Here is a 144,179-nt window from a genome sequence, read left to right on the forward strand (position 1 = left end):
CACTGACAGCCGAAGAAGCGCAAAGCGGATCTGCCCACTTTGGTGCTTTTGTAGGCGAATGCCACCATCTTATTAGATAGCAATACCTTATTAGCGTAGCTCATTACATCTTACATAGCAACAGTGAGATGCTTGGACGCCACTCCCCGCGTTTCTTAACAGTGACAATGCTGAGAGCAAGTCGTCTGATTGGACGCCAGAACGACGCCGAGCTCAGATTGGCTTTGATTGAAACGATAATTGGGTCAACCTCAATAACAGATCCGTTAAGCTCTGCCCACTTTTTTTCTTTGTCAATCTGCCGATGAGATTTTGGCATACCGACATCATCGCAACCCCTGTGCAAGAAGCTTGCAGACGACCTTGCGCTCCGCATGGAAAGTGTTTTGTTTAGGGGTCACCAATCTTCGAATAAAGGAAGGTGACAAAGGTTCAACCCATTCCGTGACGTCACAAAGTTAAAAGAGCGCTCATACTGAGAGTTATAGTGCCACCATTTATCTTTAAAATATTACCAAAAGAAAATCAAATTTGACGTTCGCGTTTATACAGCGTAAGGTCGGTCTGCCGTTTGACTTGTGGCGAAACCGGTTTAAGGTGTAGGTGAGGAATTTAGCCAGTGCATTCGGACTGCTAGACTGGAGTCTTTAACGTGCATCACGCAGTACCGATACATGGCCGCACGCCGGTACGATATGCTCATCCAGGTCGAAACGGAACGGGGATGGGGATTGAGCCCAGGATACTTAAAACAAACATAAAAAGCAACTCTTTCTTTTTTTTTTTTAAGAGGGCGTTTTCGGACGCCTTGGTGTCCCGGCATGCCACTCAATTTATTTTAGAACTTTGTGACTCTTACTTTTGTGCCTGCAAATAAATTTCCGAAACTGAAATAAACATTTTGATTTCTTTCCTTTTTCGCCTCTGGAAAGGGAAGGGACGTCGAGGAGCACTGTAGGTATCGGTAGGAACTAGCGGCCACCCAGTGCGGCTCCCGTGGTTGGTTACAGTGTATGACGGTTTGTGAAGGAAACCTGGAAGAAATGGACGACAACGTCAACCTTGCAAACGAGTTTGAACTCCCGCTCAGAGACCTCCCGACGACTGAACGGGAGATGCTGCTCAGGACGCAGACCTCTGAATTGGCGCTTTACGAGGGCGCCCCAGGCCTGCCACCGAGTCCTCGGTCGCCAGCTCAGAGCGACTCCTTGCCCTACTCACCGACGCCGTCGTAACGCACTTACGGGAACACAACGCGCAGCCCACTACAGCACATAAACGCGGCATGATTGAAGAGACGCCAGTTTGAAAAGGGAAATAAGTCTAAACGCAGGCGAGCTGGTGAACAATCATAATTAAGAAATAAAACGTTGATACAAGAAGACAAAAATGGAGATACACACCACAGTTTAATAACCAGCACAGCATACAGCTGTCGTTTACTTCCACAAGTCTTCTTCTTTTTCATCCTACACGCCTATACACGCTATAAAACCTATTTTTATACACGCTATGGAACCTACATTATACACGTTATGAAACCTATCAATTTTGAACTACAACTTTAACGAATAATCCAGCATTCAAATTACTTTTTGTTTTTATCACATCTCACCACAAAACTCGAAACCAAGAGCCCGTCATTCGTTTGAACCGTTTGAAACTAAGGCCTAACCAGGAGTCCATTGTCGTGACGCTTAGACGGCGCACTTTACGTTCACGTTTCTGCCGCCGTCTCGGGGGGTCTCAGGCATCGTTCCGGGCGCGTATATTACCACAACTCTTTAATTGATTGGTGCTGCACTCGAACTTCTGTTCGGGCTGGAATTTGGTCAACAGTGTCTGAGACGTGCCTGCCGACCATTTCAATCGTCAAATAAAATTTCGAAATCGCCTTCATGGTCCCTTGAAGTCCTGCAGCGTGAGCTTTCGCTCCGCGCGCACGGAGTGCGAGGTGCGTTAAGACTCTAGTCTAGACCACAGATCCCCCCCCCCCTTTTTTTTTGGAAAATGTACCAACAAGTTAAGGTGGGCTAGTTGGTTGTCCCGCCTTCGTGTTCTCGTCTGTGTGTATCTTTTGCACTATTTATCATTAATTATCTCTCAAGGCAAAATTGTGGGGGGTAATCCTGCAGTTCACGTGCTGCGACAGGCTGCGGTAAGGTCATCGCCTTATGCGGAGAGCAAGTTGTTTGCTTCTTGCGCATGAGTTCAATGCTAGATGCTTTAAAATGTACCCAATGTTTTTTGTTTATTTTTAATTAGACAATAAGAGCTTGGTGTTCTGACGTCAACGCAACCCCTTTGCAAGAAACAGAAGAACTTGTGCTCTCCATCCGATTGGTCGTCCCGTGGCGTCAAGGGAGCATCGCTGAAAGTTAGATTTCCTAATGGCGTAGAGAAAACATTTCCAGATTATACAAAGATAAGAACTGTGACAGAAGTAGGTAACAGCAGTGATAGCGATTTAAAGTTGCAAGGAGCAGGTAATGTTGACATACCTCAAAAATCTTTACAGTAGCAGCGAGCTCAATCAGATCTGGTACTATTGTAAATAACTTCGCCGTGACAAAAGTAGCCTTCTTTTACACGTAAAGTACAAATCACCGCGACCCTTGTCTTTGGTAAATGAGGAAGCTAGCAACCGCAGGATAGTTTGGGGGATGTGTTTTACAACATATTTCTCTTCCTCCTCAAAATAAACAAACCTAAATTGACCTCTCAAATTTTAGCACAATACAAGCTAAACAATTTTTTGAAAAGATTACAAGACAATTGTGGAACGCAGCAACTTAATATTTATTACAATATTTTGAACTTCCTTTATAAATTGGCCTTATAAGAACGATTGAGCAGCGATTACCGAAGTAAGTACTGCTGTAACCTTCTAATCTTGACCCTGCTCTGCTGAGGCAATCATAACTACCTTACAAGAAAAACATCCCGGCATATGTGCTCTCACCAGCGCAAGTCATATTACGCATAGGTGTCCTTGAAAGCAATAAAGGAAATACGATGAAAAATAAATAAATATTATTCCCTGGGCAAGAGCTCTTCTTTCTTTAGATTGCGCTACATCCAGGAGAAGACAACCAGTGAAGCCACTAAAGTGGGTTAGGCTGTAGTACGAGGAAATAATTTTGTGAATGTCGCAAGGCAAAACACATTATGTCTCAGTTGCCACATGTCTAGGCGCAGGAAAGGGTGAATGTTTTACTATATAACTCTGTTCCGGTGTTACGTTTTTTGTTTTGTTTTTTGCCGTGTCTACACACACGTGTCTACACAATTTTCGCTTCATGCTAGAGACATTGAAACCGGTCCAGGCTATGATAAAATCAATCAAGTCCTTGCGAAATCTCAAAGACGCCGGAAAAGCAAACAAAAAGTTTCAGAAAGAAACTTTTGCTTCATGGGCGGACATTTGTGCCGTAATGAACGACATCTCCAAGCGTATGTTGCAACTTAAGGAGTCCCTTCGCAAGGTCACCCAGCTCAGAGAAGACACGAAGTGTGTAGACCTTGCTGTGTCTGTACTTTATTCAGGTGTGAGTTATGTTTCGGACAAGCGGAATGGAGGGATTTCTTGAAGCCGTTAAGCACCCGAATGAAAAACAAAACATTTAAATGACACCAGAAAAAAATATTGAATCTATGTTTTTTAGTTCATCTAAGCTTTGACCCCTGCGAAATTGGGGGAGCATATCGAACGGGTCGATTATCAGGCTGGACCAGCGCGACCGATTGTTATAAAATCTCTAACCTACAAAAAAAAAAACGCAAGACTTTACACAATAAAAAAAAAAAAAACATTTTGACTTTATTAAAAGTATGACAGGAAGAATTCTCTCCGTGTGCAAATTGACCGCAGAAAACCTCAGTGACCTCGAACGCAAGCCATAGTGCTTACAGATAGATATCATCCTACGACAGGCTTTTAGTAAATAAAGTTTACACCAGCGACGCAACTAGGGACCAAGTTTTTTGAGTCCCAATTGACCATCCACCTGAACACTGCATGCAACGAGAAGATAAAATCAATTCGTGCCCCACCATTGAGGTTGGCCCTTCTCTTTTATTATAGCCATTTTTTTAGCCATTCTTAAAGCTTATGCAGCTTTAAGAATCAAAATCTGGCTTACTTCATATATTGCCAACTCAGATCTGATTTAGTCACAGAATATGTTTAATAGCTATATTTCATAAAAAAAGCGTTACACTCGAATGTAACAAAACCTTTTGATGATGACATGTACTTCGTGAGAATTACTTTCATGCCTTTATTTCATTGTCTATGCTATATGTATGAGTGTACGTCATTCCCCAATTCAGTAGACCAGTTTTCTTTCATTCTCAGTGCAGCAATAATTATTAATTTTGGTACTTCACGGTTAAGCAGTATTTCATATGTAAGTCATGGGCAAATGTTAATTATAAATGACCGGCCAGAAAGAAAACGTTGATTCCTCAAGTCATTAGTATTAGCAAGTGTGTTTATTTTAATTGTTTCTAATAGGGAAACCTTTTATTCAGCTTTTGCAAACTCTGAGTACATGGCATTTTTTCTCTTTTATACAATATCTGATACCTGACTATATTTGTCATATTAATTCAAACTTACAGTTTTATCGCACGATGATTACATAACTTCGAATGAGAAATCTTGCACATAATGTTGCTGCGTATATCAATAAAGTGTCGCTCGTTGCATTGAACGTTCTATCCATTCGAAATAAAACTTGAAAACCACGCGTTTAATGTCTCGACATTCGTCACTTTCAGGTCCTCCAGATTTAATTCGCAAGTTCCTGCGAATATAGAGGGTGCTAAGGAAATCAAAGAGGGCGGTCAAAATGGGGATCGGTTCACTGTGTCACAGAATATGTTTAATAGCTATATCACAACTAATTGATAGAATATGTTTAATAGCTATATCACATCTGATTGAAATAGACGTGTTTTGCGACAAAAAATACAGTGCGATCGAATTGCATATATAATTAGGCTGTTTTTTTAAGATGCACGCGCAGCTAGTCAGACATTTAAAAACACCTTGTAGCTGCAGGCCACGCAATGCAAGGATTAAAACCAGTCGGTACCCTCACGTTCTAAATAGAGATCATTTTGGCTTGGGCACTACGTTTCAGCGAGACCAGTCTGCGGACACAAAGTGTGATGCGATGGGCGGGCGACCCATGCAACTGGGCTGGCCGAACAATTCCCGTCGAGCGGTGGATCCGCTGACGAGTGGACACATGCCGTGCTTTCTTAAATGTCTCGTTGCCGCGTGGGGTTTACTAGCACATCACGTTACACGTTTTAGTGCTATCGCCGCGTAACATTAGTTCTTGCGGTGTTTGCGAGCCTCCGTCACCGACGGTGCGAGCCTACACAGCAAAACAATCCCCCTCGTTTCGTTCCTCAGATGGGCTGCAAAGGGGGCGACACCCTAGCTGGAAATGCGAATACGGAGTAAATTAGCTTTATCGCAAACGCCGTTAATTTCAAGTCAACGAGAGCACCACAGCAAGCGAACCCGCGCATCAGGCTTCTTGAAGGATGACTGTTGCTTAATTTACCTTTCACTTTCGGGTCTGAGGAAAGTTTTAATGGCATACTGGATTAAAAAATAGCCTAAGTTCAGTCCACAAAGGCAACACCGAAAATGTATCCTCGAATTTTGAATTTGATTAATTCAAGAAGACATCTCAAAGACATCACAATGCGTTCAAAGGATTCTAACATAATCAGGAGACTCTTCATGTTTTCCCAGAACGTAGTTCTTCACAGTCATGGCAATAGATTTCAATCACTGCCCGTTGACATAGTTGCCGTCTCAACGTCTTTAAGTGAAACGCTATGATAAAGACACCCCTATTTAAACAAGAAGCTCTTCTCGCATGCCCTTCATTTGGCGAGGTCGAGGTGGAGACTGTAAAAACGCAAATGTGGTAAAGCAAATTCAGAGTAATATTTATGTTACGTTATTTTAGCGTAAAATGTAGCTTATGATGTAAATCATCTAAAACAATTAACCGAAGGTAACATCAAATATAGCTTACCGGCTGTAGAATATATTACATTGATTTTATCTAACTGCAGATAATGGCAGACCCCACGACGTCAAGTGCGTAGACTGACGAACTCTTTTCACGAATTGAACGCAGTGCAAGCGATATGTCATTTCCACGTTACAAGCCCCTAAGCAATCAATAGTGTTCGCCCGTTTTCGTTTCTGCGAAAAATATTTCCTCCGTTTCCTTCGTTTGACATATTAGCACCAAAATATGCACATTCATTATATGTTGATATAAGAATATATGTATCTTTAACATACATATAACCAAAATTGCACTATAACTCTATAAATCCGTAACAATGTGCCCATCCCCCTCCCCCGAGTTTGAAACGAAGAAATGCAACCCTAATACCGTAATTAAACTAGTTCCATAAGGCATCACCTCTATTACCTAACGCACGGCGCGTGTCTATACACGTGGCGTTTAATTATTGGCAACTCTTTCAAAACTCTCCTTCCTTCATAAAAGAAAATCATATAATAAGAAAAACTATTCTTTGAGTTGCAAGAACCCCGCCTGGGGTAAACCATTCTCAAACACTCTTCACTTAAAAGCACACACTTCATTTCCGGACTCTTCTGCAGGAAGTGCGAGATTCACCGGGAAACTAGGATCCGTATTTGCTTTTTATCTCTCTGCCAGACGGCCCACTTAAAAATAAAATTGGCCAACGGCTTTCGTGCCAAACATTGCGTGCCGAGAGTTCGAGCAGCACGTGAGAAGAGTCGGGCTGCAATGATTATCCTGCTCCTTTTGTTGGTGCCTCCTTCCGCGTGTGCACTAAATTATAGTACTAATCACACTGATATGCCCCAGCTCCACGACATCGCCATTAAAAAAGTCATCACGGATACGTCGAACATTGTCTTGAAAACAATATGGCCCATCATTTCGGACCAGGCATCCAATCCGAACATCAGTCTTCCGTGCACTTCCAGTCTCATCAAGGCATTCTTGGCCTTCAAGCGACAAGATCCCTGGATGATTAAAAGTAAGCTTTACGTTTTCGTGCTAATAGGAAATAGCTAGGATGGTAAAACGTGGAGTAGTTTGTTTGTTTTTTCGCCGAATCGAAAAGTGATTAAGTCTGAGTTAGATACGACGCTTTCTGCACTACGCTGGTCGTAAGCGTTATCGTTTCAGAAAGCGATATCTTTGCGCCTTGTTGAGATTAAACTTAAAGGAATTATTATGGCCAGCGCGGATACTTATCAGTCAAAGATGGAGACAAGAACGCGAGCAAAAAGACCAAAACTGGATTCGGTCCCAATGCTTCCTTTGAGTTTGAATCAGTTTATTTATTTATTTCGAATACCCTCAGGGCCAAACTCATTAGGAAGGAAAGTGGGTACGTTGTACTTACTGCAGGTAAAAAATGCAACGATTATTAGTACAGTAAATTGATTCCTAGTTATGCAATATCGCCTATGGCGTTCTTGAACTGCTGGTAATCCTCGATTTTTTCTTTTATGTTTTTCTGCCTTCCCAAATTCTGCAAGATTTTTTTTCAATATTTAAATAAAAATATAAATATAAGTAAATACCTTAGATGGAAATATAAATATATATAGATATACTGTATATCCTTGAAGGTTCCGGACATAACAAACTTGTAAGACCAGACTTTGAAATTGACATTGAGTGCGCCTGAAATTGACATTGAGTGCGCCAGAGAAATTGCCTCATAATCTAAACCCAAGGGTAAGGGAAAATAAAATAACGTCGCCTACACACTTTCCACTCTTGCAAAAAATACCTGACGCGGAATTTCTTATTTATTTTCTGGCGCGATCATTTGTTGATCATCTAAGTTTGGAAAGGAAGCTGGAACTAAAAAAAATAATATAGTCTTATGAAATAAAAAGACGCTCGACGATACTTTTCCTCGAGCCTTGGAACTAAATAAAATCTAAAGAAGAGGAAGCGCATTGTCTGATGAGTTTATATTCAGTAAGTAAACTAAGATACGGTTACTGCATAGTTTAGAGCTCATTGTACTGGTAATTCTAAAAATCGGAAAGGTTTTATGTTGCTGCAACTTTTTGTCTCCTCTGTGCAGAAATGAGCTTGTATGCGAAAATCAGACGCGTAAGGATAGAGTGTAGAAACGTCAGTGCTACCGATACGAGAAATCCACTCTATGAAGTGCAGTCCAAATATTTCCTCCGCGCTTTAAAGAAGCAATAATGCCACAGTATATCAACAACCTTCAGTGTAAAATAAAAAAAGAAAATGTTCGTGAGTGTGCTTTCCTGCAAAGTTCTCGAAGAGCCAATCGCTACAGAGTACAACTTTCCGAAAATGGCAGGTCAGGAATGTGTTTTGACCAAAACATTAAGTCTAGATTGAGACACGTATCATGCGTTTTAGATCGCGCAGTGTTCTATCGCTGGTTTTATTTTTTATACTTAAGCATACCTTCGTCATTGACAGTTGAGGCGCATTCTTCGTAGATCCCATTGACTGGCTCTCCGAATGCTCGGCGCAGAAGGTAGACGCACGGTTACTTCTACAAAGTGTTTATTACGAATGTCTTTCCGAGAAAAAATTCAAACCGTAAAAGGGTGAACAAATATCAAAGAAAACACTGCCCCTCAAAAACCCCTAAAAAGTCAATGCTTCCCTCAATTATCACTTCTTTCTCACACTCTTTTTAACCCAAATTTTGTTTCACATTAACACAGTCATGTACGCATTACTGAAAAAAAAGTAAGGGATTGCAAATTATACCTACTTTATTGAAAAACGTAACTGATTAGAGTATTTAATTAATGCACCTGAAAAGTAATTGAAACATTACCATAAAGTAATTGATTGATTTCAGCGTGACTTTTCATACTTTTTTTAATCAAACATGCCTACATATATTAATTGTTGTAAGAGGAGGTCAGTGCAAATCCCAGTCGTCTACGCCGCGGCAACCCCCGAATCGTAATATCCCGTACACCGGAAACCAGGCACACTCGACAGCTCCAGTCAAAACTTCGCTAAGCGCGATGACATTCTAATCTTTCTGGTGTCTCGGTATTTTTCTTTGCTTCTTTAGAAATCAGAAAAATTCTCCAACGTTGGTGCAACACAGACGAGCGACGCACGGGCGGAAAGCGCGGCTTTTTACGTAAAAAAAGGTCAACTCAATAATTTTAGCTCTTTGGAAAATTTTTAATTGATTATTTGTAAATGATTACAAAAAAAAGTAATTGAATGGCATCGAACGTTACCGCAGAAAAAAAATAATTGAAGCGTTAAAAAGTTACAATAAAATGTAATTGATTGCAAGTAATAATTTACTTATAATTCGTTACGTGCCAGTCTGGCATTAACTCCAGCCGCAATCAGCGCCACCATAGAATGATGGGCAAAATACTTCCACAAATGTGTTTAAGTACAAATACAAAGTACTTCGACAAAAATGCATTGAATCACAACTTCAATTGCACCTTTAAAATGTATTTAACTACAAGAGAAAAATAAAACAAGCGTATTTGATTATCTTCAAAAACTTTTTTCTTAAATATAGTTTGTCATTGAAGACTGACAGCTTAGTCTTTAATTCAACCCGGGTAAAAAAGGCCGTGCCCAAATAAAGAATGTAGTTTGTATATATACACAAAGAATTAACAACTTAAAAGGGAGTTGCCCCTCTAAGCAAAAAATTTGTTTGTCATAACTTTCTGGCGGTTTCCACAAAAGGAAAAGCAATGTGTTTAGTCTAAGATTAATTCAAAAGGCTGAGTTCAAATATCAAAGCCCTTTCAAAAACAGTACGTCGTTAATTCGAAGTGCTCAAAAAATTGAATAACCGAACTAAAAAGACAATAATTTTACTCATCCCTTTAATTCCTCGTTCCGCTTTCCCTTTTTATCTTCGATGTTTATTCAGCGCACAGCGCAGCCAGTTTCATTCTGTTTGCATGTGGCTCCCTTCGCCAAGAGTGCCGGCTACTATTACATTTGCTTGCGAAGAGAAGCGCCCAAAAAGTTTATTTGGTGCTGTATTTGAACTGCTCAATTTTAAGCATTTCAGTTGCCAAAGGACATTTCCCAATAGGCAAATAGATGCGGAATACAAAATACTCCAAGTATTCTAAATTTGTATTTCACATACTTGTATTCGAAATACTGTCAATCCCTACTACCATCCCCAATAGAATCAATCAAGAAGCGCCAAAAGCGTATCGTCGTTGCGCATGCAGTATTACTGGGTTTGCTAGAACCGCAAAAAGCAATGACGCACAATGAATCCTTTGCTATTGTTTTTCTGTGCGTGATTGGATTTGCGTGAAATACCAACAGAGGCACAAAGACGACTAGCGCCGTGACAATGCACTTTTAGCGTTGCTTAATTGGCTGGATCGGATTGTAGCGTGGACCTAGGACGGCCTTAAGTCCAATTAGCACTGTTACGATTTGAGGGTGACAGCGCTTGCGATCAAACCGAGGTGAGACAATGCCACCGGTTGAGATAACTGCGACGTCAACTTCTTTCAGTGGTTCTGGCCAACGGAATTCTGCCCAGTAATCCCCTCGAAGGGGGAACCATCAGTCTCGGTGGATACGAACAGTGCCTCAAAACCAGATCTCCAGGCTTTAAGGGAATGTACTGCTCGCTCTTTTTGCACCTGCCCGAAAATTTTCTGAAGGAAGTCGTGGGCTGGTTTGACAAAGTTGGAGAACTTCAGGTAACATATTTTTTAAGTCAACTTTATTTTAGGATTGAAGATGAGTTACTGCTTCTTTATGTTCTTCAGTGGATTAAAGTAATAACCCAATTTTCCGGGTCGAACGAATGGATCTCTTTGGCGTTACTTACTCGTAGTATTTAGAAAGTATGAATTCGGCATTCGGGACGTCCGCCGTAAGCACATCATTGTCCGGCACGCGGTGTTAAAAATGTCTCCCACGTCAGGCACGAGGCATACCGGCTAACGACACGCGTGTTCGTATTTGTAAGCACCTGAGATTACACGTGACCCAGAAATGTTAGTTTTTAAGGCGAAAGCCTTATATGTCCCATTGCGCGAAAAGGCGGCGTCGGCGTTGTGCCCGAAAGATGGCCATAAAAATACGTCATCAAGGCACGCGCCGCTCAAGACCAAAGAGGACGTGCCTCAAAAATAAAACAAAGAAAAGCACAGCAACGCAGATGCTTCGTCACGGAAGCCGGCGGGGGCGCTAGGGTCAAAGCGGACGCGCTTCTGAAATAAAACACAAAATAAAGCACAGCAACGCAGATTCTTCGTCACAAGATCCGTGGAGCCGGCGGGGGCACCGCGCCTGCGCAGTGGGCGAGCGTGATGTCACCGGCGGAGCGCCGTGTGAAAAAGGAAGACATGGCGCGCTGCTTATAGGGATGCGCTGTGTGTAGGAATCCCTTTGCATTCCTACACGTAAGCAGTCTTAAATCTGGTGGGCGCGTTTTCTTTTTTGTTTTTTTTTTTTAGCTTTGCAGTACAAAGTAACTAAATGAATTCGAAGTTTCTTTTCCAGTAAATATCTGCTCGTCTCATACTACGTTCGAGGCTCAAAGCACAAATGGACCAAGATTCTGCTATCTTCTACACTTCCTTACATTGCTATCAGCATACCGGCCACAAGAGTACTTCTGGCTCAAGATTAACGTATAGAGTAAGCAGTGTCTACTGAGGTGAAGTAATGAGTTACTTCTTAAATACGATAATGATTTACCTTTTCAGTTTTAGCCAACATTGACTTTATCGAACGCCCGGTTTCCGGCACATGTTTCGTACCCTCCACCGTGCTTTGGCTGTGCGTGCGCGCTGGAGGTGCACAAGGCGTCGAAGCGTTGTCGAAGGTAGCCCCATTTAGTAGGAATTGCGAGCTGGAGGCGAGGCAACTGAAGCTTCTCCCTGCCGTCCTAACACTGCCGGGGCTTATGGTAATAGTAGAGAGTGCGATTTAGGCGGTAAATACGCAATAATATTAAGTGCGAAGGTTTTGCCTTGTGTAAAATTGGTATATCTGGAGGCCTGTGGTGATGAATTATCTAATGTTATCATCAAACTGACATTCAAATACATTTTCTTGCGTTTGTCTCCAGATGTCAACATGGGTCATAAGAGCATAAATGAGTTATTTATTTATTTGTTTAAAATATTGCGAACCTTACGGTTCGCTCAAGAAGGAAAATAGGAAGTTCGTACTGCTGGATTTGAAGTAATCGAGGATCATAACGATTGGCGACTTGCCCGGGCGGTACGTTCCCGCCAATGTTGTTCAGCAAAAAAAAAAAAGGAAGTATTTATGAATAACGTTTTTGTGCTGGTTCGAATCGATTGCATTAGTGCCGCTCGTCTTCCGGGATCGCGACGTTCAAGGCCGCATGTACAGTTTTAGGCTCAATCGTTGCCAAATCCGTTGCTGTAGAGTGTTTTATTTAAAACCTTCATATTATTTCATATTTTAAATGATCAAGCCATACCTCATTTCGCATAGCAGTGAGCATCTCTAAGAGTTTGAATTTAACGAACAAAGAAATAAAAGTTCAAGCTTTTCTACAGGATCAGCTTTGTCGATCTGCAGTTTTCTGTATGGGCCCCACGCGCTACCTGCGTACTTTTATATTCCACACACAACACATATTTACGTGCGGCTAGTTACACCTATTAATTCGCATGTAAAAAATGCCTTAGACAAATGCTGGACTTTAGATGAGATGAAATTATTATTATTGTTGTTATGGTTATTATTACTATTATTATTATTCTTATTATAACGTTGGTAGGCTGGTTAACTTGTCATTGCGAATTTGGGTGTTGCCTCTCGCTTAACCAGGGAGTTCGAAAACCCAAACTGCTTTTATCAGGTTATACTGTTCGCTATCTAGGTCGCACTTAGAATATACTTTAGTTGTTTGGAATGGAATCTCTAAACCTCACTCCTTGGAGATCGAACGTGTGCAAAAAAACGCTTTATTCTATCTTTAAACATCGTTACGTAAATGAGGATGTTCACTGTTTAACATACGACTCTGCGTTAGATCGTGTTGGCTTGCTTAGCTTGCACCGGCGTCGGGAGGACGCGGACTTACTAGTTTTGTTTAAAACGCTGCATGCACTCATCAATTCTCCGAGCCTGTTATCTGAACTGTGCCTTAGGGTCCCACGTGTGCCTACTCGTCTTCTGTCGTCTCTTTTGGAACGTTAAGTCCGGTAAACCCAATTGTGAGATGGCACAGCGTTTGAATCATTACTCTGAAAAACTTGATATTTTCCACCCTTACTACAGGACGTTTGTCCTTTCTAATAAAAGCTTGCCCATGCAGGATGAACATTGCTGAATGGCTCTGTTATGTCTGAATTTCGTCATTTTCATGGCGTGCTTTCTGGGGGTGCGCTTGTTGTCTTACGGTCTGGTGTTCCGTGTCTACTGTTACTGCCTCGTTTTTATTTCATTCTACTAATTACTCTTACAGAGCCAAGTATTATGCTTAAAAATGTATCTTATTTTCTGCGGAGATGTGTCTAATGTATTTTTTATCCACCGGTGTACCAGCACCAAGACCTCAGGGTTGTTCCTGGGCACTGTATAATAAAGATTGATTGATTGATTGATTATTATGAGATGAAAGGTAACGCCCGTCGTTCTCAGGGTCGCTTCAATCCGCTGACGGCAACGGTAGGCACTGATTCAGGCAAGCTGCCACTGCGCATAGGAATCTGCGTGCCATCGACGTGTACAGAAAAGGATATCGTCGCACTTGCGAGTCCTGGTAAGAGCATTTCACGTATTCAGTCAGCGTATTTTTCCACGTTGGAATGCTAAGAACATCACGGGTGTATCGCGCCGTACGCGGGTCCTCAGCTATGAAAATATTTATATCGTCTTTGTGTTTTCGCCAATTTAACATCCACGTGGAAACTTCAATACAGCATTCTTAAAGAAAGAAATGTAAACTTGCAGTGTGTTGTAAACAACAGGACGTTTTTAGCGCGGAAGCTTGACAAAAAATGAGCCTAAAAATACGTGCCTGCGTTTAGCAGCCTTCCATTTTCGTAACAAAACTGAATTTAAATGCTAATTTCTACCATCTGGAGTCTCAAGGCGATGCTTTTTTAACGTAAAAATACTTGATTCTTGAAAATTTTAACCATATAAACGCTGGATTCAAATAAACTAGTCGGGCCAGTAGTAAGGATTAACTTTTTTTTTTTTTTTTTTTTTTATCGGGAGGTGATGCTACGTGTCATCGAAGGAAAAACAAGCGGGTGAGCGACGGGTCTTATGGAGGTTGTTGCCTGTATAGACCAGTTTCTGCCCTGTTCCGTGGGCGCAGCCATGTTTGTTTATTCTGACGCCATGACAAAGTGGAGGGGCCGCGCTTTTCTAAAGACTCCGTTTTTTTTTTTTTAGAAGCCTTTGCACAAATCGTAGTACAAGGACGTCAGAAGTGCAGAGTCGCAAACCTACACGAACAACACCGATGCCAAGAGGGCTGTAAGAAGCAAAAATCTTGTTTTAGGCGCAGCCCTTTCTTCACAGGAGTTTGCGTTCGAGATTACTACTTCCCATTTTTATCGCTTGAGGCTGGGATTTCAGACACTGGTCTATATCGCTTAACTCCAGCGTTAGCATCGCCGTGTATACCTAATTTTAATGGAAAACTTATATGAGGTATGCATTATCTTCCATCCTATTCACCGCCGCCGTCATGGCTCTTTACAATTGCAACATGTTCCGCCACCTCTTGATATTAGCGCCAGGTGTGACTGTCGGCCCATCTCGTCTACCAAATGGCACAATTTTTTGGGCTGCCAAAGTTTGGTTGGCCCGAAAAAGCCTTGATGGAGCTATTCTTCACTTTCTTTTGCCGGAGTCTGGGTATTTTTAACCTAATTCGCCATACAAGTGTCAAAGTTGGGCTTCGCCTCTTGTAGTTTGGATATCATCTTGCCATTTTTTGGCCTAAATCACAGAAGTGCCAGAGTTTAGCATCGCTTCTGGATGTTTTTATGTGGCAATTTTGAGCCTAAATTGCCAAAGTGAAAGGTGTTGGCTTCACAGCTTGTTTCATTTCTACATTTTACATGGCACCTTTGAGTTAAGTCTGGCACTTCGGCAAAAGTTCAGCACTTCGGCAAAATGTGATCAGCCAGAGGAGAGCTATAAACGGTGAAAGAAAACTACTCTCGCACAAACTAACGCAATAGAGCAAAACCATACTACACCCAATTAAGTCCCTAGGATTGATAAGCTTGTTTCCAAAATAGGCATTTCTTCAGCATGTTTACCTGGGCTGCGTCAAAGTGTGCCGTTAAACTTTTATGTCTTAACTTTATTTTGTTATAAATAAGATGGTATGGTTCTTCTGTGGCGTGGTTTGCTTTTGTTGTCATTTTCTATTTTGTTTTTGCAAACTGCTAGAGGTTTCTAATAGCCACGTCAGGACACTTTTACTCTTCCTTTATAGCGTTTTTTTTTTTTTTTTTTTATGGCCAGGGGTATGTTTTTGCATTTAATGTTTCGCTTAAGTTTTGTATTTCGTATATTTGTTTTTGCTATAAGATGTCTATGGGTGAGGTAACAAGGCTTTTCTTTTTCTTTTCTTGCGCGGCCTCCTAGACACATGTGTCTTAAATAAAAATTAGTATTATTATTATATTATAATTATGACAACTTGTGCTTGCTATGTGCTGGTGGTGATTTCTTCAACACAATTTACTGCGGACTTCAAGGTACAAGCACACAATATAACAAAATTTCACTAACCGACTACTTAGCATGCAGACTAAAAAGATTCGTTATTAAATCTGCGAATAAACTGGATGAAGTAACCAACATTGAAGAGAAAGAAAACGAGTGACTGTAACGCTTCAACTTACACCAAGAGGCCTTGTGACAGAATACAGAGCTTGTCCTACAGCTCCATCAGGAGGGACCGTCTACAAAAATGCTAAAGAAGCGAACTGCAGCAAATTGTGCAACTTATAAGCGTCATTATATTGCACCGAGCACTTCTACAAACCATTCAATGCATCAAGTTTTATAAATTACATAGTTAACTTAAAGGAACACAGTAGCATTACCTACCTTTTTTTTTCCTGTAGGCTCATTCTAGATAAGATATTATAAGTCGACTTGGGATTGGCGACCAGGTCCGGGGCTCGGACTTCGTCAAGCCAAAAAAGATTGGCTTTTTTGTCCGTGGCTCCGGCGTCTGTACTTGCAGATGCAAATAAATTTTTTGATTTGATTTGATTTAGTTTGTCTAACTTATTAGGAATCTATCCTCACTCCCTAAATATTTTTTATTGTAGGACACTAAACCTCATATATGATGCTAAGGTATCATATATGAACTGCAATGCCAACTGAGTGCTTACTTTTTTCCAGCGAATAAGGGTTTTTCTTTATATGTGTACGTTTAATTAAGGTTTGAATGGTGAATCTGAACAATTATCAGGGCCTATCCCTTATGAATACTAAACTTATATGACAAGTTCTCAGCATCTATATTGTTACAGAGTTTAATTTGCTTGGTGTCGGCCATGACCAGATTTGGAAAGATGGTGAGTCAGCCTCCAGCATAATGCGCGCACATCCTCGTCGTCCTCAGTGAGTTCTGGCACGCACCTCAGCCGCTCCGCTACACTATTCCCTCTCTAAGCATTTTGAGGGTTGCTTTTTCAAAGGAATATTTATTCTTATTATCAACCTCGCCGCGTTCCATTAAAACCGCACAATATTTCTGTTTATGTTGTTTCTGCTGCTCTCTTCTACACACTCACGAAATTCACCCCAACGTCACAGTTCCTCCGCCATACCAAAATTCAACCAATTCGCATTTTTTTGAAGTTTTTGCACGTAATTTCGTCGACTGACCTGAAGTATTTTTTGCTTTTATCACCCCTGGTGACACGTCTGAATAAAACTCTGATGCCGTGAGACGTCATATCGATGTAAATGTTCACTGCACATTTGCGCATTCCAATTAGGAACATCGAACATGAAATCCGCCGTTAAGGCTTAAGATCAGGAGAAGCTGAAACGTTTTTGATGAATATTGCCGGTCGTGTTTGATGGCCCCATTCTTTGAATGGCCGCATCGATGATCAGAAAAGCATTCAAGTCCAGCGCACACTTATAGGTGACTTCGCGGCTTGAAGCGCTGTGATGCCGATGTGGCCATTGCTCAAAGTAGGATCTCCATTTCGGGCACAGATAATAGTAATAGAGAACAGAATAAAGCAGTAACTTATCTCTTCGAAAGGTTGGGCCTAAATACCTGTGGTTTAAGGTAATCCAGTCGCGATCCTATACGACTCCATAAGCCGCCGGCGCTGACCACGTCGCAGAGAACTTCGTTCCTGACAGGATGCCGTCCGGGTAGCATGAGGTAGAGCACTGCACGGGCCGGAATTTCTAGGCCCGGCCCGACCCGGCCCGGTACAGACACGGCCCGGGCCCGGCCCGAGCCCGACAAAATTTTTAATTTCTAGGCCCGGCCCGACCCGGCCCGGGAGAGACACGGCCCGGGCCCGGCCCGAGCCCGACATAATTTTTAATTTCTAGGCCCCGCCCGACTCGGCCCGATGGCTGTAGCCCGAAACAACCCATTCCCGTTTGAACCGGTCCCGTTTCGACCCGTTCCCGAAACGAGCTCCCCATTTGAACCCGTCCTGTTTCGACCCATTCTTTAAACGCCCTTTCCATATAAACCCGTCCCGTTTCGACCAGTTCCCTAAACGCCCTTCTTGTTTGAATTTGTCCTGTTTCGACCCATTTCCCAAACGCCCTTCTTATTTGAACCAGTTCCCGAAACACCCTTTGCGTTTGAACGCGTCCCGTTTCAACCTACTTTTATAAGACCCTGCACATCGCAACCTCTTCGCAAAAAGTCTCCATCGTTCTAAGCCTGGTCTGCGCACCTTTTCTGTTTAAGAATATGTTCTGAAGTAGCTTTACATGTCAACGCGTTCTTAAAATATACAACCCTTTCAGGCAAGTTTAAGTTTAATATATTCCTACTTAACCCCTTAAAACGTTTTTTTCAAGATGGTTCCCAAAACGTGCAAGCGCGAAACGGACTATGTACACTGCGCGACACTGATACCGCGAACACGACGTTGGCTCTTTTTTCGAATTTTACTTCGAAACAGTGTTAGTAGGCACCAAAGTATACCGCTTAGGTCTGTGGCCCAGATGAGCACTTCTAAAGACACTAATAGTTTTGAAAACAGCCTTTTGATTATATGAGATAAACATAAAAGCACGACGATCGCTTGTTCGCGCTAATATAGTGTCGCGCTCTGTTCGATTAGGGAGTCTTAGAATAACGTACTCAAGCACTTTAGGCAAGCTAAAATTAGCATCGCAATAGGTTTTACATCGCAACGCTATTTTTACGGTACCCAAAGCGCTTGCGTACGTTTTTTTTAAATCTTCCTAATAATGAACTAGATATTTTTGAGAATGATGAATCAGACAGGTTGACAAGCATATGACTGGGACTTTATTTTGTTTACAATTTATAACACTGAACCCTCGCTCACACGGAAAAAGCTTGAAGGCTTTCTAGCCTCAAGACGCCTTTTAGCTATTATTTTTAACGACGCTGTAGTGAATTTGCACTTCGAATTTTTTGTATTCAATGAACCTACAAGATTAATGAGCAAACTTCTTGCTATCAACTACAATTTATGATTTACGGAACAAGATTGCCCAGGCACGACCCGGGCCGGCCCGGGCCGGCGCGGCCCGAGAACTTTTTTGTTCAAGCCCGAGCCCGGCCCGGGCCCGAGAAAATACGTGCTACCCGGCCCGAGCCCGGCCCGCGGGCCGGGCCGGGCTCGGGCTTTCGGGCTGGCCCGGGCCCGTGCAGTGCTCTAGCCATGAGGTGCCAAGTAAGAAATCCCACTTCTGAGAAGGTGCTTAATTATCGAGATATCGTCCAGGGCCACATTAGAACAGGTTTTGAGTAAGCCCTGTGCCACCTGCGCGCACATCGTTCAGGCACGTGCCTCAGCTGCAGCGCAAATATGAACATAGAATGTGTTTGAGGGATGATTTTCACGCTAAAAACGCTACACTTTAATATAACAAAAATAATATTACTCGCAGGCTGAGACAGAATAAAGAGTGCATAGATCACACCAGGTAATGCGTAAGAATAAAAAAAAACGGACAGTGGAGCCGCGTTTACATGAATGTGGCTTTGTCGCATCGAATCCAGTTGTCGGATTCCATGCGGTCATGTAAATGGCATAATGTGCTAAGGACGCGCATCGCATTCAAATCGGTAGAGAGAGGTGGATCCAGCCGGCGAATGCGCATTCCCATGCAAACGGAGGTTGCATTGCGTTTCGGAACGGGGAAGATTATCGGAAGACGCTCGCTGCGGGAGCGAGTGAACAGCTGAGAACATGGCGGCGGCCAACCTTGTCGGCGGTGTGGAGAGCAGTCCCGTGTGGTCGACCGCATTTTTCTCCCGAGAAGAAACGCGAGCTTTTATTGCCATCATAAGTGAGTGGAATATAGCTGAACTGCTCAGTGAGGGCGGCCTTCGTCCAAGCCTTGCGAAGTACGACTTGTGCGTCCGAGGAAGTAAAGGTTTCGGTGCAAGCACGAACGCCGCCGAGAACTCCGAGGACTGCATGGTAGCGCAGAACGAGCAGCTCCTACCTCCGTACTGCTGTTGGCACCGCCAGAGCCTTTTGACCTCGGGGTTCGGTTCGTGCGGTCGCTGCCGGCGAGGTTTGGCGAGGCGAAGCGCGCGATGGCGTCCTTAGAGGGTAAGGAAACGATCTCGCTCGCCAGAGCGTGCGCACACGCGACGCCTCTGGTCCAGAGTGGCCCGGCGGCCCGGCCCGGTTAACCAAAACTGCTTGGGTTTTCATGTTTCTTCCATCTTGTAACTTCTTGCACAAGACCGAAGACAGCGGGCACGGTCTTTACGCTTGCCGAAAGTGTCGAAAGGACTTCACGTACGATGCACCGGAGAACGTGGTTACGTGGTGCGGCTGTTGCCGGAAACACAGCTTTAACTTTGAGCTTTGACACGGCACGGCCGCGTGGTGCCACCTTCGCGTAGGGCTTGCTGAGCATTCATGTAAACTTTGCCGCGTAAACTTCTTTCGAAAGACGATTGGAGTGGATGCGCTAAAGTTGCATTCATTTAAACGCGGCTTGGGATTCGCTGCCCCACGCCTTTGCTCGGCGACATGATGGGGAGGCGAACGGGAGAAGTAGTAGTTGGTGGCGTATGGCTCAATGAATCCTGCGGTAGAAGGCGACTTTTGGGAAGCGCAGCTGGTTGCCAAAGGATGGATCGTAGCTCCCCACGTGATCTCACAATTTCACTGGGTAGATTTTAGCTAACCAATGAATAAAGCGGTGCGCGTACGACGTCTCAATTTAGACAACAATCGCTTAACGTATCCGATAAACCTTTTGTGTGGCGATTTCAATGTCGACGTCCAAGATCCCAAGAATCACGCGAAACTGACCCGTCATGTCTACGAACAGAAGCGGGAGCTGCACGAACATAGTCTTCACATGATACGTAGATTGTCAGAGATTTATTACTCACGTTAGCTACTTTAGCAACCATTCGGGAGAACAAATAGCTCAAGGCGCTGCATGTACTCTTTATCTATAAAAATTGCGATAGAAGGATACTTTAAAAAAACTTAACGAGAGGATGAAAACCAGCCCTAAACTTTTTTGGAAGTTTATAAAAGGCTGTGGATTAGATGTCTTAGGAATAAACGAAAATGTGCACAACCATCATGTCCTCTTAGACGATACTGAAAAGGCTACGTGCTTGAATGATTACTTTCAATCTATCTTCCTACCTAAAGATAGCAGCTGTCCTCCAGCACATGCAAGTGTCATCCCGTTAATGGAGCCAGTTGAGCTAAGCGTGAGGGGCATCGAGTTGCTTCTAAGAAACATTGACGAAACTAAGGCAAATGGCCCTGATGGTATTTCTCCACGTATACTAAAGCGTTGTGCCGGACCTATTTCGTTGTATCTTTATGTAATCTACGAAAAGTAACTCTCCACTGCTATCCTACCAGACTATTGGAAAATCGCCCATGTTGTCCCTATTCATAAAGGTGGTCCAAAAAAGGTTTTAAACTACAGGCCAATAGCACTAACGGCCATCTCATGTAAAATTATTTAACATTTTTTTATTTACAGGAATAATGAAACATATAACGAACAACAGCATACTAATTAATCAACAACACGGGTTTCGTAAAGGCCTATCTTGCACGACACAGCTCGTAGAATTTTACCATGAACTGGCGTCCAATATTGACAATGGAGGGCAAACGGATTGTGTTTTTCTAGACTTCCGTAAGGCGTTCGACACTGTGTCGCATCCGCTCCTTCCTAGTAAACTAGAGTCGTTAAACGTAGACTCAAGTGTGTTCCGATGGATCGAAAATTATTTATTTCAACGTCGCCAATGTGTTGTCTTGAACGGAAAAAGTTCGGAGTATGTTAACGTAACGTCAGGAGTCCCACAAGGCTCGTTCCTTGGACAACTTTTGTTTTTAATTTATGTAAACAATATTTCCGTGGGAATTTCCTCCTGTATACGGTTGTTTGCTGACGACTGCGTTGTGTATAGGAAAATTAAGGACGAACAAGATGCTGCTACGTTGCAACGAGACTTGGATTGTATTAATACTTGGTGTTTCAAGTGGCAGATGAATTTAAATCCAAAGAAGTGTGTACACCTGAGTTTTACCAAGAGAAAGAAAAAAATTGAAAGTACTTATCAGATAGATTACGCCCTAGTAAATAACGAAACTACCTACAAGTACCTTGGTGTCACACTGTCATCCGATTGTTCTTGGAATGCTCAAGTTGATGATGTCATCCTAAAAGCTGGCAGGGCGCTCAATATTATACAATGGAATTTCAAATGTTCACAACCTGAATTAAAGAAAACCGCGTACTTAACATGTGTCAGGCCGATTTTAGAATATGCCTGCGACGTCTGGGACCCCCCGCGCATAACCTTGATTGATAAATTGGAAAGAATTCAAAATAGAGCTGCTAGGTTTGTACTGGGTCGTTGTGGGCGGAGAGAGAGCTGCACTAAAATGAAACGCGAATTGAATTGGGAACTGCTTTCTTCTCGACGAGAAAAGTTGAGACTGAAGTTTTTATTTCTCATATATAATAATAAAACTGTCATTAACAGAGAAGTATAATTAAAACACCCACATTATGTTTCTAGGCGGACTGAATATGCTTTCAAAATCCGAGAGTACAACGCCAGGACGAACATGTATGCAAATTCTTTTTTGTTAAAACCATTGCAATGTGGAATAGGCTGTCTGAAGACCAGGTGTGCTCTACAAATTAAGATGTATTTTTTTCAAAACTGTAACCCCCCCCGCAATAACGCCTCCGGGCAATGCGGGGTAATCTTTGAAAAAGAAAAAAAAAAGAAAGAAGCGGCCATAATAACTTCTAATGGCAGCCATGTGGATTCCACGCTCCACTTCTGAATAAATTTAAACTTGTCTAGGTTATTTCGATAAACCCGGAGAGCCCTTTGGCATGTCCTTTTAGCAGCGCATTTGAAACCAGCCAAAGCTTTTCATAACCAATCATGAAAAATCATTACGCGCGATTAATGTTCGCATGACATATTTTGTGCTAACCGGGTGTATCAAAGTGATCAATGCACATTTAATTACATGAGCCACTAAGTAACTAGCGTTTGTTGTATGTTAACTTTTTTTTTTAGAATTACCTTATACTCAAAGCTGATTGCCTAATTTCTCTCTGTTCAACTGGACATTCAAAATCATCAAAGAATGCAACGAATCATTTTCGCTATCAACATTTCATGACTCATTATAAAACGCTAAACACTACAAATGAGACACATAATCTTGGCTCGCGAACCTGGTGAACATCACCTAGATAAGCAGAAGGCATCCGCACCCTTATCACAGTCATATCGACGAGGCCTGAGACTGGACACGAGTGCTGCGTCAGTGTTCGGCTGGGGCTCGTGTTCAATCAGCGCGTCGAAGGTTGGACTCGGGCCCAATAGCCGAGTTAACGCGATCCGTCTGTAATGACGTTTGATGAAAGGAGAGGAGGCGATGCGGAGGTTTTGATTATTCTTGGTGGTATTGACCTGCTTGATTGAAATCAATCATCAAGTGCATGCTTGTGAAGTCTAGTATAAATGAACTGCTACTATCGACATGGTCGAGGCGTTGAAAATCGCACGTATAATGTGTCCCACAATGTCTTGGAACTAAGAACACGGAAGGTAATTAAATGCACAATTGAATATACGAACCCCCAAAACAATATGTTAAAATTTTACAAACATTTTTCCTTCTGTCTGTTCCTCTTGTGCGGCGGACCCATTTCTGGGTCGTAGGTTTTCGTATTTGACATTAGTTACAAGTTATTTTCAAGAATGTCCCACCGATGTCGGAGTGCACCATTTAAAGTCCATTTATGAAGTGATGGATTAAAAGACCCTACCGTATTGTGTATTCATTGTGCGTTACAGCTTTTCAAAACTACAGAGTTCTGGCGAAAGTACGAGGTTGTAGGACGGATGATCCGAAGGAAGTTACTCCGCTCCAAGTATTCTCGCTGTGAGTAGTCAGGATTCATTATACGTGTTAACATTATTTCCAATCGCGATAGCGTAAGATCGATCTTTATTTCATAGCACCACACTGTTTCAGGAGCGTGCTTTCTGCTTTGAGCTTTATTGTTCTGCTAGCAACCTTAGCCGAATGGTGCCTTCAGGGTGTGGCTCCAAAAGGTAAAGCACTTTGCTTAAACTAGTTAAGATTAAGTTAGCATTGCTACTGACAATAGTGTCAGCTAAATTGCCCACATTCAATTCTATCCCCAACATTATTTTTTCTTTCAGTTCTTGTCATGAGAATATTCCTAATGTTTTCGGCGACTTCCAATACAAAAGACTTGCTGAAAACAAGCGGTAAAGGTCTAAATCAGTCGCTGTTATTCTTAAGTGGTATGAAAGTTATCTGCGCTTATTGGGTGTTACTGGCGCACGAGTACATTGCTCTCCAGCCTGAGTTTCTCCGTAAGTTGATTTTTATTGCTTATCAATTTAAGTGCAATTCAAGCACGTCTATGTTTTTCTCGTCTACTACTCTTAATTATGCTGTTTATAGAAACGTGCTCGGGTATGGTTGTACAGCATGCGTACACGCAGTCTCCTGTGATCGTTCTTTGCCTGTGAATATTCATGACGACTATAACAAATGTCCTAACTTTTTGTTTTTTTGCAATTTTCGCAGACAGTCCGTTTGAGTTACTGCGACTCGGGTCAACGCTCAGATTTCAGTTTATTGCCAATAGCGTACTCAGCGTTACTACCTTTTTTGTGATAAGGTACGAAGTCAGAGTCTGAAAACAAATCTAGGAATCTTATTCAGTTCTAGACATCTGGATCCCATTACTTCGCTCATACTTGTGCTGTGTTTTGTTACAGTGGGTTTCTACTGTCCTTTACTATGCTACATGCACAGCCAACCCTTTATGTGTTCTTTACATGCATTGCGAAAAGGTACATCAGGTAAGCGTGTTTGTCCTTCTAATAGAACATGCGTTAAAGGCCGCCTGGCTAGACCACTGACAAAATAACAGTTCTGCCAGGGGATGTACTCAAACTCACTCTGAGTTACGCTTTCATGCCCCTAATCACCCCCAGCCAATTGTTTGTCCCATGCGCCCCTTTGTTTTTTTATTGCAATTCAGTTTCCTGGCAATATATTATCTGATTAAATATAGCTGTAATCACAGATGCACTCACGAGGTAGTTCTTTTTTTTTTTATAAAAAAGAGGGGTGTGGATAAATAACGGCAAAAAACGCTCACTATAAAGCTTATTATCAGTCACGTCTATTTCTGGTAAGGCCGAAGGGCAACTATCTTATAGTTGTAACTTTTTTCAGAATAAAAGCGACACTGGTGTTGGATGTATACATATAGATAACAACCCAACTGCTCCAAAGTAAAGTAAATATTTAGTGTTAAAGCGCAAAATTACGCGAGGTTGTTTATATGTTTGTGTGCGTGTGTGTGCAGATTGACACTTCCTGTGATGGCAACCGTGTTAGTTGCATTCCTACTACCCCTGATTGCTAATGGACCAGCAGACCAGGATCTGATTTTACAACAAATCCGAGGATGTACCAGTCACTGGTGGACGTTGATGGCTCAAGTTAACAATTTCACTCCTCTGCATGAAAGAGTAAGCTACGAGAAAATAAAAAAAAAACTACAAAGACACTTAAGACTACTAACGTGTCGGAATGGGAAAGCATTCGTATAAGTAGCGTATTCCTACAAGCTGCGCGCCTCGCTGAGCTCGGCCGTGCGACCTCTCTGGAGTGTGACCGGGTGGGCTCTGCCGGCTTTGCGGCCAGCAGCTCCCTCTAACCGGCGGCCGGGCCGCTGCGCCTTGGAGAGGGCTTCTCTGGGGGTGGTGTTCGTTGGACCTACGCCGCACACCAGCCAATCGGGTGGCTGCTACAGACTACAGGCTTCGCTTCATGGGACAGGGAAATTTAGGTGCGGCGTGGCTTCAAAAGATGATAACGCCGTTTCGCTCTATGAAACAGTTAGTGCTTTCGCAGTAAAGAAAAAAAGCATTTCATTAGAATTTCATGAATTGCATTCCAATATTTAATCTAGCATTCTTTTAGAGGAAAATATTCTCTAAGATTCTTACCTCCGAAATTTGACGCTCAGTAAATGTGCATATTTTTCTTCCCTCGTTTTTTTCCCGTTGGTAAATTGCTATCACTGACTATGGCGTAGGACATAGAGAAATGTCACGGTGGCCTTCGTCCTGAACACGTGGAAGCCTACAGGTAGAAACAAGGTGACAACTTGCTTTTGTGAAGGGCTTTCTCACGAAAGAGGACACAGTAACAAGATTTATTTATTCTAAAGCTACAGTGATTACTTAATTTTGAAAACACATACTCCTAACACACCAAACCCGATTGTTTAGCGCGTACAATAATATGAAAGGGGTAATATTAGTGCCAACAAAAAAATGAAGTAAGCAATCGCCCCCCCCCCCGCAAAAACAAACAAAAAATATTACGAATTATTTTGCACCAACAAAAAGCGCTATGATGTAATTTCCCAATAAATGGGGGAAAGGGCACAACGAAAACAACACAGGCCAGCCTAATTACTCATAACAGATTTTGCCAATTCGACAAGCGAAAGTAATTTAGAAAATCATTATATGATACTTATTTTAACTACATTCAAATCGCGATCTCTTTTTCTACTGAATGTTGACAGATTAACTAACTTATAAAACCGTAAGAGCAATACATCACGTGTTTGTTTTTTAACAAGATCACGATTGCACATAGCAACACGCAAATTTTGTTGCAGTTTAATGTTAGGTGTGACAAAGTAAGTGCCAATGGCAGCTGCATTCATTTTTTAAAGCACAAAAACTTGTTAGCGGAGTCCCTTAACACCGCAATTGTGTCCGTCTGTATGTGTATTAACCCGTTACATTTAGCGGAAACATTTACTCCACGTGATCTTACGTTAAATTGCATTCAAGTCAATTCAGTTTCACCGTTAAAGTTAGCGGAGAAACTGAACAAAAATATTAATAGTGTCTCACTTCCTAAAACGACTGTGTGTATATGTGTATTGTAAACAAGCTTAAGTTATCGCTCCTAAGATCCCTCATTGTTTGTATTAAATGACTTTTTTGAAATAAAGGTCACTTCCAATTCTAGAATTTTAAATTAAAAACAATTTCAATTTTAATAGACTGATATAAGCTTTTTTTTAATACAGAAGGTGAATAAAACGTGGAAAGGGAAAGACCGGATATATCAAGACTAAAAATCGGTCTTACAAATAGATGAGAATACAAAGTTTAATTATTTTAGGTCACCAGTTCACTAATTCCGTACTTCTTCTGCGCAGTGCTTGAGTCACCTGTGGTATGTCAGCGCAGAAATGCAAATCTTTACCTTCATAGCCCTGCCGTTGGCACTACTCCTTTGCAGGTGACCTATGACTCATTTTTTTTGTATTTTATTTACTGAGTTAGCCATTTATAAACACATGTGTATCTTGCAGGTACCGAAAAATAGGTGTAACTTTATCTGTTACGCTTGTGCTGACATTCGCCACTATCGCAACAATTCAGACTTACACCTGGCAACTATTTTATGGCATAACCTTCGGGACCAACGATGGAAGGTAAACTACATTGTGTTATCTTGTTTGCTAATTGGCATAAACAGGTACCGGCTCTCCCTTCATAATCAGCGAGAACAGAATGAATTTAGATGTGTATATTCAATAGACCTATTGCCACATTACCCAAGCATCAAAAGAAAATGCTGAGAGTGTAGGTCGACGCGCAGCACTCGCTTGCCTTCGCCGTCTAAAAGATTCCAAGTAAATGATCAAACTAAGGCGTTTGCGAACGCGCATGTAAGGTGCCATTTGTTTTAGGCTTTCGCTTTTGAACTGTTACTGCTCCAGAGGCAAGTCCATGCGGTGCTTAGACCTACATTCCCTGTATTATCCTTGATGCTTGGGTAATTTAGCAATAGGTACATTGAAGTTATCTGCATCATCTGCATCGCTACAGCCATCTCTGCTTGATTCGTTCCTCCTCAAAAGTTTGCGATTCATTTCATTTAGATGTTCAGACGGTTCATACCAACTGCCTGATGTATTTGTAGGAATTTTATAGACACGTATTTGTAGTTTATTATTTCTTATTCTGGCAATCATTGTAGAGGTCAGGCTCATAATAGACCATTTTCAGAAGCTCATCAAGCAACATTGATGGTCGCCATTTCCTTGCCGCAAAAGCCTGTGATTGGATCCGGGTCCTCTCCGAATGCTGACGCAACCCTCGTGTCAAATAGATGCTCAGAGTACATGCCCAAATAATTGCAGATTCGGATAGTTGGCGCAGCAGCTACTTGATGGCGCACCCTTCTGAAAAGGGTATATGCCATTTTTATGAAGAATGCGTAGGAAAAGCGCGTATAAACAATATTTTCATTAGGAATGGCAGAAAAAGTTGTTTCACCCGCACCGGACTTACGTCAAGCTGCTTGCGTGATTATTCATCTGTAGTTCACCGAGAAAGCTTCGTCTAAAATATTCTATCAGCTGAAACACTACCATGCGAAATTTCAGGCGCTTCGCAGCAACCCTGGAGCTTATTCATTTTCGACCGTTTGTTCATGTGCCTGAGTATGTATGTGGAGTCGTTTGCGGATACCTGGCCGTTCGTTACCAGAAATATCACCTAAGGAAGGTAAGTAGGGAGTACGACGCGTCAGTTGATCATGCATGTATCTTATATTTACTAATGAATTTTGTTTAAAGTATTGTAACTGCGTTTTTAACTTGACAGATTTTTTGTGGTTTTTCTTTCTTGTAAATGCCGGTGTCAGAATATAGTTGCGAGCTTTAAGCTACTACTATTTTATTTGTCTACTAAACTTTGGAGATCAGCATGAATATTGCTCGAGTCATATTTTTTATTTTGCGATAGGCGGTTGCGATTATTTCTACGACTATTAGGCTCAATACTCAAGATTTTAAATTGCTACTCGCTCAACAAACACGACCGCCTTCTGCTTAAATCTTATGTTCCCAGTTTTAAAAATCTCAAGTAAACACGTCTAGATTCATGGAAACGACACATCCTAAGTACAAGTTTTTCTTCTCTCTCAAAGGGAGCGTGAAGCAGTTTTGAGAAATCTGAAATATGAGCGGACGTATATGGCTTTTTTCCCCGTGAATTCCATTATCGCACTTATCTTGGACAAAAGTAAACGTAAGCCGCATTTCTTATGAAACATTCGTGCAGCGAATCCCACTGGACATGCCGCGATCCTCTCTGCCGCCTGTTATCTGACCAGCACGTCGTGGCGTCATTGACGGCATCCCCGAGACAGTTTAGTGGCGAGAAAGGGCCATCGGACTCCGTTGATGACGTCAGTTTGGCTCTTTTTTCTCTGTTGTCACGCTTTCCTACCGTCGGCACGCCGCAACGGGCCGGTCTACGTCGAACTTTTAATTGGATATTACGACGCTCCTTTTAATACGATTGAAATAAAACTTGACATACATATTATTTAAGGCTCCTAAGTTAAAACATTTATTGTGTGTTCGAATTCAAGGACCTCTTCAGTTTCCGTTTAAGTAGTTGCTCAAAGCACAAAAATGACGTGAATTAAGTTCCAGTCGTCACTTGCATGCTCTAAATTTGTCACTGGTGTTCATCCGTTATAATATTTGGTTCAATTATTAACCCGACAATTAACAATGGAACTTATTCTGCTAGATGTTATAGTATATGGGCCAATACCTTTCCTTTATAATCTCTAACTTTAGTTTTATTCCCCTTTAGTACTACCGTTTCACTTTTTTCCTTCAGAAAAGGCAAGAAAAGAATGAAATTATAACATCGTCATTAGTTTCTGATAAAAACTCAGTTTTTGGAACACCACGTCTGTTGCAGGTGATCGAGATTGTGTTGTGGCTCGCATCATTAGGCTTGGCATCGTTCGTGATGTTCGTAACTGTACCTTGGAATGAAGGTCGCATGCCTGACGGCCTTACGAACGCTATCTACGGTGGCTGTCATCGTGTTCTCTGGTCCATTGGGCTCTTCTGGCCAATGTTTGCTTGTGCAACGAAGAATGGAGGTCTGGTGTTTTTTGTTTGTTTTTTGGCTTTTTTTTTTTTTTGCTCATTTAAAGTTTTAACACAAATTGTGTTTTATCAGCCGCTTTCGTGGAGTTTTGTATCCCTTGGTTGTAACAGCCGGATGTAACAAGAAACCGAACATCGAAAAGTGCTACGCACATAGAGAAGTTTCATTCTAAGTTGTTTAGGCTGGATTGTTATTTGACATCTTGAGGTAAAAACAGCGCAACTGGACAACCGGCTCGTTTTGGTCCTATTGTGATGCTTTTACCTCAAGATGCTCATAGGGAACCCTATAAGGAGGCTTCAGTCCCTTCGCAGGATTTAAACTCACCACCTTGAGATTGTTAACCAAGTGCTTTGCCGACTGAGCTATCCAGAATTTGGTGACTGGAGCACGTAAGAACGAACTCACTCGCGTTGTGGCACACGTGGCACGCGAAGTCGTGGTCGCGCGCTTTGCAGCCTTTTCTATAATGCTGCGCCATCTCATGGCGTGTGACAGGAATGAGAGCGGCCCTTCAGTGGGAGGTGCCGTTCAGACGCCATTCTTTTTTTTTTCATGGAAAGCCTATCACATATTATGCACTTACCAGTTATTGTCAGCATGATTAAGCTTGCATATTTTTGGGGTCGAGGACATATATACCGGGTATTTACCCTACTGAAAAAATTATATGAATTTATTTCTGATCTGTTTATTGCACACCCCTCCCATCGTCTTCCTCAATCAATCAAACTTTATTCAGTTTGAAAAAGAAAGTAGGGTGCAAGAAAAAGCATTTTATACTGCTTGTCGAGCCTCACCACACTTTACAATTCAACAGTGGAAACACATATATTGTACTGTGCAACATAATTACATATTTACACAATACGCACTATACAAAGTTTACTTTTACATAAATAAAGAGATCAGTTAACATACAGCTGAAACGATACCGAGTTTTAAAAAATAGTTACGGTGACTAGAAAGATATATGGTTCAAAAGATCACTCAAGGAATAATTAAAATATTTAGGCAAAGCATAACTCAGCGTAGCAACGCCATATTTCGTTCTGAATTTGGGCAGTTCAAAAGTACCTTTTTTCTAGATTTATTGAGGATAAGATCAGGCACCTACGCAACAAAACTTGAAAAAATCTATCAGTGTTCGTAATTCTTTTATTTGTAGAAACAGGCAGTTCTATATTCAAATAAATTACTCACATGCACAATTTTAAAGCGTAAGGAAGTCTGCCTAGTAGAGGAATTGTATGGGGTATTTTTAGTAGCACGACGCATTTTCTTTTGTAAAGTTGTGAGCTTTTGTGTATTATCTCTTGTGTATGTAGTTATGAGCTTTTGCGTATTATCTTTTGTGTGTTGTCTCCCCGAACAAGGAAACTATAATTTAGGTATAAATAAAGAGGCCATAATACAGAGCCAGCTTTGTTTTCATATATAGAACATGCCTATGACGAGGATTAATGCCAACTATTCTAGAGGGCAATGCAAAGCTCGTTTACATGGGTATCCTATGTTAATGTTGCAGAGAAAGTTACACCGTGGGATCGGAAACTTCTCTCGAAGTCAATTACAGTAACATTAAAAAATATACCGGTGGATTAATTACATACTTTCCTTTAGGGGGGAAAATTTTTTATTTAGTTTTCTTTAGTTTATTTTGAACGATTTGACAAATGATCATCGCATTAATAATGTCAATACACTGTTTGCAATGAAGGTCAGGTGTTTGATATCAGACGAAGAAAGGAAAAAGCTGGTGCCGACTACATAAAAAAGTTTTTTTTAAAGGGCTAACATTGGAACAATCATTTATATACACATTGACCAGTAATTGTCCAAATACTACCCTGAGGGATGTCATTGTTGATTTGAAGGATATTTGAAGGGCAGTGATTCATAAGCACATATTGAAACCGCGAGCTGAAATAGGACTTAATACGATTTAGGGCATGCCTTTCTTCGCCGTAATGCTCTAGTTTAGAAAAAATAATTTCATGATATATGGTATCAAACGCTTTAGTAAAGTCAACAAAAACACCAAGAGTAAGAAGCTGCGATTCAACATTTTCCAACTGTATTTTGTTTGCAGAAGTAACTCATGTTCCGTTGATCGATTTTAGTAAACCCGTATTGGCAATTAGTTGTCACAGAGTGTTTTAGGAGAATTTATTTAAACGGAAGTGATTTATACGTTCTAATCCTTTCCGAAAATACTGAAGTACAGAAATGGGTCTACTGTTACCGAAATTATTTCTGTCGCCTTTTTTTACTAAATCACTGCAACCCTTGCGAGCTTCATATCCGTAAGGGAGTGCCCCGTCATCAGAGCTGCGTGAAAAAATATGTGTTAGACACGGTAAAATTGTTGGAAAGATATATTTCTGGGCGACTCTGCAGGTTATGCGAGTCAAGGCAATTCGTTTATTTTAGGCTTTTACAAAACGATGAAACTTCAAATTCATTAGTTGATTTTAAAAAATGGTTTCTGTTAACCTATCACCTATGAAATCGAAAATGTCAGGATCGTGATGATTGTTACCTACTTGCGAAAGAAATTATGAAAAGATGTAGCTAAATTGGAACCCAGTAGTACATTGTCATTAACTGTTAAACTTGTAATCATTTGGTTTTGAACGCTTTTATTGAGAAGTAGGTTGAGGCGCCTCCATTTTTGTTTAGGTTAATAGAAAGGTGGTGACCAAAAGATTATTGTAGTAAGCAATTCTAGCTGATCTAATTTCACTGTTGAGCCAATTGCGCATACTTATATTGCGCTAGTACAGTGATACCTTTATTTTCAGTAAATGCTGCAAATAATTTTTATATTTCTTGACGAGTCGAAAGAGACGGCGTGTCATCCAGGGTTTTCGTGCATTTTTACATGGTGTTATTTTGACAATTAGAAAGCAGTCATTATAAATTGAAGTGAAAAGCTCAGGAAACCTATTATAAACATCATCAACAGTTTCTGCTTGTAAACCGAGCCCCAATTCAAACGGGAAATATGACTTTTAGACATATCGAGTTTTTCCTGAGATATAAGCTGACGTTATTTTTATTGATAGGATTTGAGCGAATTAGTTTTTTTATGCAGAAAAATATGGGAAGATTATCACTAGTATCAGTGGAATACAACCTGCCTAAATTGTGCCATTGTCATTTATATTATTTAGGCCTAAAACAGAATCAGAAGCTGTAGTGAGTGTAGGGCTAGTAATTGCATTCCGGAAACCCAGAGTGTGAGGTTGTTTGCTCCCATATCAAGGTTGAAGTCGCCAGCTATAGTAGACAAATAGTTTGCAGAACTAAAGAAATAGGTTGCACGTTCAAAGCTTTCAAAAGATAGGCCTAAGTTCCCAAGAGGTGGACAACATACAACAGAAAAGGTATTGCGCCCATATTGCTTTTGATTTCGCGGTTAGATAAACTGTGGGCGGATAAGACTTCGCAGATATAGCTTTTTTTATCACTATAGCAATGCCCCCACCTCGTTTTGCAGGGCGGTGGATATAAAACGAGTTATACCCCGGAATACGTACAACGTCACTGTCAGTCCGATACCGAGGTTCGGATAAACAAATGACGTAAAAAGAACACGATGAACATGTCAGATTGTTTAAAGGTCTTATTTACGGCAGACTGCATATTAAATGTATGACTTGAAGGTGCGTAGTATTATCTAACGTTACAGATGTAGTAAACTAAAAAAATAGTGAACAGGAGCGTGTCATTCATGTAAGGCTGAAAAAAAATCATGCAATACATGAACGAACAAAAGCGCTGTTCACGCCATTTTTAATAAGCCAATTTGGTATATCATCCGAAAGACATTTGAATTATCAGTCTTTCGCGCTAAAGCAACGCCATTCCTCGACCATACATGCTTTTCAAAAACTTCCCTTTTTCTTACAATTCTAGCATCAAAGAGCCGTGTTTTTATTGTTTTTTTTGTCAGCCGTTTGTTTACATAAACGAGTTTATCAGGTTCGTCGAAACCCATTAGAAAGGTGTTCTTGTTTACCTTCTTCGCTGCCGCCAAGAATACATTGTGTTTATACATAATCGTGAATCTCACAACTAGGTTAAATTCATTCCCTTTCTTCTTTGGGACAATATGGGAACTGTCGATTTTAGAGAGCTCCAGTGGAAGGTTAGCAAGTTGTGCAATTTTAGAAGCCGTTTCGTTAGTTTTGTTTTTTTATAGTTGTCGGTAGGCTCCTAACTTCAACATCGTTCAGTCGGCTGTATTGTTCCAGCTCGGAAATCCTCTCTTCAACTTTAGTGAGTTCCTCTGTTAAGTGCTCATTTGTTTTTTAGCACAGCATAATCTTCGCTACCCTTTTTTACCTTGGAAGTGAGGGTTTTTAGTTATGACAAAACTGCCTTAAATTCATTACCAGCATCAGAGGTATATTAGACGCTCTGGTGTAGAGAGCGTAGTTCAGTACGCAGTTATGTGTTTGAGGTCTTAAATAGCTTTTATAGCTTCGGCAGTATTCAAACTCATGAAGAACAAAGAAAGCAGTTAGTCAGTCAGTCCGCAGTGGCAAAAAAACAAAGCAAAAAAATTTGAAGGCTAGTGCGTGGGTACAAACTCACTCACTTAAGAATTGCAAGACATTCAGTGTAATCTGCAAAATCTGCCACCGCCAACTAAAGACAGAGTTTGAGGACATGCGCGTTGTTTAGCGCGGATGATGACCACGTGTTGATGACTTCACTAGGCAGAGGCTCCGCATGCAGGGATGATTAGGCACTCTTGAATGGTGTCCGTCCTCGAAGATAGAGGTAACAACGTCGTTGTCCGGATCTAAAGGCGCGTTCACACTCTTGCAACCGAGTACGACCGAGAAAGACTTCTTGGGACCGGATGCACTGGGCGGAGCTGGTCCTAAGAGATCGCAAGAGGCTTAAAAACCGGTTTGGTCTCTCTCGGTCGCACTCGGTTGCAAGAGTGTGAACGGGCCTTAAGAATATCAAACAGCACAGTCAGTACAATATGCATAATGTGCCACCGCCGACTGAAGACAGAGTTCGTGGATGTGCGCGTTATATAGCACGGATGATAATCACGTGTTGATGACATCGTGATGAATACACCAGGCAGCCGGTCCGTATGCAATCATGATAATGCACTCTTGAGTGCGTCCTCGAAGATAGGCTTTACACCGTCGTGTGCCTACCTAAGAATTGCAAGCAGCACAGTCAGTGTAATCAGCACAATGTGCCACCTCCTGCTACCACGTGACATTCGCGAGCAGGCGCAAGTGGGAACAAGGCTGGATGAGCCGAGTCAGACGAGCCGCGGAGCGCACGGAAATGGGGGAGAGGTTGGCTAGCTTGTGAGGCTGCCCTTTTCTCATCCCTCTCCTTCGTACCGGCTCCGTCGTCTGCTACACAAACACAAACTATTTGTCGAACCTAGACGAGCACTGCCACGGTTGCGGTGCAAAAAAAAAAAAAAAACATGAATTCGGCGACACCGAAAACATACGCTGCAACAGATACGGTACGCCGCCAACGACGCACGACGTTCAGGCGCTTGGCCAGGGTGGCGGATGGCTGCGACGGCTGCTGGTGGTAGCTGCCCGCGACTCACGCGCAACCGCGGAGGTGCAACGAGAAAGCGCGTGATCTGTACCGAGGGTTCCCAAAATTTTCTGCCGTCGTGACTCTGTACGTATTGCAACAGATCAATTGCGCACAGCCGATCAAGTAAGATCATCATTTACTATCTCCAAATCCAAGTTGAAATTCTGGAAGGCGAAACCAATGAACAATCCATGCGAACACCACACAATCTATCTTCAGCCTCGGCATTAAAACGAATCAATGCCTCACTATAAATCTGCAATGGCGCTAACAAATGAATTCGTTTACCTCCAATCACTCAACTGCCCCCTATACGGCTCTGGTGATCGCGAGATTTCAAGATGCCCAATCGAACTACCAGTCCAAAATAAACGATCATGGCTGACAAGAGCACGGTGCAGCTTTAAATGTGGCAAACGTAACTGCATTGCTCGTGTTTCTCATTCAGCTAAAAATGGGACATGTACCAGCGGTGGAGGACACCACATAACAAGTCTTTGTGATGTGCCTCGTCCCACTTCAGCTACACAAGGCAACTCTCGATCGGGTGATAATTCCCGTTGGAACTCCACTGCAGTTGTAAGCTCTCCCATAGACGCCGCGAAGCAAGGAAAATCAGTTCTTGAAACCGGGAAGGTGTGGCCACGTACAAAATACCAAAAAGCCCCGACACCAGACTTACTTGACAGCGGTACCAAAGGACCTTCGTGCGTAACAACCTCTCCGAAAAACTAAAATGTCCGGTTCTCGGCAATGAAGAGCTGACTGTGTTCACATTTGACAATGCTCGACGACAATCGCGTTACAACTGTCTAAGAGTTAGCCTCGATTTACGAGGTCAATTCAATGAAACTGCCATAACGCTGGAAGCGTTAGAAATCCCCGAAGTATGCACGTTCACCAGCCCCCCAATTGACAAAAACCTCCAGGCCCAACTTCGCAGCGAGGACATGCTATACGCCGCTCTTGCGCTGGAGGGCCTGCCTCGTCGAAAAGACATAGGTGTTCTCATCAAATAAGATGCCTATTGGAAAACTGTCACAGCACGAATCAAACGTTTCAACGACCTACTCCACCAGTTGACCCGACCGACGGCCCGGCTACCGACCGACCGACGCGGACTTCGAGAAACTGTCGACTCTGACAACGCCCGGACTTTCGAATGTTGCGTAAGCATGCTCGCCACCCTATTAACAGCTGAAGTTTAAAACATTTGCAATGATCTCCACATACAGTGGAAGTTTATTGTAGAAAGAGCACCACAGTGGAAAATATGGTGAGAGCCAGTAATTCGAACCACCAAAAATATTTCGAGAAGAGCACTTAGACACAGCAGCTCGACATTTGAGGCTCTGCAAACTCAGCTGTGCAAAGTACAGGCAGCAGTAAACAGCTCACCCCTAACTACTCTCGGATCACATCCTTCAGGACGCCAACCCCCACCACCCTCAAACTTTCTCGTAGACAGGCGCCTCACAGCATAATCACATCAACTAAAGGAGTGCAGCCCATCTTATACGAAGTAGAGCCTGCAAAAAGCAGCCAAGCTACGCCAAACCACACTCCAGCCCTTGTGGCGTAGATGGAAACCAGGGTTGGGCAGAAATACTCAAAAATGTATTTGGAAATACAAATACTGGGATACATTAAAATAGTAGCTAAAATACTGATACTAAGATACGTCTGTAAAAATGTATCGCGATACGTATCGGAAATACATTTTAAAAAGAGGCAAAAAGTATTTGGAAATACAAATACAGGAATAAATCTTAGGGGGGGCAGAAATACAAATACAGAAATACTGATAGTGCAATACGTTTTCCAAATTTTTTGAGACGCCAACTGATTTGAAGCTTGAAGTTTGAAGTGGATGTTTTCGATCCCGAAATTACTTTCCTGTAGGCTTGGCACTTTGCCTTGAAGGTAGTGGTTTCGGACGACAAGGCGTCTTCAATGGGCCCAAAAAAACGTTTCATCAAGGGCTGACCGCGGTCCCTTTCATGACATCCTCTCTGTCTGACGAGGGAATCCTGTCAACATTGATCACATGATGTCACGGTGGAATGAACTAGTATTCTTTATCTGTAGGTTTGGCCTTGAATATGAAACATTACCACGCTGCTGTATGAAAGGACAATACGTACTTTCGTTGTAAGTTACCTAGTTGAAGAACGTGCATGCAGTGTCATTTGGAATTTTTGAGAATAGTGGGCCACCTGAAGCATCTTGGAATACATCTGTTATCTTCTGTTACGGTTGGAAAAACGATATGGTAGCGTCCCTGTTCTGAAGGTCCTTACTACCGACCCTCCGCCACCGACGCACGAATTGCAGTCCTCAAGTTTTGCCTAGCATTATCCAAACAGAGACCTGTTGGATTGCGAGCTGATATTTCCAGCACAGGTGCGAGCTGTCCGAGAAACAGCGGTTTCGAGACGAGTCGCAGGAGTACGTAGTCTAAAATGGCACAGCGAAGCCACTTCTGTCCTCCTTCTGGGTTTCGGATCACCAGAGCAGCGGTTCACATTCACGTCGGCTGATGACGTACCCTTGAGCCGTGCAATGTTACGGGCGCAGCCGCAGATGCATTCGAATATGTGTTGAACTTCACAGCGTGCGTCTTCCTACTATTTCAAGTCAACCACCGCCAGGCTCGTGCTGCAACGGAATGTGACTCAGCTTTGCCGGCTGGGTGCACTGTGTACGCTAAGGCGAGAGAGACGGTCAGCAGCGGACATTGGATGCCAGCCAACAATGACTCAAGAAATCCCTACGTAAGGACCTGCGGCAGGAGATGCTCTGACTCCACTCCTGGCACGCCACCTGGTTTGAGGTCCCGACTACGGAACACTTCTCAGAAGAGAGAAGAGGACGTATAGACAAATGTTTTGCAGAATCAAAAGGAACCTTGGTCAGCATAGCAACAATGCCCCAGCATCTCCTGGACGCTGGTGCCCTCAGAAGTAAAAAAAAAAAAAATGCGCTCAGACTTGTTTATTTTTTTTTTCCGGAAACGGGGGGGGGGGGGGGGAGTATTTCTCATGAAATGCAACGAAATACATTTCATCCTGATTGTATCGCGATACAAAGAAACATTCCAAATGTATTTCGATACAGGAATACAAATACTGGTGAAAAAAATGTATCGCGATACAGAAATACAGATACGAAATGTATTTCTGAAATACTATCGCGATACATTTGTATCGCGATACTGCCTAACCCTGATGGAAACATCAGCAGCTTCGTTCAGCTGATCAAGGACCAGAGAAACCTGGACCCAGAGTTAAGGCTCGCTCCTTCAGCTGCGTCGACTGCGTTGCGCTGCGATGCGTCGTGCAGTACGGCGCTTCCCCATTGGCTCCTGGTAAGGGTCGACGTAGCAACAGCTCTGCGCAAGCAGTCTTAAACCAGTCAAACGCAACTGTGTGAACGAGCCTTAAAGATTCACGACATCGTCATCCTTGAATGACGATAAAACCCAACCCAGGCTGTGGAAACTCGGTCGAGTTGCGGCTCCCTTTCCCAGCCGAGATGACGTCCCACGTACTTGCAAGGTAGTGTTTCCTGACGGGCGTGAAATAAACAGGCCCATCCACAAGCTCTACTTCGTCGGGGCATCAGGAACGCCAACCCCGTCCCTGTAGAATTTTGTGGAATAAAGACGAGCAGGAACGTGTGTGGGGCAGATATTGGAAGTGAGCGCGAGCAGGAACTATGGCAGGATTCTAATAAACGGCCCTGCACTCTAAGAAAAATAATCCGTTCTTGAGAGGTTCTTCGGCGCCCCAAGAACTCTTTCAGCTCGTGAAGAACGACATTGCCTCAAGCACTACCGCCCGCTGGCACACTAGAAAGGCAACTAGGCGAAGAAGAGCCCTTTCGCATCAAAAAACGGAGCTTAAGAGGACCCCATATAGGTTTTTCACTAACAACCTTTTTAGGGGGTGCTTAGAAGAACTTTTTAGGGTGCGAAATAATAACAAGCCGAAGCACCCCTAAAAGTTGTTTTCCGACCAGAGCTTTTTTTTTTTTCCTTCGAGTGTACGAGACGGACGGGTCTGGGTCCCTTCCCTAACAATACTAATTAGTTAAATATTTAACTAAAATTACCTAATGAACTTTTTGAGTTAGTGGAAATAAACACACGGTTCGGATTTGAAACTTGCTGAGCACCGTAAGAAACCACGAAATACACTATTTCTGAAATATATAAAGCACGTATAGCATCTTACGAAATAAAAAAAAAAAACAAAAAAAAAAACACGCAATTCGAACGCGTTTTAAAGTTTAAGGTTCGGTTTTCTATATTTTGCTCCAGCCCCATCCGTGGTTAAGGCTTGCAGCTATCGCACTTCTTGCCCCCCCCCCCCCCCCCCCCCCCCCACCCCCTGAAACCCCAGTATGATGGAAGGACGTACGGGACACATGCCTTGCGCGCCTACGCCACCGGAAGGTAGGACTTGCTAAAATAAGTTGATTTGGTCGTTTCGTATGATGCTCAGCAGGTTATTAATCGAAACCATATGTATATCATTACTATCTAAAAAGTTTGCTCGTAAATTTTGCCTACTTATTTAGCTAATATTTTTTTGCAGTCCCTGACTTTTACCGAAACTGGCAGTTCGTTTCCACGTTTATTTGTTTTTTTTTTACTCTATTTTAATAATTTTGGAAGTCTTCGGTAAAACACTCGGCATAGGGTGTCTAGAACGAGTCCCATCACTGTAAAACGAGCCGGAAAAATCGACGCCTGAACCCGGGAAAATGAAACTTTCACCGAGTATGCATTGAGATAATTAATATTATCTCGTAAAATTTCAAGGCGTAGCTTTCTTCGGGTAAAAAATAAAGTGAGACCAACAAATTTGCCAGGGTCAATGGCAGACGGGTTCGCAGACGACCGTGTTAGCGATTGTCATAACTTGCGGCGCCATCTCCCTATAGGCGCAGCGAGCAGACACTGGTTTCGTTTTCACGCCGCATGAAACAGTGGGTTGTACGAATAGTATTGGGATATGCACAGGAATCGCCACGTTTTGCTTTTCTAAATATATTTCTTACGGTCCTATATGTGTGAGACAAAATGAGTCTTGTTCGTAAAAAAAGTATGTACAGGTTGTCACAAAAGAAAATTTACACGGTCTTTTTTACCGCAAAAATAAACTAGGCATCGCCGAACGCTCATTCTCCGCCCAAAGGTAGAGCTAGAGGCCACAACCAGATGCCAAAGTTTCAGCCCGATCCGATAACTTAATCAAAAGTTATAAGCGATTTTCTGAAAATTTCAATGGGAAAATGGCGGCCGACGAAGCTTTCAAACACATGGGGCTCTAGGGCACTAGAAACCGAAAACGGGTAAAAGTGGGCTCAATTTTCCCATTGAAATTTTCAGAAAATCACTTATAACTTTTGATTAAGTCATCGGATCGGGCTGAAACTTTGGCATCTGGTTGTGACCTCTAGCTCCACCTTTGGGGGGAGAATGAGCGTTCGGCGATGCCTAGTTTATTTTTGCGGTAAAAAAGACCGTATACATTTTCAATTGTGACACCCTGTACTTACCCACGGAAATATCTCAAATTTAAGTGATTCAAGTGCGGAAGCGTAACTGTTGGTTTTGTCTCGTTTTCCTCATTCATTCGTCTCTCCGCCATTTTCTTCTTAGGACTTCTAAACAAATTTCTCTCCTGGAACGTCTTCATTCCCTTGTCACGGCTGACGTACGGAATTTACCTGGTTCATCTCCTATTCCACTTGTTGCGCATGGCTAATACAAAGACGGCAATTGACGTGGACGAATATTTACAGGTAACAACATGTTGGGTATATTTAAACCGGTTTTGAACTCGATGCGTGCACATTAATATGTTCATAACGAAAAATAAATGCTAACTATAAGTAAATGCAATTTTAAAAGATCATTTGTTTCGCACCAACTTGTAATATCTGAAGCTCTGACTTGCTGGTCACAAATAATTAAAACTTGAAATACCGTACTTACTTAAAAGTAAACAATAGACAGAAGTCTGTCTGGTTGGGGGAAATAATTATTAAAATACGACAATCAAACCAATCCTCAAATCGGGGGCCCAACATTTCGAAACCTGTTCGACTTCCTCTTCAGTGGCGACTATGGAGAAAAGGAGCCGCAATCCTCGTTTTCCTCTTTGGCGGAGGCAAATGCGCACGACCCCTTCTTCCTCTCTGGCCGTTTTTTTTTTTTTTTTTTTTTTTTGTTATGACACGTGCTGGAGCCCGTTCACATACACGGATGGCAGAGCGCCAAAATACCCATTAATGTTTGTTGGCGTGGTCTGAATGCGCCAAGATTCAAGGAAGAGCCTCCGGCGAGGGTTAGTTTCAATGTCCAGGATGCGCGTGTTTACAGAGTCAATGCGGTGGTTGTTTATTTCACTGTGATCAGTTACCGCGCTGCGCTTTTAATCAAAGGTGCGCACATGAGCCTTGTGTTGACGAATCGGTTCGTGATAGTTCTTTGTTTTGCCGATGTACCAGGACGGGCACTCCGCGCAGGGAACCTCGTACACCACTTAAACAGTTTATTTCCTCTGAACAAACTAACTTCGAATTGAGCATGGTGCCGGAAGTAAGACTTTCTTTTTATACTTAGAAGTATGATATGTTGTAAGACATCTCATGAATAAAATGAACAGTCTTCACGCCTAATCTACCACTTTAGGTTTGGGAGAACATATCTTAAAGTAATCTCTGAAAATATAAGGTTTCCTCTTTGTTGTCCTCGCTGTTAGTATTGTTTTCTCGAACATATCAAGTACATTGCTTTGCGCAGCTTTCTAAATTAACATTAATTGTTTTTTCTCCGAATGCGCCTTGAAGCTTAGTCAGGATGGTGATATGAGAAATTTGAGTAACAATGAAGACTAATACACACTAGTTTCGGAAAGGGTCTCTTCTTCCCCGTGTGTACAACCGACAGTTTCCAAACGGCTTTTTTTTTTTTTTAGCGCATCACAGGAAAAAGAGAGAAAAAGAAAGGACAAGGAAATTTAAAAAAAAGTGAAATTGTGTGGGTACACGCGTATTCCCTGTGAAGCAAAGACGAGTAAAAGTTCAGAAACCGCACACAACCAAATTAGTAACTTGTTTTGTTTCGGTTTTACGTTAAAACTATATAAAATAAAAAATACAAATAAACTTGTTTTGGCTCATTCGCAGCTCTCCCCTTCGGAGCCGTATCCCACACGAACAGGCCCACATTACTACCGCACAAACAAAAATGGGAAGGGGATTGTAAACTGAGAAGCCAGGGGTCGGCTGGCACAGGCGGTCGCGCGCAAAGTCCCTAGAAGTCGCGCAAGTGGGCGATTTTTCTTCAAGGTTACCCCAGCTCAGATGGTCATCATTTGAGCCCGTTCTCGTTTCGCACTTCTCAGTTGGCCCTTCTCAAAACAACCGTTCTCTAAAAGATCTTCTCGGTTTGACTTGTCGCATTTGACCTTTTCTCGCTTCGTCCTTCGCATTTTAGCTCTCCACATTTGGCCTGATATCGTTAAGGCATTCTCACTTGGCCTCTATGGTTACCTATAGGCGTTTCGCCGTTCGGTATTGGTTTTTCTTTACAGCCAAACGTTACAGTAGAACATTACAGATCTCCCTTTCAAAAACCGCTGATAAAGCACATTCTGTGCTGAGAAAATTGCTAAAGCACAAAGGTGTTGGCGATGGAGCACGAATATATCGCCGCCTTTATAGGCCTTTCCAGCGCCTATCAGACAGGCAAAAAATGCTGAGTCACTAGGCTGTGGATGAGGGCGCGGCGTCTCATATTCCGCGAGAAATAGCTTGTGCGCACGCGCATAACGTCTTCCACAGCCCAGTAGACAAAGATGGCAGCGCGCAGAAGGCGATTATTGGAAAGGTCTATAGTTGTGATAGGTAGAGAATGCACATGTTCTGCCTCCAGCACTCGATCGTTGCCTTCCGCCAATAAAACATATGAAACGTATTGATCGGCGTCAGGAGATGGAATGTTTTATTTACACAAACCAGTCATTAATGTGCAGATAATCGAATTAAAACGTGGTATAAAAGCTCACTTTGTCAATTCAATTTTCAAAAACCTTTTTGTTCATGTACATAATCATCTGCATGTGCAGCGTTTCTGTTCCCGACAGTACCTGTCCAGTTTCAGACACATCTTAACTGAGAGAATGTTTTCTCAACATCAAAACTTCCGTTTGAAACGCACAGCAACGTCAGCGAGCTATTCGGGAGTCTTGGGCACCGCTTTCTTATCAAAAGCGCTCAAGTAAAAATAAGGGTTGTTTTTAAATATTTTTTAATATTTTTGCATTCCTTCTGTCATCCGCATTTTGAAAAAGTTTTGTTAATAAGCTCTATATTTCTACAACGCCAAGAAACGTGAAAATGGTGGAATATATCTGAAAGTATGTAAGGTACCCCAACAAAGTAGACCCACTCGCAAAGCCGCGAAAGCATAACTTCGGCAGGAGCATGCCGAACTAGCCCCATTCGGTCGTAGCGCAAATGGACAAAATGAAAATGAGCCCAGTTGCGAAGAAACTGATTCGGAAGTTATGAGATGCTCCAAACGAGATGGACCAAATGAGAAGGGCACGATATGCGTATGGCCCAAATGAGAATGGGATGTTTTCAGATAACGGGCAAGATGAGAATGGGCCCAGTTGCGAAAAAACTGGTTCGGATATTCTGAGAAGGTTTCAACGAGAAGAAACAAATAAGAATCGGACGAAATGCTGATGGTTAAAATGCGAAAAAAACATTTTGAGATACACCCTCCTCCCCCCCCCCCCCCCCCTCAAGCCCTACACACCACAAAATTGGAAAAACAGACACCGCGGGAGAAAAAACAAGGAGTGGGGACACGGGACCGGAGGGTTTTCCTCGTGTAAACAGAAAAGTAAATAAGAGGAGCAACCAGTGACGTGTGAAGAAAGCAAACATTTACAGTAGTTTATAAAAGTGTCCCTTTGTGATATTGTCACCAAGTGTGCCCAACGTTTTAAATTTAGATATGTAATAAGACCATTTTTCTGTGTGATGCCATTCCTAAGTCCACTTTCCATTATGATTATCTTTAGGTGTCTGGGGCTGTCATGTTGGAAGTAAAGTGTTTAGCTATAGGTGGAGTGTCACTTATTCGCGATGTCGAGTTTGTGGCCGTAAACTCTCTCATTCAATAAAATTTTAGTTTCCCCACTATATTGTATATTAAACAGCGTAGAGTTGACAACGTACGTATATCACATTAGGAATTGTGCAGTCGAGTTGCTAATTAACATTTAAAAACAAAAACAGAAACGTGGCTCGATACTCTATCAGCGGTCTGGACAAAATGGCAGAGCTGACATCTAGTACCCAAGCACAGGCCACACCCAGCAGACCTTCAAGGTGTTTTTATATACGAGGGACACTGCATTCCTCCCCGGCTAGGATACCTACGGGATGTGGCAAAAAGAGGTATTAAAAATAAAATATTTCCTTACATTCATTGCCTGTTTGCTAATAGAGTATCAAACCACGCTTCTGTTTTTTTTTTTTTTCTTTTTTATTAAACATCAACTTGATTGCACAATTTTGAATGCAAAATATGTAATCGGCTTGTTTTTTTGTTTGGGATACGGTTCAAGGTGAGAGGTTCGAATGAGTCAAAAACAACTTTCTTTTCATTTTTAGTTTTAAGGAAACAAATGAAACAAAACAAAAACAGAATCTTTTTTAGTAAGTTTTTTATGTGCAGTTAGTGTACTTTTATTCACGCTTTCATTCTCTTTATTTCACCGGGAATACGTGTTCCTACTTAATTTCCCTTCGTTGTGTTTTTCTTTCTAATTCCCCTCCTTGTCTTTTCTCTTTCTCTCTTTTGCTCTCATTCCCTGAGAGAAAAATATTTGGCGAGTGCCGGTTGTACATACTGAGAAAGGAAAGACTCCTTTCGAAACGTTTGTGTATAAAAGCCTCTTTTGTTACTCAACTTTCTCTTAGCGTTTTTAATATCTCGGTGAAAAGTATTTTTAAGTCGATTCAAAAGGTTCACGAGGATTTCTGTTTTCCTAAGCCAAAAACAGCGTACGGAATATCGAGAGGTACCGATGCTTCGATATAGTTTAGTTTAACACGAGAGTTTAATATTAAAAATACCCGATCAGTTTGTAAAAGAACGTACAAACTTAAAAAAAAAAAAAAAAAACTTACTTCTCCACCGATTTGGTTGCATTCTTCAACGAAAACAAAACTCAACTGGATCTCTCTAAGATCTTCCCGAAATCCTCCCTCCACTATAATAAAATAAACAAATGAGTTAGAGGACGCCAAGCATATTAATTACCGGAATTAGAATAGAACATAGATTCCCATTAATCAAATATTATGCACACAAAAAAAAAAAATCCAATTAATCCGCTGCCTCAGCCTCATGATTGTCTCTGCTTATTGCAGATAAGGAATTCCATTGGCACGTTTGGACTCAGCGTTTTGCTGGCATATCTTCTCTACCTCACCTGCGAGGCTCCCACACAGCACTTGTGTAAACTGCTCTTCGCCCGTCCCAAGTCAAACCCCGTTACCACCGTGTCGACCACCGAAACAACCCTTAAGTAAATACCCGCGACTTCAGCAACACTCTATTTCTAAATGATTCGCCCACGGTGAGAAGTTATTTGTTGTATAAAAGAGAGAGCACGCATTTAGCATATGACCTTTCTTACTCCTGGAGGGCTATATGTTAAAATAAAATAAATGTATATTGAGTTGTCTCTTTTTATATAGGAACATTCGCATTCTTTCGTTTTGGTCGGGCTTTTATTGGAGATTATATGCTCCGACAGCACAAAAAACAGGGTCTGCTTGAGAATAACACATTAGGAAAGATTTCAAGTGTGACACATAGGACCGCGTGCGACGTGCATGCTAATAAAAAGCAGAGCATACGGTGACTAGCGTTTTCTTCTGGCGTTAAATTACCATAAAGGGTTGCAAAATCGGCGGGGTTACTGCATTGCGCCTTTTATCAAATTTGAAAAGTTGTTGAGACACCGGTAGTGAGCATATAGCACACTTCCGTCTGTGCGTTACACCACTGGTTTTGAGACATTTGAGATTGTATTAATTCGATTTTTTCGGTTACTTGTAACACTAGCCGACGCCCTCTGAGTCATGTAGGGTGAATAAAACCCAAGTATAAAAATCCGAAACAATTCACATATGCGTCGCTTCCGTTGACTTCCACGAAAACACGAAGGACCAATCAAATATTCTATGGTTTACGTACGCTTACAAGTCAGCATGCACCGAATGTTTGCTACAAAGCGATTGACTATTGAAAACATTACCGCTAAAATAACAAATATCGAGGAGGATGAAAAAGCAGTGGCGCTAGACAGCTATGATTTGTGGTTTCAGCCTCTAAATCTCTTATGCACCGGTGCAAATAGGCAGAGATACACACGCCATTTGGAAATTCAGTCTTATAAACAAGTGACACATGTTTGTAGCTTACACATAACGAAAACACTTTAATGCGCCTGCGTATACACTCATCAAATCATAGTTAAATACATTCTTCAACTTTAAGCGTCTCGTCAACAGAGGACATTTAATATGAAAGCATTCAATTTGAATTAATTGCATAGCAATTTGAGACCTCGAGTGTTTACGCTCTTGGGACTTCGCTTTTGAAATCACATTCCGCAGTTCGCAATATTTTTAACGCCATCCCATAATAGGAACCTGTTGTCACCCATGCTGCTTGCAGCGTACTTTGAGGGTCTTTCATGGGGTGTCCTTCGGCGGCGCGAGTTGCAGCATCAAAGGGGTACCTTCTCTCCACAACGACCACCAATCTCAAGTCTAGATTTGGCATCGCGTGTTCCTTCTCCCCCTCTTCGGCGTTCGGTTAACGTAGCCCGCGGTCAAGCGAAGAGGCTACTGACTCGAAACGCATCGAGGAGAGGACCTTCGACGTTATAAATATAAGTCCCATCCAACCGTAGTCGACGCACGCTAAAAGAAGGGAAGTCGCGAGAGCACGACCTTCTCCCTCGCGGAGTGCGTTTGCTATCGTTCGACAACTTTCTATACATTTATGTGTCGCCCTGCACGACCGGAAAGAAACCCTCTCTTCCTTCTGGTCGTCTCCAGGATGCCTAGCGAATATTCTGACCTTCGGCGACGCCAGTGATCCAAAATCATTTAATGGTCATTCTTGTCATGGGTGTCTCTTGGATTCGGTGGCGGCTAGTACTACTGGTAATACCCGGCGCTCTTCTGTTTCAACGGGTTACCGGCGACATCGATGAGGCAACGACGAGAAACATAGAAGCAGACTTTGACGGAATATTCAGGGATATTATCCGGAAGGCTGCGCCCTTAGCATCTGAAGTGGCCGGAAGTGCGGAGTTGAGCGGTCCTTGTTCGGCGAGCCTGTTGAAGTTTTTCCTGCACCTACGACTCAAGGAGCCATGGGCATTGAGAAGTAAGTTCAAACTTTCTTTTCATTTTGATGCTGGTGTTAACATTGCTTCTGTATCGTTGTTGACTATCCGTAGAATAACAAAAATTAAATACTAGTATGCGGATATCTGGTAAGTTTGTATATTTCGTTTTAATGAACCCTGGACTTAAAACTTACAAAAAGTACACACCTACTGCTACTGTATATAGATTCCCCAAAACGTTGGCCTAAATTTTTATAACCCGAGGTTGTTTTTTTTCTTTTGTTTTTACATATAAATACTAGTCTATATTTGAAGAGAGCCTATGCATGAGCGCCAATCGAACACATGCGATTTTAATCTAAGTTGAATTCTTGAAGTCAAAGACATTCCATGCACTTCTCGAGCATAAACAAAGTAAAAAATCGCAGAAATAAAAAAAAATATATATACCTTCTGTTTGTCGATGCAAGACATAATTAAGCTCCAAAAACGAGTGCTTGTTTTTTTGTTTTTTTTTACTAGTTTGAATATTGGCGCGTATTATGGCTACACCAGAAAGGTAAACAGATACCTGTTAACAACATAAATTACCGGTTGTCAAAATTGTTGTATCTTAAGTACAGCCTTCAACGTTTTGTACCAGTAGTCGGAGCGATGCTTTATATATGTAAGCGATTAAACAAAGAATATTACATAATAAAATCAATTATATTGTTTAGTTTTGGATTGTCACGCGCCGCGATACAAATATAATTGCTTTATTCGTTCGTCCTGTGGTATATGGTGTTACCAAACCCTGTGCTCGAAATCGTATGATTGAGGTTTAGCCCAGTAAAGTTTAGTTGCGCGCATTAGCCAGTGCAACTTTGTGTGCAACTTATATGAATTCTAAGTAGTCAGATTGTTAAGCCTAAGTCCAGAAAGCTTTAGTTGTCAACCCAAGACGACAAACAATGTCGGGGCTACATATCAGATAAATATACATACCAGACACAAAAGATGGGAGCTGAAAACTCTTTCAAGTTTGAACTTAAAGGATTTAAATAGTTCCTTAAAATCTCAAAATAAGTTCGTGGTTTTTTCAACTAAACACAGCATTATAACAAATTCTATTTTTAAAAATTCTCAAAATCAATCTGAGGGAAAGATTTCATAAAGCTAAACCGATACAGAACTTATACCATCATGCGTAATCAACACATTATAAATTGATCAGATACACCTGCCTCTACATTCATACGGGGCATTAAAGGATCTATAGGATTCGGAAGAGCAATACATGTTTCTCGTACGCTTTATTAGTGTCACATTCAGTAGTCTGTAATTGTATAAAACATGTGTTAACTGCGGCAACGTCCTCCTTATACTCTACGCACATTTCATCTATAAAATATAGTAAAATGTAAAAACCTAACTGCAATTGTACCAAAAAAAACTTGGTGGAAAGTTTCCGCTCCATCGTAAGAACAAATTTATATCTAGAATAAAATCTGCTAAAGAAAAGTGCACCCAAAACATCAGAACCTAATTTACGTCACATATTCAAGAATAAATAAATTTGGAAAACCGTGCTTGACGTTTCCTTTGATTGTTTAGTCCATCTACTTCAGAGCAAAGGAAAGACTTGATGACCGATGTCTGATCGACGTTGTAGATTATTTCTTTGTCTTTCAGCTCAAATCAGAAACAAACACGGAAAAAGGCAAGGTCAAAGCGCAGTTAGGAGCCGACACACGAACGCGCCTTACCGGTTTCTTTTCCTCAAGGAAATTGTTTGACAATCAAATATGAACAGAAGATCCAGCGTTTTGTTTGCTTTTCGCGTTAACATGGAAAAGGTTTGTGCTAGCTCGGAATTTAGATTCTCGGTCGCGCGGTGCCGTAAATAAAAGAAAAAAGATATATATATTTTTAGCCTGCAGAAATGACATTCTTGACGAAACATATTTCTTTTTGTGTTTTTATCTCTAATTTTTTAAACCCAAATATATATTCGGACCTAAACATTTAAAGACGGTACCATGCAAAATTTCTTCACCTTTAAGGACAAGTGTTATTGGAGATGAATACGACAAACCGACCTCGGTTGCGCAAGTCAGTACACCAATTTGACCATGATATACTGTTAGATATATCTATCGACACCTTCAATCGTGCCCTTCTTATTGTTATGCATAGCTGTGGTTTTCGAAATTTCAGTGACGGGGCTTGACAATTTTGGAATGCATTCATTGTGAGCTGGTTCATCTGTAGCAACACTGCTGCTGCATCAATAACCTTCAAACGTTAAAAGGTTCCAATATTGAACTAATTTTGATAATTGGTAAAATTAAGTTCAAACATACTTTTGAGATAGTCGGCCTCGTTTTTTGTCTGTTTAGTGTAAATCTGTGCACTCACTGAAGACGGCCAGTGGCAGAAAAAACGTAAAATAAAAACAAAAATACATGATAAGGCAGCTGTATTTTAAAGTATGGTGACGTCGTCAGCTTACCGTCTTCATTATTTTGCTTTTTTTCAATCACGACAAGTGTATTGAACCTGATTTTTGTAAACTTACCACAACTTAAATTTATTTCAGTTCGGTTGTAGCCTAGCGGGAGACTGCTCAAGCACTCATAACGTAAAAAAAATGACCGCCAGTCCGTATCACATTCAGAGATAGCTTGGCAAGTTTTTCTATTTGTTGAAAAGGCAAGTGCATGAACTTGCGAAAATGGTTCCGGAAAGGCACCCTCGCTCCTGTTGTTCGTGTTAACTGGAACGCGTTTCGAATCGCATTTTTACATGCTGGGCGTTCAGGGGTTCCACATGTTTAGATGTTGATATCGCAAATGAATATTTATGCTGTAATTATACTCAGAGTCATATAAAAACTTTCCTGGTTCGGTTACTCTCTATATTAAACATGGTGTTTTTGCGTGTTTACTTTGAAACTATCTGGTCTCGTGAGTTCTGCCTCATATGTATGTGTGTGGGCAGTTCGAAAGTTGGCGAGCGATTTTTGTTTTCTCTTGCCTAAAATGCTCTTGAGCAAGTTTAAATTGCAGTCTTTCGGTAGTATAATCATAGAATTAAACATGAAATCATCCACAATATTTGGAATGTAAGAGCGTAACAAGACTCCCATATTTCAAGATTAACTTTTTTGTGCATGAATCTTTCTATATGGCATTTTCGGTGCATTCAATTGGGTCCACTTTTTTGTTTTGTTTTTATTATACTGGTTGGCTGTGAAATTACTTGCACCAAAGGTTTTGTTAAGTTAAAATTTATTATAAAACAGCCCCAAACATCCGTTTCCTATAATAAAACCAGTAATGTTTCACGCAAACCATATTCAATAACCAAATTAATTTCTTTCCTTTGCTCTCATTAATATTACGTATAAATCACGCAAGCCAACACTCCGTTCAAGAACATTAAATTTCGTGCATTACTTACTGAACAGCACACTTTTCATCTTGCCTTACACTTCCGACGTAATGTGTCAATTTGTCTATACATTTGTTGTTGTTTTCTTTTTTTCTGATTGCAGGTTTAAAAGGAAAATGTTACCGCACTTGATTCTCATCAACATTTTTTTGTTAATAATTGCCTTGACCACATCTTCAAATGTTATGTTTCACTAAAAAAGTATTCAATTTCAGTGCTGACGGCCAATGGCTTGCTCCCCACAAACCTTTTTGAGGGAAGTTTCATCAACTTGGGAGGCTATGAACAGTGTCTCAAGACAAGACTTCTGGATTCCGAAGGCAAGGTCACGCTCAAGGGCCAGTATTGTTCCCTGTTCGTTAAGCCTCCCAAAGCACTTATGGAAAGCACGGTGAAGAAGTTCCAAAAGGTCGGTCTACTACGGGTGAGTGAGGTCACGTCGTTAACTTAATGATTGAGCAGTGTGGTGCGCCAACTCCATATTATTATCCTGGGGTTAGTATGTTATTCCACTGATGGTTTTAGCACCTTTCCTTGTTTTTTTTAGAAGACGGGGCTGGAATAGGAGCCGGACGCAGGCGGTAACGGACGCCGTCGCGCCGATTTCATGGCCACCTCTTACGGACGTTTCAGGCGACCTTAGACGGTGGTGGAATAGCAGACGACGCCGGAAACTGCCGCGCGTCTGCTCGCACGAATAGCAGGCGGTGCCAGACGTCAGACTAGACTCACCTGACGCGTGCGTCAGGTGCGTGCGTCTTGACAGGGAGATCTGCAGGCTTGCGAGCGTGTTCGGCCGAACAGCCAAGCCAATCCAGGAGTAATGGGCGCTGATCTGTGGACGGAGCTAGGAGCGGTCCGTGATCTCCACCTCAATTGCGTCTAACGGTGTGAATACTTCGCGAACAAATTGTTTTCATGGAACATAAAAAAGTGTCTTATCTAAACCCTTCAAAAAAATTTTCCCTTTTACTATTTTTTAAGCGAAAAATGAAATTTATCGGAAAAAAAACCATGGAAAACAAAATAAAGGTGCCTAGAGCCCTTCATCAATTTAAGGTTACGTGGGTCGTATCATCGGCCCGAAACATTTCTCGCGAATTTATGGCGTATGTGTTTGCGATATGATCTGGCTATTTTAGCTCCGTTTTTACTTGACGTTGGCCTGATGTGCAGCCCATCCCTTGACCAAGTTACAATAATTGTATTATAATTAGAGGCAAAACAATCATAAAACGCAAAAAACAATATTTAATACACTTGTTGTTAACGTCGGTAAACTTGCCAGTTTACATTTTTAAAACGGGGACATACGTTAGTGGAGGGTATTTTCTATCACCTAATATAAAAACTTAAGTGTTACAAAATTATGTAGGATACTCGAAAAATATATTTCTATGTTGTTTTCTGTTTCTTATACGCCCTTCAAATGCAGCGCGTGACCATGCGCCTGCTTTTTTTTAACTTTTTTTTTTTAAGCAACGGATTGTTTTAGTAAGCCGTCCTCACGAGCCAGTTTTGCCACGCCATCGCAGCCGCCATGCATCGAAGAAAATTTAGTCTCTCTGCACTATCTTTTCCGCTATATTTACCGGGGAAACTAAATTGGGTGTTGAGGTCACGTGGCGTCAATTTTTCTGCTAAATTTAGTGAGAAAACTGTGGGACTCGGAAGGGTATGGAGGAAGAGTATGGGAGGGTACGCAGGAGGATGATAGGGAGGGTACGATGAAGGAGGAGGAAAGAAGGAGATGAAGAGGAGGGGAGGAATGCGAGGAGGAAAGGAAGAGGAGCACACCCTCCTCTCCATACCCTCCCCTCCCCCTCCTCAAAAGCTGCGCTCTAATTTTGCGTTACAAAAATTTGTAAACGTTTTTTTTTATGGTTCGTACAGTTATTATAAAACACGTACAGTAACATGACGAACACCACGATGGTGCACTTTTAACGATGCCTCATTGGTCCCATCAACTCGTATAGCGTCGGCTGAGTCTGGACTATCGGCTGAAACGAATTATAACAGCTTATTTTCAGCTCAAAAGCCCCACTTTAGGATCATGAGCATTGCAAGCGGCGCACGTGCACCTTTGTAGGCGCCAGAATGGCGGCACGCACGAGCCGCTTTCACGCAAACACAAGTCATGTGACGCAAACGAACGAATGACCGTCGTGGTGTTGTCAGACAGCGGAGGAAAAAGCAAAAATACTCTGATTGTAGCTTTCTATCCTCCCTATAGAACGAATTGAAACGTGAAGCAATTCACGTTCTGCCTACATTGTACATCTTCTTACCTACTTGTATCCGCGAATTCGCAGATGACTGGACGAAGACTATGCGCCGAGAAAGGGAGGAAGAGTAGGAGACGACAGAGGCGCGGGGACGTCAGAACGTCAAACTCTGAATGGAAAGAGTATTGGATGGACGTAAAGCTAGCTGTCCTCGCCTCCAATGTACTCGTCGAGCGCGTTCGAATCCGAGATCCGAACGCCGGACGCCGGCGTTTCGCGTCCTATCGTGTTCGACGAGGCACCATGGCCGAACAGCACACGACAAAACAGCACGGTCAAAACAGCAAGCCTCACAACAGCACAGCGTCAAAACAGCAAGCGTCAAAATAGCACGCTACAGAACAGCACAGAGTCAAAACGGCAGAGCGACAGAAGGGCATTCGCCAAAATGGCACGGCGTCAAAACAGCACAACGTCAAAACAGCAGAGCGACAAAACAGCACAGCGACAGAACAGAACGGCGTCAAAACAGCACCGTGACAAAACAGCACAGCGTCAAAACAGGACATTGACAATATAGCTAGGGTTTGGCGTTTTCGGTTTTTATTGTTTTTAAATTCGGCGTACTGTTTTCGCGTTTTATTCCTAACAGAAGCTTTCGGTTTATTGCGGTGAATAATTGTAGACTCATAAACTTCTCGGTTCTTTTCGGTTTATTGACGAAAACCAGTACACTGACAAAAATGCCATATTGAAGAGCGTTTGTTTAAAATATATAGTGAGTGAACCAGGCACTGGTTTCCTTATCTATTGCTGCGACCTGTTCAGCAATACGCACTGGGCCCCTATCCCTATCTGACATAATCGTTGTGTGCTCCTATTTGTACACAGGACGAACATGAGCTTCACTACCACTTCGGTCGGAGAAGCTTCAAAATCTAGAAATTTGCAAGCATTGTACTCAGTGCGTTTTTTTACCCATTTTCACGACTGCAAGACGTGGTAAATTCGCGCAGACCACAGAAACGACAATTAAACAATCGTATTTATTCCCTTCTCTAGTATACTGAAGCTAGAAGTGTTAAAAAAATGTGCTGCATTAACGGACGCCCTGATTTTCATTGTTCAGTTCACGATTAAACTCTCTTCTTTGAACAAAGAATTCGGCACACAAATCCCTATCAGGTGAAAAACCAAGTTTTCGTCTGAAGAGCCCTGCGCCCCTGGAGCTTTTGTTGAAAGTTGAACCAATCTCGGAGACAAGCTGAAAACTCCGCAAGCAGGTGGTCATACGGTCAGTAATGCCTGACCCCCCCCCCCCCCCCACACACACACACACACTCACCACCCACCCACCTCTCCAAACGCCTTTGAAAATACTGACATTTTGTCAGTTAAAACCGAATTCCGAAAAATGAATTCGGCGTACCTTTACCGGTTTTATCCGGTGTAAGCCGAAAACGTTGAACCCTGAATATAGCGTATGAAGTTCAAAAATGCATGTCTCAAAGTAGGCACTGTAAAGCAATGGACGGTCTATTGCTATTTGCGCCGAGGTGTTTTGGTGGCGCCCTCTTATGTTTTCCCTCCGTGACGTCACGACTGGGATTTGCCTCGCCGTGACGTCAACAGTTGTTATTCTGGCTACTTATTATCGGGTGCAATGACGAGTTCGATCGTGTGTTTAAAGAGCACAGTAGAAGCTAGGAGCCATCGCAATTCGGAACTAACCCCGTCAAAGTTGATAATCTGACAGTGCTCATATGCCCATGGTTTGGCCAATCGTGGGAAGTAGGGAGCCTTCATACACTTTCGCCCTAGTGGAAAGCTGACCACCGCGACGCTTGTGGCAGCGCACATCGCTAATATTACTTACGCATTAAGGAGAATGCAGGGATTGGTGTTCCACGCGCCGCACGAGCTGGCCTCGGCAGCAGTAAATTTTCTAAAGCAAAAACCTAAAACAAAGTGTATCTTGCACGCGCGTTCGTCAACGCTTTATTTTGGTTATTTACTTCGAATCTTTTATACGGGGAAGGTGTGCGCGTCTATCGCGTGGAACACCAATCCCTGCATTCTCCTTGGTGCTTGGGTAATATAGCCAATGGTCTATTCGCTTAAAGCCAACTCGTCCACGGACAATTTTTCGAATCCGCTGTCTTGGGAGCAAGTTCGGAGTGGGGAATGTACTTGATGCGCAAATGAAGGCTCTCTGGGCAGTACCTAAGCCCCCCCGCTGCTGTATATTCTTTCTGTTTATCGAGCAGTTCTACTCATTTTGACGCACAAGTTTGCTGGTGATGGCGTCTACAATGAATGAATCAATCGCAAGGCAATGCGTTGTCGTTAATTGTTAAAAGAAAAAAAAAACAACAGAAAGCGTGTGCGGCAATGGTGTGCTCAGCCCATGCATGCTGTACGGCAACAGCATTGAGGCTGTGACATGTTTCTGCTTCACCGGTTTCCACTCGATCGAGGCCTTCGCCTGCAATGATCTCTGTTTCGTCGCTGTGCTGTTTTTGACGCCGTGCTGTTTTCGCACGTGCTCTCCCGTCGCTGTGCCTTTCAGACGCTGTGCTGTTTTGTCACTGTGCTGTTTTGACGCGTTTTCGTTCGACGAGTGCAGTGGGGACAATGGCCGCTAGCTTTAGGGCCACCCACTACTCTTTCCAATCATAGTAAAGCACTAATTAGATCAATGCTGGAGTACGCTAGCTCCGTTCGGTTTTCCCACATGGCAGACGGGCTGAACGCGCTCGAAGGCGTCCAAAAGCAAGCTCTTGAGTTCATTTTCAACGCACTTAGAAACAGAACTTGTGGGACGCACTTGCTCACATACACCAATATGAAGACGTCAGAAACTAGGGCGAGACTTAATAGATTAACACATCCGCATCTCTTTATACACGGTAACTTTAATATTCATATTGAGCAATATATCACTTTTTCATGAACGGAATCGGCAGGGATCAACCCTACCAGATCAATTCAAAAATACCAATTTAAAAACAATGTTCTCAAATAATAATGTTTCCCTAGGTCAATTCAACACTGAAATTGACTGTCAAATGAAATTGCCACGCTTGCATCACTCACCAGTCTTGATGACGCACTTCATCAAATATATGTTTAGGTCGCATTTTGGAAGTTTATTCAAAGTGTACATCTTAAGAAAACTTCCACTCCTGCTAAAGCTTCGAAGTGAGAGCCGCAGCATCGATTAAGTAAAAAAAAAAGAAAATATAATTGCTAGTCATCGTCCACCGAATTTTCAAATAAAAAGCGTTTGTCCCGCCAAGAATTAAGTAACCAGACATGCATGTGGCCTTCCATCAGACCCGTTACAACATATTTCAAGTTAACCTCTGACGCAACCTTGAGGCTTCACCTTGTATGTAAATGAAAATGCATAGACCCTACGTTGCATTTTTATTTCTTACCGGCTTATAAGATTAGCGTACTGGTAAGGAAGCAGCGCGTTGCTGAATCGCTTCCTTGAAATGCCACGTCGATTGGAGCGCATAAAAGGCAAATTATCTCCCGCAATTCTTTCTCATGTAGGCACCCCTATAGCTTCACATTTGGCTGAATGTACTTTGTTCTCGTTGCATTTTTTCGCGCCGCTGGTGCGAAGCTCGTGGAGTACTCTGTTAGTATTCGACGTTTTCGATCATCGAAAAAGTTGGAAATTCGGAAGTTGTGTCGTGTCATAGCGAACACGTGACTAAATTTAGTTATGTTATGCCTAAACTAAACGAAATTTTAAAAACACAATTAAGTTGGACATAAGACTTACGCACCTGCGAAGAAAAGAAAGGTGCCAAAATATTTCGGCAATGGGCAATATTCGTATACGTTTGAATAAAAAAACGTGGCTGTCCCAAATGCACATTTGATATTTTTCTTAAACGATAGCTAAAGCGTTGTACTGAGGAAACTTGACTCCTCTTGTCGCAGTCTCCCACCACGAAGTCAGTAATGCTCCCCAATAGAACAGAAACAAAAACGTCAATTTAGATGTATATTTTTTTTGGTTTGAAATATAATGTTAGCGTAGAGGCTTTTCATTATCCAGGAACTTGAGGACATTTAAATTCAAAATGTTCCGAGCACAAAAAATAAACTAGTGGATCAATTAATAAATATCATATTTGGACGAAGCGGGGCACCCCTTAATTCCCTTAGCGATCAATGTTATCCGGTTCCCTGTATGCTCATTATTAAAGAGTCTTATATATATATATATATATATATAGGTGAGGCAGAGTAGTTTGAGAACAATGGACCGGGAAAATGTAATAAGTCAGAGGTCAGAGATCCGTACTTGCGGAGTTGCTATGCTGGTTATGCTAGGAGTTTATTGCATGTATTACGACAGTTTCGCCGAGAGGCTCGGCTTCATGCCATCTCCTGACGAAGCCGAGCCTCTCGGCGAAACTGTCGTAATACATGCAATAAACTCCTAGCATAGAAACTCCGCAAGTACGGATCTCTGACTTATATATATATATATTTTTAAAGGAACCATTTTGCCGTGGCTTTCCCTGCAATATGTATACTATGACTGTGTTAGCACTGCTTCACTCGAACGACTATTTGCAAATCCTTACTATACTCCGATTTACGCTCGGTGCGACCGCAGCCAACGTTACTTTCCGATGGAGACAATCGGGCAGAGCGAAACGTTAAATATGTCGTGGCGATCGTCGTTTTCTCCATGTCCAATAATGCAAGAAATGCAGTATCCAAGAACCGATCGTTTTAGTTTCTTTACAAGACGATATAGAGTCTGGTATAGTATAAGATCGCGTGGCATAAATATACAATAAATGTATAGGTTACGTTACGTTTAAGTTCAACCCATGTCAACATCCCCAGCGTGCAAACTAAATTTGTGCCTAGTTCACGTGACGTAAGGTCACGTAAATTTTCTCGACAAATTTAGCGGGGAAACTGAGTATGTGTATAGGTCGCGTGACGTCAATGTTCCGCCTAAATTTTGAGGGGGAACACTGAATTGACGCGAAGGCCTCTAACGTCAGGCAACGTGACGTCAAGTTTCCCGCTACATTTAGCGGCTGACGCGAATTGGCGTTGATGTCCCGTGACGTCAATTTTACCGCAAAATTTAGCGGGAATGCACGGACAGGCGGACGGAAGGACAAAATTGTGAGACTGGGGGGTAGCGTTGAAAAGCATTTTGTACTTTGAGAAAAAAATAAGGCAGGAAATACGCTACCGTCAGCGTGTGTAACTGGTTCAGCCGGCGGTAGGCCAACGCGCAAAGACGACGAGCGCCGAGTACGGCGCACTTTTGGTGCTGATTGATTGGCTCTATCTGCAGATTGTAACGTGGGCTGCGATCGGACTTAATGCGAAACGTATTATAATTGCTGCCTTTAAGCGCCTCGCGTGGCGCCTCAGAAAAGGTCAATTAGAGAGCGGTGATTTATTGTTTTAGGGCCGTGAAGATCCCTTAACCTTCAATACGGACACAAGGGTTCAGAGCGTGGACTTCAGACTCGGGATTTGCATGCCATCCCCGTGCTCCAGCGAAGAACTCAACTTCCTCGTGAGATCTGGTAAGACCGCTTAAAGACATCGGGGTGCGTTTGATTCACTTAGTTATTTTACCTGGCTCCTATTCAAATTTTAAGATGCTTAGCTCGATACGCAAATGCTTGGTGAAGTAACAGCTTACACTGGAAGTAAGCGGCATGCATCCGACTCAAAAAGAACAAATAGTTAAATATTTCAATTCGGTTTTTCTTTTAATAAAAAAAACGAGTTTAGAGGACGAGTGTGCTTGGCTGACATCAGATCGCTGCGTGCCGTTAAAGAAATACCGACGAATGCACATACGATCTCTGATAAGAGCCCAGAGCGAGGTCAAAATGTGCCGCCTCGTGGTGTAACGTAGTCCAGGAAGTGAGGAATATATTGTAATTGAAATTCGAGCACACGTCCATGCGAAGTCAGTTCTCAATGTGCTGGCTGTTATGGAAAAACATCAAGCCATAGCTTTATTGGTGATGTTTACGCATAAACAAATTTTATTATGTTTCTGTTTTTGTGGATGTCATTTCATGCGTATATTTTCTTTTTCTTTTTTTTTTTTCTTTTTTTGTTGCTGTTTTTATTGTGTGTGTGTTTTAATGTAAAGTGCAGCACCGCCAGGTTGTGAGCACCTGGGCTGTATGTTTCAGCCCCTGACTACTGATAGCCATTTCTGACTCAATCGTGTTTTTTTCTAGATAAGTTTTGCGAGTTTTCAATACCGCTACAGTCACACGGTATAATAATGCATGAGAGATAGTTGTGTGCGTCCTTTTATATTTGACAAGCAAAACCTCAGTTCAAAGTACAGATTTGGATTTCATTGAGGATGTCAAAATTGTTTTTTCATCCAAACACGATATGCTACATTCCGAAAATAAAATAGCATTTAAGGTCCTCAATGCACTACCATAATAGTTTAAAAATATGGCATTTTATCAAGAAAATTCTAAGGTCCCAACAACCGCGTTTGTCAGAACTTAAAATGCACACTCTCTTTGGGGAATTTTTATATTTTATTTGCAAGATGTTAGCCTATCACCATAGTTAAGCAGACATTATCTTTTGATTCTTTGCCGAAAAAAAACAACATTTTTGTAGATCTTTTAGATACGGATAAAATTTCTTGTTATGCGCACCTCTTCTCAGTATATGGTATTGCTCATAAACATAACAAACAAAAAAGTGTTGGTCACATTTGCCCTTTTGTTATCTTAATCCTGGTTTCCCTACGTCACTCCTAACTGTGTGCATTGGATATGTGATCTCGATTTTTTTGCTATGCTAATGTTTCCGACTTTTTTTATATTATGTGTCAATAACGCCCTCAATTTCCAGCTGCTATGTCACTTTGACGCGACAATTACCTAATATTACACATCTCTCACATTTCAGTATTCAATAAATTTGGCATCAATTCGACTATCAAAGGTTGCAGGACGGATGACCCTAGACCAGTCACGCGGCTTCAGGCCACCTGCATGTACGTATGGCACGATAGTCCTCATATAGTCACTGGTAACTTGAGAAACGCAGGTTATGACGAGTTCCGAGAATCTCATTATCATCCCTCAGCTAATAAAACTGCGGCATCAATCGCAAGCCGAAGAAAGACTCGCAAAGCAAGACGCGCGAAGAAGCTATGCGGCACCCTGCGTTTTTTAAGCATTCAGTGATTATAGACCTGTGGCGATAGCCACTGGGAAAAGAAGAAGATCGCGTGCAATTAAAAAGGAGATCAGTTCGATATTGGAATGCGTCAGACGTAGTCGCTTTTCGTCTGTCTTTCTTTACATTGATGACCCGGACGTGATTTTTTTTTTCCCTGATGCTCCGTAAATGTTTATTTATGATGCTGAAGCCGCACGTAGTCCTGGCAGCCGAGGAGTAGTAGGGAAAAAATATCGCGTTCGGGTCACCAATGTAGAGAAAGACAGACCAAAACGGTTCAAAAATATACGAAAGAATCAGACGAAGAGGACGGACAGGACAAACATCTTTCGAAAGTCGAAAGATGGTTGTGCTGTCCGTCCTCTTCGTCTGACTCTTTCGTATATTTTTGAATTTATTACCAACGCGCTCAATCTAAGTTTATCAAAACGGTTCCCTGCTTTGGATATCCACTTACTTGTTTTTTGGTTGTTTTTTATGTATATATACAGCTGCTTCTTCTGCGCCTTAACGCTTCTGGTTGGCCTGGGGACGCTCACCGAGTGGCACTTTAAGAGACAAGCTACCGTAAATGCCAAACGGAGTCCAGGTATTAAACGAATACTAAGTACTTTTTCTTTCCCTCTTAGAAACATGACCTCAATTGTTCGTACTCGTTTAGGTGTTATACACATATCTACAGATTTTAAAAGTGTTGGTAATTTGAGATTTTTAATGGAAGGTTCGTAAATGTTGCTCTTTGTGTCGTTGCTTTTATTTCGCGTTCCTAAAATCTAAAAGAGACATTAATATATGCGTAGGCATTCGCTTGCTAGTTGGTCTTGATTTCTTTTCAAACGTAAAACGTTCAATATAAGATAACCTACCATAATATTTTACGCTAGTTAACAAATAAACGCACCGCTAATAGACATTGGAAAAGTAATTACAATGGACAGACAGAACGTTTGCCTTCTCCGTCGCTTTTAAGATCTGTTTTCATATCGAAGTATGTTCTACCAACTAATCCAGATTCTGGAAAGCTGCCTCAATTAACACTAGAAAAAGCCTACATTTTATTTTCTGCCATATTAATACAAAAGAGTTACCTGAAACTTCTTAACAGGTAAAAGTTTTCAGCGGATCGGTTTCTCCCAGATGACACAGTTTTGTTGAAACTTTTCTTTTTTCACCCCTCGATTTCCAGGCTCTGCATGCAGAGTCCTCATATGGTTCTCCGTGGTGACAAACACACGGCGTCTTTTCGACACAAGTCAGTTCAAAGGCAGCAGCCGTGAGCCGTTGCTGTTTCTGAGTGGCATCAAATTGATCCTCTGCTTCTGGGTTGTCTTCTTTCACTCCTACACCATAATTCAGCCGGAATTCTACCGTAAGTCAGGCCTAAACTCTGAATGGCCCCTATTTTGGTGCAGCAGTGTGCACAGCATAAGTGAACTTTACAGGGGTGGAAACGGTGGCAGAAAGGGCGAACGAAAGTGCGCGGTGACGTCATAATATTGTGCTCTGGCGTCCCCGTGATCTGCTCTCCTTTCTCAATTTCTACTCGGATAGGGTCCGCAATTTCTCTTCCTATTCGGGTTCCGAATATCAACACCCCATCTGCTACTGCCATAATCCCATTGGCCGACGAGCGCTAATAAGATACTTTGGACGCATTCCCTATGCTGTCAGTGACTATCGTTTACCTACCGCAATTGCTTTTCAAATGTGCTCCACTCGAGAATGAAAGCACAGCAGGACGCACGTGCGGGGAGTGCGAATTTATGGGACAGGTCTGGTTGAGACGTTTTAATGTTATCTTTAGTTACTACTGCTTTGAAACGGTGATGTTAAACACTTTTAACATGCGATTTTATTGGTAAACAACATAACTTTAAAAATATACGACGGCTTATTCGCAGATAATTATCAAAATCCGTCACTAAAATGTTATCATCCTTAAAAACGCATCCTTTATGTTTTTTTTAAAGTTTCTCTTAGGTCGATTTTTTGTCTTTTATATTTTGATATCTATATACATGATCAATAAATCCGTCATGAGAAACTCGTCACAAAATAAGTATTTACTCTTTATCAACTTATTAATCGTTCTTTTTTCTTTCTTTTTTTTTTTGGGGGGGGGTAAGGAGAGGTGGGTTGATACTAAATTTTTTTTTTCATTTTGTTGGAAGCTGGAAGAGAAAGGAATGACATCACATTGGCCAATAACCGCCCTGATTTAACAATCGTAAGATCATAATAATTTTATCAGCAACCTACCAGCCACGACGACATTTATCGCAGGCACGAATAGATTGCCTTGCCTGGAAATATATGACAGCATGATGTTTTGTTTTTTCCAGATTCTGGCTTTAAGATATTTGATCTGGGAGATCGGATTTACTTTCAGCTAATTGTCAACGCCTTTCTGTCTATCTCGAGTCTATTCTTTATCAGGTAATATAGTGTTCATTACTTGTACATACTCTTACTAGCTCTGAAAAAATATATGCACGCATTCGCACAAATAATATTAGCTCCCGAAATCATCAAGTATATCCGCACATTAATTTAAGGTTTGATAGATGTATAATATGTTTAAAAAATACTGAGTTTGTTGCAAATCGAAAAGTAATGCAGCTTGAGGGCACCGTAGGCATGGCTTGAACTTATTTCAAGTATTGAAAGCATTACATATTGACCATAGATTTTCAAGTCTGAACAAAAAACAAATATCGATAAACATTTGGCGGCATCAAAAATGCAAAATTGGTCAAAGCCAAAATAAAAAAACTAAAAAATTTTCCTTCTGTTTGTCGATGCGACACATAATTAAACTCCGAAAGCGAGTGCTTCTTTTTTTTTTTTGTTGTCAAAAACACGAAATCGGTTTACACGAATAATAAATCTCAAAACTTTTTCTTCGCCTAGGACAGTTTTTGTCCATACTCTTCCCTCTTAGACTGCAATTCTTAGTTTTCTGTAAGTGTATTTTGCCGACAATATCCGCTTTTAGCGTACATTCGAAACAGATCACAAAATACACCGATATATTAAAGATAAATGAAAAGCAAAAATATCTGACGCCTTTTATTTATTAAAAAAACACCGGAAAATCTACAGCCTACTTACAACTCGAAATTGGATAAACTCACCGGTGAATCCGCAAGTATTGAAGTAGTTTTTAATTTCATGACACTGAAGCAATCGAATGAGGGGCAAGATAAAAACTGGAAAAACAGAATTCAAATATCCATGTCTTTAGTGTTACGGTGTTCTCGAATATGTCCGATGAATACAATATAAAATAAAACTAAAATATCACTGGTAAAATTCCTATTTCAAACACGAATGCCGGTTTAGCAAAACGATTCATGCATTTTTATGTATGTTTTTCGTCAGCAGAAACAAACTAGCTTTCATTAGATTTTAATGCTTGTGGTTCTATGCCAAAGCACGAATTTTACACAATAATTCCTATAATCTATTCAAGCACATTTAGTCGTGCTACGAGCCTTACAAGTATATACGGGTGTAATATATGTTGGTTTTTTATAGATTGCCTATTTGTGTAGAAAAAGAACGCGTCTCTTTTATGTGGTGATAAAGTTCTTTCAGGCATACCGGTGAATCCCCCCCCAGAAAAAAAAAGAAAAAAAAACTGCGAAATTTATGAGAAAATTTAAAATGCACTGCTGCTTTGTATAATTCAAGTTACACTCACTTTCTTTTTAAGATCGAAGGATTTTCTTATACAATCTCACTATTCATAACTAATATGTGGGCGTATTCTTTCAACAGGGGCTTTACGTTTTCTTTTTTCATGAACGAGACAAGCACTTACCGCGGAAGCAGCGGTTATATTCGAACCTATATATTCGCCACCATCAAGCGTTACTTGAGGTAAGCGACCTTAAACTCACCTCACCATATTTATTAATCACTAATTTAATGTGTATTTCCACACCTCTGCTGTTGTTTTCTTCCAGGCTAACAATGCCAGTGGTGGTAGTCATGCTGCTGGCCTTCCTCTTGCCCATCATGGCGGACGGTCCAGCCGACCAGGAACTTTTCACACAACAGATTAACGGTTGTGCCAAAAACTGGTGGACGGTTCTCGTCCACACCAATAACTTCAATCCATTGAATGAGTCTGTAAGTCTAATTCACTCTAGACCTATATGCTCTGTTTCACATTAAGTATGGCCCATGCCAACGCTAAGATCCGATGGAGGAAATCAGCATCGAAAACGTGTTTTGTCATGGCACTTGTCGTCTTTGTGTGTTTTCTTTCTCCACATACGTCAATCATGCACAGTGAACGTGGAGTGATTTCAGACTTTTCTTCGCATAGCTGGTTTAGAGGATAACAACAAATGAAAAATGACATGAACCTCGTGACCATAGCATTTTGGTGCTGCTTGATTGGCTGCATTTGATCGTAGCGTTGACTTCGGTCGGACTTAAAGTGAAACGATGGCCATGGGATGATACTTCGAATGCCTATGATATTTTTCTTACTCGCTACTTTATTACCTATTTGTGGTTTAATGAAAAGAAAAGAGTGTCGGCATCAAGAATTTTCCGCAGTGCCCAAACAACAAGAGAACATAGGTGCACCTTTTTTTAAATGTTCACGCAAACGATGTGCACGTATCGACCCTAGACTTGTTCATTTTTATTCCCTCTGCGCGCATTTATATCTACAATTGTGCGCGGATTTGGCACTTATACAGGGTGTTCGCGCCGCTTCCGGCTGCCATGACACGAGGAGAGAACTACTTTCGGTTCTCTTATGTTTACCTTGTGTTTGGGTGAATGTTCGACTACCCTTGGGGATTTAGCGAGGAATTGCTTCAAAAGTACCCTTTAGAAATGCCCCAGTATGCTGCTCTTTAAGTTGTCGATGCGTGCCGGCACGAACAAAATGTCACAAGTGAAGTTATTTTGATTATCTCGAGACAAGGGGCGCCACTGTCGCCGCCGACTTAGGTAGATCGCAGGACGACGGCGCTGGCCGTAGGGTTATTATATAGCATTGGAAGACGATGCTAGCACTTTTATGTACTGCCGACAGATGGCGGAACGCAACCAACGCGAGAATGTGGCGCTGGCGCCGCGTTGCCTCGACCGACCATCTCCGTACAACGATGGGCCGTGACAACACGTACAAATGCCGCGTGCACAGTGCTCTGGGAGATGAACCTTGAATGCCGAAGCAAGCCAGTCAATACACTACAAAAATTGTGCATTCCATAAAGCCACGTCGCACTAAAGAAAACGTAATAAAAACTTTCGGAAGATTGTCTGCTAAAGCACACCCGGCCTGACGGCGAAGCTCAGCGCGCATCTTCGGCGCCTGGGGGGGGTAGGTTCCTATCGCCGATGCATTGCCGTTCACTAAGTAGTCGAACGTGTTAAGGAATTTGTAGGTTTTAAGTCGTTCTTGGGTATATGGACCAGGCTAGTTGAATCGATAGTACTGGAAATTCGCCCACCATACCTTCGGCAGATTTGTCATTTCCTTGAAGAATAAGTGATCGTACTTTTCCCTCAACGGATCAGAAAGGCCATGTCGATCTCGTATAAATAAATCTTGGGATTTACCGCAGTTAGTCCTCGGTCGTGAGATCATTTAAGTATGCGCTACGGTCCTAAAAATAAACAAGCAAAAACTATGCAGCAAACCGGAAGTAACATACTCTTCCCGGAACATCGGCCACTACTTGCTTGTGTTTACCTCCGCGCACCCTGTCTACACATAGAGCATACAAACCGTGAGAGAGGGTTCCGTTGTTTTTATAATTTTATTTCGTATATAAAATGAGTCACGTTTTGCTAATGTAAAGCATGAGCGATTCTGCGCTTCGCATTCAGCTTTATAAATTTACATTATGAGGAAGTATTTTAGGTTGTTTGGCAGTGCAAACACTTGTTCTGATTGCGAATTGAGATATCTTGATACCCCAGTTTCAAAAGTCTCACCAAAGATTAGCAGGGATGATATGAAAGCTAATTAAAAAAACTTACTCCCGAATTTTGAACCTCAAAAAAGAACACGCGTTGTTCGAAATGTTTAAGCTTTTTCTTGTTCAACTATAACGCTTTGATAGGTTATTTATGCGACTAAAACTCTCTTTTACTAACGGTATATACACAACTTGATCTCTTCATTTGAAGTTTAAATGGTTATATAAGTAATGAAGTTCGCATGCTAGGAGTCAACACTATAATTCACCAAACCGGCATTCAACAAATCTTTCGCCATCTACGGGTGCGTCATATTCCCATTGAAAAATGTAAAAAAAAATGAAAGCCTTTTACAATTGCTTATAACGCCGGTTTAGAGCTCAGCTCTTGAGGAAGAGGATGGAAGCATACTGAGGGATAGGTGACTCCTTGAGGTAACGTGAACTCAGGGGAGGGGGGTCGTGTGACGTCAGGGGGGTCAAGTGACCTCGGGGCGGAAGGGGGTTATGTGACCTCTGGGGGCGGGGGGGGGGGGGGGGGGGGTCACGTGACTTCAGGGGGGTCACGTGACCTGGGTTATGACATAACTGATGACGTCATCAGTGGCGATGACGATGACAATGACGACACTGATGACGTCACTGATGACGTCATCAGTGACGTCACGCGTCCCATAATGCACCGCGCAGTTACGCCGAGGGCGACGGCGACGCGGACGCCGCTCAAGCCGGAAACGGGCGCCTAAGAGCTGCGCTCTAAAAACAGCTGTGTCAGATCTATCCTGGGCTTCTGTGACTTCGTTTTAGAGCGCAGTTCTTAGGAGCCCGTTTTCGGCTTGAGCGACGTTACCGTCGCCGTTGCCGTCGGCGTAACCGCAGCGACGTTTCGGCATGGTGACGCTTCGGCACCGTGCCGAAACGTCCTCGTAACCCCCCTCAGGGGGTTACGTGACTCCCCTACGGGGGGTCCTGAGGGGGGTCACGTGGCCCCGTGAGGTTACGTGACCCCCGTGAGGTCATGAGGGTCACTCGACGTCACAAGGGTCACGTGACCTCAGGTTACACCGACGGCGACGGCGACGCCGACGCCGCTCGGAGGGAGGAGTAGCTGGCAGGATGAGGAGGTGAGGAGGAGGGAAGACGTGTATACCCTCCCCTCAGTACCCTTCCCTCCTTCTCCTCCTCAAGAGCTGTGCTCTAATTCGGCGTTACAGGGAGTTGCAAACGGCTTTCCTTTTTTGTATGTATAAACCTGTTGATAACGCACTTCAAACTCGCGCAGTGTATAAATATGCAATTATGATGACAATGAGAACTGAACACATGTCATGCTTTTCTATCGCAGTGCTTAACAAGTCTGTGGTATGTGAGCACAGAAATGCAAGTTTTCGTCATCACCCTTCCATTAACCATGCTGCTTTCAAGGTAAGTCAGCGTAACTAATTTTATGAATGCTAAAACCGATTATGACTTATTTTGTCTTATTTGATGCCCAGATTCCCCAGGACAGCCGCAACCATCTTAGTCCTAACGGCACTAGGGTTCAGCATATACACAACACTGCGCACTTACTTCTGGAATCTCTTTTTCTCGATGACAACCGGATCAAACAACGGAAAGTAAGCTACTTGTTCTACTCCAGACCTTTGTATTAAGTTCTACATTAACCCCCATGGCCCAAAATACAAAACATAAATGTGTCTAGAAAAAAAAATGCAAAATTTGAGACGCTCCGCAGTGTCGATGATAAAAAAAAAGAATAGACCAATGTAAAACTGGAAATGAATGTTTAATGACATAATATTGTGCTTGAGAGTAAGACGAAAATGGTGCCGCGCATCCCTTGTGGTAACAAGATGGTGACTGACTCAAAGCAACCCGTTACAGCTGCTTTTATACGCCCAATATATTTAGGAAAGCTTTAAACAAAGATGTGTACTTTAACAACCGAGAATTATCTATAAAGTTCCAGAAGTTGAACGAAAGGTGAAATAAAGAGTAGGCGGGCGCGGTTTAAGCCCGTACCTCAGCAACACGTCCTAAATAGAGAGGCTGTTGTGCTGAATTTGTGACGTCACCTAAAAGAGGCGAAAGCGGGGCTGAGATTGAACACAAGAGCTACTTCACCGTACACGAGTTTCAGCAGAACGCTGACGCAACACACGTGTTTTAATCTTTAACCCGCGTTAGCCTCTTTTAAGTGACCTCAAAAATTTATTCCCAAAGCCTTGCTATCTTGGTGTTGGCCTCAGCGTGGACGCCACGTGCTCTGGCAGCTCGCATCACACGAGCCGACATTATAAAGCTTTTCAAGGACAATGTGAGTCCCTTCTATTCATATTCGAGTGCTATATTATGAATTCTGCGACGAATAGAACTTCACACACTTAATGAGGTCCGAGAGTCGACTAGAGCAGGTTGAGCGGTAGTGGCGTTTTCATCCGCCACAGGAAAACGGCGCCTCCTTTACTTTTCAGCGTTCTCATCAAGCCACCGTGCGAACGGGCGATAATGCGCCCCGTGCGAGGTTGTGAAACCTTAACCCCCGGATGAGATCTCGCTTGCCCGTTATAGCTGTTTCTGCGAGTAAATATGACACGACTAACCGTCATTGCGTCACTTCAATAATGCAGTTTTCACTAAAATTCTTTCAATCCATTAACGTGTGATTTATTAGTATTACCATGAATGTGCTATTAAAGTTATTTCTTTTTAAAAATCAGATGCCGCAGGAAAAACTTTAAACAGCATTCAAATCGCCATGGCTCTATTGCTAAATTACCCAAGCATCAAGGAGAATGCTGGAATTGGTGTTCCCCGCACCGCACGTGCTGGCCTCAGCAGTAGTAACTTTTTAAAGCAAATGCCTAAAACAAATTGCATCTTGCACGTGCGTTCGTCAACGCTTTATTTTGGTTATTTACTTCGAATCTTCTATACGGGGAAGGCGTGCGCGTGTGGCGCGTGGAACACCAATCCCTGTATTCTCCCTGATGCTCGGGTAATTTAGCAATAGGTCCATTCCCCTTATGTAGGCATTTGTCTGTTTGTATCAACACTACCAATACTTCTCAGCACGTTGGCCTGTATTCAAACCTACAACGCCTTTGGTGGGATAACCCAATTTTCCAAAAAGCAACTATAAATCGAAATGCATCTGAAGGTTCACTTGTTGAATGATTAAGTTAGAGCAGAAGACTGAGGAATATAGTGCAATACAACTCAAATTTGTGCAGAACTATACTAATCTGCCCTTATCTTTAGCACTGCTTCTTACTGTCTGTTGTGTTAAACATCTTTCAGTGGAGGCCGCTATTTTAAAACAAGTATTCGTACTCAGTAGCGTACGTCACTGAAAAGTATACTCTCAGATGAGATTGGTATGTTCTTGTGAAAGACGATCCTTCATTGGCATTTTCTTTTGTTACAGACGACTTTTTCAGACTCTCGAGTTGATCTACTTCAGGCCATTCACACATGTGGCAACCTATGTGTGTGGGATCTTATCGGGCTACGCGGCAGTACACTACAAGAAGAGAAACATTCCTTACGTAAGCCTGATTTCTTCTTTCCTGACTTGGCTTTCCTTATGGCCACTGGAGGGCAAGAACTGATTGAAATAATACTTAAAAAACAAGCGAGGTGGTAATGATTCACGGGTCTCGGGTTTTATTACCATGAAGAACTGATTGTGCGAAATAAAATATCACTAAAAATGCATGACTAACAACATTTAGATCATATTGCAATATTTTGCGATGTTAGGAAAACTTTAATTTGACCCTCGTCCTGTTTTACTGCTTGAGATGCACAAATATGAGAATATCATATTTTTGTAATAATTTTTAGGCCTCCCATTGGCTGCAAGCACTGTTAACGCAAGAACGACAAACAGGCAGACAGATGGGGCATTGCTATAAACGTCTTGTATCGCTTAAGTGCTTATCACCTTTATTAAAATGATTAAGATAAGTACGGGGGTAATTATTCTGACCGTTCCGAACTAAAAAAAGAAAACAGAGACCGAGCTTATTTTGTGGGTACAAAGAAAACATAGCTCTCGGGACGCTCTGCTATGCGGAGCGCAAATTCCTCTGCTTTTTGATAAGGTATCACAATGATGTCAGAACGCCGAGCTCTTATTGGATGATTGGAAAAAATAGTAGGTGGACCTCAAGGCATCTAGCATCGAGGTCTATCCACTGTCCTTTCAATAGAGGCCAATCAGAGGTCGGCGTAGTTCGGACGTCTCAGCAACTCTTGCACAGGAATCAGACGACTTGTTCTCCGTACACACCCATGCTTGCTACTTTGACGTGGCTACGAAAGCGTTTGTCATAGCACAGCTAGAATCGCTATTAAAAAGCAAATATGGTACATCTTAGTCTCAATGTGTCTCATTAAATACATTCGACAGATGATCCAGTCAACGCTTTGGCTGCTGTCTGCGACTGCAGCTGGATTCGTAATGTTTGTAACCGTGCCATGGAATAGAGGGAACCTTCCGGACGACATCACCAACGCTCTCTACGGAGGCTTCCATCGACTGGTGTGGTCCCTGGCGCTCTGTTGGCCCATCTACGCATGTGCAACAGGTCACGGAGGTCCGTACTTGACAATATTGTGACATCCGTACTGAAGTGAAATGTATGTGCACTCATACGACACATATTCTATATGACTCCCCGAAATACCCATATAAACGGACAAGCGAAAATTCAGTTGCTTTGTTAACAGACCTCGCGATTTTAAAGTGGTTCATGAGCATATTTCTTTTCTTACACATGAACTATGCACATACAACACACAAAAAAAAAAGAATCGGTGTTGTGCGCCGCTTTTTATTAAAGCAAAGAATTGCGAATGGAATAAGTAATAAATACAGGCGGAGGGAAAGAAATATTATCTATGTGCCGTCCGACAGGGAAACTGCTAAACAACCATTCCGAGGTAGAACGCCTCAGTAATACCTAACTTGGCACAATCTTGGCAATTCTAGAATCGTAACTTGGGCCTAATACTTACAGGTTTGCTCCTAGACGTTATTAGTTCGTGCCAAAACTTTTTCAGGCCCGCCACATAATTCTTAGAGTACCACCCTTGTGTCAAAGATTTGACATCTCTGGCTCAAGTATCTATGTATGAACCGAAAAACCCAGCAACAAAAGCCTACGTCTGGCTTTTTTTTCTTTTTTTTGGCAATTTAGGCCTAAAATAGCTATATAAAAACCGAACAACCGTAAGTGAAGCATAACTCTGGCACTTGTTTGGCGACTTGGGCACACAGATGCCAAGTGACAGTTAAACTACAGAAAGTGAAGACTAACTTTGTCTCTTGTTTGGCAAATTAGGGTCGAGATTTCCAATGTCTGGCCAGAGAAGGTAAAGTTTCGCTTTAGTTTAGTTTTTCCGGGCTTTTTGAGGCCGTAAATTCCAATACAAAAAAAAAAATGAAAGCCGTTTGCAACTCCCTGTAACGCCGAATTAGAGCGCAGCTCCCGAGGAGGAGGAGGAAAGCGTACTGAGGGTCACGTGTTCTGGGGGGGGGGGGGGTCACGTGACCTAGGGGAGGGGTCACGTGACCCCCCAGAAAAATTTTTCTGCATGATTTAGCGGGGAAATTTTTCCGTTAGATTTAGCGGGGAAATTTTTCCGCTACATTTAGCGGGGAAATTTACCCATAATGCACCGCGTGTTAACACCGACGGCGACGCCGCTCAAGCCGTAAACGGGGCGCCTAAGGGTTGCGCTCTAAAACCAAATACAGGCTCAAAGGAACTGTGCTTCCTGGGTGGTCAAACATCAAATTATTCTTTGTGTACTCGACAATAATGCATTAATATGTCATATACTTATTTTATTAGTATGTTGATATATTGGCAGTATGGGTGCATATGTATTTTTTCAATATTAATAGCAAATATGTTGTGTCTTTATTTGCTTCCAAGTGTGAGGAAAAATAAGAGCCAGCTACAAAACAATGGGAGCCATTACTAAGTTACGTTAACTTGTTCAGACTTATGCGCTTTGATATCCTGCTTAATCTAATCTATCTATATTAATTACGCATTTACTAAAGAGGTAAATGAATCAGCTTTAAACACGACGCAAGGGATAATTACTGACACAAAAAGTGCGAACACACTCAATGAATATTTTGCAACTATTATCTTTATTATACAGCTCATTTCAAGCCCAAATCTAATCACTGCTGCACCATATATTTCGTTAAAAGATATTTCCTTTTTTGTTACCGGTCACCCAGCCAATGTTTTCAATATCATTACAACACGAAAAGTATTTCATTGTCGAAAAACGATGGGACACAACTGATAAGGCTGAAAATCGTCATTCTAATATTGTACTGCCTTTTAGTGAGGTTATCAACACAGTTTTACTGTTGGTAATCACTTTTATTCTTTGTTCATCTAAAGTCAATTCACCATTTTGAAAAAGGAAATGTTGAAACCACTCGATTACCAACCTCTCAAATTAATGAAAGTTAACTTAGACACGTATATAAATTTGATAATTTATCATGCATGGTATAATCAATCAGAACTATTACCATTAGCGGTCTCTCTTTTTTCGTTCAATAACAAACTGAAGACCTATCATTCAAAGCCTTGTGCCCTGTGTGCCAATAATACTGATGTATTCCCAGATAACAGAAGTGTAATATTTAACTGTGCGAAAAGCTATGAACACTTTACGAAAGCTTGAAGTTGGCTCATTGGCAAACTAATTAATGCCAAATGCAGCCAAAGCCAACTACAAAATGTTTATCTGAAAACACGCAACTTTTAAGCACTCCAGTTGGTTTGACAGTGTAAACTACACAGAGTTTTATAATACCAATTTTAAGGGTTTAACGTAGATAACAAACCAACATGGCATCAGTGCGTAAAAACAAACACTGATATTATGTATATGGACACATGTTTTTTTTTAAACCTATTCAAATTAATAATTATTATTTTATTAGTCATATTCATAATTATTTTAAGGCTTAACGTACTTAATATACCTAACATGAAAAACAGTGGCAAATTGCCAGAAAACTGTGTTACACGTGAAACGATCCGGTGTCGCTCCGGAACGTTAGTGAGCCCGACGCTACGCACACGGCGATCAACAGATAACTTAACACACGTGTCATATAAACTTGATAGCAGTTCCTGGAATAAACAAACTAACGCTAATAGATTTTGTGTTGTTGTTTTGGCTTTTTTTGTTTTCGTGTTTTGGTCGTTTGATGAGGGTAATCAGCCAATGAGCGTCGAGCATCTGGCTTCACCTTTAAACCGGCCTCACTTTTGGGCTTCATTGAAATCAGAACCCCCACCTAACCAGACAAACAGCGTATTACGTTAATAATTCAGAACACGGTCTCTCAAGCAGTGCTCTTTATTAGTAGCGACAAAGCACCACCATTTGCATACTTTTGAACATTTTAATAATTCACCAATACCTCAAATACCGAATAAAATTTTTAGGATATAATATGTCATCAAAGCAGGTAATGTGCTTATAAATTAAATTCTGCTCATAAAAACGTAGCTTATACTTTACGTTACTATTCTCAAGTGTTACTGACTGCAGTCTGCGATGCTCATCAAACTTTTCTGAAACACGCGAACAGTGTCTTATTACAACGAAGCTGTTTATCAACAAAGCCTCAGGCCCCAAATTTGATGCTAAGTCGCTTCATTCTATGAAAAAGCTTATACGTCTCATCACTTGGATATTCATTTTGAGTAGATGAGTTGTCAATAGGCACCATTTTCAAGATAAGTAGACTCTCAGGTAGATACTAAGGATTTCTTAAAGATTTGCCACTGTGCGACCCGCGTCGGCCATGTCTACGCTCGCACGCCGCCCTCACTTTGTCGTCGTTCCAAGCGCTTGCCTGCCTAGTTTCCTTTCCTTCCGCTCTCCCGCGGTGACTGTCCCCTCGCGCGTGTCTACTTTCCGCTGGGTGGCGGCCCCGTCGCGCGTGTCTAGTTTCCTCCGGCTTTTCGGGGAGGGTTTACAGAGCGGAATGGCTTATGATATTTCATGGGAGTGCTATCTTAGCGACAGCGGAAATAGTGCTTTATGGCGTAGTGCTCAATGGAGCAGTCCGAGCAGGGGGGCCGCTCGCTCTAGGTGAAAAATTGCGGCTGGGCCTTAGACACCGCAGCAATATTGCGGGCCGACGAATCTATACGTATTCAAGACTGTTTCACAAGAAAATGCATGGGAGTCTGTCGATACAGTCAGTGTTTGGATAATTCGATCAGTAATTTTTTTATGTTTCTACGCAATGAGCCACTTATAACTGGCAATTTCGGTAGTCGCTAATAGGCTGTAGGCGAGGGGTTGTGAGAAGCGTAGATCGCGTTGCAGGCAAAATGTTTGTGGTGTTCCTGGTCCAGCAGCGATTTCGGTCTTGAGCGTGTGGATATCCTGCTTTGACTGTTTCGTACAGCGCTACGTCATGAAGCAGTTCTTGGGCTGCCGTCAGGATAGCCCTTTCTTGAAAAAAGACGCCGTTCGCGTGTTCTGGACCAGTTTGGGGAAAACAGCAGATAAAAAACACACCGTGGTGCATTGACACTTTTTAACGTTCATATCAAACACAGAACTCCCTCCCACAAAAATTTGATTGTCGTGACATCTCTCCCTTTCTTTAAGCTATCGATACTTGTAAAGGCAATTCATTTAATTCCCGTTTTATTTTTAGATTGGTGAAAGAAGCTGATTGTATACACATTCAATCCGCTTCAATCAACATTTCTTCGTTTTTTCTTTTTTGTAAGTGATCGTTGTGTACAGTGTTGCGCATGTGCGGCTTGATTTTTGGCAGACAAAAGGTCCTTGATGTTGTGCGTATATTTTTTTTGGCTTTTTTAAGTGTGGTATTGAGTTTATTCCTACATTTCAGTGTCTATATTATTGTATGACTGTTTATTTATATACTTGTATTTGCATTAACAAGGATGCCATGGTATTCCTTTTTATAATTTTGTAATTTAGTTGCATATAAATTTTCTTTAAACCCTTGCTCTAACAAAAGGTAGCTTTAAGAGCTATTTTTCAAAACATTGCGCTTACCGTCTGAATAAATCAACTTATGCCCTAACAACTTCTAGGAGGATGAAACACGTTCCTTTACTTCTTGTGCCCAAGACTGAACATAAACTTCAGGAAAAGGGCGTTGAGGCCCAGCCTTAAACTTTCATTCAAAATATTCGAGCCAGTCACGCTTAGAGTTCCTTTTTCACACAATTTACATTCTGTGACACTGTTAGCGCGAACACAACATAGTCAATTTTTTTTTCAATTTTCATAAAAACGTTTTACCTCCCTAATTGTTTTGATGGCAGACCTTAGATTTTAGCATAAAAAAAAAAAAAAAACGGCTATCGCTTGTCTGTCCTAACAGCGCCGCGCAGTGTCATTTTACTTCTGACCTCCACCGACGAACAACTTGTGTTAAGGTAACAAAGAAACTTATATATTTCTTCATCACTAGGTATCATTGCCTGGATGTCATCTTGGAAAGGCTTCATACCCTTGGCCAGGCTTACATATGGAGTTTACCTTCTTCATGGACTGTTTCTCCTTCTTCGAATGGGATTGGTCAAGAGCCGTTTTAACTTGGACGAATTTTTCCAGGTATGTGAATATATTTGATTACCGAAATTGGTAACAAACTATAAGAAGTAGAAATTTCGATGTCACGCTGCTACTAAACTTTAACCTACTCTTTTTCTTTTTCAGCTGACGAATACGCTGGGAATAATCGCACTAAGCTATTACTTCGCCTATTTGCTGTACCTGGTGTGTGAAGCACCGATTGAAAACTTTTCAGCAGCTGTGTTTGATAGGTGCGGAAAGAAGGAGCTTTCGAATTCCTCGAAGCCAGTGAGCAATGGTCAGAACACGAAGGTTTGAGAAATAACCCACTGGCTTATGACAGTAAACAACATCCACTCGGGCACAATCCCAACATTCGCTAACCGATGTATTTCGCCTAATGCTCGTCAATGCAAAACGTTTAGTCTAAGTTTTTTTCACGAGTAAATGTTTACTTCTTTTTCTCTAGCTGTAATATTTGACGCAGCTCACACTCATACATACTGTACAGAGGAGTCGGATGTAACATTCCAACTAACAAGTCGTTCCCTGTGTTCTGAGATTCTCATTAGAAACCCGAGCACAGATTTTGTGTACGTGCCAAGAAGTGGAATAATGGTCGTTCATACGTAGAAGAACTGTTCATTACAGAATATATTGTACCTCTCAATACTTCTTGCAAATGTGTGCACCCTAAAAATCTAGTGCAACAACTTTCACTTGAAGAACTTGGGAGAGCCAGTAGGTGCAATGTATGGAGGGAGCTCGGCGAATGACAAAACTGAAACCAGGTTCATGCGTGGCAAAATTCAGTGGTAACACAGAATGTTAGTGTAGAGAGGCTGTGTACACATGTGGAGACTGGATATCGCGAAGCGGCCCTGTGTCGTGCAAGGTAAGCGCGTAAGCGCCCCGTGGTTGTCTTACTTGTGGGTGCCATCACCTGCCGTTGCAGCGTAAATGCGACTTTCTCGGAGCGTGTTGTATGTTGAGACGTTGTGGACAGAGCGTGCGAAAAAGAGGACAATTAGAACGCAGCCACGCCGAGCAAAGTCCTAAAACCAGCTCGAGGCAAAAGAGAACCCAACACTCGAAACTACTTCAACGTGTTGCTGCAATGGAGTCTGCTTTTCTTTTCTTTATTTTTAGAGCGCAGCTCTTATGCTTCCTTCACACTTGCGAACCGGCGGCCGGATCCGCGAGGATTCTGACGCCCGGTGACAAAAGCAGGCAGAATTTTCGGTGGAGAGCAAGATCGCTCTAAGACTACTTTTGAACGCCGGAAAAAAGTTTTCTCTCACCGCAAGCTAATCAGAACGCACAAGAGAAGTGGCGCTTGCTGACGTCAGGTCCCCGCTGACCAGCTGGTGACGAGACGCGCGCGGGCAGGTTGGGGAGCTCTCGTCAGCTCTCGTCTGTTCGGGACGCGCTGCGCCGCTCGCGCCGCGCAAGCCGCAGGCGGCAACAAATGTGAACGGCCCGATTTTTTTCAGCGAGCGAATCCAGTCAGCGGCGAGTGCGTATTTCGCAAGTGTGAAGGAGCCATTAGGCGCCCGTTCCCGGCTTGACCGGCCTCGGCGGGACCGTGAGGTCACGTGACCCCCGTGAGGTCACGCGACCCCGGTTACGTCACGTGACCCACGTGAGGCCACGCGACCCCGGTGACATCACGTGACCCGGGTGAGGTCACGTGACACAAGGGGTCACGTGACCTCACAGGAATCACGTGACGTTACCGGGGTCGCATGGCCTCACGGGGGTCACGTGACGTCACGGGGTTAACATGACCTCAGGGTTGCGCCGACACCACTCGAGGAAGGAGTAACAGGCAGGATGAGGAGGTGAGGCGGAGGGAGGAGGGGTATACCCTCCCCTCAGTACCCTTCCCTCCTTCTCCTTAAGAGCTGCGCTCTAATTCTGTGTTACAGGGAGTTGTAAACGGCTTTCATTTCTTTTAAAGCGCAGCTCTTAGGCGCCCGTTTCCGGCTTGAGCGGCGTCGGCGTCGGCGTCGGCGTAACCGCGAGACACCCCCCCCCCCCCCCCCCCCCGAGTACGTCGGGTTCCTTCGGGAGGACCTTGGGAGGACCTCGGGTACCTTCGGTGACCTCGGGAGGGGGGAAGGTGTTCATGTGACCCCCCAGGTCTCGTGACCCCTTCCCCCGAGATCACGTGAACCCCCTCCCCGAGGTCAAGTGACCCCCCCCCCCCCCTCAGTACCCTTCCCTCCTCCTCCTCAAGAGCTGCGCTCTCTTCGGCGTTACAGGGAGTTGTAAACGGCTTCACTTTTTCTCTTCTTTTCTGTCGCTCTTTTTTTAGCTCTTTCTATGGTCTTTCTCTCTGCTCTTTCACGGAGCAGAGAGTGCCTGTCTATCTGAACACGTGATGTTTTACCTCCACTGCGAGTAGAACAGAGCCATTCGAGGAAGGGGTTCGGCTAACACTAGTGTTCAATCAGTGAGGAGGCGAGCGCAGCGTCAGCGTTCAGCTCGCAGTCGGTCTGTTGACATCCGTTGCGTTGTTGTTGTTGTATCAAATTCTGTGACACCCGCCACGGCGTAAGCATGGAAAACGTCGTGCTTTGTATTTTGTATTTTGTATTACTTTTTGTCTTATCGCCGAGCTACATCCGTATATACCAGCGATTGTCTCTCTTATGTGCTTTGAAAGAGACGAGGCGCTCTAAAATTTTAGGGGTGTATGTTAAGCAACTTAAATCCTTGTTTAGGAGCATTCAACTTGAGTACGGTTACTCACAGCCTAGGAAACGCGAGCGTACCTTATTATCTCCACAAATTATGTTCCGCGATTCGTTTTTTCACGATGTTTTTCACAAATGCTGAGATGTCACTGGTTCCGGAGCCAAATTAAGAAACTCGCAACTCGCCACACCCCTCGTTTCCTCAGCTGTCACTGACTATGTGGAGAACAAGTCGTCTGCTTCTTGCGCAGGTGATGCGGTGACGTCAGAAGGACGCCAAGTTCTGATTGGCTTTGGTTGAAAAGATAGTAGGTAGACCTCAGTGCTATATGTCTACAAGCCATTTCTCTTTTTCAATCAGCCAATCAGAGCTCGGCTTTCCGGCATCATCGCAACACCTGTGCAAGAAGCAGACGAACTTGCGCTCCGCATAATTATACTGAATGTCAGCTTAAGAAACGTAGAGTGGGACCTATTCAAATCACTGCTCTTATTCATGATTCTTCACTTCTTTGTTTTTGTGGGCTGATGCCGCAATATGATTGGCTGCGAAGCAATATCAAGATGCCCGTTACTTGCAACATCTTGTGCTTCTTAGGCTCACGGTGACTGTGCCTTACATGTCCTCACTTCCATGCTTAGTTCGACCATTTGCCGGAATCTTGTCCACATTTCGTCATCACGCTTCTCTACCCTGTGGTCGCCATACGAAGCTTTGTCATTTTGAGCTGCGTTCGCTGCTGGTGTCCGCTTTGTAGCTGGTCACGTCTTTTTTTAACACCTTGTGCGATACCAAAATATTTGGGAACGTGTAGAGATTGAATAAAGTGTAATAAGATTCCTGTTCGTTCGGTAACGAAGCAATAAATACATTTGATTCGTAGATTCATAAGTTCCTGTTCACTACGCGAACCTCATTAAAGTTGTACAGCTGTGAGTGCATTCCACTTTTCTTGTTTTTCATTGTACAGCACAAAATAAAATGTCATTTTCCTATAACGCACGTGTCTGTTTTTTAGGAACCAATGGTAACAATTTAGGACAAGCATGGTGGATCCCCGGCGCTCTGTTGTGAAGCCCTCAATATATGTGAACCTCAACCTCATTGTGAAGTGCAATTCTAATTGAATTAGCAAAAAAATGAATTCCGCAAACAAATATGTAGCAGCAGTTGCTTCCTCTACAGTACTGTCGTTGAACACTCACGGCACGGAGCTTCAAATTGAGTTCTCCGGTGCCCTAGACTCGTCAAACACAAAGCTGAGACCGAGGTTTACGAAGGGCGCCGACAAACGCGCGCCGCGCTTTTGTGACCAAAGTTTAGCAGGCGTGCTCTGAAAACTTTTGGCTCAAAGAACTTTTTTTTTTACTTTAAAACCTTTGGCGTGAGCACTAAAACAGTGTAAAAGGTGTGGACATTTAATTACCTATTTTCCTTTAGGAGTCGAGATTCATTTATTCATACCTTATCCATCCGCAGCTAGCGACTGCATTATTTCTTTAGAGGAACACCACTAGGTTAATTAAATACTGACAACACCTGCCAGAAGAGCAGGACAAACAACAAGGAAGAAGACCTTATGCAACGTATGCTTCTTCATTTCCTCGACCTGGCAGAGATCATATTGCTCCAGACTTCGCGTTGCCCTTTGTCAGGACAGATAGCCTCTCCAAGAGTATTTGACTATTCTCACAATGCGCACTCAAATGTTCTGTATAATTGTTCTGATGGTCACATTATGTCCGCACGGAGCAGTCTTCCATGAGGTGACCACGAAAAGTCTCGAGAAAGTCGTCGATGGCGCGCTGGAAACGTTCGTGCACAAATTATTGCCTCTAGCCACCGAACTGGCTTCCGAAGTTGACCTCAGTCCTGCATGTTCATCAAGTCTGCTGCAACTGATGCTGGGACTTCGTCGAAAAGAACCCTGGGCTCTCAGATGTTAGTCACGGTTTGTAGACATTCAATATTTGTTAGCGTGTCGTGTTTGCTTTTGTTGCATCTAGAGTTTAGTCCCACTCAATGCTGCATTTAAGAAACGTTGCAAAAGACGTTATTTTAATTTCGTATTTAAATACCTTATAATGTTTTATTATTTAGAGTTTGGGTTGTTATGCGTTGAAGCGAAATAATGTTGACCACAGGGATGCAAGAAGACTGGGATAGGTACTAAATTCGTACATCTGCGAGAATTATGCTGCGGCTATTAGTTTGCCAAATGCAAAGCAGCGTTTACCATACTCCAGCTTAAAGCCAATCTGCAAGTATGATTTATGATTACGTTTTTATTACTGACTAGCTCCATCATAATCACCTCATGTATAATCGGGGTTTGTGCATATTCCACTATCGTCACTGGTTCGTTTCTCACTGGCATTGACACGGTGAGTAGCAGACAGTGTGCATTGCTAGTTATCAGCTACATTGTCCCTTCGCAATTGCTCCCGATTTTTATCATCGGAGGGCGCTAGGTTTGTGCGATCTGCTCAAGAAAAGTTAGATTATCAGGTTGGAGATACGTTCTATATTTCTTGTTTCAAAGGTACAGGGTACAGCATAATGAGCTCACCAGCGGCGTTCAGTTCGGGCGGCACCAAAGTCATGCGCAGAGTCCAGGCTACGTTAAGTTGTTTAAAAGGAGGTTGGAATTAACTGCAGCATTCCCTCTCGTCACAATCTAGCAGTCGGTTTCTGAGCATAGCTTGCACCATGGGCACCCGATGAGGCACTTCTCTTTTTTTGGCTAGAACTAGGCTGGTTCAGCACAATTTTTCGCAGCCTTACAATTCTACCCGTCCAGTTTCTGAAAAAATTCCGTCTTGAAAATATATGGCTGAGGTTAGCGACACGGTGTAGATTTTGTGTAATTACTAAAATAGCCGTTCCATTCATCTGAGCAGAGTACGACAATTTGAAACACGTGTGGGCTACAAGCTTGCTCGTGAAACATCGGAGTTTTCATTTTTAGTTGTCATACAAAGCTGGTTGGAGTTTCATATTTTCTTTTCTGAGTTAAATCAGCCAAACGATACATTTGAGGTGAGTCTTAGGTTACTGCACCAAAAAGCCAATGCCTGCGGTCACTATAATTGCGGTCTTTGTTGTAACACATGCTTATGCAATACATTGAGTAACTCAAGTTCAGCGTGTGATGCCGACATGATCATAAAAAAATAGATTTACGCGCTTCCAAGAGATTTATTAAAAAATAAACTAGGCGCATCAAAATAAAAAAATAAAAACGAAGGGATAAAAACTGTCAAAGAACGCAAGGGTGGAAAACCTCTACTGGCGATATTTTACTCCAACTTTTAAGTTTACGATTTGCTCTTTTCTATTCCAGAACGTAAAATTATTATTTTTATAAGGGGGAGCTTTTTACAGTCTCTGTAAAGAGGCGGCACATATATAAAATATGTTTCTCGCATACAAGCGATTTAAGGGTATCAATATATAAAAAGTAATCTCAATTGGCCCCCTCCCCCCTCCCGCCCCCCCCCCCCCCCCCCCCAAAAAAAAAAAAACGACAATTTTTTAATCATTTTGTTCTTAGCCCGAGACTGAGGCAGGAAAAGAGGAAAGTTTCGAAGTAGAAGAAAAATGAACAGTCGAGGACACGTCTCTATAGAGACGTGTCCTCGACTGTTCATTTTTCTTCTACTTCGAAACTTTCCTCTTTTCCTGCCTCAGTCTCGGGCTAAGAACAAAATGGTTAACATCCACCAGCTCGCCTGCGCAATCACTACATTATCATCAATTTTTTAATGGCTGATGTCAAACTGTCCGACGATGCCTTAACTTTCACAATACTTGAGTTAAAAACTTGATTTTGTTATCACTAGATTCAAAAGACTGTAAATCTTAGCTTCATTTATTTTGTTTTCATTTGCGCATAGAGCGCGTATTCTAGCTTTATACACATATATATTTTTAACAACGGTAGCTCATCTCTCATTTCAACTGTAACTGCTAGGGTGAAACAGCGCACGAGATTTCAACACAGAAGACAGGCACGCAAAAAAACACACGTGCACTGCGCTGTGTACATTGCGTATACACTACGTGTACACTGCGTGTACACAGTTGTACGTAGTGTACAGTGCTGTGTACACTACGTACACTGCGTATGTGTGTGTGTTTTTTGTGCCTGTCTTCTGTGTGTAAATCTTGTGCGCTGTTTCACCCAAGCATGAACGACCAACTCGCCCAAGCCTCCGTCCTCTCAAGTTGTCCCGCTGAGAAATATGTGAATTACTTTTGTAGCCCCCGAGCTACAAGGACGAGAACGACAGCGAGATCGGTGTGTTTCGGCGCCACGCGATTCGTGGCGGGTGCCACGAGAGTCAGTGAGATTCGGGGTGACGTGGTGCACGGACGTTCTACGATGGCCCGCTCCTGCATCGCAACTAACCATTTGTAAATATTGTAAATATAAATGTAGTTACACAAAACCAAGCACGCTACATTTCTGGTGACCCGGACATCCGCCGCCATGGCTACAGGAGCTGACCAAGACGTCCCCCTCGCCATTGGAGCTACCACTGTCCTGACTCTTCCTAAGTTCTGGGCAGAAGATCCAGCACTCTGGTTCGTGCAGGTGGAGAACAAGTTCCGCCTGCACCGAATAACCTCCCAGATAAGGCAGCACGAGCTCCTCATCGACGCCCTCCCACCCCAAGCCGCCACCGAGGTTAGAGACATCCTCCTCTCGCCGCTCGGCGACACTCCGTATGACACACTGAAGGAGGCTCTCGTCAGTCGCCTCGTCGCTTCAGAGCAGCGACGCCTCCAGCAGCTCCTTAGCGCTGAAGAACTGGGTGACCGTCGCCCATCTCAGTTCTTGCGTCACCTACAACACTTGCTAGGCGACAAGGCGGCCTCCCTCGACGGAGCCATCCTTCTAGAGCTTTTCTTACAGCGGCTCCCGTCTCCCGTTCGCGTCGGCTTAGCTGTGGCCCACAGTCTTCCACTCCTGGAACTCGCCGAGCTAGCTGACCGAATCATGGAGGTCAACAGCCCTACCATCGGCGCAACACAGCGAATTTCCGACCTTACTTCGGACATCGCCGAACTCCGGAAGGCCATGGAGAAACTGACGGCAGAGGTGTCCGAGCTTCGACGAGAATCCTCCCAACGTGCTCGGTCGACGGGACGGCGCTCGCGAGACCGTGCAGGCCAACGCTTTGGTCGCGACAGCTCCCGTCAACCCTCACCATCTCCCCCGCCTTCTACAAAGTCGCTGTGCCGATACCACCGACAGTTTGGCTCTGAAGCCCGCCACTGTCGGGCTCCCTGTTCCTGGGACCAGGGAAACGGGATGGGCGGTCGCTAGTGGCGGCCAGCGACCCATACCAGCCTACTAGCCGCCTTTTCCACGTTCGCGACAAGATCAGCGGCACACGTTTCCTGGTCGACACAGGTGCAGAAGTAAGTGTCATCCCTGCCTCTACTTTCGACCGCAGAAATCGTACCCAAACATCTTCGCTGCAAGCCGTCAACGCTTCCCTCATTGCTACCTATGGACAAAAATCACTGACCCTGGACCTCGGTCTCAGACGTCGGTTTCAGTGGTTGTTCTGGGTAGCTGACGTAGAGCACGCGATCGTCGGTGCCGATTTCTTGCGAAACTTCAATCTCCTCGTAGACATGAAGAACAAACGACTGATCGATTCAAGCACCAAGATATACGTCTCGGGAGTCCTATCGCCGGCTCCAACGCTTAGCCCAACTTTCGTGAAGCCGCCCGCAAACGAGTTCACCCGAATCCTGCAGAAGTATCCCGATCTGACCAAGCCAAGAAACTTCGAGGAGACGCCGAAGCACGATGTAACGCATCACATTCTCACGACCGGACCGCCAGTTCATTGCCGACCACGTCGCCTTGGACCTGACAAGCTGCGCGTCGCTCGTGAAGAATTCGAGCATATGCTTCAACTAGGTATTGTCCGACCCTCATCCAGTCCCTGGTCATCCGCCCTTCACATGGTGCCCAAAAAGTCTGGCGACTGGCGCCCCTGTGGTGACTACCGCGCCCTCAACGCCGCAACAGTGCCGGACCGCTACCCCATCCCAAATGTCCAGGACTGTACATCGTTTCTGACGGGCACGACAATCTATTCCAAAATCGACCTCATCAAGGCATACCATCAGATCCCCGTTGAGCCATCCGACATACCGAAGACCGCCATAACAACACCTTTTGGCCTCTTTGAATACGTTCGGATGCCATTTGGGCTTCGTAATGCGGCCCAAACGTTTCAACGTTTCATCGACGAAGTCATCCGTGGTCTCCCCTTCTGCTTTGCTTACCTGGACGACCTCCTCATTGCCAGTGCGAACCCGGATGAGCACAAGGTCCACTTGGAGCAAGTCTTCGGTAGGCTCCACGATCATGGAATTGTAATCAACACCGACAAGTGCCAGTTCGGAGCAACCGAACTTGAATTTCTTGGCCACAAAATTAACAGTCAAGGAATCAAACCGCTTCCAGAAAAAGTTCAGGTTATTTTGGACTGTCCACCTCCAACAACAAAGCGCGCTCTACGACGATTCCTTGGCCTTGTCAATTTTTACAGGCGTTTTGTGCCACAGTGCGCAGTGTTGCTACACCCCCTGGAAGCCCTACTCTGCAGTTCCACCGCAGAGAAGTCACCCCTTGCTTGGCCCCCTGAGGCAGCATTTGCTTTCGACAAGGTTAAGAAAGAACTCGCGGACGCCACCTTGCTTGTACATCCTTCACCTGAAGCACTGACTTGCCTGATGGTCGATGCTTCCAGCGCTGCTGTTGGCGCCGTCTTGGAGCAAAAGATCGACAACATTTGGTCTCCCATCTCTTTTTTCTCACGAAAGCTGCAAGACACTGAAAAACGCTACAGCACTTTTGGTAGAGAATTGCTGGCTACCTACTTGGCTGTAAAGCATTTCCGACATTTCCTAGAGGGACGCCAATTTTTCATCGCGACAGATCACAAGCCGCTCGTTCATGCTATTCAGTCGCCCAGTCAGAACCATTCCCCGCGAGAGTGCCGTCACCTCTCCTTTATCGCAGAGTTCACCACCGACCTGCGCCACGTGAAAGGAAAAGACAACACCGCTGCCGATACACTGTCTCGTTTGGACCTCAACGTCATTGCTACAGAGAAGACGCAGTTTACCTATTCTGAGCTTGCAGAGGCCCAAAGAGATGACGACGAGCTTCCATCCATTCGCGAAGCCGGCACTTCACTGATATTTGAGGACGTATTTTTCCCCGATCACGGTGTCACCCTCGTCGGCGACAAGTCCACGGGAACACCACGACCTTACGTTCCAGAAAACTTACGTCGTGCTGTGTTCACGCCGCTACATTCGCTTTGCCATCCTGGTGTCCGTGCAACGCAGGAACTGATTACGAACCGTTTTGTCTGGCCCAAAGTCAAGGCCGACGTTCGTGATTGGGTACGTTCCTGTCTTGCCTGCCAACGTTGCAAAGTACAGCGACACACACGAACACCGCTCGGAGCCTTTCCACTTCCGTCACTACGTTTCGAGCAGGTGCACGTGGACATCGTCGGACCTTTGCCCCCATCACGCGGTTTCACCTATTTATTGACGTGCGTCGACCGTTTCTCCCGATGGCCTGAAGTTTACCCGCTCGAGAACATAACGGCCGAGACGGTCGCCAGAGCTTTCCTATTTACCTGGGTAAGCCGTTTCGGAGTACCTTCCACGGTGACGACCGATCGAGGACGCCAATTTGAGTCCGCTCTATTTCGTCAACTCACGTCCCTCCTCGGCTGCTCCCGTACGCGCACAACAGCTTACCATCCTGCAACAAATGGCCTCGTGGAAAGCCTTCATAGGCAGCTAAAATCAGCACTTCGCACGCAGTCGTCTCCCGATGCTTGGGTCGACAACTTGCCCATTGTGCTGCTTGGGTTGCGTTCGACGCTCAAACCTGACCTGGGGAGTACGGTGGCTGAGCTCGTCTACGGTGCTCCGCTACGCCTGCCTGCGGACATGATCGAGCCGCCTACCATACCAGGCAGCGTGGATCCCACCTCCTTCGTCCACAAGTTAAGGCAAGCAATGTCAACGCTTCGCCCAGTTCCATCACGCCAACAAACGCAACCGAAGGTTTTCCAACATCCTGCGCTGATTGAGGCTACACACGTCTTCATCAGGAAGGACGCACCGCGGAAGCCGCTGCAAAACCTCTACGATGGACCATTTCCTGTCCTGGAAAAATCACCAAAATACTATACCCTCTTGCTTCGAAATAAACGCGAAACCGTCACAATTGACAGACTCAAACCGGCTTTCTTCTCTCCCTTCGATTCACCAACGTCCAAGCATCAGGTTAACCCACCAATACCCACAGACCACCAAACAAACTCCACTCAAGTGGCCGCAGCCACTTGTCCAAGGGGGGGCACCTGTAGCCCCCGAGCTACAAGGACGAGAACGACAGCGAGATCGGTGTGTTTCGGCGCCACGCGATTCGTGGCGGGTGCCACGAGAGTCAGTGAGATTCGGGGTGACGTGGTGCACGGACGTTCTACGATGGCCCGCTCCTGCATCGCAACTAACCATTTGTAAATATTGTAAATATAAATGTAGTTACACAAAACCAAGTACGCTACACTTTCTATTGATTTCTCTCGCCATTCCGGTATTTTGAAGTTCATCTAGTGAACCTCAGTTATTCTCTTTCTTTTATTTGCACCAAATATTGTATGTATGAGTTCACAGTGCCCAAATCTTACTGTTGTCGTCGTTTGATTGCTATGCCTAGCCCTAAGAGCAATGCCTCTAATAAGGCGTGTATCTGTAGGTGCAAATAACGTCGGGGAAAACGCAACGCAGGATAAAATGCGGCGTTTCCTCTTTAGCTTTATCTACTTTTTATTCACTCAATTTGATTAGTTTCAAAATCAATGGAGAGGTGTCATCACTTGTCCGTTTAGCTTGAGTAAATATTTAATGTGTGTGAGCTCAAATAACGGCACAAATAGGCACTTTTTTCATTTTTTATTATTCGCTCCTTTTCTTTTTCTTCCTTTTTTTTTCGAGGGGGGGGGGGGGGGGTGGGAGGGGGGGGAGTTGGGGAGGGGAGGCGTAGCTTAAATGCAGGAAGCTACTGTAGAAACAATTATGTTTTTTGCATGTTTTTTTGTAGTAGTATGAGAATAAATTTTCAGCAATATGGGCATGCTTCTTTTTACAAAAATATCCGAATCAAGAATTAAGCATTGGGTAAAAATAGACAATCTGTATTTATTTTTTAGAATAAATGTAAAGTTTCTTAATTGTTCTTGAGCTATGTTATGGTGTTTTTGTTTTTTTTAATTTTCAAGATAACCCTAACGTAGACTATAAAACAGACAACGCTACACGATACGAAAGTGAAGTGACAAAATGACAAAAAAAAATAAAGAGCGTCCCTTCATTTGCGCTGCTTTCAAAGCTTGCGGAGTACCAAAAAAGGCACTGGAAAAGCCGGCCGAAAACGTGCGAAATCTATAAATAAAGAAAAGCGCTAAAAAAAAGAAGACATTTGGGATAAAAAAAAGTATTATTTTCTGACGGAAAAAAGACACAGTGCGCGTAGAGTATATTTTTGACGTAGACAAATCTCTTTCCGAGCTCACCTAGAGCACTGCACGAAATGTCATTTCAAACTACTAAAAATTCAACAGCTCCATATTCCTATAACAAATTCGTGAAATGAAAATAAGGGATATTAGTGATAAAAGAAGAATGCGTAGTCTCCTAAAAAAAAGTCAGGAAAGGCGAAGCGTTTCGCAAAGCGCGCGACGTGCGCCACAAAAGACCTGCAGTGCCCGGGAATATTGAAGCAAACATCTTACTCTACGAAAATCGGTTCTCCCTGACCTGTTTCGCCCAGACTCTAGGTGATTAAAGCAGGCATTGTTATTACGTATTGGCTGATTATTATTCTGTTTCACCCTTTTGAAATATAATAGGTAAGCTCGGATTCACGTTACCTTTCAGTAACGTGGTGCCTCTCTAATGATTGAATGTTGAATAGTATTATTAAATCAGAATGGTATAATTGGCTGGTTACTAAGCCTAGAGCGTTACGATAAGTTGCAACGAAAACATTATAAGACAGACATATTCTGATGACGTGTTTGGTGCCACATAAGGCACGTGTTTTTTGTTGTTTTTTTTTTAATCAGCGCGCAGCTTTTAGCACTTGTTTCCGCGTTCAGTGACGTCGCAGTCGGCGCCGCCGTCGGCGTCGGCGTAACCGCGCCCGTTGCATTATGGGACATCACAGTGTCCCCGCTGTATTTACCGGGGAAACTGAATTGGTCTTGAGGTCACGCGACGTTAATTTCCCAGCTAAATGTAGCGGAAAAATGGAGCAAACTTTCCCGCTAAATTTAGCAGGAAATTTAGAGATAATTTTCTGCTAAATGGAAGGGGAGAAGGAGAGGAAGAAGGGAGGGCACGGAGGGGGAGGAGGGGCAGACCCTCGCCTCCTGCTCCTCAAGAGCTGCGCTCTAATTTCGCATTAGAGAGTATTGTAAATATCTTACATTTTTTAAAGGTTTTAGGAGTGTCTTACATAAAAAGGGGGGGGGGGGGGGGCTGCATGGTGTGGCTATACAGTCGATACAACACTGTAGTGACTATATTACCTGGTTGGTGCTGATACGAGTTGTGTGGTCACGTGACCCAACATCACTTAGCCACCTGGCCGTGTAACTTAAAGGGATTGTCCGCTAAAACTGAAAGTTTTTAATATCTTGTCAAGGTTATTCTAATAAACGGCACCCCAATTTAGTGTACGCAATGACAAATAATTATACCATACCACATGCCAAAGTTCGCAAGTATCAATGACTGCGCTCCCATGCCTAATATGACGTCACACCGGGCTTGCAATCGCACAACGAGAGTCCCCTTTCTTTCACAAAAAATATTCCAGCGCAGCTACGAGGGGCAACCATGTTGTAGCGCTCACGCGGAGGACAAAATTCGAAGGGCGCTTCAGTTCGGCGCGTTCTTTGCCTTACGTTACGTCAGAGCCTTTGCTGCTGTGAAGGTAAAAGAGGAAAACGCCGTTCATGCAAGCTTGGTTTAAAATAGAATTACTTGTCCAGGAAAGCGCACAAAATTCAGATTCATCTTCAGGGATGTTCCTATAGCCATTGACAGTGCGGTCTAAATGTTTTCTTGAATACGAAATTCAACCGGACAACAGATTTAACATAACAGTGTCACGCAGCAACGTAATTTACGTCAGAGTGTCACATGACCCCACAATCTAAGTGACGTCACGAAACGGGATCACGGAGTTGATGTCACGTGACCACCATCTGTTAAATTTTGGAGGAAAATTTTATGTCGCTCAGCCCCTCAAATCCGCATTATGCCTATTTCGAACTCTGCACGAAAGATTAAGGTGATTATTTTTTATCAAGTTTCTATATTGTTGCTCTATTCTTGCTGAGTTTGGAAAGTCATCTGTTCGGTAGAGCACTTGGTATATCGTAGCATTAAATATAAAAGCACCAAATGTAAAACTTTTTTTTAAGTTATACCTTCTTTCTTGCAGTGATATCTTCAAACGGCCTGCTTACGAACAGCATGTTTGAGTACAACATAGCCAGCGTGGGTGGTTATGAGCAGTGTTTAAGGACGGAGGCCAGAGGTCCCGGTCAGTCCGTCAAATTTAGAGGCCTCTACTGCTCTCTTCATCTAAGAATTCCCAAACCGTTCTCCAAAAGCCTTGTCCAGAGCTTCAGCGCAATCGGAGAAATGACGGTGGGTTCCGTTTTACTTTTATTTTCAACGTAAAACTCAGTATAAAGCAATAATAATATTTTTTGAGAGTTGCACTATTTCTTCGCCTTTTTATTGTATTTTTGTATGCTGATATGGCTGGCTTTATGTGCGGCATTCTGTATAAATTATTTAGAAAAATAATGTGTATAGAATAAAAATTGCCCTTAAAGAAGACACTCGGGTTTTCCGCCCTTTTTAGGTCCTGATGGAATCATATTTTCAACTTTCTCTTCGCTTTTCTACCCATGTCGAAGATGCAGACCAGATAAAAATATAATATGAAGAACATTAATTCCTTACGAGAGACAACTAATATATTTTTTTAAAATAACTGCTCCTGACTGGTGACTAAAAAATCACAATGAGTCACCCACCGTAATGTGCGCAAAAATAATTCTCTTGTTTCATATTTAGTAAAGGCGACTGCTGTACCCACAACGCGAATGAGATTTGATTTTATAACTTTATTTATTCTAATAATGTTACATTTCTGCTGAGAACGGTTTTCTTGTTCTAAGATTATTTTATTAGGGTGCTTTTTGGTCAGCACCAAACTGACGTACTTAAACGTTTCGTCGTATTAACTGAGCTTGCATATTTAAAGCTATATTCGCTTTTTAAGAGGATTACAATATAGATCTTCAATAATTCATACTCCAAAAATATATTTTGTCTCGTTGATAACTCACCAAACAAAAATTGTGTAAACACTTTTGAAAAAAATTTAACTTCCGACAAAAATACTCTTGCTGTTTGAAAAACCGAGCTGGAAACCAAAAACCTTTCCCTTCCATAACGGCTTTCCCTCACCTTTGACGACCACTTTAACTGAAACTTAGATTTTCTAGATATATTTTATCATTGAAGCCAAAAAATGGTAAAAATATTGAAACATGGCGGCCTTTAGAAACGTTATTGTTTGCAAATTTGCATGGGAGTCTTCTTCGATATTTTTCTAATTAAGTAACACACGAAACTCGTCACCGAACGCTGATTTTATTGGCTGCCCGTCCAAAACTTCCCTTGTTTTAAAAGATACCCCTTTCACTTACAATACAATACAATACAATTTATTTTCTTTTTTGAATACATTTCGCTCTGTACCCACGTAAGCCAAGAAGGCATGTGTTTTGGACGCGGCAGGTGACTATACTCGGCGACAACTTTTCTTGGCAATGCAGTGGAAGGTACGTCCCGCGTCCCCCCTCCCATTTTGAGTGTACGCAGGCTCTCCTCCTCTCCCCGGAAATGGGGGCGGAGGAGAGCCTGCGTACACTCAAAATGGGAGAGGGGACGCGGGCCTGTACCTTCCACTGCATTGCCAAGAAAAGTTGTCGCCGAGTATAGTAAGCAGATTTTGTACAGTTTTAACTCATTCTGTGAGTTTAATCAAACAAACAAATTATAAGAAAAGAAGCGGTTCATACACACGTACACTATAACCGGTAGAAAGGGCCTGCATTAGGTACATACTGCTATTTAATAATATATGTCAAAGCGTTATTTTAATAATAATCAATATAATTCATGCAGTAGTTACGGTCGTATGTTAATGCTTTTTATTAATTCGCACTTTTTTTTAATTTTTCTGTTTCTTGATTTATATTCTTGCCATTTCTTTTATTACATGTCATTAAATGGGGAATTGCCATAACATTCGTTATGGCGGTTCCCCACTCTACCATCATATTACGTCAAAAATCGTTTCCTTTGACCATACTATATAGGATGTCTTATCCTAAACCCCTATCTTTTAAGCCCCGATTTTATTTTTATTTTTTTACCTAAAGCTATACCAATTGCGATTTCCTTCGCGCACATGGTCTCTATGACGGGCAATTTTTTTTTTTGTCTAGCTTTAATTTCTATTAGTTTTAATTTACGATTCATGCAGCTTTCAAGCTGCTTTTTTTCATTATAGTATTTCGTTGATACAGCATATCCAACACCCCTCACCAACAACATCTCGCCCGATAAAAATATAGGTTGTTTAAAAATTATGAATTAGGAAAATAAATCAAGACGCGTCACGTGGAAATATAAATTCAAGATACTCGTTGTTGGGCTGGGTTGGTGCGTGAGGCTCATGTATCTTGTATGCGCAAACAGAGGCGAAGAGACGAACACGAAGATGACGGGGAGGGGGAAGCGGTTCCCCGTGAACACTCCCTCTAGTCCGTCATTGATTGTGCTGTCAAGTTTTGCGAAAGTATATCGCCGCGAAAATGCCATATCTAGCAATACCAAGCGTTTGTCAAATAACACCATATATGACTATGCACCTATGACCTTACTTGCCCGATTCTTGACATGGCCACATTTAGCATTTCTGTACGGGCATGAAATGTCCCAGACTGTGCCCGCTTCGTCCACGCACACATTCAGGGTAGACTCAACCTGTCAGCGCTGCCGGACACAGTGCGGTCCCGGGACGTGGCGTTTCGCTTCAGCGTGTGTGCCCCGTCCACGTGTAGACAGGACGAGCTACATTCCCTCGTTGCCGCCGGTAAGTACCACAGATCCTTCAAACTTTTAACGAGTAAAACATACGAGACACAGCTAATGTTGTTTTTTCTTAAAACAAAAAATTGAGAAACTTTGGTTGTAGAGCAACTTGGAGAAATATTGGTTGTTTCAAATTTTTCCACCCAGTCTCGAGTGTGTGTTTTTTTGTTTTTTTTTAAGAAAAGTACATTTCGATTAACTCACCTGCGCCATTACTGTGTTAAGACACTATAACTCGCTATGTAGCGCCTCGTATATTTTTTTTAAGAAATTATATTGTATGTTTTTTTTTTTTAAGGCTTTAGCACCTTAAATATATCCCTAATAGGATTTCTTTTATATAGTCCGAGTGTTTAAAAAGTAGGAATATGCATATGCCGAGTTTCGATTGCGTGTTGACTAGACTTTCTTAACGACGATTCTGAACACATAAATATACAACGTAACCCCAGAAATATATTTACAGTGTGTTTTAATCGCAAAAATAAAGTCCATATCTCCCAACGCTCAATCCCCCCCCCCCCCCCCCCCCCCCCCACACACACACTTTAGATCTAGTGGTCCAAACGAGGTAACAAGTGTTATGAACGACCCTTTTTCTATTTCAAAAGTTATCAGCGATTTTCAAAAATGATCAATAAGAAAATGGCGGCCGATGAATCCAACGAATGCATGGGGCTGAATGGCGTAAATCACCGGGAACGGGCCCCATTTTCTCATTTAAGGTTTCAAAAATAACTTAAAACTTTTCGGTCAGATAACGGTTAGCTGTAAAAATCTGGCACATGGTCCCTACCACTAGCACTACATCTGGCTGAAAACTGAGCGTCGTTCGGCGATGTATAGTTTACTTTTGCGGTGAAAAAAAAAACTATTTTCTGTTGCTGTTTTTGGTGGGACACGTTGAGTATGTTGCAAAAAGCAAAGTAGGTGTAAGAGACCTTACAAAATACTTTATTTGTATTTTATTTACGAAGTAACTTTCAAATTATTATCGCCTTCTGATTGAGAGGGAGTATTTAACATATCGAAGCTCCGTGTCACATGCATCGTAAGTTTGCATTGCTGACACTAGAGCTTATAATTTTAAAACATCACTTTAACAGGTGTGGATACCAACGAACGTTATACAGACACGAATTCGTGTACAACTTTCATTTATTGCGATGCCATCGAAGATCCGTTATACACCAGACCAGGGTGTAAGATAGACAGGTGGGGAAACGAGAGCCAAATGAGCGACCGGATTGTGTCCCCCTCGGTTTTCTGTTTTTCTGTGGCGCCATCTATGTGGATCACCGCGAACTCTCACTCCGGGTGGGCGACCGGTGGCGACCGGCTAAACCGACGGAGATGGCTTCTCGTAGATTTTCAATGGAGGTCTGTCGTGCTCTCGCTTTATTTTGCGCACTCTCCCATAGACTTCCATGCGAATCCGATTCCGATTTTTTTCCTCTCGCCGCAGCGCCATCTGTCGTAAATCGGGGGTACCCGCAAACAGACGAGTACACAATCCGGTCACGGCGCGGCAGTAGACTTCTATGGGCCGTTTCCCCACCTATCTATCTTACACCCTGCACCAGACTAACCTCCGATGGTCGCAATCTCCATATAGATCAAAGCATAAATCTTGACTTTAACGAAAAATGTCTAACAGAGGTTGGTATTTAAGGTAAATAGAATGCCTTTTGGCCTCTCCTTATCCGCCATAAATATCAACACGCTCAATGCTGTCCCGAGACATTGATTTGGACAACTGGATCTACTCGCTTTCTGGCACAGTTCCAGTGACAAATCAGTGCGCCGTGTTCCAGTCAGCCGTTCGACGTAGTCAACAGGGACGTGCCTGATTCGAGCGTAATATTGTCGCCCCGCAGTCAATCGCATTGCAGTATCAGCCAATGGGAAGGCCAACAACGTATCACGGAATAAAAGGCGGAATCACATTAGGCCACGCCTTCCGTTTCTTCACCTCTCGGGGACTATAGAGATCATTATCAAAAAACACCGCCGTTCTGGCCCGATAGCTATCGGGCCCCTCTTCTAAATCCTCAATTGAAATCCCGGCTCCCTCGTGAAACACATGAACGAATGTATACGTTCGAAACAAACAAAACACCAATAATCTTTAAATATGCATTCGCCACTCAGTAGAGCTAGCCATAATACAGTCAAAATCTCAGTCAGTTTTCTTGTTTCATTAATATTGCATAACATCGCGATATCGCTGACCCTCCACGTTGACTAAGATACATCAATTATTTTCTGTGCAAGTATAGTACTGGGAAGAGCTAAAGCGGGCCTTTCGGAGAGCGTGTGATTACACGTTTTTTTTACTTCTACACTCTGAGCCAGACGGCAAAACCCGCAATTTGGTCTGGCAATCATCGTGCCCACGCGCTCAAGAACTGGCGCGTGCAGTTGTTCTTGGTCGCCTCGGCGCGTTATGCCGCCATCTAACCCAGTTCAATCTTAATAAAACCTTTTTACATTCTTTATCAGCCTATCGGTCCTCACATTTGGCGCAGTCGACAGCCAACAATGTCAGGGACCCCGAACGCCGCTCGCCCGACCGCATTGCCTGAACTTCCATCGTAAACCGGAGACACGGAAAAATAAAAAAACGGACAAAACAACAACAAGTCTCAAACACAGACAAACACCAAACACAGAAGCTGTGTTTGAGACTTGTTGTTGTTTTGTCCGTTTTTTTTATTTTTCCGTGTCTCCGGTATACGATGGAAGTTCTTCACCAGCTCGCCTGTGCTTTTACCCTTTCTTCGCATTGCCTGCTCGCCTTGCCTGAATCGACAGTCCAAAGTACGAAACCCGCCCTGCCTGCTCTTCCTACTTCACCCGCCCGCAAACGCAAGCTCACCTAGTGCCCGCCAGCCACCAGCTACGGCCGACGACCTCGCCGGATTTACGGTGGATTTTCTCCGAAACGAGTTACTTCGTCGGAACCTCGAAGTTACCGGAACCAAGGAGGACATTATCCACCGCCTCCTCGCTGACATCGCCCAAAACGGACCGCCAACGCCACCAGCATCGCTCCCTCCCGACCCTGCGACTTCCGCGCATTGCTCGTAAAAGTCATTGCCTCTTCAGAATCTCGACCCAGCGCAAAGTACGAAGCTGCTGACAAGTTTGCTGCAACAATTACTCAACATGTCTCAACGCCCAATGGCCACTGTTCAAGTAACGACTCTCCCAGATTTGTCCGCGTCTCTGCCGACTTTTAGCGGTGACGGAGGCATCTCAGCCCGACACTGGATTGTGGAATTGGAACGAACACAAGGACTGCGTCCTGGGAACCTTCGACGCTGCTCGCAGTCGCCCTCGGGAAGCTTCGTGGCCCGGCAGTCGACTGGAAAGTCGTCACTGGCTGTCAGTGCCCAAGATGGGATAGATTCAAGATCGCGTTGAAAGCGCAGTTCGGCGACAGGTTATCCCTCTTGCACTGGCCGCGCAAGGTTACCTCTTGACTACAGTTACGTGGAGACAGCCTGGTGGACTACTCCCTAGCAAAATTAAAGCTCATCTCCAAGTGCCCGGTCGTTCTGGCCGACGTTCAACGTATTGAGTAGGCTATTCAATGGGTTCAGGACGGACAGTTGGCGACATCCATTGCAGCGCAACGCCCTCAAACAGTCGCTACGTACATGAACATTGTCACAGAACTTGACCGGACATTAAGCAACTCCATTCTTCGACCGAGCCGCGCAGAGAACTCAAATGCCAAGCCTCCAGTTGCCAAGACGTAACCGGAATCTACGCAGAGTTCACTCGCAGCAAGCATTGCAGACAGAGCTGACCACATGCCCACACCGCCGTCACGCATTTCATCTCTCCCACCAGATGAAAAAGATGCTCACTACCTCATGATCACTTCCAGACATGGAGCCCCCGCCTACCGTCCCGGCCAAGACGTGAGTAACGCCGTATGCTACAACTGCCGACAGAAGGGTCATCTCTCTGCCAAGTGTTCTGAAGCAAGGACTTCACGTAACCATCAGCCAGCTAACTCCAATGCCAACACCCCTTCCATGTCGTGCCTTCAAGGCCCTAATTCGCTTGAGGGCTCACTGATCCAGGGTGCAGTGATCCAAGCCGACATTCCTGCCATCGGCAAGATTGACGCTTTCCCGGACAGTGGGTCCAAGCTGACCATACTGTCGCACGATGTAGTCAAGTCCTTAAGCTCGCTACCGTGGACAAAGCCACTCATTGCCGTCGTTGGTGGTGGCAGCGTCGTCTTATCGGGTACAATGTGCACCCGCATCTCTGTAGGACTCATCTCTGCAGTCGTTGAGGTGATGGTTCCTGCACGAAATCCCCTGCCATTGATCTTCGGCGAGGACTGGTTTGGAGCAGAACATGCAGAACGTCTCGTGAGACCAGCTAACCCGACAGAGATTCGTCATCCCAGCACGGGTGTTGCCTTGTTGTGCCAAGTGAAGGTGTTGCGAGGATGCCCAATGCTGTTCTTCTCTGCACCACGACACCACCATCAGCTACACCGGCAGTCCCCAGTGACAGGAAGTCACCAGCTTTAACCTCTTCCAAATGCCAACCAGCCACCGCGGTTAGCTTTGGCTTGCCAGGAAAGATTGCTTCAGCAACGAAGTAACCGTCAAAAGACGTATGACACAAGTAACTTTCAGACCAACAAGACGAGTTCCATTCTGTGTGATGCCCAGATTGGAACACAGCTACTGCCAGAAGAGTCCACCGCAGTTCAACATGTACTGCAGCAACACATTGCCCTTTTCGCCACCAATAATAACGACCTGGGCCTGTACGAAGGAACCGAGCATGTCATTGACCTTATTCCAGACGCTGTTCCTTACAGTCGTCAACCATAACGGTACGCGGCAGATGGCCGACAGTTCATAAAAAAGCAGTTAGAAGAGCTCCTGAAGAAGGCCATCATAGTGCCCTCTCCCAGCCCTTGGGCTTTTCCTGTGGTGGTTGTTCCTCGTGGAAGCAAAAAACGGCTGTGTGTTAACTACATTCCCCCGAACAAAAACAAACGATCAGCGTGGTACAGCCCCCGCCCGAATCGATGACATCATGAATGACGTTGCAGGTTGTTCGCTCTTCGCCTGCCTAGACTTAAAATTTGACTATTGGCAAATTCAAACGGGCCAAGAAGATCAACCCAAGACATCCTTCAATACACGTCGTCCCACGTTTCAGTGGAGAAGGATGCCATTCGGACTCGAAAATGCTCCTGCCACCTTCCAGAAAGCCATGCAGACTATCTTTGAGCAGCTCCAGGCCCGACACCCCAAGTGCGGAGTCAGAGTATACCTGGACGATGTCCTGCTCTTCGCCACATGCTTCAGTGAGTTCGTCTATTTCCTCGTAGAAGTCCTCAATTGCTGCAGTCAGCTGGGTTTAAAGTCTCTCTTGCAATGTGCCGGTTTGCAGTGCCATCCCTTACATTCCTGGGATATGTTCTCTCCAAGGAACGGAAACAGCCAAACCCGGCAAAAGTAGAGACCATTTGGAGATTTCCCCACCGACAACTGCGAAGCAGTGTTGCCGAATGGTGGGAAATTTTCCATATTGTGGGAAAAAGCATTGCAGCTGGGGAAAAAGGGAAACGAGAACTTAAACACATGTAAAACGTGGGAAATACTTTTTGAATAAACAAACTAACCCAAAATTTTGTAATTTTCTTATCTACATCGAACAAGAGAAAGGGAGCGGCACTAGCTACTCAGACAGTTTGCTAATTCATCACGACTTACATCATGTGAGTGGTGCAAGCCTGCCGGTACCGTACTGCCGCTTCGCGCGCTTTCCTCGCCGCTAGCTGCGCACACACGTCCCCTGTCAGTGCGATACACCATGGTTTGCACAGTGGGTGTGGTCCCTTTCACATCACGAAAATGAGCAGGCGATTTCAGTTTTGTTTAGTTAATGGCCCCCTTGCCTTCATTTAGTTCCGCGGGTTAAGACCGACACGCGGGCTCGACCTCACGGAGCTGCGGCGGCGCTGCGATCGCGCCGGAGCCGGGTTGTGCGGGCAAAAGGGCGCATGTTTCGCATGGGCGTCATAGCATTTCAGCATGCCGCGAAGCTGTATTGCCGTTAATCGCACCGAAATGTACAAGAAAAGCAGCGGAGTGAGTTTCCACAAGTTCCCGGAAAACTCTGAAAGGCATAGAAGGTGGATAATATCCGTGGATCAGAAAAAATGGTCGCTTCGCGCGAAGGACCGTTTGTGCGGCAAACACTTTCTTGAAGGCAAGTGCGGCATCTATTTCAATCTCCGTCCCGAGGCTTGCTTATCTGCAGGGAAGCCGTTGTCCGATCGAGACCACCCGGATTTTGTTCCCGCGGTGTTCGCGCACAAAGCACCGGCCAAGCGCTTGTCGGAGGCTCGCTACGTCCGTGCTACCCAACAGAAGGGGACAGGCGACAAAACGGCAGTCTTGTAGGCGTTACCGAAAAAAAGTAACGAAATACATTACTCGCTACTTGCAAATCAAAGGTACGCGTTACTGAGCTACGTTACCTAAAATAAAAAGAACGCGTTACCGCCATTAATAAAAAGTCACGCACGTTACTTTACTTTTTCTAAATTATGATTTAACACATTTTACGGTTTTGACGATTCAGGTCATATATAAAGAAACATTATGTTCATGCAGAAACTGAACATAATTACTTTATCTCTGTACAGTTTCACCTAAATGCTCACGAGAGAAAACGCAAAGAAAACATAGCTTCACGCCTAAAACACGGAAAAAAATAAAGTGTAATTTCGTTAAGACTTGGGAAGTAGTAACGCCTACGTTACTTGAAATATAAATGTAAGTACGATACCCGTTACTGTTTCGAAAACGTAACGAGTAGGTTACTACGTTACTGAAAATAGTAACGCGTTACCGGCAACGCCGTCACTTGTAACGTGTTACCGCCAAGACTGCAGAACGGACAAAGCGTTACTGCTTGTCATGCCCTGTGGTCATGAGGGTATGAAAAATATCATACCTTGACTTGAAGACGCTGTGTGTATTTAATCAATTAATGAATATGCTTCCGCAGACAGCACAGTGTGCTGATCCCGCCGGCAGTGCGGAAGCCGGTTCAAAGTAATCGCGGGCCTCGAGAGGCTTGTACGCCTGCACCGTGTCAGGCGTAAACTGGCTTCGCGAAAAAACTAAATAAACGACGAAGTGAGCCGTCAACTTCGGTGGCAGCAAGTTTACGTTGGAAGTCTAGCAGGCCTTGTTTATGCCGTACGGATCCTTGTAGGCAACGCCGTCCACGCACAGTTTGTTTCCATACCGCTGCCGTTCAGGCTCGGGCAGCGAGCTCAAATAGTCGGGCATAGCATACGACAAACGTTCTCAGGAAATACAACGCACAAATAGAGATACAAGCGTCCCTACAACGTTAACGACGAGCGCACGCCATAGAACGCAATGGCGAAAACACGGAGAGCCGGGCTGCTTTTGTCTATATAGCTACCGCGCATGCGCAGCCTCCCGGCCATGTTGGTAAACAGAGTCGCTCCGCGTGTCGGTCTATAGTGCGGAAAAGAAGGGGAGGGGATACCAGTTTGCTGAATGTCAACATCTACATTTCGTAATTTATGCGATGCAAACTTCTACAAAACAAACACATAGCGAGGCGTTGCTGCATTTAAATATACTTGGTGTCATGCGTATCTTAAAAACGACTTCTGTCACCAAAAAGGTGTTGTGGAAAAAAAAGTGAATTTTCGTCGCTCGGCGAGGGAAAAAGCGAAGTGGCAGTGCGGCAACACTGCAGCGAAGTCTGTCCTGTCCTGGTTACAAAAAGCTAGTTTCTACCGACGTTTCATCCCCGAGTTCTCCAAAATGTCGGCGCCCCTCCAGAACACTGTTAGGAGTGTAACCTACAACTGGACCTTTGCTTGCGAATCTTCATTTCAAGCTCTTCGTCTAGCGCTTACTTCAGCCCCAGTCATTTGCCATTTTGACCCTTCTGCTCCTACCACAGTGACCACGGATGCATCACCTGTAGCACTAGGTGCTGCTCTTTCGCAGTGTCAAGACGGCCATGAAGTCGTCATTGAGTATGCTAGCAGAGCACTGTCCGCCCCCGAGAAAAACTTACACAGCAATGTCTGGGAAGGCTTGTCTGTCCATTGGGCAATCCGCCCGAAGTTCCGCCACTACCTCCTGAACCGGAAGTTTTGCCTGCTAACAGACAATTGCACCGTAGCCTGCCTCACCAGCAACATGAAGCCGTCCCGCCGGTTTACTAGACTGCTCATGGACCTCGTTGAATTTGACTTTACGGTTCAGCACAAGCCAGGCAAACAGAACGTGGTTGCAGATATATTATCCCATCTAGTCTTTGCTATCGTGGAGCCCCTGACCTTACTGTGCCAACTTCAGCAAGAGGATGAGGAGTGTAGCATCTTGACTGACAGCAAAGTATGCCGAGACTTCTTTGTGATAGATGACATACTTTATCGTCGCAAGCCTCCAAGTCTGAACACAATTGTTGTGCCCCGTAAGTTGCGCCAGTCTGTGTCGAGCTAACACATGAAAACAGCGGCCATATAGATGCGATACACACATTGCAAAAGCTGCGAGACCGCTACTGGTGGCCGCAGATGAGCTCCACAGTGACACGGTATGTCAGCGGATGTCAGACATGTCAAATAAGCAACCGCCCTGCAACAAGAGGTGTTGGGAAAATGGGCTTCATGCCGACAACTGAGGTCCCGTTTAGCACCGTTGTGCTGGACCACGTCTCAATGCCCGCTAGCGACAATGGGAAATACACCTTTAACGTCATCGATTTTGCCACTCATTTTATAGTGCCTGGTGCAGTCTCAAAAACGAGCACAAATGAAGTGATACAGCACTTGCACTCAGTATTTTATCTCTACGGGGTTCCCGACGACTGCCTTTCGGATCATGGCCCTTCACGTCATTCAGCAACACTTTTTGGTTGCGTACCGTGGAGCCGGTAACGGACTCGTCGAGCGAAGCAATGCAACACTTGTATCGGTGCTTAGAAAACTGTGCAGCGATGAGCCATTCCTTTGGGAAGGCAAACTCAGTGCTGCGGCCTTCGCTGTAAACACGACCATGAACACCAGCCTGCAGGTTTCGCCTTTTGTGCTGCTACACGGATATGTCCCCAAACTTCCCATGGAGAAATGTCGGCGCCCAGAAGCTACCACCCTTCCAACAAGGCTTCTAGAGACCTCGCAGGACTTCGAAGCGAAGCGCAGCAAAACTCTGCTCAAGCAAGACAGCAGCGGGAACGTCGCTACGATAAACCTCATCGTGATGGCACGTTTCAAGTAGGCCAGTATGTATGGCTTCAGCGCCAAGAGCCCATCGCAAATGGGACGACAAAAATGTCCCCAACATTCAAGGGTCTCTATTGAATCACGGAACAAAGGAAAGGACCCCGGTCACTTATGTGCTCCGCCGCGTTGCTGCCCATGTGACTAGCACTTCATCCAGGGATGAGAAGGTTGTACACTCGAACCAACTTAAGGTGTTCCGTCCGCCATACATGAATGCTGCGCTCTTCCCCCTTGAAGAATCCAGCCCCGTTACTTCGAAACCTGGTGGAACAAGTGATAGAGAAGCCACACATTCCTTCAGGAGAAGAAGAGCCATCGTAAACTTCTTGTAGCCTGCGGGGCCACATTCAGCAGCCTAGATGGATTGATGACCATGAGGAATGAACAGTTCAAGAGAGCCAGGGTTGGTTAAAAGAGGGGTGGGATGTGAGCCAGACGGAAAAACCCGCAATTTGGTCTGGCAATCGCCGTGCCCACGCGCTCAAGAACTGGCGCGTGCAGTTGTTCTTGGTCGCCTCGGCGCGTTATTCCGCCATCTAACCCAGTTCTATCTTAATAAAACCTTTTTACATTCTTTATCAGCCTACCGGTCCTCACAATACATTCTTCACAGATCGAATGTCTCGACTGAAAACAGTAAGTGGACCGTGTCAGCAACTCACCAGGTGTTTCTTTTTCAGCTGTCTCATCCTATGGCGTGAACACAACAGTGAGAAGTTGTCGAACGAACGAACCAAAGTCCGTAGACAAACCCCAGATTGTGAGTCTGTGAGTATTTAAAAACAAGCGCTCTATACTGGACTAAATGACATCCGTAAACATTGTATCAGGTTTCCGTCCGTCACACATGTTTAACGTGTATATTAATCATGAATCAAGTTCATGTGAATGTAAGGTTTTACTGGTCCCGAATTGCTTACCCAACAAGATTGTCGCATACTCATTGTATAAGAAATGATAACATCACGACTTAAGCGCCTATTATGCTTGAGCCCTGGTACTCACGCGCCCCCATAGACACCTACATTTGCAAATAACTTTAATAAACAGAGTGACTAGACCGTCCTTTGAGTCTATCAGGTTTAAAGAACGTTTCCTTTCCCAGTCTTCATTGATTAGTGACATGTCTGCAACAAAATTAAGTCACTAGGTCAGAGAGCTGTGATCTCTAGATCTAAGCTATCCAGAAAAATTTACAAACTGTTTCTGCATCAAAAAAAAAAAAAAAAACAGCAATGTACATTGCAGTGTTTACCTGAAGGCGGATAAACACTTTTTCAATTAGTTGCACGCTTCTGTTGTATCTTCGCAAACTAGTTTCCCGAAGGCGCCGCAAGTATTTCTCGATCGGCGCACAGTCCTTCCACCTTACATTTTTCAAGGGCGTGGTAATTTAATCATATTTAACAGGAACAAGGAAGCGAGTGGCATCGGATACGGCCAGAACTCTTAAGGCCCGGGATGCAACTGCAGCGCACCCGCATCGCTACAGTTGCTGCTGCGCGTTCCCTCTAACTGTCATTAAGTTAGTAAATACATTATAAAGATGTTTACTTTAGTTAACAAAGGATTTCAAAAATTACAGCATTAGATATTGCCTTTACTGGGAACGAAACGTTGTCGGGGAAGTTCTGACGGCAGGATAACGTTCGCAATCAGTTGTCTACTATCTTACGTTTTAAATACGAATTTTAGGTGTCTCGTGATATTTGCGCGATTGAAAGTAGTCATTACAAGTCGCCAAATATATATTTGACAATTTAAAAAAAAACGCGATGTAGCTCGATAAATACACCGATCCTTTTCCTATGATTTAATCACGCTTTACATTGAAAGCATGATGCTCGTGGATGAGCATCGAAATCAATGCTCTGAGTACTCTATTTCACTTCCAGTGCGAGCGTAGGAAAACCTACGAGAGTGAGCTTCAGCGTTCCTTCCTTGCACGCACGCTCGTGCAGTATAGCCATCGTTCCGGGCAACGTGCTCATGTTTGTAGCTTCCGCATCGCTCGCCCATAGAGTGAATCCAATCATAGGGCAACGTGAGAAATCAAACTTAAAGGGGTACTCCGGCGTTTTATCCCGATAGTGTTTAAGAGCTCGGGTCACTGAAAATCCGAAGTCGGCGTCGGCGTCGGCGTCGGCTTCGGCGTCGGTGTCGGTGGGACGAAAAAATCCTGATTTGTTCATAGGGTCATGACATCACAGCTACATGACCTCGCGCGGGAGTTTCAAACAACCCACAACGCTCACGTGAAACGCGACGTCACGCGTGGAGAGAGAGTGATGAAAAAGGGACATGTAATGCGAATTAAAAATCGCCGCATGTCTCAAACGATTTCACTTTATAAAGTATAACTCATTTTCCTTAAACAAAAATGTTGAAGAATTTTAGACGGAGGTAGAGTTCCAACCCTCCACCCTTCGGTGGAGGGTTCGCTAAAAACTAAACCACGCTAAAAACTAAAGCACGCACTTTTTTTTTTTTTACACGGGCTTGCACAGATTGTGGACAAGGGGGGTTTATGTGTTTAACTATTGCGTTAAGCGTCCTCCTGTAATTTTTCTTCGTGGCCCCGGATTTGTCTGAAACTTTCCTAAACACACACGCACAAACACACATAGCTGAAATAGTATTCCACATAGCCATAACAAAGACTATTTCGCGAGGTTATCAAATTCACAACTTTGGTCCTCATCGTATTTTTCAAACTGAAAGTCTCTCCTGGCAACAACGAAAAAGTGTTGCCAGTGGCTGAATCGGGTTCACTCTTTGGACCGTAGGATTTGTTCCCAACCGTTTGCAAGCAGTTTCATGTCTTTGGACGCTCGCTCCAGCCCCCGCCCAGCAGCACGAAACAGTCTTGGAATAGTCCATGTTTTAGACTGCCTGCTCGACTGGCGAGCCAGCCTGTCACTCGCGTCACGGAACTGAAAACGCGGGCATATTTTAATGTTGGTTCTTGCATCATTTCATTTGCCGATTTAACAATAACTATTCTAAATTTCGCGATACTAAATAGTGCACTGAAAATGGTAAAGGCCGGGATGCGGAAAATATAGTTAGTTGGATTAACTCAAAAGATCGCCGGAGTACTACTTCAATCGGGTGACCAGACGTCCCGTTTTGACCGGGACAGTCCCGTTTTCTGCCGTCCCGTCTTTATGTCCCAATAAAGAATCAGGTCCTGTTTTCGCATAAGTACATAGTTTTGAAATTGGCACCAAGCGAATTGAAGCAAACCGAAACTATGCCTACTCGTTACAAGTATAGTTTACAAAAATTACAGTAGATACTTTAAAATATTTACCCAGGGAGTAAAATTTAGAACTGTTTTTGCCCACAAACACCCTTCAAATGGGTGCATGGAACTGAACTGTGAGTGTGACTGTTCCAGGGCTTAGTGCAATATTGTAAAGTTTTGAAATAGGACAAGTTATTTAATTAAATATTTCCTCCCAATGTCAATCTTTAGTGCCCCCCCCCCCCCCTTTCCTCCGCTGGGATGTCCCGTTTTCTACCTTGAGGACTATGGCCACCTATTCTTTAACTAACTGAACTTCACGGAAGGCAGTGTCTTTGGACCGCTTATCACTTCGTGCCGCAGCCGTTGAAAATGTGTATAGGCTGGCACAAATAAAAAGTAAGGCGCTAAAAAATGTTGGGAAATTTGGCACCCGCATGTAGAAAGCACGAAATTTTATCAACGAACTTTTAATCGTGGTGTTTATCTAAATAAGTTTCAAGACATAGCTTTCTTGTCGGGAGAAATTAGAACAGCAACCTTGATATTTTCTACTACGGGTTCCGACGCAGACGATCGAGTCGCCTGAGAGGCGCGCTTGTGTCGAAACCTTCCGATGAACGCAACAAGCGTGCAGTGGACAGAAAGCGACGCAGTACTGAGTGCTTTCTTCGCTTACCAAAAGATGGCGCCAAAAACACGACCCCTCACCGGCTTGGTCGTGAGCGTCAGTCTCTCGTTAAAAATAAAAGAAAAAGTTTTAACTTTTCAGTAGGCAGATATGCCTTGAAATTTCAAGAGGTAAAGTACCCCCTCAAATACTGCCAGTGATAAATATACAAGAATTTTCCCGGCAAGCAAAGATTTTCCAGCTCGTGTTGAAGTTTTCTCTATTTACGGGACGCAATGTATCGCGAATGGGCCACTGTGTAAGTTTCCGATTCCAAAATTGGAAACTTACACAGTTTCCGATTTTGTGGGATCTGAAACGCTTTTCTTGCTACCGATTCCAAAATCAGTCATCTTTTAAGCGATAACAATGTTGACGTATATCTTCATGCGCGTTACTTTTAAGTGTTGTTTTCTGTATTTAGTTAGCTTCTAGCAAAGACCAGACTTGAAAAGTAATCCGTTACAAATATTGGATTTCTTGAAATCCGTTACTTTTTCAAGTAATTTTTAATTACCACGCTACTTTCCTGCGGCAGTAATTTGTAGGGTAATTTGGTTACAATAATTGGTAACTGATCACTTCAATTACTCGTTTTTTTTTTTTAGATGAACATAGTACAGAAAGTGGAGCAGGCAATTTAGCAACATAATACTAGCAAGCTAAAAAAAAAAAAAAAAAACTCATAAAGAGGAGAGCACCCGGTCCCTAGAACCACTTGAAAAACGTGCGAGGCCTATAGAAATATGCGAAAAACAAAAATCAAGAAGACAATGTCGTGTAGGCCCTGCTATTTTTATCGCCTTCCATCGTGTTTTTCTTTTTCTTCTGAGTATGAGAAATAGAAAGTAGTACTGCAGAACTTTTTGGAAAACATCAAGATTGTTTCCATTGTTTTCTTGATGAGTTTACGGGAAAAGGGACGTAAAAGTAATTTGTAACGTAGCGATTAAAGTAATCCGTTACTTTTCGAAGAATCTTATTTGTAACGATAATCCATTCCATTAAATGCTCCGTAATTTGTAATTGTAATTCATTACATTTTTGAAGTAACGGGCACAATTCTAATAAAGACAACTTTTCAAATTTCAGCGAAAACATGACTGACCGCTAAAATCATTCATAAAAAACTTAATCTGCAAATTTTATATATTAATCAACCGATCACGGTTTCTTCCACTCACGAATATCCTCTAGGTCCGAAAGAGGCACATTATGTAAGCAATAAGCACCCTTTTTTATTAGTAATAATGAAAAACAAAAGACCTGTATAATAATTTATATTTGGTTTATATTTTTAGAAGGGTTACTGGTACCAATTATATTCGGAACCATTAACTGTAGGTCCGACGATAAATATATAGGGTGTCCCAAGTCACCAGGCTCCATCTAAAATGGAACGGAAAAATCGACACCTGCACGTAGCAATCAAAACTTCTCGTCGAAGTTGTATTTTACAGGCCAGTTTTTGCTTGTAAAATCAAAAGGCAGTGAGCTCTTTTTTTTTTAAATGGGGCTCAGAAACTTGCCAGGGACAACGGCAGGCGGCGACACAGACGGCCAAGTCGAGTAGCGGGGCGGGTTTGGCTTTCGTATTGATAGATGACACTACCTCGTTATCGAGACTGCTCGCGACCACCGTGGTTTATTAAAATGAATATAATCCTGTTTGGTGATGGGTACCTTTGGTTAAAAAAAATGAAGGCGGACAATAAAAACAAGACCTAAAGAGAAAGTAACGCGCTTGCATAACAAGGGTGCTTTCGCTGCCAACGCATTTCGTCTGTGTGTCATGTGCTTCCTTCGCTGGTCGGCTTCACCTTCGGACGCTGATCCCGACGACAATCTGTCAACACGCGCGCCAAACGCACCCCACTACTCGGCTCGGTCGTCTGCGTCGCCGTCCGCCGTTGACCCTGGCAAGTTTTTTTTAGCTATATTTTTTTACAGAAAGGGAGCTACGCTTTGTAATTTTACAAGAAAAAACTGACCTGTGAAATTTACCGTTGACGAAAAGTTTACATTGCTACATGCATGCGTCGATTTTTACGGTGAATTTTAGATCAACCCTGGTGACTTGGGACACCCTATGTATATGCATTAAATTTAACAGGTATGCAAAATAAAAGTTAGAGCTATATAAAAACTTAGCATTTTGCGTGACTCGTAGGTAATTGATACGATGAAACAACTTCAATACTTTTTTACTCAACTTTACAGCACCATTTTAGGCACTTTGACTTTATTTGTAGTTATCGGTACTTTTACGGACATCGTGCTCGTGTGGCGCATGGAAGAAAACCGAATCCGAAAACCAGGTGAGACAAGTTTTTTTCATAACCATGATTGCTCTAAAAGAAGCTCATTTCTTGACTGTTCATTACGGCATAGAGAATAATCTTGTCCCGTGAATCTCTTTAAAAGTTACATATATTGTATTGTATTTATTTGCCATTTTATTTTGGGGTGGCAGGGACAAAACGTGTATTAATACACCTGACCCAGGTCTCGTACCCCATACAGGTTTCAGGGCGGCGCAGATCTTACAAGGAACACACAGTATATATATAAATGAAACACAAGAACATTACAAAAATAACAATAAATATGTACATTTCTAACGCAATGAGATGTCTGGCAGCCTTTCTACACAATATTTTATGCATGCTCGAAAATATAATCCCTTATTCTTTTTTAAATGTATGTGCAGATATTGATATAATTGCCATATCGAAAATTTGTAAATGCATATTTAAAAGTTGTGTTATTTGCTGCTTCAATGTTTGTTCACCATAATTAGTACGCATTTGGCGTCTATCATATTCCACACGTCTCAAGTTGTATTGCGTGTCTCTTAAGGGAAATTAAGTAAGGATAGTAACTAACTAAGGCGATGTAGTGCAATGCAAATATTTCGAGGCATGCCTTTTTGTTTTTGACCTCTGTCATTCGCTGGGTTATTAATGCACTCAATTAAAATACGCACATCCTATAGATAATCTGAATTAATGGGTGTTATGAAATGGGGTTGGCTAATTAACTCCCCTGATATGTGCCTGACCATTCTTCCTCAGGTGCACCAATCCGTGCTCTGCTGGCGTTCTCTGTCATAACAAATACTCGCCGCCTAATGAACACCCAGTGTAGGCCTGGCAACGAGCCACTGCGATTTGTCAACGGGCTTAAGACGCTCATGTGCGCATGGGTCATTCTAGGCCACACATACCTTGTCATGCAGGTCGACTTATTTCGTAAGTCTTTGTATTGCTAATAAAAAACAAGGAGGTCTTTTGAAGACAAACAAAACCTTGCACTAATTAAGTGAGTTTTTGATGAATATGCAGATTCAATTCGCAAACTCCTAGAACTTATGGACAAAGTTCATTTTCAAATTGTCGTCAACTCTCCGCTGAGCGTCACCACATTCTTTTTCTTGAGGTGAGTTTCTCCTAGCTTTTTTAAGCATATCTCGTTATTTTCTATGAATTATGCTTTCTTCATTTGAAATTAATTCAAGCGAAGTAACCAATTATAGTTGCTTTGAGAAAATAAGAAATTAAAGCCAAACCAACTGATAACAATAATACACTTCAGTAAAAACCTGAAAACTAAACAAAACCCCCAGATTTTGTGTGTGTGCGTTTTTTTATGTTGTTGTTGCTGTCATTGTTGTTGTTCTTTTTGTTGTTTTTGTTTTTGTTGGTCTTGTTGCTGTTGTTGTTCCTGTTTTTTTTTCACAACCAACTGGATGCAATAGGCCTCAGTCGGTTGCCAGCACCTAAACTGGGATTCAAACTGAATAATAAAATATGCATTTTTGCTAATTAACTGAGAGGCCAACACTTTTGGAAAAAAAGGTCACAGTACTCGCTAAGTACAGGTTAGTGACTGCGTGCCACATATGTTACTAACTTCTTAGTAACTGCACTTAGTAAGTGAAGTGTTTGTAACAGTTACTAAGCAAGGAAGATAGTAGCGGAAACTTGTCTGATCCACAAAACTTAACAGAAACCAGTACATTGTTTTAAAAACTGATACTAACTGCTGAGAAAACCCTAGCGTCCACGTAGCTCAAGAAGTTAGGTAGCGCTAGCTGTTGCGCAATTTAAAACCCTCAAAATATTTTCCTTTCTCACGCACTTAGCATTGCATTTCCTAAACATTATATTTCACAATCATTATACGCACGTGATAAATAGGCTGAACGCATCACAAAAGTGGATCAAATACACAAACGGAGAATACAAAAACACTAACATGAACGCACGCTGCAACAACCACGTACTCTGTCGATTGCTCTTCCGCCATTGATAACCGCCGTTTTTAAGGCACGCCTTCCCAGAATGAATACCTCAGCAAAAAATATTTTACAAGAATTTTGCTTTTTCACACTAATGTTCTTTCTCAAAATTGATGTTGAATGCTCTAAGTGATGATTCTCTTAGTAAAAAGAAACCATTCACGCTGTAATTATTTGCAGCGGTCCATATAACTACCTACGCCTCAGATCTTCCTAGAGCATTTTTTTTTGCCTCTCTGCATAGCTCCGCAGCAACACTATACTTGTGAAGAAATATTTATGGCATTTCGAAAGAAGTAAAGCGTGCTCCTGCACAGCTCCTATCGGCGTTCAAGGAGCCTGAGCGCCCTTGCTCCCATAGCTTTGATTGCATAGCCACAGATGTTAGAATGATGTCCAAGAATATAAAAATGATTACTATCTCGACTTCTAGGGCTAGTAAGAAGCGCATTTACTGCCTGTGACTTGTTTGAGGTGATAAACAGCTAGTAAAAAGGTGGTAACGGCCATAGACAGGTAGTAACTGCTGCAGTTACTATCTTTTAGAGCGCAGCTCTTAGGCGCCCGTTTGCGGCTTGAGCGACATCGGCGTCGCCATCGCCGTCGGCTTAACCGCGCGAAATGTCGCCGTCGAGTCGCTTCGTGGTGCTGAAACGTCGCGCGTGACGTTTCGGCACGGTGACGCTTCGGTGGAAGTCACATGCCGAAATGTCACGTGACTTCGCCGAAACGTCACGTAACGTTCCGGCACCGCGTTGAAACGTCACGCGACGTTCCGGCACCGCGTTGAAACGTCGCGTGACGACACGAGTTTCGCGCGTGAAAGGAGGAAGAGGAGGGCCATGTCCTCCCCTCAGTACCCTCCTTTCCTCCTCCTCAAGAGCTGCGCTCTAAGTCGGTGTTATATGACTTTGTGAACGTCTCAATTTTTTTACTACCTTTTCTCTAAGAGTGCAGCTTCAATTTTTTTTAATTAGTATCTTTTATGACAATCTTGATTCTGTTTTCTTTTCTTCTCTTTTCTTTTTTTCTTTCCAGCGGATTTCTGATGGCGTACATAATGATGGCAAGGCAAGAAGTCGCACGGAAGAAAAGTCCTTTGGTGCTGTACGCAATGGCGGGTTTTAGAAGATACACAAGGTAAGTTGGTCTCACCAATTTTTCATACAACACAATAAGCAGCTGGGTTTCCAGCGAAAATATATCTCGATATTAAACAAGTAAAACAACAGACTAAACTGCAAAATGAGCAAACAAATTTCAAGTTTTTGGGTCCTTAGATGATACATGCCTTTGAAAGCAACCTGTCACAGTTAGACTACACGAATTTAATTGGGCTATTTTGTCTCATGACTACAGTGCTATACATACACAATCGGTTGTCCATCAGCATTTAGGTCTAGGCGGGCGCAACCAAAAAATCCTAAACAACTGAAAGAAACAAAAACGCTTCTCAAAAGGAAATATTCTAGGCTTTTGAGTATGCAGAGTCACACAATTCACACGAAAACGCTAAGTTGTTGTTTTTTTTTTTTTTGTTCTTCTCACACGACTCAAAGCCTGTTTTCAAGCAAGCACACTAATGTAACATAATGTGTGCATTTTGAGGAACCAATCTAGGCAAAGACAATACCTACTGTTGTTCTACACAACAAGTTATAAGCAAGAGAGGTACAAAAACAAAGTCACGAGTAGCGTTTGCTACTCGTGACTTCGCCAAGCCGTGCGAAGCGTCCCAAATGTGCCAAGCCGTGAGTTTATGCCTCCGCCTTTGCTTGGAGAAATATATACCGCGAATGCTCTACCTCACATGAAATAGCACTCTTCGCGTTCAGAGAAATAACTTCTCAGGTGCTTCGAGGATTTTAATAATCTCTATTTTGACGTGTCTACAAACAGCACGAGGCCTTCTTTGTGGTGCACAACAAACACAACACAACTTTAAAAAAAGGACTATGCCCACAAGACGATTGAAATCACGCAAAGAGGCACGGAACCGTTAAACTAGGTTACGCCAGGAAATATTAAAAGAAATACATAAAGTCTTAACATAATTGTTAACCCGATCATTTATCAATCTAGTGAGCCTCTAAAACAATAATACGTTAAGGGCGAAGGTTATGAAGAACGGAATGGTTTCAGGTAGTAAGCGCAATAAACTTTTTCTATTTGTGCCTTTTGTTTTAAAATATTTGCTCCTGTTATGGGCAACTGCTAGTATCCGACAATGTGAAACGATATCTTTTTTTTTTCTCTTCTTTTTATCTCTGTTCGCGATTACCAATTTCTAGCTGTAACTGTTCCTTGTTTTATATGTATAAAATAGAAAGAAAAACTTTCTTTTCTCCTAATAAGCACCGTTTCGAGATATCTTGATAAACTAATATTTATGTCCAGATATCGAACCATGTCTTTCGTGCAGGCTAGTGTTCCCAGCCATGGTAATGATCTTGGTGGCTTTTTTGTTACCACTGGTTGTTGACGGTCCCGCGGATGACGATTTCTTTGCCGACCAAACTAAGGGTTGCTACAAAAACTGGTGGACAGCCATGACCCTCTCTCTCAACTTCAACGGCGTGTCCGAAACTGTGAGTCCTGCAATTATCTCAGAGTGGGGATAAAAGACCCGGGGCGGGGGGATTTGATGGTCGAGTGTGTTATATAGCACACCGCAGCACGGCGTACAGTGCTCACCAAGCGCATGCGGCCGAAACCATCTAGCAGACAAGTAGTAGCAGAAACGTCATCACATGTGGATCCATGTGGTGCCACCTACAGGTCGCGTCTACGTCACCGCCGGCGCGTTTTTCGTGACGCTAACACGCGTCTGCCACTTTGCGTCTACTCTCGTCAAGCCCCAGAGTACTATGTTGTGACGTCATCCACTATCGATGACGTCACGTCTTGCCTTCTAGGTGGGACTGCGCGTCAACCGCGAACTGTGTCTTATCTCGTGCTAGCGCCATCCTGACGAAAGCCGAAAAGCCGGCTCCGTGACAGCGCTAATTGGAAGCGCCCGAACATATGGGAGGTCACTCACTCAAGGTTCAGCTCACGGTTAGACCATGGACACCGCGATTTCAACAACCCCATATTCACACTGTATAGTGCGACGGGGTGGCGAGAAGCGTAGATCGTCCGGTAGGTAAAATCGCTGAGTTGTTCTTGCTCCAGTCCAGGTTTCAAGTTTAAGTGAGCATCACCAAGCTCTTGCTGGTTCATTGAGCGTTACGTCGTGAAGCAGCTACTGAGGGAGCTGGGCGAATGACATTGTGGAAGAAAGTGTTATACCTTGAAAACAGATAGGGATACCTAAAAATGATGAAACGTTAAGTTCGGAGCCATGGAGCAGAGTTTTTCTTTTATGAAAAAACATAGCTTCAGCCTGGTCATTCGCTAACCTCTATTCGTAGATTCTACTTGTTAGTTCTCCGAAATGCTTTTGTAGGAAAGTAGGCGCACAAAATTTTCGAGTAAAAGATTTGGGCAATGCTTTTCTTTTCTTTTCTTTTTTTACATTGCTCGTTATTTTATACACACAAATTTCAATTACGTTTTAAAATATTTTCTGTTTTTTTATATTGCGTTTTTTGCTGAATGTATTTCATACCGCGTCCGTATTACCAACTATAGCATTTGAGCATTCCGATTTGAGCAATAGCGTAAAGTTAATGACCAAAAATATATACCAAATAAATATTTATTACTTTTCCAGTCCGGTTACTTTTACTCAATAACCTCCGTTTACAAGTTTCTTCACCTAGCGTCATGTATAGGGTAAAAATTCCAAAATTTCACAAGCGATCGTCTTTAGTGTGTGCTTTATTGTCACTTTCGTTGTTTAATGAAGCCACCAATGCTTTAATAAATCTAGTTGTGTTAAAACAAGCGCTGTTAACATTACACTGCAAAAGTGCTAAAAAAAAGAAGCAATGTAAAAATGAAGGTTTGTTACCATGGCAGTTATACACTTCTTTTATATTTCCAGTGCCTGCAGCATTTGTGGTACATATGCGTTGATATGCAGATTATGATGTTCTTTGTATTACCGCTGATGTTGTTCATGCTCTAGTAAGTATTCATATCCCACAATTATTCATGTGTTTTATGAAACCAGTGTGTCGTACCCTATGTGTCTTTTCTTCTAACTGTTTAAAAGCCACCAACACGCTCAAATTGTACAAATTTTTACATAGACGCATGAAGTTCAGTCAAAGAAAGCACATGTCCCTGGAACATTACCGAATGTTTAGCTCCTTAGAAGCAACCTTACTTGGCACAGGTGTTACACATTGCAGTGTCTTCCTTACAGTTCCTTTTGTTTTTATGAAATATACTACAACATTCTCTTGGTTCGTTTTGAAATTGCATATTTTTTAACTAAAATATTCATCAAATATTTGCTGTTTTGAGCGTTTTAATGTCTTCCCTAATATAGTCGTTTATCGAAATTTTAAAAATTAATTCTAATGCTTATTTTCCCTATATAGGGGGTTTAAATCAACATATTGTTCCCAACTTCTTTAAAAGTTTCTTTATGATAGAAAGAAACTTTGTGTAAACTTCAAAACTTCCCGTCGCAGGAAGTGAATAACTAGGGTTAAATTGAAAAACAAAAATAAGACAGTTTAAAATGTAACAATTAAAAATCTATTAAGTCTCCAAAACATTGCTTCGCTCGCCCACGGACATACATTATCCAGCGTATGGGAGGTTATTTATTTTCCGAAAGGTTGGGAGCTCCACCAACTATTATTCACTTTTGTAGTATATCGGTCAAGAAAAAAAATCAGTTTTTAGGCTAATAACGTTTCTCATTGAAACTCTGTTTTTAGCCATCCTCGCACAGCTCTCCTAATAGGAATCGTTGCATCTCTCGGTTGCTCTGCCTTGACAGTCTACCAAACCTACGTATGGAACCTGCTATTTTCATTAACTTCAGGAACCAATGATATGGGGTAAGTTATCCCGAACATTATGTTATCCAAAGTTGAAAATTGTTCAATGCAAACCACCCGGTTCAATGCAAATCATCAGTCAAGTGATCTGTGCTGGAGCCTTTTTACTTACGTCTGCAATATTTCCGCAAAACATTCTGTACGCCTCTTTTAATAATGCACACCAATTAAGCTACAGAGTCTAAAAGGTTCTTACTGCTTAGGGGAAACCAATGTTTTGTGGCAGAAGCTTAGTATGACTTCTGATCCTTGAGGGTGCTCGCACTTTAAACGTTCAGACTGTGCTGATTTTAAACCATTCGACAGCATATTTTTAATAGCTCTTCTGACACCAATATTCTGCCTGGCTCTTTTAAGAGGATACGATTTTTTTATTAAAATAGGTTCTGCAACGCTTTTACTTCCCTGCCGCGTAAGAAAACACATTCATGAACGTTGTTTGTATTCGAGCAGACAAATTGACGTCCAATAAGTCTTCTCTTTTACGGTCTACCAAACCTACCCGTTAAGTTGAGCAAACTGTTTCCTATTGCAAAAACTTATGATAAAATTAACCGGTTTAATATGACCCTGCAAGTGCGATATGATTATCATTGAAAACAAAATCTTAATACTATAAATTCTACATGGTTCCACTTTCTTTCACAGAAATGTGATGGACACGGTGGAATATATATATTTCCGGCCAGTCACTCACCTAAGTGCTTATGTCAGCGGTGTACTTTGTGGTTACGTCACCTTCCGCTACAAGCACATCCGGGTCCCCACTGTAAGTAATTGATGCAAGAATGTACCGAAAGGCGGTGAACAAAACGCTCATAAGCTGATAATCTCACAAAATTAACTTTAACAATCAATAATTATGTTTGTTTAGATCTGGCCAAAAACAGACTATGTTTACAAACTGGCGATTCTCCAAATAACATAAATATATCTTAGTATTGTCGAGAAAAACATGTAGACTAACTTTGAGGTACTATGAAGCACAGGATGCAATGATCTAACTTGGTATCGGGGAGTTTTATTTAACAATTAAGTCCTTCTAACAATTTTAACGTGGTAGCTGAAATATGTATGTGTTTGCATACTTCCTCGTTTACAGATCATTCAGGTGCTGTTTTGGATCTTTTCCGTCGCATTGAGCTCTTTCGTAATATTTGTGACGACACCCTGGAATCGAGGTCAGCTTCCCGGGCCTTGGATCAATGCCCTCTACGCGGGACTTCACAGGCTTGTCTGGACTTTCCCGCTATGGTGGCTTCACTTCGCTTGCGCCAATGGGCACGCAGGTAGGAGCAAAAACGCTAAACGAAACAGTGAATGAGACGTCGTGATATTTCCACTTGGCTTTCTATTATGATCATTCAATATGGAGCGACTCAGTGACCCGCTCCTGCGCGTAGTCCACTAAGGTAGAGGGCTGCAGCCAATCTTTGAGATATCACGAATGTTTGGAGTGAAAAGAGAAGCCTGTTTCTCTCAACTCAGAAATAAACTATGCATCACCGAATACGGAGTCTCTACCAGAAAAAAATGGTGGTAGAGGCCAGGAACGGAGGCGAAGACTTAATAACCTAGCTTTACATAATTCAGAAGTTTTTAACGTAAACATTTTTGTTTTACAGAAATTTGTCTGGTTGGGAAAATAATAGATTGACTGAAATTCGAAACTATAACCAAAGTTTAGTAAAAAGAAAAGAAAATTCGAATTTCAGTCAGTCTATTGCAGAAGTTACAAGCTGTTTTCGAAAACATTTAAGTAGAAAATGGTGACCAACGCAGCCCGCGAATACACTGAGATGAATAGACAAACGTGACCGGAATTCTACTTTTCTTCTTTTTCCTCTTTTTTTCTTTTTATTGATCTTTTTTTTTTAATTACTGATAATGTTTGCGCAAAACAGAGGTAAGTTCTTAAGCTTTTACATCTTGTCCGGGTCGCTAACGCTACATTTCGGCGGAGGCTGAGTGTTCGGAGATGCGTCTGTTGTTTTTATGGTGAAAAAAACAAAGTTAACTTTTCTCCTAATACATGAAAAATAAGTTTTTATTCTATCGAAGTATCTAGTTTACTTCAGAGGCATAGACGAAGATATGTCTCATAACGTTTGCATTTTATAAGGAAACTGTGAGAGAGAAGTTGAAAACCTTCAGCATGCAAACAAAATGGCCGCGCCTTATGACAACTGAAGCCAACTTCTTGTGATAGTACATTTATTGGATTTATTTAAACAGCACCTGCAATAAATAAGCCTCAATTCATGCTTGCAAAGGCACACGAGGACATTTTTGGGCTAGTGGACTTTTATCGTAGCGCGAGAGCAACTTGCGTGAAATGGCAGGAAGTTTAACGCCCCACTATCGAGAACAATTGCAATTATGCGATCATTGGTATCACTGAAGCTCCAATAGCTTAATGAATGCGGCGACATGTCAATCGCAAATAGTTTGATGAGATACTGTACCACCTAAACACCAGACGATATCGCCATCAGGAGTACTAAAAGATTGTGTCAGTCTGTAATGTATTTCATATGTCGCAAGGCTGATCAATGTAGATTATTCTGTAGGGGAATGCAATTGGTGGTATAATATATGAAATTTTCTTACCATGCCTTTAAGAATTAAAAACATATAATGAAAACATGACAAAATTAATTATCTATGAATCGCAGGAACATTCGACTCCAATAACAAGGAAGTTCGCGATGTTGTTATAGTGAAATTCGCACCGGTGTTTATTTTACGCCATTTGTAGCTAAGCATCGTTTTATAACAAGGTTGGTTTAGTAATAAAATTTATTATATTCTTTAATTTTACTTTAAAACAATTTCGTCGTTTTTAGGGTTCTGAACACGTTAAATAAAAGGCTGTAATACTAGGAAACGTAAACTACTTTATATAATGTTCACTATTACGTTTCATAAAGAATTCACATTAAAAATAATGTTGAATAATCCGCCGTTTTTATTTTACATTTTGTTTATTTGTTTCAGCTTCCTGTTTTACTTTTTGTGTCCTTTTTTTCAGGTATTGTGAACCGGTTTCTTTCAGCGAAAATCTTCCAACTGTTCGGTCGACTTGTTTTTGGGGCATACCTCATTCACATCGTTTTGTTTCTGGTGAGGATGGGTGTGCTGCAAACTATGCTCCAGGTTAATGAGTTCTTACAGGTAATCAAAAATACCGTTTAAATTTATCACATGAGTACTCCTATATTAAGCGCTGAAACATCGACCACTCTTAAGATCACAATTTTTTTAACGTTCAAAGCTAATATAGGAGGAATGCGAAAAACACTGATTTTCGCAAAATATAATAGGACGTTTTAGAAAAATGAACGCAAAACCTTTGCGTACACAAAGAAATGGCGGCGGCGCCACTGTGAAAGCGCAGAGTTCAAACCGCCTTTGATATTGGCCAAGTGGCGATGGCAATGTTTTTGTGCACGCTGTTATAAAACTTGCTATTGTTGGTACACTCTAAGAAATGCCTGCGCCACTACTTACCCGCAAAACACTCGAAGAGCCAATCTCTGCGATCTACGAAATCAGCTCAGTGAATGATGAGGCCGAATATCTGTGTAGACCTCAAAATGAAGTCTGCGCGGTGGCATTACGCAATGCAAGCATGACGCTTTGCATTGCGTAATGCTACAGCGCAGACTTCATTTTTAGGTCTAAACAGATGTTCTGCCTCATCATTCGCTGGGCTGATTTTGTAAATCGCAGAGATCGGCTCTTCGAGTTTTTTGCAAGTAAGCAGACGCGCAGGCGTTTCGTGGAGTGTAGTACTAAAATAAAATATAAACTTCATTTAAAATGACAAGATCGAATGTTGAGAACTCTTTGAAATTACAGCAAAGATTCGATTTGTGTTTTATGTGCATTGTTCTTTATTATCACCTCTTTAACACGCTTTCTGCTCCCAGTATTGTTACTTTTGTTCGATTTAAATATATCAGGCATATTGCAAAAACTTTACTTCAACGTATTACTTTCGAAAACTTCGCAAAATTTAACGACACATCAAAATGTTTTATCGATACCAAACTCGTTTAATAAAATCATCGAGGCATCTAACCGCAAGAAATATCGCCCTGATTCGGTGACAAGGAGGCGTTGAGCTAATGTCTAGCAAAACAAAAAGCGGCCGCTTTTTTATATGTTGGTATTACTCGCACGCTTAAGCTATTAGTGACGGTCAGGAAGCTTGACATCTGAATTTACTGTGTTTGCGGTGAAGTGAAGTAAGAAAGGCTACGATTATCTTTGTTGCCGTACCGCCTCTCAATTCACGGCCGTCGTCAATTGCTTCCGGGCTCCATCTCGTTAGAACTGCCTTGGGAGTAAGGACAAAGCCGCTCGGCCTGGGGGCAGCACTTTGCTTTTCGATTTTTCAAGTGCTTATTGGGGAAAAAAACGCCAATGTTTTGACAACAGCAATTACGCCCCAGTTTTTATAGAGGCTTTTTTGTCATGGGTCGGAAATTGGTGGCTCAATAAAAAATAAATTAATACATCGAAAGAAAACATAAGGGCTGACTCCACGTGAAGTAAGGATACCCTCTGGCTTCAGATTTTTGCATTTTACGTATACGGTTGTAGTAATTGGCGGGTACGCAGTTTTTGTTCCCAATCTGTGTATTTTTATGAAACTACGTGTTTAGCGAAAGTGATTCATCTACAATCACGACCTACCAAAACTCCTCCCTGACACTTGTACGGACACGTTGCTATCGAAATATCTGTGTGACGATCATGACGACTCAAAACAGTACATGCGCAGGGATAGCGCATTATAGACAGTGTGTAGTCACATGAACCGCCTCAAAAGGGTGCTCTAAAATCTTTTAGAGTCACTGACATGTTGAGGAACACAGGGCGTATCATATAATGTTGAGGTTATTTGCTTCTGGATTCGCCTTCTGCCGTTCTTATCGGATAATGCCACTACCTGATTGGCTGCGGAGCCATACTAAGGTGTTCGGGATCCGCAACGCCCTGCGTTTTTTAAGTTGTCTGTGACTGTAGCATTCTAAACAATGCCCGAAGGCTTACCTTTTTGCCGAAACACGTGAACGACACTGATCGTCATTGGGAAAGCATGTCCAGCAGCTGACAAGGCACCATAAGCGGTTGAGCACGAAAACGCAATGATGTTAGAGGAGGTAAACGGACTTTTTGCATTGCCGCTGTACAAAAAAAAAATGTTTTCAAGCCATAAAGAAATCAGAGCACCCCTCCCGTAGGTAAAAAAGTTTTTTTCGTGCACTATTAAAACGAGTAAACAGCTCAAAGATGAAAGACAAGCTGAAAAGTACAGACATACAGAGCAGCGCTGTGTATGTGTGTGTACTTGAATTTGTCTTCCGTCTTTTGAGCTGATTTTCCACTTCAATAAGGCTCAACCAACGACGCCTTGTTACAGTTATTTAAACCAATTTTTTTTTTTTGTCTGGTAATTTGGGCCTTAAAAAGCCCGAAGAAGATAAGGTAGAACCAAACTTGATGTTCTTTGGCCAAAGTCTGGGCATTTTGACCCTAATTTGCCAAACAACTGCCGAAGTTAGGCTTCAGTGCTGGTAGTTTGGTTGTCATTCTGGTTGTTCACTTTACATGTCGCAACTTGAAGGAACTTTTTATTGGTTATGCCCGTTTTCTTACTGTAAATGTGGAACTTTGAAATTTATTAGAAGATATTTGCGTCGAGGACACCGGACAAAATGCTACCAATGGAAAGCTGGACTAGGTCAGGTGTTTTTGCCCTTACAGAGCACAATACAGTCATAACATAAAACCACAGCACTATTACCTCACCAATATAAGTGCGAACTGTGTTTTTTCTTTACTGAAACAATTAATATTAGTATGGTCGAAGACGAAGTTGCTAAGCAATGGGCAAGTCATGAACAAGAGATTAAAGTGTGTAATTAGTACGGAAATGGGGAACGGTCTAGAATTCCCGGTATCAGATACTGATTAAAGATTTCCGTTAAGTCAAGTTTGAAATATGAGACAAAAAAGCAACACACTCCGTACTTGAGAATAAATACAAACATAATTGAAGAGTTTCAGCGACGGTGTCACCGCCCTGGCGGCCGGTCGCCGAAAGAGAACGAGGGGGATAGGTTCGCTGGGCGTTAGCTTTGTATACATGCGTTGGCCGCGAGCGTAGGCTTATAAACTTCGGCAGCAAGAATATTACGCGGCTCTAGGGCTCTAGTGTTCCGGTACGAGCAACAGAGGTGACACGATCTGCTACGACTAGCTACGACCACCCGCCGCAGCGATGCAGGCGTCGAAGGAGCGCAACCTGTGTACTACGCAGTCAGTCGCCGTCGCCCGACCCAGCTCGTTTGGCATTCAGGGCTTTCCGCCCCGGGTTCTTCGCTTGTACTTGGAACCGAGTATTATTTCCTGTGCTTGTGTATGTGCTCAGTGGCTGTGTATGGACCTCATAGAGCAGTTCTTCAGACTAAACAGCGACTCAAAGTTGACGGCGGGAGGGCTTGCAGCAACGCTTTCGGTTGGTGCACGGGTGCGACGACTACACGGATAAATTTTAAGATTGCTGTAGCAAGGTGGGCCATAGTCGCTTTATGTTGACACGATTTTGAGTGTAAGTACTCCGTGCAAAGGCGAATCTACCGCGTTTCTAATCCACCTTTGTTTTTGTTGTTTTTAGCACGCACGACCGACTGCTAGGCAAATGCTTCTGTACCGATCACGGAGTGAATGTCTTCGGCCTTACATTGCGGAACGCCCAATAAAAAGTCATTTTCGTTCAGTTAGAAAACTTCCCTTTCGAGTGACCTTCTGATTGATAATTTCTCCCGTACTTAAGTGCTTTAATCAACACGATCGATTAAGTTTGCTTCCCTAGTTAGGACATTTTTGTGCCACATGCGGTACTAATGCGCTTGGCACGATGTATGCCACTGGTGGTATTGTGAATTGGTTTACTTCCAAAGCTAACAGTGTGACAGGTGGGACCATTCAATTTGCTAAAAATGTGGTGATATCGGAATTTCGTTGCATAACTAGCGTTTTACGTTTAAGATTGATAAGAAACATGCTCATGTGATGATGCATGTCTGCAGCATAAGCTTTGCAGATCCAGAATGGATGTGCTATAGGCTACAGGCTCAAGATTTTTAATGGACCAAATTGGTGATTACACGGCAATAAATATTGTGGTGAACAACTGCCCATTGACTCGGCGAGTTTTGATCGTGACCATTGGTATGCTGTTGGCAAATTAGGTAATGGCACACCTTTTCCCTGACCATCTGGCTTCAAGGGACATTGCATCTAGATGTGCTTAAATATCTTTATTTCAAGGTTCAGTGGACCCCTCTGCATCATTACAGGAAGGCAATCTCAAGCCGCAACAAATAGCAGTGAATATACAATGCATAATAACGGGCACCAGTATCCAGGCGTATAGTCTGCAGAAGCCAATTTGAGCCTAAAAATGTTTTTGTTTTGTTTAGATAGTTTGCATTTGGTGTATAATCCGCAGGGCCCGATTTCTGTGCCCAGTGCATAGTCCGCCAAGCTGGTGCATTGCGTCTTCGTGTTTTTTTCCTGGGTGGCATTTTCTTCAGAAGTTCTTCGGCGAACGCTATTGAGCCCGAAGAACTGCTCTTGAGGCCCATATCTAGCCACTGAGCACACCCAAGCATAGAAAATAACAGTAGGTGCCAAGTACAAACGAAGCACCTGGGCGGAGAGCCGTGAATGCCAAGCGAGCAGCGTCGGGTGATGGCGACTGACTGCGTTGCGCCCCTCCGACACCTGCATCGCTGCGGTGGGTAATCGTAGCTAGTCGTAGCGAGATGATCTTCACTTCAAGCAAGAAATCTTGCCATACCATAGTCAAGCTATGTGTGCAAGTGTTCGACGACGTGGGCTCTCTCACGTTGGTGTAGTTATCAAGAAAGGTACATATCAACAATGTTGCGTGTTTTAGGCTGAAACTATTACGCATACTTATCTAAACCTAAATTTATCGGTTTGCGGCTACAAACATTTTCGTTGACGTTGCTTAGATGATGTAACCGTTCAGGCCTCGCATTAAATGGTGTTGCGAACTCTTCGGTTGTGCATGAAAACCTATTTTTGCCCTAATAAAAGACATTTCGAAAAGGACACGTGTCTTCTGCTGATACATATCTTCCAATTTACAATTCAGAGGCAAACAGAAAATCAACTGCATACATCTACCACTTAGCATACGCACCTTTGGCATTCATTCTTGAGCACACACAGATATCAACTTAGTTTTCTCTTGTTTTAGAATCTTTGCCCTGTTCTGTAAAAAGAAAACAGTTAAAAAAGCTTTACCTTCGTTCTCCTTCTCGCATTTAATACAGACTTGTTTGTCAGCAGATATCACCATGGCACATACAACTCGAATGACCGATGAGACTATTGCTATTACAATAAAGCTTTCCACAAGAGCCAAAACGAGGCTTGTAGGGGTGGACAAGCACATCGAAATGAGATTGGCGCTTCCGGGGCTTGTTTATATTATGCGTAAAAACAGGACGATCGGCGACCAGCTGATCGCAATATAACACCAAGGATACCGATGTTTGGATACATAGAACGCAGGATAAAGACCTCAATCGTCCCTTGTATGCTGTAGTTGTCATATTTTCCATCCAACCGCTTTTTAGCAGAATTAACTAGAACAACCGAAGAGTTCGCAACACCTTTTAATGCGAGGCCTGAACGGTTACATCATCTAAGCAACGTCAACGAAAATGTTTGTAGCCGCAGACCGATAAGTTTAGTTTAGATAAAGTACGCGTCATAGTTTCAATGCGCGAACATTGTTGATATGTACCTTTCTTTGGGCTTGCGTACATTCGGTTCAACTTGATGACAGCTGCACCAGCGTGAAAGCTCACGTCGAACACTTGCACACATATCTTGACTATGGCAAGATTTCTTGCCTTCGATTGGCTTGAACACTTCATCTGTAGCATCACGGCAGGTCTTGGTTGAAGTGATGATCGTCTCGCACACGGCAACAAACAGAGAACGACACGCTTTGTTTAATTTAAACGCTACCGGTCTACGGGCGTCGCCAATCTATCCCCTCTTGTCCGCCATCTTGGATCGATCGGAGCGCCCCCTATATTCGCAGAAACTCCTCAATAAACGGTACTTGAAATGGAGAGCGTTCTGGTAAGGATGATTTAAATAATGGTAAGAACACAAAGCACAGGGACGGACAAGACGATTTCCCAACTGGCAAAAAGCGTTTGCGGCCAATTGACAAATTGTTTTTGCCGTTCCTGTGCTTTATGTTTTTCCGATTATTTATGTAATGAACGGTAGTCATAGTCACAGGAGTGTGTTTCGTGATATTGTAACTAAACATAATGGTTTGGCATGAGTGTCGTAGTAAACATTTGCAATCAAACGCAGTACTTTTTTTAGAATCATTAGTTTGTTAATAATATTTTTTGGCGTGGTACACCAAACCAATTGAATATAAATAATGGCCGAAATTGCCAAACAAGCACCAGATTAGCCTTCACTGCTGGTTTTTCGGTTCACACTTGGCATCTTTGGCTCACGTCTGGCACTTTCGCAACTATATAACAAGTATGAAAAAATGTCAGAGTAGGTCGAAGAAAAGTACTTTGGAACTAACTAACGCCTTGGAGAAACCCCTTATTAGGATTGACATGCTTGTTTCAAGTTGAGCGTTTCTCTTGAGTACTACCAGAACCCGTAGTTTATTAAAAGTTTTACGAAGTTTGTATTAATAGGCAGTCCTTATACTTTGATGGAAAACAGACAACGAACATCTTTAATAATGCTATAGCATATCAAAAATCTTTTAGAATTTTAGGGGAAAACCATGTGTCTTCAGCACGGTTCAGTCAGGAGTAAAAAGTGCAATTATGGCGGTTGGCGGTTAACGTTTTAGCAATAAGTTGAAGACGACGACCGTGACGCGTTGCTCTGCAATCTGCAAATTGCATATTCTGGGAATGAATACTCCGTCTGCGTTTCGTCATTCCCTCAGTGAAATTCATAACTCACGATGACTGTCTACGCGTGTTTCGAGGAAGATCAGAGGCCCATTCTTAAAAACGTCGGAACTGGTGTCTTCCCGCAGTGAATGCAAACAGTCATTTCCTGCAATCTCTAGAGGACGCTCCGATAATCATAAAACAAAACAAAACAAAAAGTTTTTTTTTGTCTTAGAATCGAGGACTGAATTCCCGCACTCAGCATTATTTAACGCTGTGAGACAGCATGCTGTGCGCAACGGCGCAGCCCCCGTATTTCGAACAAAACGCTTCTGTTTTGTTTTCTTGCCACGTCATTCGTCGAGCTCCCTCCGTACATTGTAGCGATTGACTCTTTGTTTAGTTTTGCAGGCAAGGGGACAAATGAGCACTGGTAAGAGTTCAAGGGTGTCCCGAAGAGTTTTAGAATCGTAGTCAACGAACATATGGCGAAGCAGAAAATGCCATAGTGGGCTCCTGCCAACACAAAAACGGCATGTGTTGCCGTTTTTGTGTTGACAGGAGCCCACCATCCCCTGAGGTGCTCTCTTTTTTTTAGTCACTAACAGTTTAAGAAACGCAGAGCATGGCATATTGTGTTCCGCTTCTCGCTTTCTGATTCGTTCTTCGGCATCCATATGGGCTAATCTGCAATCTCATTGGCTGTGGAGCCATACCTTGACGCTGGGTAAACTCGCCTCACCCTGCCCTTTTTATGCTGTCATTGGCTTAGGTGTTCTATACACTCTAAAAAATTTGGAACATCTTTTTTCTCATAAATCACTTGAGAGAGTATATCGATAAAATGAACGGAGAGATATCGGCGAAGGGCAAGGCTGGAGATTAACCGAGCTTGGCGTTGCAACGTGCTCAGTGCCACATATGAGTCTTTTCTTAGGCCTAAACATATCGCCACCCTCGTCATTTGCCTAGCTCCATTCATTGATTGCAGCGATTGAGTCTCCCAGATGATTGCAGAAAGATAGACGCTCTAGGTTTCATAGAGTCCAGTCTTCCAGGTGCTGCATTCGGCGAATAATAAAGCGTTTTAGTATTTCGTATACGAGCAAACGCAAGCAATGCGCGTTTCCGTTAGCGTTGCGTGCTCCACGCCTCGCATGCGCCTCGTCGCCATGAGCCAATCTAAGACGCAGTCTGGACTTCTGCGCGCGCGCAGTGTGGAACACATCACGCTAACGCAAACGCACAGTGCTCACTAATGGCGGCATTAGCTTTAAACATGTTTTCCTTTGGGTTCGCACAGATGACTTTAGTGTTAAAACTGTTTTCTTTCTCTTTCAGATGTTGCATTTCTTTGGTATCTGGGCTTTGAGCATGATTTTCGCCTACGTGCTGAACTTGTTATGCGAGGCTCCAGTCGACCAGTTGGACAAACTGGTCTTTGAAGCGTCAGACGCCCGAATGTTGGCGATGGATCAAAGCCAAACTGCAAATAACTCACAGCTCCCAGATTCTTCTGAAAAGGAAAACCAAAAGTCTCGTCTCTGAGACACTCAAAAAAAAAATACTCCGGCTGATATAAAAATAAAAAAGTTAGAGAATCATTAATGTCACGTTCATTTCACCACGGTCGAAACTAACACGGTTCTGGCGGCGCGGTTGATGTTTCAATTCTCATCGTTCGTTTTTCTTTAAGGCAGTTTTATTTGATTTTGCGGAGATAGCTTGTATAACATAGACGCACGATTATTAATAAGACAATATTAACTTTTCATAACCAAAATATATGATATTCGTCGAGCATTCCGGTGACGCCAAGTGAACGATTTTTTTGCCACCGCCTCTATATGTCTTGTTTATTATGATTTCGCTTTTACGAGGGCCTAATTTAGAAGCTATGTTGTTTCACTACGACTATGGTGCCTGGAGCGCGTCTTCGACAGGTGTGTTTAGCGTCCTATCCCGCCCATACATCAAAAGTGGTCCCAAAGTGGCAACAAATGACGTCACAGAAGCCGGAGTGTCATACTGTTGCATGTCGCGATCATGGCGGTTGGTCGTAGAAATGCTGGCGAAAACCACAGGCGAATGCGAGTGTCGCTGTCGTCGCGGCGTTCCAGGCGTCCCAACTTCCTGCTGCTTTAGCTTCTGTGGACTACCGCATTGTAGAGCGACCTGCAGCAGAACAGGCGTTTTCCAGATACACCACAGCTATTGGGGCACCGCCAGGTTCGCAACCGGCGACAGCATAACACTTCTATGACGTCATCAGGCGGAAATCGAGGGACCACTTTTTTGGACCCGGTAAGCACACCAGTGGGAGACGCGTTCCAGGCACCGTCCTATGACGAAGATCAGATGTGCCGCCTTAAGGTAAGGATTCAGAGTACAGAGTCACAAACAGTACTATTCTCTCAACTTTTGTTTTAATCTGAAAACCTTTTTTTTTTTTTATTCTTACTTTTCGATCAATACTGTTTCCGTCAGACGAGACAACGTGAATATCACTATTCTATTTATTGCGAAGATTGGAGACACTGACCTCAAAAGAGTGTCACCACGAACCCAATGCCATCCCACGGCGTATTCTTCGCGCCTGATTCAACTAAAGTTCATGTAAATAAAAAAGTAACGCGATTTCTTTTTTTTTTTTTTCAGCCTCTCTCTTCCTAGGTGCATGGCGCCATTTTTGAGCGACGGTGTCGGTTAATAACATCGCGTGCACTCACGTGACGCCGTAATTGGCCGGTGCGCTTTCCTCGCTTTTTCCCAGCATCCCTCTTCCTGGATGCAGGACGCCATTTTTGAGCGAAGGCGCCGGTGCGGGGAATATTTTGAACAAAGAACAACGTTAGCTTTATGTATAGAGAATGTTTAGATTCAAGGAGCGTTCGGCGACAGACGCACCGAGAGACGATAAAAGAGTTGTGGGCGATACTGTGGCGCATGTCCGCAACTGCAGCTCAAAAAGCAGTCTACAAGAACGGCGACGTGTTAAACCGCTGGTGACGAGTGTCGGGAGGGAGCTAAGAACTGTGCCAGTAAGCTAGCGTTTATGGAGTCGGCCGACTTAAAGTGTATAGTACGTTGAGCCAAAACTGATCACAGCTTGCTGTTGAGCGAACAGCCTCGTTGCAAAACAAGATCTTGAATAGCGGTAACTGAATGATGCATATCCGCCAAGCTTAAGCCTGGCCCCTTATGAAATCTTGTGCGCAGCAAGGACAAGGACAAAAGGGGGAACAGGACTCAAGGCGCACCTTGTTGTGTCCTGTTCCCCCTTTTCTCCTCGTCATTGTTGCGCACAAGATTGCATAGATGTCAAACCAACTCGCCCAAACAATCCACTCATCTTGAAACCTGGCCCAATTTCGAATAATAAAAAAACTAAAACTACCAGAAACACTGGCGGTCAGACAAGCGTAATGCCGTAAAAACGATACCAAATTAAATACCGATGTAAGGTGATGAAATCAAAAACTCCTGAAAAGAAGCTGGATGCATATAAATCAACCGATGTGCATGCAGCTACTACAAATGCTTGCATATAATATACATAGACTCATTGAAGTTTCACATCTTGGTGACGTTTAAATATTTATTTTATAGTTAGAGCAGCGTCCATTATAAATTCGGTAGAACTCTTGACAGCAGACGAATGTCATTTTACATATATTTCCTATACAAATATAAAATGAGTCATTAAGCGCTAATTTTTTTTTAATTATTAAAGACTTGTGCGTGCCAAACTGGAGTTTGTATATGGGCAATTTAGTTTTAAATCGTCTAGGAAAAACTAGTCATGTCTCAAAAGCCTTTGAAAAAAATATGTGTACTAGGCGAATTCCTCAATAAGACGAAACTAAACACCGTTTTTTTTCTCTCAAGTTTTTTTTTTTTTTTTCGTTTTTTACTTCAAGAAACTAAAAGGGGATTTTGGAATTTGGGCGATTGTCGCAGGTCGCGTATTTGGGAGTTTCGAAAGGCAAAAATACCTTGCCCCACAAAAAAAAAAAAAAAAAGAAATATATATATATATATATATATATATATATATATATATATATTTTTTTTTTTTTTTTTTTTTTGTATAGTAAAAGTTCCATATGAGTTTAGAAAGCCCAAGGCCTTGTCTTGCCCCCTCCTTCCCCTTCTCCCTCCTTTTAACTTTCCCTCTCCTATAGTGGAGTTCCGAAGGCGAAGCGTCCGGCAATAAATCATTTGTTTGTTGAAAGTTGAAAGATGTGTTGGGTCCCGTCCCCTGTCTTTAAGTATGTAAATCTTTCTAAACTTATATCATTACCAACGCGCTCACTAACAAGTGTAAACGTTCCATAATTTCATAGAAATTTGTTTTTGTTCATTTCTGTACAAAATTTAAAACCTAGACCCTTTTATAAACATTTACCTGGTTTAGATGTTTATAACTGTTACTACAATCACTGTTATGGCATATGTTAAATATAAAATGAAAGCCTAAACAAATATTTATTTAACAAGTGAAATATTGTTTAAGTCCAGTAAAGTTGTCTTAAAGGTCCTCTGAAAAGAGAAGAACTATTTTTTAAACAATCTGGTTAGGACACGCGTGTCAAAAATAAATTTTATGCGAAAGAAAAAATTTAGAGCAATAGTGACGGCTAGAGATTTATTTGAAATTCTGCGAGCAAAGTCCGTGACGTCACGGAATGGTCATTCGCTCAACAAAATGGTCATTCGCTCTTTCCACCTCAGCGTGAAGGAGAAGCCGATCCACCTCTCCTTCAAGTGCCCGAAATGCCGAGAGAGAAAACAAGTGGAACGGGGGTGCCTACCGACTAAATCGCGTCTCGCACTGTCAGTATTACTCTAAAAATATTTTTGGTAAATTATAATCATAGGGGCTAGGTATTATATTTTTTACAAAAAATACTTATAAACAAACATACATTTTTATGAACATTTGGTTATTTTTCTCTACTTTGAAAAACCATGTAAAAAGGGTCTTAGTTATGTGGGAAGTATCTGAGATTGGTGAAGCTGCCAAATACGCGACCTGTGACCAGACTTGAAATGTCTTCCGTTACAAGCAACGGATTCCTTGTAATCCGTTACTTTTTCAAGTAATTTTGGAATTGCCACGTTACTTCTTTTAAAAGTACTTTGTAACGTAATTTTGTTACAAAATATTGGTAACGCAATACTTTATTTACTCGTTACTTTTTAAAAAAATATGAGTACAATACAGTAGCTGGAGCAATGCGAGCAAAACATTCAGCAGCATAAAGACAGAAAGTTCAACAAAATAAAAAAAAAATCAGAAATGGGAGCATTGCCGAAAAGAAAACATGATTTTCTTTTTTTTTTCTTGTATGACAGGTCACTATACTTGCGGTCAGCTTTCTGTTGCAATCCGAGATAGGAGGAAAGCGCGTGTACAGCGGTTGGTGCACCCTCTCCCTTAGCATTGACTGTATTGCCAAAGAAAGCTGACCGCGAGCATAGAACCACTAGAAAAACGGGCAAGGCATGTACAAATATACGAAAGACAAATGTCAAGTAAGACAACGCCGAGTAGGCTTTCCGTGACCTTCCATCGTGTTGTTCTTCTTCTCACGGGAAGGAGAAAGTTGCTCGTGTTTTTTTTATTTTTGTCTTTCACACCGTTTCACACTTTCCATCTTCCTCGACGTTTCCCGCCACCTACACAGACATCAAACGCGGGTCCGTACCCCCTCGATTCGCGTATTCACAATTCGCGTAACAGACGATGTGCCCTCGCGCGAGGGGATCGAATTCTCTTTGTCTTTGATGTGCGCTACTGTATTCTAGCACGCTCTTGAGGGACGGCTGAAAAGCGCCCGGCGCGAGGCTAAGAGCTTTGGCTTTGAGGGCATGGACGATACTTCTTTTGGTTTACTTCTCTGGGCATGGTGGTCGAGTCCACTTCTCACTTTACGGTCAGCTGTCAACATAAAAGCGGGGGGGGAGGGGGGGGGTGAGGCCATCTACGGAGCGCTGACAGAGGAAGAGAGAGAGAGAACGCGTAAAAGTGGTGTGATCCTCTATTGTTTTGTGAGACCGATGGCCACCACTTCTCTCGCTCTTTATGCCCTACCCTCCCCTGGCCTCCACGAATATTCGTATGAACGTGAGAACTGAAGAACGATCGATAACCCGAAACTAGGCTGTATACTTTCCGGTTTTAACCGAAAAACACCGATAAACATCCGCCGGTGTTGGATATACAAAATCAGCTAAAACCGAATAACACCGGTTTTTTCATATTTTCGAGCAAGCGCTGATTTTTTTCACCGAAAAAGTCCGGCATACTTTCCAGTTTTCACCAAAAAACATCAATTAAACATTCGCAGGTGACGGAAATAAAAATCCGTCAAAACAAAAAAACGCTGGTTTCTAACTATTTTTTTCTAGCAATGTGTCTTTTCACTGAAAAAGTCCTACGCAAACTTTCGTCAGACCCATTAGCTTACCCGGAATAATGCACTTTGCCTATCTTTCTTTTGTGAGCTACGGGGTCTTGGACTTTTGGAGGACAGTAGCTTTGTTCTACCGTTCTCCAACGTCAATGGTCCTCCTGGGCCACCGAGCTAGAAGATCACTATCAGTGGCTTGAGAGGCCAGTCATAGCTGTCTGCAGTACTGTCCCGAGCCTCTTTGGACGGTTTGGAGCTTCACGTGTCCAGCGCCAATGTTGAGCGGGCATCCTCGAAATTGCGCGTCGTTAACAGGAGAGAGCGGACGTAAGTGACAGACACTAGCCCAGGAATGTATGCATTCATATACTATACAATAATCACGTGTGAAAGAAATTGTGTAAAAGATATAAATAAAATTTGGTCTCTTTTTCGTCTTCAGTGGTAGTTTACATTCGCCATTTTTCCCCCGATAGTCACCGTTTTTAGTGTTTGCGTGACAGAATTCACCGAAAAGCACCGGTATTGGTGAAATAAATAAACACCGATAAATAGCCGCCAATGTGTTTCCTAAGTAAACACCGGAAAGTATATACCCTACCCGTAATTAACCCCCGGTCACAGACCGAGTTTCGCGGCGTTGACATTAGCGTCGCCAACATTGGCGACGTTGTGAATAGCGTCGTCACCGGCAGCAGAGCTTCGGTGGTGGGGGGCTCTCATTAATACAAAAATACAAATTTTGAACTTTTGATTGCTAGCAATAATTTCAACAAAACGTCTTCTCCGCGTCATGAAAATAAAATTTAATTTATTGTATGTATTCCCTTTTCTTTGTTTCTCCTTCGGTCTGAAACCAAAACCACAAACCGACCGGGCGGAGGTTGCATGGGCTGTCAACTCACTCGACTCGCCGGCGCCCCGGGCCTCGGCCCTTGGCGCCACCGCCCGCTCTCCCAAATTTGTAACCTCGTAACGGTCGTATCTCTGTGCGGCTGCTCGTTGCACGTAGCTTTGTTTACCGGAGTGCCGTGTGAGCATGGTTCCGGTCCTCGGCGTTCCTCGCGCCTGTCGAACTCGATGGATATCTTTGGTGCAAACTTTCAGAGACTGTTGAGGGATGCATTCGGCGTGGCCATGTCCAAATGGTGCACGAACAACGCAAATGCCAAGACCTAGAAGTGTTTTTGTTTTATATATATATATTTTTTTTAACAATATACAGATGAGTTTGTACTTCCCGTACTCGGTTTTATTTGCTGAGCGAATTAATTTTTTTACTTATTTTATTTATTTATCAATACTACCTGGCTTAAAGGGCCGTGGTAGGAGAGGTACAAAAATACAAATAATAAGAAGAATACAATTGAACACCAGGAATAATGTGGCCCAAAACATTATACAATATAAATATAAATAGCACCCACATTACAAAACAATAAATATTAATAAGACAAAGTCTGAATTGGTGACATCAGCGTACAGAAATGTGGCCTAAAATATTATGCAATATATATAGCACTCAGCATAGAAAACAATAACTGTTAACAGGCCATATAAACACAAACAAAAAAAAAATGTCATCCTATTTTGAAAAAAAAAGACAGTGTCTTTATCGATAAAGTAGTCAACAGAGTCTGAATTGGTAACGTCAGCGGGCAGCTTGTTCCATTCAACAGTGGTCCTAGGGAAAAAGGAATATTTTCATGTGTCCAATCGCGCTTGATAGTACCAGTATTGAACGTGCATGAGATGATCTGGTGTTAATCTGTTTGAAAATGTAATGTATTCGGAAGTGTCGATATTTAATTTACCCTAAATCATTAAAAATAGCATCTTTAATCTACCAATCCGCGCTCTTTCGCTTAACGTTAGCAGGTTAGCGTGTTGCAACATTTCTGAAGGGGAGCTTCGCGTTTCATATTTGTTTTAAACAAACCGTATTGCTTTCCTTTGTACACATTCTAGCTTATTAATATTAAGTTTAGTGAACGGGTCGTAGACAACATTTGCTTATTCTAAGATTGGCCTTAATATCGTTTTATAGACTGTAAGTTTTATGCTGGGGGTAAGGTGCCTCAAGAGACGTTTCAAGACCCAAAGCCGCTTGGTCGCTTTTGTTGTAATGTAATCAATGTGTTTTTCCCATAGTAGTTCATTACTAAAATATAACCCCAAGTACCTATATTCTTCGACACTATGAATAGGTTGACCATCAACGCAATAGGAAAACTCCAGAGGACACTTTTTCCGCGTAATGGACATCGAAACAGTTTTTGAGGTATTCAGCTTCATTTACCATTCCCGACACCAAGACTGTATCCTCTCTAAGCAATTATTTAAAACTATGTGGTCCTGATAGGACTTAACTTCTTTGTATAAAACGCAATCGTCTGCAAATAACCTTATGTTGTCATCTATGTCTTTAGTGATATCGTTGATATATAATAGGAAAAGTAAGTGCCCTGGGGCACGCCGGAGTCAACGGGAAGGGAATCAGATTCATACTTTAAAACAAACGTACTGTTCTCTTCCTTCAACGTATGAGGTTAACCATTTCACTAATTTATTTGGATTAAGTACGGGTATTCAGTTTTAGAAGAAGCTTGTTGTAAGGAACTTTATCGAAGGTTTACTAAAATCCAGGAATAAAACATCTGCCTGACTTCTGCTTTTCATTACCTTACCAAGATCATGCGTTATTTCTATCAACTGGGCTACTGTAGACAGGCCGTCTTCTAAATCCATCCTGACTTGCCGCTAAGATATTGACCTTTTCAACGTAATCTAAAATGTGCCTAGAGGTGATATTTTCTAACAGTTTACAACACTGACTCGTTATGGAAATGGCCTATAGTTTGCAACATTTTTTATCGTCGCCCGATTTAAAAACAGGTATAATTTTAGCTATTTTCCATTCTTTAGGAACAGCACTCCATTCTAATGATTTTCGGAATATTATCAAAAAATGCTTAGCCATCCAGTAACACACCAGAAAAGCATTTGGAACTAAATCTGGCCCCATTGACGTTTTAGGATCGACGTTAAGAAGCAAATTAAGGATGCCTTTTTCAGTTAAAATAAGGTCATGCAACTTTGGCAAAGCCTGATCAACAGTGTAATTTGGCAGCCGTCCATCATCGCAAGTAAAAACAGATTTAAAATGTTCATTAAAACTGGCGGCTATCTTTTTGGGCTCCTCAATCATCTTGTCGTTTATTTTAAATTCGGTACCAGTCTCTTGTTCGGCTGATAGATATTTCCAAAACTTCGCTGGAGACGATTTAAGGAATCTTTCTAGAGTTGTATTATGATAGCGAAACCTTGCCTCAGATAACGTACGTTCTAGTTTCCAAGACAGACTTGTTACAGCTTGTTCTCTTATCTCTGATCCAGTGGCCTTTGCCCTTTTACGAGCGCGCGCAATCCTACGTTTCAAATGTATTATTTTCCGAATAATCCAAGACCGCTCGCGCTTAATAATCTTCATATTGTATGGGACGAAATTAGTTAGACACTTCTCCACAATAGTTTTAAAATGATGCCAAAGCTCATCTATATTCGCGTTACAATGCTATGAATGATCAGTGAACTTCTCAAGGGATCAGTTTAATGTATCTATAATACTAACGTCATCTGCACTATTGAAATCAAGCACCTTAGTCTTCGTAACTTGTGGCCTGTAAAAATGTAGGAGTAGCTCTAGCAGCACCAGTTTATGATCAGAGATTCCGTCTAGTACTTCAACGCTAAACTCTTTGTATTCCCTACTAATCAGAATATAATCAAGTATAGACATTGAATTTCTCTGAATTCTAGTATAAGATTGCCCTATCTGCACTAGGGCAAACGTGAACGCGATATCTAAAAGGCATTCCGCGCTGTCACTTCTACAGTGCTTTAAAAGATATGACTTCGTCTCTTCCAAGACCGAAAGAGGTGCGTTAGGAGGCCTGTATAGCGCTCCCAATACTAGACAGGAGTCATGTGTTTTTACCTTACACCAAAGTGTTTCGGCCTGTTTCTGTTCTTCCATTTCAACAAGAGATTCCTGATTTAAGCACTATTGCAACACCTCCGCCCAAAGTTTGCCGATCTTTTCGAGCTATTTCATACCCTAAAGGCATAATTTTGTTGCTCGCTATATTTCCATTAAGCCAGGTTTCAGTTATAACGATTATATCTGGATCGTACCTCAACAGAATGTGTTCCAGCTGCGACACCTTATTTATAATACTTCTCCCGTTTAGATTTATAACTTTCAACGTCTGTAACTTTCCTTAGGTCTTTTGTAGGGTATGTCATTTATTATTCTGGCTTTCACGTTTATATTTTTCACCACTAACATGATTCCGACCGTAAGTTTCATTCCCCACGATCATTTTATCGAATCTCAACTTATTTGAAAGCCGTTATCCCTTTCCAGTTGAGAACTTTCCCAAAGAGATTTCCGTGCTGTCCTGACGAGTTTAGAATAATCCTCAGAAATTCGTAAAGCCGTTCCCCTTAGGTTGGAGCAGTTCCTTAATATTGCGATTTTTTTTTTCTCTTTAGTCGATGAATTTAATAATAATAGGCCTTGTTTTTCCTTGTTGTTGTTGTTGTTTTTTTTCAGGCCTGTGCAATCTTTCTATGCTCTTGATCTCTACACCTAGTTGTTTCAGGAAGATTTCCTCCGTAACATGCCTCTACATTGTCTCATCCTACGATGGACTTAAGGCCAAAGCCACGGGCCGCAAGGTCCAATCACGTTTCACGCTATACTATGACACGCTTAACATTGATTAGCGGTGGACGAATAATGCTCGAATCCAAAAGCGCAGCATCATTTCTATAGCTTCGACGCCGCAAAGAGCCTATATATCGTGGCTTTCTTTGCGATGTAAAATTGTTGAATCACTCAGTGCTCTTCAATTTGAACCACTGTCCACCCGTCCCCTCATCAGTGATCCGAGACGCGGGCACCGATACGTGAATCAAAGTGAAATACCGCACAATTTTTAAGTGGCTCGTGATTGGGTCTGGCGGTCCGTAGCTTTTGCCTTTAGTCCGTCATAGGGTGAGGCGAAGTATAGCTAGCATATCTTCTTTTTCCGATTCTGCCTTGTGTAATCCATGAATAATAAGATTGTTACGTCGGCTATTGTTCTCAATATTTTCAATGGTAACGGTTAACTCTGCTATGGTTTTTTGTAGTTCCACAACTTGCGCGTTTCAGTGTTATTGGTCCTATCTTCTAGAGTCTGCAAGATTCCATTTTAGTTAGTCTTCCCTCAATTTGCGTAATCTTTTGCTGGGTTTCTAGGTGGGATGTTTTTGCTTCAGCGATATCTTTAGAAATCTGTTCAAGCAGTACCTCAATATCAGGGCCCGAATTCAATTTCACATCACCACTTAATAGCAGACACTCTTTCAGAACTACAGAACACTCATAACACATTTGAAGTAACACTTTTTGGCCCGGCAGCAGCAGCAAAAGTTTGTTGTTGCTGTTATAGGACTCAGTATCGAAGTACGTGACACCAAACTGAAAGCAAAAAAGGACGATCTGATTAGGCCTCATGTCTTTGCCGCTGCAGCCAGGCCAACTGAAGTGATGGTTGTGATAGATCCGTTTTATAACGCTGAGATCCGGTGACGTCACAACTGATTGTACCTTCCATTGGTCCACGCATCGCCCGTCGATTGCTGATGAGAAAGACGATTCCCAGGTTGGCTCAGCGAAGGGAGCCAGACCACGGGCCGTAGTTCCGTGGGTACCTAGTCGATATCTGGCAGGGCCATCCCCGATGTGCGCGTCAGTAAGCAGGAGCTGAACGCAAAAAATGACGATCTGATTAGGCGTCATGTCTTCGCCGTTTCAGCCAGGCCAACTCATTGGACTTTTGCTGCCCATAGATGTTAGTTTACGGGTTGACCGTACTAGAGGCAGGTTTGTTCTCGCAGTAGAAACGAATGTTTTCTTATATTCTCCATGAAATAAATCCCCGAACGACTACGGTTTTAATGCAGTTAATGGTATACACTTAGCCTCACTTCGATTTAGGCTGCAAACTGCCTATTTAAAGTGTAGCAATAGGGTTTAATCTTAAAAATGGTCTCGGGCGGTCCTTATACAGACGGAGGATAATAAAAAGACTATATTTGATTGTGAAGATTTCTTTATTTCTGGTCCCGGGTGTGACAACGGCATTCTTCGCCATTAGTTCTCTATAAATGTTTCGTTTGTGTCCTGAATATTTAGATAAGTTTAAACTTTTAAATATTATGGCCACATTGCCATTATAGATGCTGGGACATGAATTGGGCATTTGAACGTTTTCTCACGGAGTAAGGAAGCTTCGCACACTTCGTGGTTCCAAATCAGTTCTACGGCCGGATGAGTGCCAACATTTCCGATGCTTTATTCCACCACCTTTTCATATTCCTTGCATGAGAAGCTTTGAATCTGTAAAAATGAAGATAACGATAGCCGGAGGCTACCTGAGGTGGATTATTTTCTAAATAAGTGAACAACTTATTTACTTTCAGTGAACAGCTGATCCAACTTCGCATGTTTAATGCGTAATTTTGTGGGTCTATGTGCACATTTGTAGATATATGTTAGTGGTAATTTTAATATTTCTTTGGGCTAAAGAGAGCCGCAGCGACACAGAAAGGCAAGTAGCCCTTTCCCATGAAGTTGTGCGGCGCCGCATGTAATAATGAAGTGATGAGATCGTGCACAGATGACAGAAGTGCTGGCGATCTATAAATGCAGCTTGTCGGCGAGGCTAACGAGGTAATTTTGTCAGTGTTTTATTTTTGCGCGCATGCAAGTGCAGTGCTGTACTTAATTCGTTTGTGCATGACTAATGTGTAATAAATGTGCCTCGAAATATTTCTGTCGCAGCTCTCGATTCCCTACTAGCTACGGCTGGACGTCTCGAAACAGAAGAACAACGAACAAACACGACTACGCACTTTATGCAGCTGAAAGCGCAATCGCACATCGTAGGCATATACTACATTAGGAGCTTTTAGCAAATCGTTACCGTGGTCCGCGTGCCGCACGGTCGGAGCCTTTGAAGCATGCGTTTTAAACACGCGCCTGGTGGGATACCGCGACCGCGGGGCGCGCGCTTAAAAGCATGCTTCAAAGGCGCCCATAGTGCGGTACGAAGAACACGGTAACAGTTTGTTTAAAGTTCCTATTACTACACTACCGGGACCGGGCGTGCTGCTCAGGAGCCTCGCTCCAGCACGCCCCTTGAAGCGATCGTACGATAACCTCCCTACAAGAATAGAAGGGCGCCATGTTGGAACACTTCTGGCTTGGCATGGAAACGGCTTCTAAACGTTATAAAAAAGCCGTTTTGAAATGTCAGCCAGGTATTATATCAATAGCAAGATTAGTTGTTAATACAAATTTATAATCTACCGAATATAAAATAATATGTTGACTCTGTCAAGTAATGAGAGCCCCCCCCCCCCCCCCCCCCCCCCCCCGCACAGGACGAGGAATTCGGCGCTAGTGTACAAACGTCGACTCCATTGGCCCTATTGGGAATGTCCGGGGGTTGCCGTAACCGCCACTTTTTCTCTGCTGGTCGAGTTTTCGGCCATGGGGTGTCCGTCGTCTCCAGGGGCATCTTAAAGAGATGTTATAAATTCAGGGCCTTAAGGAGAACGGAAACCTAGAGTTTCAGTGCATACCTTGCTTGCCCAAAAAAACACGCAATGTCATAAGCAAGTCGAACAAACTCTTATCTACGGAAACACCTCAAGGTAAGCTGGGACACCTGCATTCGGCATTGGCTATACATTGTGACGTTAGATCCCAATTTTGCTTTTCTTGGGAATAACAGGCGAAAAACCCGACTTAAAAGGGCGCTTTCGTAGATCGCTTCTTTAGCTCCAAATCTCGTAGCAGAGGTAGACGCTGCTACTGAGCATGCGCACCGCTAGCTTTCTCTGCACAATTCCAGGGATCATTTCCGGAGGTCGTAAGCTAGTGGGATGGCGGGTGTCGTTGCAGCTTTCGGTGCCTTCTCAGGTTATAGGTGAACAGAGTGCACTTACACTCTTTCTCTTACATAAAATATTTTATATTTACAAGGATTACCATAATTCGGGCGTATGAGAAATGAAAAATAGTTTTGCAGAACATTCGTGAAAAATATCAAAATTGTGTCTATTGTTTTCTGGATAAGTGTACCAAAAAAGTAACGTGAAAGTATTTGTAACGTAACGGGTAAAGTAATCTGTTAATTTTCAGCGAAAGTAATTTGTAACGGCAATTCATTACATTTGAGGCTAGGTAATTTGTAATTATAATCAATTACATTTTTCAAGTAACGAGCACAAGTCTGCCGGTGACGATTGCCCCCAAGCCCGGCCAAGCCAAGCCTGTGGTTATTTAGAAGTCAAACCTCGAGAACTAATAATATGAAGCAAAAGATGTTTGCACTTTTGTCGTGGTAAAGACTTTTCCGGTGATATATATTTTTTCACGAGCTCTTGAGTCGTCACCCCCTTTTCCCTATAACATTTGAAACGAATTCGTCTATATACATTAATAGACCCAACCGACTGCAATAACGGTTTGAATATTCCTTAAAATGTCATCAGCTTATTCAGAGAGTTTTATTATAATACAGCAAAGTTCGAGTCTGTTCCCCCCCCCCCCCTTTTTTAATGTGATTTAGTTTGTTATGTAGGCATTGTCTTTAAACTGTTCCCAGTTTATAAATTAAAAAAAAAATTGTGTTTTGTCTCGCTGAAATTTGACGAAATTTCGCTCTCTTACATCCGACAAGGAAAGCCGCTTTAGGAGGAGGTTGACAAACGCGTTGTGATTCCACCAGTTGTAGGCCTTCGACAAATACGCCTCCTCACTCAATTTTAAGAAAATCCTTCCTGCCTGAATGCCTTGGGCCTGTCGTGTTTCATCGCTTCTTGTATTTTTTTTTTCTTATTTCTTCTTTTTCAAATTGGAGCCACACTCCAGGAAGGAAACTGGGTCCACTGTAAACACCAAACCAGCACTAAAGTTTTCTGGGGTATAGTTCTTTCTGTGAAACGACAAACACGCATACCAACGAACTCGACGAGTACATCCTCAAACGGGTTCACTTATTTGCTTTTCTCACATAGCTTTCTCGATTTCCCTAGCACAACTTTTCCTGAAGCACCTGCACTACAGACATTACGTTCGACTTTCGCAAGGTGCACGTTAAAGTGACTAAAGAAGTTCGACTTCACATGTGCAGTTGAAGGCTGAGGTCAACGCATCTTGTTCGCGCATACTCGCTAATGCTGCTCACGTCCATCAACTCCATGCCTGAGTCCTAAAGACTTTTTGTTTATTAAGAACGATTCTGCGAAGACAGTCTTATTTCAGATTCTGAAGTCTACACTTAGGTTTCAAAGCTTAAGCCTACGCATCGAATGAATGCAAAAGTCCATGTGATTCATAGAAGGTTGCACACTGGATGTCGAAAAAGGCCCGCGTGAGGTAAGTCGAACGTCAATCGCCCAACCTCCAAGAAAGCCGACATGCGAAGTGAAAAAATGCAGATTATCCTCAAGCTTGTGGTGTTTGGTGTCGCACGAGCTCTGGGCGAGGATAACGCGACTTCTCTTCACACGCCTGGAGGTGTGGAACTTAGCACAACCGAGTCGAACTTTCATGCTCCTAAAATCATCGAAGGACATCTTAGGAACGTTATGGACGACCTGATTGCCCAGATACTTCCGAGTGCTTTGAAGCTAACTGGAAGCGAGGACGTGTCTTCGGAGTGCATGTCGGCCCTGTTCAGGACGGCGTTCTCCCTGAAGCAGCAGGAGCCTTGGGTACTGAGACGTAAGTTGACCCCTTACGCAGTTTATTATCCGGTAAACGCGTCGAAGAGAGGATTCGTGTTTACGAGTGACTCCGCGCTTTTCATAGAAGTGTCATGAAAATCGTCACTTCGTATCTGATGGTCAAATGCAGCACTCTTTCCACGTTTTCTATATTCGGTTGTCGACTAAGAAACCTAAATGTCTTGGTAGTCGTAACCACAAAAACCAATGACTTCTCATGGCATTTATTAATGCGAAAGCATTCTTCAGCTACACCCCTCCCCCCCCCCCCCCCCTCTTTTCCCCGATTTCATGGGACTTTCTGGCTTCCCGTGCTAAATTTTCGCTACATTTGGCGGGAAATTGACGTCACGTGACCTGTGCCCCAGTTAAGTCTAACCACTAAGTTTGGCGATAAAATTGATGTCTCGTGACCTCACGTTTCCCAGCTAAATTTAGCGGAAAAATTGACGTCACGTAACCTAGGCACCAATTTATTTTCCCCACTAAATTTGACGCGAAATATGATGTCACGTGACCTGAGGTCACGGGACCTAAAGAAAAATTTAGGTTCCCGCTACATTTAGCGAAAAAATTGACGTCACGTGGCCTATGTACCAATTCAATTCCCCGCTAAATTTGGCCTCAAAATTGATGTTACGTCACCTACTTCACGGAACCTACAGACGAATTCTGGTTCCCCGCTAAATTTTGCGAAAGAATTGACGTCACTTGACCTATGCACCAATTCAGTTTCCCGCTAGCGGAAAATTTTCCGCTTTGTGACCTAAGTACCAAATGAGTTTCCCCGCTAAATTTCTCGGAAAAATTGATGTCACCTGACGTCACAGGACCTACAGACAAAATCTGGTTCTCCGCAAAGTGTAGCGAAAAAATTGACGTCACGTGACCTATGCACTAATTATGTTCGGAAATTTTACATCCCGTGAACTATACACCAATTCAGTTTCCAAGCTAAATTTGGCGGGGAATTTGATTTCATGTGAACTAACGTCACGGGACCTACAACGTAATTGTAAACTTGTTCATGTTTCTGTTTCTCTATTTATTCATTTTTATTTACTTATTGAGTTGAGTCTACTCTGGGCAAATTCCATATAATCCCCAAAACGTTCAAGTGACAAAATGATTACTATGGTAAAAAAGAATGTACAAACACAGCGCGTCTTGTTGTAGATCTCCTCTATTATTGAGCTTCATCGAACCAGTTGATGAAAGGTCCACAGTGCGTCACAATCATCAATGACAATTCAACTGTCCTATTTTAAAGCACTGGATGATCATTCTCTTGTTGTTCTTACAGGCGTCAAAACCGCTTGATCGTGCACGACGAATTCTGAGTGGCGCTTTGCACGTGACGCCGAAACAGTAGAATAAGTGTTGTTCTTGTGCAGAGCGAAATACATTATTGCTGGACATAAGCGTTATGTGTGTCAAATCAGAATTCATCATTTTGCATAAGCGTTATGTGTGTCAAAAATAATTCATCATTTTGCAAAGTACAAAAAGACGTCAGTCAATAACGCCCTTCTCATTATCATAGCAAGGCTGTCTTTGTTTGCTTATTTCAACTTCTCAGAAGCCAATAAACATTGCCGATATGCGAGAATGCCTCACCTTGCCGCTACTTCAAGAATACTTTAGAGCACCAACCACTGCTTTGTACTTTCCACGTCACCAGAATTTTGTTGCGCTTACAACAGTATTTTATGTTACGTCGCTGCGTGAGACCTATAACACAGCTCAATATGCTGCAACAATAAAACCTCAGGGACGTAGTATGGACATGGATGGCGGTCGCCAGAGAAGCTAAGTTCGACAGTTTCTCGAATATAAGGCCTCTGGCTCGCACCGAATAACCGCTGCAGTCAACACACAATAGCAAAACATCCCTGGAAGTATGCCTCTGGCCAATTAGTTGTGAGCACGTTTTTAGTGAAGTTATATACTTGCATCATAAAAACTATGAGGGTAAAAAAACACGTAAAGTGAAATAAAACTACTAACTTTCCGAACACCTGTGATTGGCCTCCTTTTGTCTTTGCGCGTGTTTGTGTGTGTTGTTAATGTTTTCGTTGTTGATGTTTCGAATTTTAGTATATATTAT

The 144,179-nt window shown here is 42.8% G+C and overlaps 2 protein-coding genes across 2 annotated transcripts; both read left to right on the plus strand.

Moving 5' to 3' along the window:
* Nucleotides 1–6,887: 6,887 nt before the first annotated feature.
* On the plus strand, nucleotides 6,888–46,017 carry LOC120841603 (nose resistant to fluoxetine protein 6). Its single transcript, XM_040501696.2, has 13 exons — nucleotides 6,888–7,071; nucleotides 23,596–23,683; nucleotides 23,777–23,856; nucleotides 23,968–24,144; nucleotides 24,362–24,455; nucleotides 24,556–24,639; nucleotides 25,152–25,317; nucleotides 27,033–27,115; nucleotides 27,189–27,311; nucleotides 28,269–28,389; nucleotides 29,602–29,788; nucleotides 41,060–41,202; nucleotides 45,856–46,017. The coding sequence occupies exons 1-13, from the start codon at nucleotides 6,888–6,890 to the stop codon at nucleotides 46,015–46,017; spliced, it is 1,692 nt and encodes a 563-aa protein (XP_040357630.1).
* Nucleotides 46,018–47,625: 1,608 nt separating this feature from the next.
* On the plus strand, nucleotides 47,626–76,629 carry LOC121046940 (nose resistant to fluoxetine protein 6). Its single transcript, XM_040501697.2, has 15 exons — nucleotides 47,626–47,890; nucleotides 51,503–51,711; nucleotides 58,977–59,097; nucleotides 60,467–60,554; nucleotides 61,234–61,331; nucleotides 61,929–62,111; nucleotides 63,085–63,178; nucleotides 64,523–64,624; nucleotides 64,711–64,876; nucleotides 68,036–68,115; nucleotides 68,187–68,309; nucleotides 70,121–70,241; nucleotides 71,108–71,294; nucleotides 76,208–76,350; nucleotides 76,456–76,629. The coding sequence occupies exons 1-15, from the start codon at nucleotides 47,626–47,628 to the stop codon at nucleotides 76,627–76,629; spliced, it is 2,154 nt and encodes a 717-aa protein (XP_040357631.1).
* The last annotated feature ends 67,550 nt before the right edge of the window (nucleotides 76,630–144,179 follow it).

The sequence above is a fragment of the Ixodes scapularis genome, unplaced genomic scaffold (assembly GCF_016920785.2).
Source record: "Ixodes scapularis isolate PalLabHiFi unplaced genomic scaffold, ASM1692078v2 PGA_scaffold3__209_contigs__length_174095766, whole genome shotgun sequence".
NCBI lineage: Eukaryota > Metazoa > Arthropoda > Arachnida > Ixodida > Ixodidae > Ixodes > Ixodes scapularis.

Bases quoted from the DNA above. Each gene is read 5' to 3' on its own strand.
- LOC121046940 (XM_040501697.2), top strand. From the start codon at position 47,626: ATGGGTGTCTCTTGGATTCGGTGGCGGCTAGTACTACTGGTAATACCC. The intron at 47,891-51,502 runs GTAAGTTCAAAC...ATTCAATTTCAG, and splicing joins GGAGCCATGGGCATTGAGAA to TGCTGACGGCCAATGGCTTG. The intron at 64,625-64,710 runs GTAAGCGACCTT...GTTTTCTTCCAG, and splicing joins ACCATCAAGCGTTACTTGAG to GCTAACAATGCCAGTGGTGG.
- LOC120841603 (XM_040501696.2), top strand. From the start codon at position 6,888: ATGCCCCAGCTCCACGACATCGCCATTAAAAAAGTCATCACGGATACG. The intron at 23,684-23,776 runs GTGAGTAGTCAG...ACACTGTTTCAG, and splicing joins CCGCTCCAAGTATTCTCGCT to GAGCGTGCTTTCTGCTTTGA. The intron at 41,203-45,855 runs GTAACAACATGT...TGCTTATTGCAG, and splicing joins ACGTGGACGAATATTTACAG to ATAAGGAATTCCATTGGCAC.